We start from the raw sequence: 119924 nt of genomic DNA, 5'->3' as shown, positions 1-119924 counted from the left end.
AGCGGAGTTTAGATGAATATGTAAAAACAACAAAATTGAGAAAACAGCAAGCATTTTTTAAATAAAGCATAAGAAAAGCATCTGATCTTCAGAGCAAAGTGGATATGTTTGGATCTTCAATTTCACCTGAAATATAAATGGGCCTTAAGCGCCAGAAAAGATTGACTTACCGTATACTCAGACGAACATTCGTTTATACATCTTCTCACACTCCAATTTCCACTTATCCTCATCACAGGCACATTTTTTTTTTATTATTCCGGGGAAAAATTACTTCTCTGTCTTCTCACGCAGCACCATTCCTTTGTCTTGCGTCACAGGCAAACTGATGCTTGAAAAGCGAACAGACGCTCACAAAAACTTAAAACGACCCACAAATTTGCTCAAATGTCTTTTAATGATCACATTAAACCCTGAAGAGGTTCACTCACTCACTCATTTCAAGTTTCTAGGTCAAGAAATACATTTTAACTTCTCTCCCAATGTGTTTTATGTCCAATAAAACACATTGGGAGAGAAGTTAAAATGTATTTCTTGACCTAGAAACTTGAAATGAGTGAATCAATCCCATAATGTACACTTCTACACTACTGAATTATGAATGAAATGGGCTAAAAACAGAAAAATGCTATATATTTAGACATTCTACTGTTAGAAATTACAGTTTTACAGTTGCAAATCTGGACTAATAAATACGAATTTGAATAGTCTCTAGTAAAATTCGAATAGGCGCGAGTGGCAACTGTAATACCCACTAGTCGGAGCACTACATATATCTAGACACTAGTTAGTTTCAAAGAATAAAAGTAAAAACAGCTTGCCACATGTCTATACAATCCTCACACATGCAAGTATCACAAAACACAAGACATCTGTAGCCTGATTGTGCATGTGCAACTTTATCAGTAACCAGACACAATAAATGCTAAATGAATAGGCTACACGAAAATGTAAAATGCTCCTGTGAAGTGTAGACAGATTTGTAAAATGTTGGAATATGTCCATAGTTCATTTAATAAACTTCATCTGTGGTTAACCCAGGTAAGAGACAAATGTGTGAACTTGAGGAGAACTGTATTCAGTCAGTGAAACAACTGGAAAAATGTCTAAGAAAAGTGAAGATAGAAAATCTAAACTATGCGTTTAGCAAACATGGGGACAAGTATTAGTAATAGCAGGGATGCAATTGGAATAGTTAACAGTAATCACTCTGTGAATAATAAACATAATGATCCTCCTCAGCCAGATTGCTATGTTAGGTATTATTCTAATGATCCGAGATCAGTACTAAAAGACCTTTTTAGAATGGAGGAGAGCTCTCTAATAATCTGATCAAAGTCTAAAACGGTTCCAACAAATGTCACAGACGGCTGTGCAGGACATAATTCAGTTCAACCCAAAATTGAATATTTCATTGTCATTACAATGTATAATAGAAACTCTACAAGCGACATACTAACTGTAACTTTTCTGTACAGATGTGGTGGAGGCAAAGGTCCAAGATAACATTAAAATAATGCAGAATCACAATATTTGTTGATTATAGGACGAAAAAAAAATAAAAAAATGATGGGGGGCCACAGGGAATTCCTGTATCAATGTAGTGCTAAATTCCAATGTTGCTAGGCAACATGACAATTTCAGGATAAGCAAGGAACAGCACCAATTGTTCTGTATTTTGAACACATTCAATTCATCTGTGATGCCGGGGGAGCACAGTCCTCCTAAACATATTCCTGCTTGACTGTAGCCGGGAATGAAAAAATCTATCCGCCCTTGGCGGATTCACCCAGAATTCATTTCAGAGGACATGTCCATAATCAAACTTAAAAAAAAACAATTTGAGATGTTTTCACCATTTCATTTACCGTAGTTCTCTTTTTATCTGAACTCTACCTAACAAATCTGTTTGAAAATGGTTTTGAAAAATTGCTATTCTTATTTTTATAAAAAAAAAAAGCCAATATAATTTCATGTTCCTGAATTGAGGTGTAAATATGATTGGGTCAAAGCAATTGACGGTTGTTTCACGGAATAAAAACATTATTGGATTGCTATTTTCTACATACATTACTGGCTTTTAAGAAAAGCACAAGCTCTTTCTGACACTGCTGCTGAAAAATGTATTACATAGTTCAAAGCTTTCTGGATGTAAAATGTAATTTATTTGGCATTTTTACAAAATGTTTATGATAAATGCATAAGTAAACATCTCTACAGTGTCTATAACAACAAAAGACTAAAACACAGCATTAAGGGTGCACACTATTATGGTGTACTGTATATGGACCTACCATTGCTGTCAAGGGTTAAAGGGTGTCATTAAGGTGGCTAAACAAGAGCGAACTGAACAGACACAGAGCAGAGTGAGATGCTGGTGGTCTGATTTCCATAATAATTCTCTTTTGCAGATGATCCCAGCTGCTTGAACTCCTCAAGAAGGTACCCATACATTTCCATGAGTGTCTGGGGCTTGAGTGTGTGGAATATTCCAGATCCAAGGCTTATCTGCAAGGAGAAGAAAACACAACTGAAATGCAACAGCATACATTACTGGAAACCTGCTCAATGCAGTTCATGATACTTTGAGTCAGTCAGTGCAGAAATACATATTTGCTCTGGGCCAACAAAGATTCCTGGCATGGAAGAGAAGGTTCTGACCTCTTCCTCAAGGGTGATCTCCCTTGACATATACTTACCTGTGGCATAACTACTATATGAAGGATCATGCACACACTGTGTGGTTTACTTAGTAATGAATTATAGGATATAGACTTCTAGAAAAGACAGTAGAGCAGCAGTATCCATGGAAACCAGCTGACAACTGGATTCAATCACAAAAACAACAGAGCAGTTAAAATACCTCTAAAAAGCTCATGAAACAAAATGATGTGGCAAATGAGCCAAAAAGGCTCATTGTTAAACAGCTTAGATAAAATACCAATGATATGAGAATATTAGACATTTATGACTTACATAAAATGTTACTGTCACTTATCTCAAAGGAGTTCTCACAGACAATTGGGTGAAATGCAGGGGCATACAATAGTCAATCTCCTAAAAGCTAGTATATAAAATATATGAAATGCTTGATGCTACATCACACATTTATTCATCACCGCCACAATGATAGGGTAGTGGTTGCGAAGTTGTTGCCAGATTCACGTTCATCTGTTTCGGATAAAACTGAACAGGGTTTTAGTGCCAATCACAATCGCAAAACATGCACTGCACAATGTAATATCATTTTACAGAAATGTAGCTACAGTTTACATGCAGGTGCGTTTTTCTAAAGAGCATAAAACAGACAAATATCGCTCCTCGATAAGCCACAAGACCTCTTATTCGTGTCTACAGGACAAAATGGTGCAGGATAAGTTCAGCATCAAAGTTTAACACTTGAGGTTAGGGATTTGAACAAACAATTAAACAATTGAACAATTATGAGCAATAGTAATAGTGATGATTGCCTTAGCAAGAACCACTAAATGATTTAATTTCAATAATAAGGACTTTCAATAATGACAGTTTTTTTCTTCTAACCGCAGGAACACAGCAGTAGGGCTACACAAACATTCCCATCAAGGCTTAATTGTTGCCTGGAATGGCACCAATATACATGAAGAGGAAGTGAGGCAAAACTAATCATAACCATCTACGATTTGTCTTAAAAATGCAATGAGCGAAATGATCATCAGTGAAATTAAACAAAGACGACAAGCTTCTGAACTTTTCTGACCAAAAAAGTGTTAATAAAGAACAACCTCATATTTTTGGAAGAAATATAAAAATTTAAATTACCCAGTATAAACTAAACGTACTTTACAGCTCTGGTCACCATTCACAATATGCAAATTTGCAGCTTGCACATTGTGCTCTAAATTTCTCCCAAATTCAGTCTAAAACACGAGGGTAAGTGGATTTTCATTTTTGGGCGAACTATTTCTATAATGAACATGAGAGGATCTGAAGCAGCACTCAACTCTCCTCACTGAATTAAAGAACTAGACTCGAGTAGCGACTGTGCAGCGGTCCATTCTACTTCACAATGGCTTCACATGTACTTTGCTCTTCAGTTGTGAGCTGAGAGTGAGCCTGTTTTAAAAGCAGATGGAGATGAGGAGTTCTGTGATGATTAGCAGGAAAATGAAACCAATTTTTTTCTCATCTCTGTTGCGAAGCAGCAGAAACAGAAATGTATCAAGTTTGTCTTTAAATATAGAGGTACTCTTAGAGGTATAAGTTTAGGTCTGTCAGGGGGTTCAGTCTGTATTAATATCACAGGTGTTGACGGCAGGGGCTGAGATGAAATGTGAGAGTGAGCATGACGGATGCTCTTATTAAAAAAACATATCACCTGCAACCTATAAGTGAAGTCATACTTAAAAAAAAATCTTTTAGATAAGAACTACTTAAAGTATAATTAGCACTTATAATTAAGAAATTAGCCCATCATTTAAAATGACGCATTTCACTCAAAAAACAAAAACAAACCCCTAAAACAAATAGGTCACACTTTGCATAATGAAAATGCCTATTTTTCAGATTTCATGACAATTAAGCATGTTTTCTTTCCAAATCCTCATTACTGTGATGTATAATTAAATAAAGATTAATGTAATACAAAGATTTTTTTTAATTTAAATCAGCTTCTGAATATGTGTATACACAAACATTTTAAATTGCAAATGAGAATCAAATGAGAAAGCTATGAGAAATAGCTCTTTTGAATGTGAAAAAAAATGGATTAGTTTGGATTTTGCATTCAAAACGAGTCATTACAAATGTCTATTAATTCAACCCCATGCTGGTGACCTGGAAAGTGCAGAAGAACAGAAATAGCACTTGAGACAAGATCATTTCTCAGCAAAAACAGAATCAAGTGCAAAAGAAAATCTCTTTACCTCGGTTAAAATTTTTCATGTATTTCCATTTGTCTGAAGAACGTCAGGTATGGAAGAGCTGTTGCCATGGTGCATGCAGGGAAGTTTGCAATTGCACATTTGCTTTGTAAAGCCAAGGGTTATCTGTCTGTTTCCTAAAAGCTGTAATTAAAGGTCTTAAATGGCCTTCTGGGTATTATGTAGTCTGCTGTACAGTGGGGGGTGCACAATCGTAACGCTTTGGGAGACTCGAAGAGGCAGAAACGCTTGTGTGACTCCATTACAGTTAACTGTTACAGGCACAGTTATGTAAACCAAATGACACTGGAACAGATCCAGTGAAAAACTGGATATTACACCAATCAGTATCAACAAGGACAGTGACAAGTAATCATTAGTAGGAAATGAAGTGCCTCTATTAAGAGCAGAGGCGAGTTGCTGCGAATGGCCTTGGTGGAAGTAACTTTCATCTGAGTGCTGTTTGTCCTGGCCGTGACCCTTCGAAAGGGAGACTGGACACCCACGGGTACAGTTCAATCCTCCACCTGCACCCATTTCAGAACACTAAAATGCGCTTAATTTATTTTCTACGAGATGAAAAAGTCCATTCGGACAGGAATACAATTAAAGGAACACTCCGACTTTTTAGGACTTTAGCTTATTCACAGTATCCCCCAGAGTTAGATAAGTCCATACATACCTTTTTCATTTCTGTGCGTTCTGTAAGTGTTATTTGACGCACCCACCGCTAGCCTAGCTTAGCACAAAGACTGGATGTAAATGGATAAGGTAGCATACTAATCCCAATAAGTGACAAAATAATGCAAACATTTTCCTATTTACATGTTGTGATCTGTAGTCACAGTGTGTACAAATAACAAGGCTATATGAGACAGAGACCATTTTTAATCGTATAAATACTGGGAACTATATTCTCACTAGGCGTAGGAGCACAGCTACTTGGGCGGAGTGGCTACTTGGGCGGAGTGATTAGCGCAGCACACGAGACGCCCTGTGGTGAGGAGCAGAGAGTTCGCTCAGAGTTGGAGTAATAGAGTCAGCAATTACTAGATAGTAAATTTATAGTTTACAATCATGGGTGTTCGCTGTATCTTGTCTTACAGCTTCCAAAGTTTGTACCTCCTCGTCTATGTATTCTGGCTCAAAACTATATGGTTCTGGATCTTGGTTTGATACCCAGTAAAATTCCTCTGACAATTCCTCAAAGTCAGCCATGATCACGAGTCACGTTCGCTACTAGCTAGTTAGTCACGTTTGTTTTGTTTACGGAACCATCAACAGGGCGTCTCGTGTGCTGCGCTAATCACTCCGCCCAAGTAGCTGTGCTCCTACGCCTAGTGAGAATATAGTTCCCAGTATTTATACGATTAAAAATGGTCTCTGTCTCATATAGCCTTGTTATTTGTACACGCTGTGACTATACAGATCACAACATGTAAAGAGGAAAATGTTTGCATTATTTTGTCACTTATTGGGATTAGTATGCTACCTTATCCATTTACATCCAGTCTTTGTGCTAAGCTAGGCTAGCGGTGGGTGCGTCAAATAACACTTACAGAACGCACAGAAATGAAAAAGGTATGTATGGACTTATCTAACTCTGGGGGATACTGTGAATAAGCTAAAGTCCCAAAAAGTCGGAGTGTTCCTTTAAAGGTAGGGTAGGTGATTTGTTCCAGAATTTTTTTTTTTTTTTGCAATGCAGGTTTAAAGTCTCTTCACATCCTGATAGCAATCACTAAGTTAAGTAGTCTAAATGTATTTATATATATTTATATCTGTGGAAGGCGTAGGACCATAAAATGTCCAATCATTGAATTCGGTCCAAACACAATGTCCTACCTGCCTGCCAATGTATGTACTATCATACCTTCACACACCCTGTTCAGACATCACGTCATCAGCACGTTTCAGTTAGACAGAGTCACACTGTAAAAAGTGGTCAGTTGACTTAACTTAAAAAAAGTTAGGAAACCCATCGCCTTAAAATAAAGTAAATAAACATCATGTAATTGAAAAAAAATTAAGTTATGTGAAATTACGCATGAAGTTTATTTACTTTATAATTTTAAGGCAACGTATTTCCTCACCTTTTTTAAGTTAGGTCAACTGACCACTTTTTACAGTGTGACTGTCTAACTGAAACGTGCTGATGACCTGTGATGTCTGAACAGGGTGTGCACCGAGCACCGCAACCGAAACAGCAGCCATAGTTCCTCCTGAACCAAAACAACAAGCTTATGCTGCGTTCAAGGCTTCACATCATAACTATTGTAATTTGGAAGAGATGGAAACCAGTGATGTTACACTCTGAGCGGTTCGTGACTCGAATTTATGAGTTAAAATGGAAACACTATCAACGCTGAAATGAATCAGCAGCAGTCAGGTGATAAATGTCAGTGATCTTTAGGTTGATTATGTTTATTATTATTGTAATGTTATGTGCTTTGAGGCATGAGGTAGTTTAAAGCCCAACTCTCGTGATGCTTTTATTTGCTCCCTGCTTTGCGCGCTCATGTGTTTTGAAGGAGGCGTGACTTTGGAGACGCTCTGAAGGGAGGGTGGGATCTTATGCTTTCAAAGCTAGTTCGCTATTGCTTGCTCTCTCCAAAAATTGCTTACCCTACCTTTAACAAAATTTTGACAGATCCCTGCTGAACAAAACAGCTTAAACCAGTAGTTTGCTGCTCTTAGCTGGTCTCCCAGCCTGGTCAGGCTGGTCTGTTAGTTGGTTTCAAAGAGGTCCTGTGCAGATTTCAGTTGGTTAAGCTGGGAGACCAGACCAGCTGCCTGTCAAGCTAAACCAGCAAAACACCTCCTTAGCCAGACAAACCTTCTAAGACCAGGCTGGTGTAAGCAGGGGTTGTTTAGCTACCAAATTTTTTTATACAAATGTTTGGGTGCATGATAAAACACACAGTTTCAATTTCATCTTTTGTTACATTATAAATGTCTTCACTGTCTTTAAAAAAAATAATTTTAATGCTTTTTTATCCTATACATGCAGAAATAAGTATGATAGTTTAATATTCTAAAAATAGCCTAAAAAAGATGAACTGAAAAGTTACATTTAAAAGTGCTAAAACACAATTTACTGCTAACAAAAACCATCACAACCACACTGACACATCATAATCAGTGCAGAAACCCCAGCTCACTCAAAATCCGCCCACTTTATCTTTATCTGCAGGCCACGCCCACTCATTCCACTTTATGGCTGAAGCCTCAGTTATCAAAAGAACTATGCTGCCATGGAAACCGCAGAGGGCTTCTGCCTCAGTTCATAAACTGATGACACCATTGGTTTCAATAGTACCAATCGATTGCTGCCTCCATTTTCTCACCATGATTAAAGGTCGTCAAACTGACGTGTCAGGGGCAGGGCCCATAGTACTCTTATTTTCATTTACTAAAGAATATGGCACTGATTATTATTTTTTCTTATTCTAGTCTGACATAAGAACTAGTGGTTCCTGACGTAATCAGTGGTGTGTCAGTTGACACAAATAAACTAAATAAAATAATCATATAAGCAATCACAAAATAGAGAGAGAAAAAAAATGTGAATGCAAAAAAAGAAAAGAGAATCACATGTTCGGTCTGCTCAACTTTCAACAACAGGTGCCATGACAACATCAGGTGGTTTATTTTTCACTGTAAAACTGCCGTCCCTAATAACATTATTCAGAATCTATAATTTTACGTTTGCCCCGCAAGTCATGGTTAAATATCATGGCACTTCCAACAAAGGAATGGCATTTCTTGCAGCTTTTTCTAAGAGCTCGGGTAAAAAATAAAAATAAAAAACAAAGGAAATAAGTATGAAAGGACAAAACTGTGCTTCCCCCAGAACTGGATTTGGACTGAATATATATTTTTCATTACACAAGTCCTGAAAAATAATTATGCTGAAAATAAAATTATCCTAATATTCCTAAATATTTAGATTGTATTTTAAATTGTTTTACCGTTATCTAACAATTTCAACACCAGATTCACTGTTTTTTCACCCCAATGTTAATAATACACACCAATGTTAATATTACATCTCTTTCTTTTGACAGCAGCACAAAGCTGCATTCGTTAAATTAAGAAACTGTGAAATTTCCCAGCAAGCTTCCTGCCTCTGAATCAGTGTCCTTGCACAGAAGTCTCAGCCACAAAACACTCTTAATAACACAGCAGATTATAATGAGTTCATTTAGTGTCATTAACATGTCCTGCAGGCTATAGTTTGGGTTCGTCTGCAATTATGCTGTCATTCAAAACAATGCACAGTTTTACTGAATTGTCATATAATTGACTCATGACCAAAATGCTTATTCATATTAAATGGCAGGCTGTTCGTTTATACATTTTGGCATACGGGTAGCTGACAATTAACAAAAGTTTCTTCAAAAACAAGATGTTGAAATTTCATATATCCTGTACTGTTCAAAACTTGAAAGAAGTCTCTTATGTTCATCAAGGCTGCATTTATTTGATAAAAATACAGTAAATAATTGTGAAATATTATTCAAAATTTAAATAACTGATTTCTAATATAATATATTTATTTTCAGCATCATTACTCCAGTCTTCAGTGTCACATGATCCTTCAGAAATCATTCTAATATGCTGATTTGGAGCTCAAGAAACATTTATTATTATTATCAATGTTAAAAACAGTAAAATAAATAAAAAAATAAAAAAAATCAAAAGTTGAGAGAAAAAGATTTATTTGAAATATTAATCTTCATAAATTATAATTATTATGTTTCTGTCCCTTTTGAACAATTTATTGCATGTTTGCTGAATAAAATATTTATTTCTTTACATACACTACATACATACATATACACACACACACACACAAACACACACACACACACACACACACACACATATATATATTTATTATGTATAAAAATATACATAAAGTCATTAATCTTCTAATGGGTAGCACATCACACACCTGCACACTGCTGAAAAGTCATGAATGAAGTCAGCTGTCCATGTGTTTATATCCAAATTTGTATTTGGACAATCAATCAATTAATGTTCTATTTTTTTAATAAAAGAGAACATGACAGAACTTGGTGGCCTCTAAATGACGTTTCCTCATCAATCCAATTTGATGGCTCAGAGGACAGCACTGTGCAGCAAATGAAATGTCGATTAATTGAGTCATGCAAACCCCTTGTGCTTCACAGCTGTCAGAAATTAAAATAAGCACTTTGCCATTGTGCGTAGCTGTCTTTAAACACCTCGGTCATCACACACAGTGATGTGCACTCGAGATTCACACTTATTCATTATGCGAAGGACTGCCGTAATTAAGCAGAATGTAAGTGAGCTTGCATTTGAGTGAAAGAGCAAACTAAGACACTTGTATCAAAGTGATTTATTTATTCAGCTTGGATACTGGCCTGCCCAGACAGCAACCTTTCATTTGCTGTTTTGCGTTGTGCAATTAATACCTACAGAGTGTTTCCTGAGCAATCATTTCTACTCTGGATTTCAAAGTAAAGGTTATCCTTTCGTCAAGCGATGATTCAGTGAACTTTGCATTAAGCAAACCTTTAAACTTTGATTTAACTTTAAACTTTGAAACTTTAAGTACATGTGGTTTCTTCAGAGTTCAAAAGAACATCTCTGACATGTTAATGAAGGTTAAAACTACAATGAATCTTATTTTATTTACTTTTGGGGAATTACACAACGTTCGGTCTCACCTTTGTTTGAGTAACGCTGAGGTGGGAGGTCAAAGGGCACAGGGAAGCCCTTGGAGGAGCTGGTGGCTGGAAACACATTCTTCTCAACAGGAAATGTGCTCATGTTCTACAGACAAAAAGAAATGTATTAATGCCCAATAGGGATGTGCTAATCTATGTATGTTCAAAATCAACCAGTCGTGTGTATAGTTTCATATAAATGGAAATTATCAAGAGATTAATAACAGAAATATATATTGCAAGAGAGGCTGTATCTCGGAACTCATCATTTTTAAAAGCACAGCTGAAAAACTGTGTTAGAATTATTATTAATAAAGTATTGTTTTAATAAAAGTACATTTGTAATAAAACAAAAAGTATTTAAATCAGGGGTGTCTAATCCTGCGCCTGCATCCTCCAGGACAGAGTTAGGACACCCCTGCTTTAAATAGTCACTAATTGACCAGTTGGTTGTCAGATGACTAGTCAATCATCCTGCCTTTCCCTAATGCCTAAAGATTTAGTTAAGAATGATCTAGCATGCTACAAAACATTCACCAAAAGAAAAATAATAATAATTCTGCAGTAATATGGCAATAACACAACTTTCCTAGGAAACCAGTGCATTATGCACATTGTCTAAAATACACAGACACACACACACACACAGGGCTGGGGAAAAAACGAAAGAAAAAAAGTGCAAATCCACTGAAAGTCCCATTTATTTTAACCCCATCTGAATAGACCTTAAGATATGCCATGACACCCATAAACTCATATGATGGAGATAACGTATCACAAAAGTGAGAATGTGTGCATTTACTCATTCTGTTTTCTATGGAAAAAGTCAGAGGGGAGCAGCGCTGTTGTGAGGGAAGCTTAACTCTCCTCTGTGTGGTGGGTATGAAGATAGAGGGGCCTGGATAGATTTAAAGGGCAGTGGGGAATATATCACCCAGACTCAGACAGCTAAAGCTTTCGCAAAGCCCAGAGAGATGCAGCAGGTGCAGGCAGCACTGTCCTGCTATTTGTAAACAAAAACAGGAAGCGACCTAGAACCTTACTGTAAAAAGTGGGATATAGGTAATTCTGAATATGGAAGGCATCTGGGGAAGGTTAGCAAGCTTTTTACAACTTTTAGGACTGTTAAACATTGAGACGAATTTGTGTTGGGCGATACTCCCCATAGTCAAATCGTCCAATCGTCAGCATGTGAGATTGCAGATACATTGCAGATACATGATATTATCGTGGGGGTCTTTTTTTACTTTTCATTCATTTTATCATTAATTTACTTGTTTATTTAGTCATTTATTTCATTATTTACTTACTTACTCACAGGAAATGACATGCATGAAATGCGAATAGTTGTCTATCATTTTGCGAGCAATGATGGAGAAAAATGTCAAGCCGCAATATTTAAAATTTGAAACCATGAAGGTGAGCCAGTGGCTAACACACAAGCAATTTGCACGAGAGTTATGCCGGTCAAGAAGTCCTTAAAGGAGAACTCGGCAACTCTAGCGAACTCTAGTCACTTCTTGCTGATTTTCCCTTTTGTTGTCGCATGTTTTCCACACGAGCTCCCCCCTACAGCTGTGGGGGGGCGTATATGTCACAACACGGTCGTAAAAAACTCACTTGCGGCGGCCTCCTCCCCCTCTCTACCGCTGCTCATGTGCGTTTGTTTTGATCGGAGCAAGCCAACTGAATCGTGTGGAGCTTTGTCTACCGAGGTGGGTAATCTGGTAATACATCATACATGCGTGTGTGTTTATGTTGAATTGCCGTAAAGCGATTCGTGTTTCGCGCTCGTTCTCGTTCTCGTTCCCGCTTCTCACGAGACTTCCAATTTCTATTTTGCCGGGACGCTAGTCCCCAAGTTGCAAGGTTGGTTTTCCGCCTGGGAACGCTGGGGGGAGCGGGGAAAGTCACCAGTATCACCAGAACAGGTTGTTTAACCATCCAAATGATTTCTAGACAGTTTTATTAAGTTAAAAAAGTTACAAAGTTCTCCTTTAACACTCGCTGCGTCTAAAATCAAATACTTCCTTACTATATAGTATGCGAAAAACAATCGCCAAAAGAGTAGTACTGTATGTCTGAATACATAGTATTGAAAAACAGAAGTCGAAAAAAGTCCCCGGACGACCTACTACTTCCACCAAGATTCTGAAGTATGCATTCAATGGACACTGTAGGCCACGGGAGAGGATTTATGAATGGCAGTGAAGCGACATAACCGACGCTGGTAGGTTACGTGACAGTAACAACATGGCAGATATAGTACATCCGAATTTCATTCATTTTACCCATATTCATAGTATACTATTGTCACGGCCCCTCCTCTGCCTTGTAGGGGCGGTTCCTCCTGCAGGCAGAGGAGGGTCGTTAGTGATTGGAGCCACCTGCAAGGCAGAGGAGGGGCCGTGACACTATACAGAGCATACTTTTTTTAACGGTCGCAAAGTAAATTCAAATTCAAATGTAGTACCTTCTCAGTACCTGATTTCGGACGCCAGTTGATTATTCACTACAGAAAGTGAAAGCAGTCCATTACAAGTGTCAAAAAATGCCTTTATGAGCGAGTCAATAGCAAAGACTTTTCTATTGAAAGGGACTGAAACAAGGATGCTATTTTTTACTTTAAACAACACCCTATAAGACAACTTATAAATGCATTGACTAAGGCTGTCATAGGAAATCCCCTTAACTGTTAAAAGGACAAAGACAAAGATATCGCTTTCCTCAGCGGACATTCAAACTGATTTTGTGATTATGAATATAAGATTGACCTGATGAATATTAAATGCAGATAATGCACTTAGTCGATTTCTCTCTCATAATTCTGAAGTGAGAGAGAGACTCTGAAGATTCTGTAGACTGTGATTGTCTACAGTCGTGCTGATATAGAGCAATATCGCATGGCTACTCGTGTGATTTACTTTGTACTATTTTATATTATATTACTGTGATGCGCTATGAAATTACGGTGGGGTAAATGAATTGTAATATTAATTTAATAATAACAGTAGCTTAATATTATTATTATTATTAATAATTTAATACATTAATTGGAAATGCCAAATCCGCTTTATATCACCGACAGCTGATACATTTGACAATATCTCTGGCTATCGTCTATACACAATATCATCGTCTATCAGCACAACCACAAGATATTAATAATGGATTTCCTCTAAAGTCCCTCTTTCTAAAAAACACTTTAGCCTGATTAGTATCAAGACCATCAGCATAGATAAACTCAGACAAAACAATTAAACAATGCATTAAAATCGACTGCACTACCCCCCCTCCCCCCTAGTTGAATATCAGCTGTCACAAATAACACTGATAAACTGTGCTTTTTTTTTTTCTACTATGAAAGTCAATGGCTACCGTCAACTTTCTGGTTACCAACATTCTTTAAAATATCTTCTTTGTTTTCAACAGAAGAAAGAAACTCATACAAGATTGGAACAACTTGAGGGTGAGTAAATGATGACAGTGAATTTTTGGGTGAACAATCCCTTTACTGTGGTCTGGAGTAACATGAGGGCATTATTAATTGAGTGATTTATCTGCATTTCTGATCAATCAGCAACAGGCAGACTGGTCTGGAGTAAAATGAGGGCGTTAATAATTAAGAGATTTATCAGCATTTTTACTCAATCAGCAATAGGCAGATATATTGACAGAGTCTAAGCATTATTAATTTTTGTAGCACTAACAAAAACATCACATTTCTCACTACTTGCTTCCAGTGCTTGAAGACGCTACAGATTAAAATATATAAGGGCCGGTAGTGCATACTGGTGCGTACCAGCCTGACTTCAAGCTCTGCTTGCTTCTCGCGTATGCTTTTCACTAGTATCTTCATTAGAATGTCTATTGAATTCAGCGGTTCATTTTAGCCTCAGCTGCTTTTGGTTGCACTTAAAAACAACTACATAATTGTGGTTCAAGAGGATGACAAAGAGTAGCTACATTTCCAATTGGATCATTGCTTAACCAGGGATTTTAGGGGTTGTTTATTTTCACCACAGAATAAAAGTTCAACTCATCCAACAGTTTGTAAAAGTAAACAAAACAAAATTGAATCGAAACACTAAACTGAACATAGCTTCTCTTGGATATATATATATGGAGATACAAGTGAAAAACATAATTTCTGCACTTCTGCCTTCTAGAAGCTTTATAAAATTGTTAAATTTATATCATGCTTCATTTTGAGTTATTTCAATTGTTAGTTCATGTAAGTGCATCTCAATCTTAGTTCATGCTATACTGAGCATTTATTTTCCTCTAAATTTCTGTAATGGCCTTGACTGCTTAATACAGCAATATACAACATGAATACTAAATTAGAAAAATGGACAAAATGATGAAATCCTGTATTTAGGACAGCATGACTAATCAACTGCGTCCCCACTTCAGGAACATACTTTGTTAACTCAATAAGTTTGGTTCACTAATAATCACTGGTTCCGATATGTGTATGTCAAGTCAACACAGCATGACTAAAGAGACAACGTGATGGTGAAATGTACTTGAGGCGTTTTGTCAAGACAAAAACACAATGCAGTTTGCACTTTCGTGATCTTATACAGTCTGATCTCAGACTTTCTTAAACAAGAGAACTTTAATTAAAGCACCACACTGCGACAAACAAAAAAACGTGACTCATTATGACAATTATGGAGCATGACCTCTACAGTTGGAAAAATAACTTCAATAGTCAACATGGAACCTAATTTGCAACTTAAGCAGGAAACCAAATAAGATCATGTGTATTAAATGCAAATATATATAAAAATATTGGACAACCTAGAAAAATAGCTAATTATGGGTCCATTATAATGTAACAAAACTTGCCTAGCGCTTGTGAGTTACTCAAAAAAGACCTCTAGCAAGAACTAACCATGACATAAAGCGGTTCAACTAAAACAACAAGGCTTCAGGCCACATAAAAAAGACACAACACATCCCTTCTGAATAAGAGAGCACAACCTTTCGCTATCCTCTTTCAAACTCATGTCCCCCCCCCCCCCTTTTTTTCCACAGCAAGAGAACTGAACCATACTGTTGCTAAGCAACTTTTGAAGTAATTCTAAGACCTACCCTGACTACAAGGACAAATTACCCTGCGAGTATGTGAGCGCTACACAAAAGCTCAATCTCTACATATGGAGAAATGGGAGATGTACTCCAAGACAATATCTACAGTATTTACACATAGTAATTTAGAAGTAGCCTATGTTCAGAGACTGTACAGATGTCTTTTTGTCTCCGTTGAGCATTAATGGAGTTGGGGGTTTTACTAGAGATCATCATTTCTCAATTAAACAAACACCCTGCTCGAAAAAAGGTTTATGTGATCGACTCGTCCACCAATAGTGAATATTTCGCAACATGACTAGAAGGTAACACTCATTCTGGTTAGAGTTAACATGGTTCCCACAGAGAATTCCGTGATTTTTCCAAGCCAGGAAATCACACTTTTGAAATTCCATATTTCCAGGTTTCCACAACTGTGGCAACCCTGAGTTAAGAGCTGAATGTCGATGAGGGTTACCAGGGGCGTAACTTTGTTTAAAAAAATGGGTGGGACAGGAGTGTATGTTGGGGGGAGTTACTAATACAATGCTTAATCAGATATGTTACATTGACAATTGCAGAAAATTACGATGTCCAGAAATCAATTTCAATAGTATATTGAGTTTAATATATCAATGTTTAATGTAATAGTTTCATTCTTACATCTACTATAATACAATATATATTAGTCCTGAGATTCTTCACGTCAGTGAATAAATACATAGATTCGCAATCAACATTCGTAGTCCCTAGTGTTGTGGTGGTAGAACTTTTGTTAAGCGTGTCAGAGGTTCTGGGTTCTAATCCGCCCTAGTAGTTTATTTTTTCTTTATTAAAATCAAAGATGTTCATCAGTGATTGTATATAAAGAACAGGGCCACAAGAGAACGTTCCTCCACTGATAACAGTGGCACGAGCACTCAGCGTGATTTCAAAAACAAAACATTCCAGCGCCAGATTGCCTCTTATTTAACACAAACGAACATCAAATGGATAGGTTTCATTTGCATTATGTACGTCCGTGCAGCTAGATATTTCAAAAAAGTGGTAGGGACAATATCGACCCTGGCAAATGTGGTGGGAACATGTCCCACCCGCATATTACGCCTATGGTTAACATCTTGTCAGTTGTGGCTTAACCAGATGGTTTAACAAGGTGCTCTGATGGGCCAAATTTGGCCCCACCAGCTGATAGTCCAACTGTCAATCACCTAAACTAACTTGTACCAGCTAATGACTATCTTCGACAAAACAGAGAAAATCCAGCCACATTCAGAAGCTGGTTTTAATTGAATTTATCAGCAGGTCAGAAATGTATGGGTTTTTGAACAGGCTTTGATCAGGTTTGAAACAGAAACAATGCAACAGCATGAAGATCTCAGTTGTCATGTACTGACTTGATTCACAATACTCACAAAGGCTGAAGGTAGGTAGAGGACTCCTAGTTCATAGGAGCGAACCATCATCTGAGTGTTGTTCTTCTCCAGGGCGCCCCAGGCAGCTTTTGATAAATTGGCACTGTGGAGGATACCAGCGGACAAAGTTTCACCCATGCATGCTTCAAAATCAAGCATATCATGTAAATGTCACCTAAACTAGAAATGTTAGCGTTAAACATGTCAAAGCTAAAGGATTTTGTTAAACACCTCTTTTCAGACTGCGGTTACTGAATAATTAATTAATTTTGGACTTCAAGAATGACAGGCTATGCCTGAAGGCTTCGCATCCACTGTAGGCATTAATCTTCATAAAAAGGACTGGAATAGCTCATCGCTGGACCCGACACGACTGACCTGGAGACACTGCTCACAATCCCCCTCAGTCTCCCTGTGCATTTCAACCATGATTAAAGCCAGCACTTTGAGAAATGCCGCAGGAACGGTGGCCATTCATGCTGGCTTGAGATGTAAATCGTGGGCTTCAATGCAACAGCCACAGGAACACCATGTTAAAAGATTTGAATAAAGAATGTTTGTCTGCTGGTTTAACAGAAATGGATCTCCTTCAAATATGGATTTAAAAACCAGAATCTCTCTTTAATTACTGGTCTTCTAGGGCAAAATACAAGCTTTCAAAGACTGAACTTAACATGCTATTCCTGGATCTAATTTGAAAGATAATCAAAGAGAAGAGTGATCTTTTGCCACGGCACTTTGTTTTATAACCCACCTGGCGCTCGTCCACTCCACTTCACCACCAAGAAGAGTCTTTACCACTTCAACTGACCGATTGCACTAAAGGGCTTTGATTATCTGTAAAAGCATTGTCATGTGAGCGGTTCAAGGAAACTTGTTAATGGTTCAGAGTCCATGGTGCTAACTAATGAACACACAGCCTCCCAGACTGAAGAAACAGGAAAGCGGTTATGATTTTGCAGATAAGAAACGGCCAATGAAACAGGATGGCATAATCTAAAATAAACAAACATATCAGGCTTATGTTGAGTAAATATACATTTACGGGGCCTAAGGGACTTCTTTGAGTGGAACACTATCAATGCAGCACAGAAGACACAAATCTGCAAGGGATCAGAGAAAAACAAGCCTCCTTCTGCCAAGAGCGTTATTTTGGCAGCTATGAGCAACTCTCTGAAGAACAAAAGAGCAGAAATGATGCTAATCTCATTCGGCTCAGCATTAACATGACATATTCAAGACAATAAAGACATATTTTGGTGTTTGTTTTAAAAGACTAACACAATCACATACTGTATGCATCATTGAAAAAACCTACGAGTACCCACATAAACTGATTTCAATGTCGATGCAATTATGTCTAAAATTGTGTATTTCATTTTCCTTCTAGACTGCTCTCGGATTTAGTATGGATGGGCAATTTGGTGCTGACTGACAAAATTGCGATTTGTACTGATAAGGCCAATTCACACTGCACCGACAGACCAACGCCGACAGTCACCAGACTACAACACGTCACTTCTCAGACATCCTAAATCCGATTCAGCATGTTTAATTGTCGAAAACAAGCTCCCACAGACGCCAGGGGTAACACACTGATCCAACAAAACCCGACGAAATGTCTGTCGCCGTCTGTCAGCGCGGTGTGAATTGGACTTATATATGATAAACATTTGACATCTCACTGTTAAAGCTGCTTGAAATAACAAAAAGGTGATTTTTTTTTTCAACATTATATTTAACAGAATGTACAAAAACTACAAATTAGCAAGCGATATAGATTATACTGCCTATTTATTTAAAAGTGCATTGTGTTATTTCAGAATTGCAATCGGTATTTGCAAGCATTATTATGGTTTAATAAATCCAACATACTGTTATTGTACAAACGTGATGAGGCCTGTCAAACAGGCAAAAGTTCATTTAATTTACCGTGCAAGACACTTGATAATTCTAACCTTGTGACAAGGAACCAGGCCAGCTGTGTGAAGTCCGGTGAAACTCTCATGTAGGTTTTAATGTGGGGCATCGCATTGCTCCTACCAGCAACATCAGCATGCCAGCCACTGTTTAGGGGAGAGAGATTGAGAAAGGAAGGGAGGGAGAGAAAGAAAACGGAGGAACACCAGCTGATATATCTTTTCTAAGTGCAAGAATACCAAAAGAAGCATTTCATGCCATTTCCAGGTGAAGAGAGATGATGTTTTATGGCATATTGTGCAGACGAAGAGGAGAGCTTTCTGTCTGATTGCTGTCAGCTTTCAGGCATGAATACAGAAGTCTAACATGGACTCATTTAAATATACTGAGTAGAACTGTAGTGTGCACTCCAGAGGGGGACTGAGATTGAATCTAAATAGCAATTGGCCCATCTCTGATCACTTAGCAAAATTGAGGCCACCAGTAAAATAGCTTATTTATGGTGATAATGTGTTAAAATGTTGGGAGAGATGGGATAAGAACCCAACTGAAATTTCTAAGGAGCAATTTAAGGGTCAGATAACTCTTGGGAAAGGCAGCTGTTTGGATCACAAGGTCTAGAGCGTTGATAAGGAGCCTTTTCAGGAGAATATTTATGATTTTAGGCTGAATACTGATGAGTATTTTGAAAATGTGTTTCCCCCCCCACCCCCCCACAGAGGAAGGAGTACTTACTGGAAGTACGAGTGAAGCCAGAGCTGTTTTTGTGCTGTCTGTATGCTGTAGGGTAAAGATCCCCCAGCTGCAGGGATAAAAACAAGAAAAGTCAGTTGTTACACAGTATAATGACTGTGGAGGTGTGAGGGAAAAAAAAATTTCTTCTTGATTTCAGAATAAAAGAACAAATGATACCTGGGTACCCCTCCAAACTGGTTCTCACATTTTCCACAGACGGGTAAACCTAGAAATGACACTGTTTTAAAGACTCGACTTGAATTACATTTTTAAAATTAATCAAATTTGACAGTTTATTCAACTTAAATTATTGATAGATCAATCTATTTATTCTAAACTACTGTTCAGAAATTTAATAGGAGCTTTTTTAGTAAGAGAGAATTCAGTAAGATTTTTTTTTCTTAAAAGAAATTAATACTTTTATTCAGCAAGGACAGATCAAATTGCTCAAAAGTGACAGTAAAGAAATACACTGTTAAAAAAAATCTATTTCAAGTAATTGCTGTTCTTTTGAACTTTTTATTAATCAAGAAAAACTGTAAAACATTATCATAGTTTCCAAAATAAAAATAAAAATTAAGCAGCACAACTGTTTTCAATATTGATAATAATAAAGAAATCAAATCATTGATTTGAGCAGCAAATCATCATATTAGAATGATTTCTGAAGGATCACGTGACACTGAAGACTGGAGTAATGATGCTGAAAATTCAGCTTTGCCATCACAGGAATAAATTACGTTTTAAAACATATTATTATTACTAGTTATTATACATTTTAATAATATTTCCCAATATTACAAATAAAGTGATGAGCATAAGACTTCTATCTATCCATCCATCCATCCCTCTTGACCTATAAAACTCTAAAGAACTGGTCTGTATTAGTCATACAATACAGATGTGATCTCAATAGAAGAGTAGCTTTGTGCGTATGTGTCCATTATATGTCTACATTTAGTAATTCTGAATAATTTCACGCCTCCTTAACAGAAACAGAACTGAACTGAAGAGCCTTAGATCTTTAGAGATGACAGTGCCATTTAAGGCCTAATGGTACTATCTGACGTCTTTCTCTGTGCTGAAGACTCTTTGCGTGGTGCCTTGACTTTTCAACTGACATTTAACAATAGATGGAGAAACAGAAGATTGATTTTTGTCTGATGCATCTTAGCAGATATTGTTATGCAAATAAAAGGATGGATGAGAATTCTTCTTGCAACTATTGTCTCTAACAGCTTGTGGCAAGAGACATGGAAATGTTTCCCTTTTTGTAAAATTGGAATTCAAGTATAGCAAATGAGAACACGCTATGAATATTAATAGCTAATTAAACACATGGGATGTCATCAAATTTCATAGCTCAGAAGAATCATACACTGAAAGCAGTTGCCTGTGTGTTCAGGTACATGCAGAAAAAAACGGATGCACATGTGCGCTCCGGCATCCCTCCTTGATTCTAGCCTAATTAAAATGGAAACACAATTGAGGGATCATTTATCCTAATAGATAAGCAAGCTGGCAGGAGAATATGAAATGGTGTTTATTGTAATATCCATCTGGACACGTTTTTCACGATCCAGAGAGGGTACGGCAGTGATACGAGCAGATCCTTTCACTGTTTCAGCATGCTCTGTGGGGGCTGTTCAAAACACTCACCAGGAGCATCTGTGTTTCTGGACTGACAAATGATTTCCCTGCCTTCCCCAGCGTGGTCAGAGAACGTTGGAACTCAGCTGCCAACCATTTAGTCTTATCAAGACCCATGGAGCCGATACTGGAGAACTGGCCAATCACGTGCCATCGCTCTTCGTTCTGCACAGGCTGAGTATGCTCGCTGAGCAACTGAGAAAAACAATAAGTGCATGTCAAAACTATGTCAATATTTGCATCTGGACAATTTGGCTAGCTTTTATCAAGAGACAGATGAATTGGCACCAAAATTACATGGCCTTGGATGTCAACAACAGAAGACATGGGAAGCGTTTACACCTCCCTTTTAAAAGCTAATAAGCCTAATTATTCTAATTACTCTTTAAAATGCATGATTATATGGTCAGTTGATGTTATTATGTGCATTAGCACTGTCAGCAATCTTTTCAAAACAGCTGTGTGAACTATTTTTGGTTCACGACCCTCCCAGTTGAGATCTATTGATGTAGCATGAGTCTTATGAAGCTGTTCATGCTCTGTGAAGAGTCTGCTCTGTGTGAGTCAGTCATTCATATCAATGCAGCATTTACAAAATGAACAGAGTTCATTGTTACTTCATTTCAGATGAAATACGGAAACTCATTTCTCCCAGCTCAGTTTCTGAATCTTGCCAAGACCAATCCAACAACTTGTTATCTGAATTCCCTCAATAAAATAATTGAGAGTACATCTCAAAGGCTTCCAGTAGGCGTATAATGCCTTTTCATTTACATCAATCATTCTTATGTCTGGGGCAGAGAGGAACTATTGAGGGAAAAACAATTAGACAAACAAATGTGTGATCACACAAAAAATCATTACTTTTCGCAATCGTAGATGGCCCCACTTCTCCATTGCAGGTCCTTGATATCTTCCTGGAGTTGAACCAATGAGATATACTCTATACAAGACAACATGCATAAGATGTTATGTGAATTAAAACTAATATATTTGTTTTAATTATTATAAATTCAGATATTATTTTATCACCACTTAAAAGATGTGGCAGGTGGGATTTGTTTTCCCACAACCAATCAAAATATTAACCATGTCATATTAGTGGAAACATACTTTGACAGATATGCAGAGTTTTTTAGACATTAAAAAGCAAATAAACTAGATAATCATGAGAAGAACTGTGCAGTCGGATTTGATTTCTGTCATGTCTGTGAAAAATCAATTACATTTGGATGGACAGATATTCTGATAAAGACATTTCTTATTTATTTACATATTTTTTGGTGTTTTAACTTGTACACTACCATTAAAAATGTTGGGGTCAGTAGCACTGGCGAGCGGTGACTTTGTTAACCTGGTATGCTGGGTGCTGCGTGCGTCATGTCAAAAATGCACCTGGTGCAGATACGTTGGATGGGTTTATAAAAAGGGAAATGCTCGCATTCGCTCTAGACAGTGTTCGCTACACAGTTGCTTCCTCTGATGACACATAGCAACAGAGCTAAAAGTATTCCTAATATGTTTGACCTTTTATTGAAAGTAGCCTACATTTACCTGTTGAGACATGCCTTTACAAGCACCCGTAAAAGCTGCTAAAAGTTTGAGTTGAGTCAGGCGCTAATGCGGAAGGGGGGTTTGCAAAATATGCTGTATTTTTGTAATTCCGCTCGGTGGCACTAATGTCGTAGAAACTACATACTTCACCTTTAAAGTACACTCTGTCACTTTATTGTCATATGGTAATTTCTATATTTTTGTTTTGTTTATATAGCAGTGAGGTTTATTGTATTTGGTCTGTCTATAGTCCATGGAGTAGCATTCAAGTAAGTTTTTCATTGTACTTGGTAACTTGTACACATGACAACAATAAATGACATGACTTGACTAAACAGTACAGCACATCGGCTGAGGACACATCTAAATCAGAGACGACAAATAAGAAACACCATGGAAGGTGTAAATTTAAATGTATGCCAATTTAAGTGTTAAATTATATTAAAATGAAGTATTATATATTAAATATTATAGCCTATTATAAATAAAATATAAGTAAAATCTAATTAAAATAAATGCAAGTATAATAAAAATATAAGTATTATTTAAAAAATAATCTGAAATAATGCAAACTGATGACCAACAAATGCATAGACTATCGATTAACAGCCTCTGATAGTTACAGTTGGTCTTCTTATAGATCTGTCTTTAATAGTTTATAAGTTTTCATTAAAAATCAATTTCCCTATGGCAGTTATAACTGAAACTTTTTTGAATTTTTTTCACTTGATTTAATCAAGTTAGTTTTGTATAAAATACAATGTGATTTTTGATGACTTACATGTCAGCCAGACGGTCTCTAAATGAATGGTGGCTGCCTGAACAAGCAGCATTGTGGATACCTTTAGCAATCAGTCAGGTCTCCAAGGTCTGGCTATGCAAGTCTGATATCACACAATCTTTCTAATTAAAATATGGCTCTTTTATTTGTAAAGATTCTCACCTGGTTTCTGACAGATCATGCTGTTTGATGCGGTCAATCCACTCGGCAAGCTCTGGTGCCCGGTAAGCTTCCAGGTAATCCAGCAGGTCTCTTTTGAAGTTGGTGGGAGACTCCCCCGCTGTTCCCGGACTTCCCTCCGGTAACCTGGGGTAAAGAGGACTCATCCACATCCTGTCATAGAGAAACACGCAGCATAGTTTTCTAATGAAGCCAATGGAAAGGGCATGAATCATTAAAACGTTAAAAAGTTAATGCACAAGATTGTCAGATCTTGTGGTGGTGACTAAGGTATGTCATTAATTGGTTTGCTTGTGTTACATGATATACAAATATACCCTGTTCAAAGTCAGATGGCTTTAATCCCAATGGATATATTAAAGTTAAAGAAAAACTCAAATTTATGCACAAAACTTGCTTCATGTTGATACAGACATCACTGATAACTTGCATTTCGGTAAGTGAGTCAGATGTCAAGTAATCGCTTTGACATTAAGTTCAGTATGATTTGTCAGACTGATTTAAAACATATTTTCGAACTATTCATTAAAATAATCGGCTCAAGAGAGTCATTTGTTTTGGAATCAGACTATACTGGTTTGTTTCTGTATGCATCCTGCAAGGACAACTCAATAACAAGATATCACCAGATATTATTTTGTATCTTTTGTTATCACATTCAATACAGACTGGAAACTTACATTTAAAATGGTTAAAGGTAACAAAGGAGCATCGCAAAAAGCAATGATGTAAATGCGTAAATAATTCTCTCCATAAAATTTCCAGTGAACAAAAAGACAAAAATCTACCATTACTAAGGACCGTAGTAGTCAATCCATTGATGTAATAGTTCAGTTTCTTAATAATTTATTACTAAGTGACATATTACTAAGTACTAACATTTGATGGAGACCCTTTCGTAGTATTAAGGCATCTGCATTCTAAAAGTAGACACATACCTCAACCTGAAAAAGACCTCAACGTTCTAGACTTCTCTTAGAGAAATCCAATATCTCATGATTGGAGGAGTGTGGAGACTTGTCTTGACAGACTGGTTATAGCATATTCCCCTGAGACACAGACACTAGGAGAACAAATCAATACGGATTCAGATTGGAGCCATTACAATAAACTTCAGAAGAGACTTGAGAGGAAGAGGCCTTCGTCTGTGTGAATAATAATCAGAATATTGCTTGGGCTGCAATATCTAAGGAATACCTGGGGTCAGATAGATGAGGAGACACTTCAGACCTGTAATGATATTCATTGTGCTTTGCTGCAGACTGAAGCTGATGAAGACATGTTGGCAAAGTGAATATGCGTGAGGAATTCTGCATAACATTGAAGAAATACTCTGGTCTTCATGTAACTCTATCTAGCATTTACCCAGCCAATTCAAACAGCTGAGCTATGAAAAGGATTGTTGCTGTTTAGAAGCTTTGCGATTTTCATGAGAAAATCAGATCTCTCAACCATAATCCCAACTAGAGCCCATGCGTGGGACTGTTTTCTTAATTTTCTCAATCCCGCTCCTACCAAATGTCTGACCACTATCGCCCTCTCCCGCAACATGTGTGTTCCACTCCCAACAGCACATGCAATGTCTTTATCCACTCCTGCCTGCACCCGCAAACATTCTGTCACAGCTTGTAGAGATTGTGATACATTTGCAAACGTTATGGCTATACTAAACGTTCAGAATAACATACAACATTGCGTTTAATTAAACTGACCACAAAATAAAGTAACGCTTAAGTAAAGCACCACACATGACAATCACACTGGGCTAATTTATTATTAGCCTTATAAAACTTCTCACTAGCGGAGCCTAAAACATATTTAAACGTATGCATAACACAAACATTTAAAGATAACAGTTAAACTCTGTAACCTGACAAGACACAATCTTTAAATGAATTTAAAGAAATAAATAGAAAATTTAAATTTTTTGTTTATTTAGCTAATTAACATGGCAAAAAGAAAATAAATAACACTAAAACCTTTAAAAGTCAAACATAAAAGTTTGAGAGCGCAGTAATGCACCCTCTGTTGAACTTCCACCATTCAAGCCGCTTTAATCTTCTTCTCAACTTCATTTGTTGACCAAATCCCAGGACCCTCGCTATATTTTTTGACCGCCCACTCCCACCGGCAGCAAAAGTAAAACCGCCTGCTCCCGCAAGATTTGCGATCCCAATGCAGCCCACTAATCATAACCTCATTACTCAGGCACACACACACACACACACACACACACACACACACACACACACACACACACACACACACACACACACACACACAAACAGATCATTCTGACACTAGGTGGCGCTATAAGCAGCAAATTGACATTTTCATTAATAGAGCCATAACATTATGGTCTAGAATTTTTTTTTTTTTTTTTTATCGTTTTGTGCTCAGTGCCAATACATTTTCAACTGTGGCCTATAATGTCTAACTCTAATTGACCTATACTGCCGGCACAATTTTCCAGACTTCACAAAAATAGGTGCACATGGAATTTTTGAGGATATATACTTAACTTTACTGTAATTTTTGATGAAAAAAACAAACAAACAAACAAACAAAAAACCCCAAAATGGTTCAACTGGCCCACTGGCCATTTTCTCCACTTTTCTAATCTGCCAAACATTTCCACATGTGGCTACACTATTTTTAGAGTCTCTGAGGACAAGAAATGATGAATAGAATAGGTGGAAGCGGTATGGAACTTTTTTACATTTCCGGGGTTCTCAGAAGCGGAAGTCGTCATAGTTGTGTAAGCTTCTGTAGTGGTGAACGGGAGATTGTGAACTATATTTGTATTCCCATTTGCTTCAATAGCAAAAGAAAAAATACATGATAGTGTTTACGTGGCTTTCCAAAAGAGGGAAACAATATTGTGAGATTGATTACAGCGGTCAGAAGACAGAATGATGTAAAATTTGCAGTCATTCCCTCAGCTGTTAAATACCCTCGCAGCAAATTTGTTTTTGTAATTCACTGCCAAATTAATATAACACAAATACAGTGTTATAAATCTATTTGACATTTTTTACAGTCTGTTAAGGGTCCATTGGGAAATGTCAAGCTGGACTGACATCATCTAAACACCACAGTACAAAGTGGCACAGCATGTGTACTATCCACTAGGCCATGGCTCCAACACTTTTTAATGCCCTCTGTGTGAACTAATACTGATCTTACAGTACAGGTTGAGTACATGTGCTGATTGCCTGAATATATATATATGCCAGAAGGTTTAAATATTAATTGCTCAATTTAGTGATTTAATTTGCTTCTCACTAATCCACAGCCAAGTGTGGGTGATAACCTAACTGCCAGCATTACCCTATGACTCTCGAGCTTTTGTCTCCTTAATGGTATTCTGTCCCCGATACACCGCTAATAAAATCGAACCCAATAACCAAAAGCAATTGCTAATTCATTGGGCATCGCTCTGACCTGCCTTAGAATGAATAAGACACCATAGAGAACATATGTATTAATGGATAGCTTTCATAAAACGCTGCTTAATTTAAGCAAATATTCCATGTAGCTAATTTAAACAGATAATTTCAGGTCAGAGAGGAGTATAACAACACGATTGGTTTATTCAGATTTGTAGAGCTCAACGCTCCAATTTAGGACACATCAGCTTAATTTCAATTTACTCTAAGTGTCTGCACAGTGTGTTGTCATAGCAACAGACAAACGTGTCATTAGTGAATGCACAACTTCCATTTCAGGAATGAAACAAATGTTGTCACACTCGGAAAATGAGCACAGCATAAACAGCTTGTTTCTAAATTGACCTCACCATCAGCTATAACATTTCCATTCTGAACATTCATTGACATGAGCCTTGTAAGATCTTGTGCGATCGTGCATTTAGCTCGTTTTACCCTTGTGTCTTCTGGTACCAATCGGCTCGGATGAGGTTTGAGGTAAGAATGATGACTCTGAATCCCTCCTCGTACCAAAGCAGCATCATTTTCCTGCAAAAAGCAACTACAGCTTAAATTCAATTGATCTTACATAATGACATTCATTTGATCTAATCTCTTTCTTTTATTTGTGTTCTTCAAAACACTGCCATTGAACCTTATGGCACATTTACCAAAGACTCGGTATTACTTCCCTGCATAATAATATTGATTTGACCTAAAATACATGCCTTTTTGTGTCAAGCGGTATGAAAGAGTACCCTTCAGAACATGGGCACATTTACTAAGCCTTCAGCTTTTGTATTATATTAATTATAACAAGAACCCCACATTTTGGAATATAAAATCAATTCTGTGCTGTTCTTTGGGTGAAAAAGGTATTATTTTATTTAATAAAATAAGAAAAAGCTCTCTATGTTCTTCAGAGAGGGATGTTTAAAACTAATTTGAGGGCAAATTAGCACATGAAGACCTGACAAAGGCGTTTGAGAATGTTTACTCTGCCAGTCTTTATGTTCTTTTGCTGCCTTTTTTTGTTAAATTTATATCAAATAAGACAAGCCTTTTAATTGTTCATCTGGAGTCAAAAATGCTCAATCCTGTTATGTCAGCCTCTGTTGAATAAAACATGAATGATTCTATGGAGGGAAAACAGTACTCTAGGAATACATCACATTAAAATTCAATACTGCGCCTGTTTAACATCTAATTTCAACTCATCACAACAGATGCTCATCTGATAATCTGTGCATCGGCATGGATTGTGAAGAATTGAATACTCTCTTGAGTAGCTCTCTTGAGTGCTACCTCCCATATGCAGAATGCTACTGACTGCTCATAAATACTACAACTGATCATCAAGGTATTTTAATAAAAAGTAAATAAGCTACAACACTACCACTGTTGACTTGCCACTCAAAAACACTGCTTTACAGATTTTTACTAGAAACCAAGCTTAAGTTTAAGTTCTTCTCACAGTCTCACTAAAATTATACAGAGAAATAAAATGTCCAACACTCACGTATGATGTGTGCCAAATGCAATGTCCAGTTTGGCCTGTCAAAAACCATAGAGAGTTCAATTCAACAATAAACATTTAGATTTTTTTTTAAAAATAAATGGTATGTTATAACAACAAAAGGCTTTTTTTTTTTGTCAGTAATGTCACAATTTTCCCACTATACACAGATATTGAGAAACAAATTGTTTAGAGAAGTGGTTCTCAACTGGTTCGGCCACGGGACCCACATTTTCCTATAGTCATTAAGCGGCAACCTAATTCCTAAAAGATATACAAATTATACATAAAATAAATTTACTTTTAAAAACCAAGCAAATTTATTTCACAATAATGGTTGACGTACACACAGTCGCACACACAATTGCCAACCCAACTAATACTGATGAATAAGTATAAGGTAATGCTATTAAACAGCAGTCCCAAACTAGTTTTTAAACCCAAACACTTTAAATAATTGATTGGTTTGAGTAGGGCAAACTTAAATTAAACAAATTAGTTCCATCAAATCAACTTTCTTTTTCTTTTGAGTTCACAAAACTGAGATATTTTAAGTAATCAGAATTGTTTTGAGTTTTATGAACTTGTTTCTTTTAATTTAGACCAACTTAAATTAAAACTGGGCTGGGATTTCTATTTCCCAGCATGCTTTGCCATGGCATGCGAAAGGGAGAGTAAATGCTTAAAATAATAGATTAAAAGATTAAAAAGTGTTATATAATGTTTTTGTGAAAGATTATTGTTAAGTGGGAAATGCAGTAGTGTTTATTGTTTTGCTATGGAGGTCTATGAGAACAGGTATATGTTAAATGTTCTATATTGCTGTACTCATTCAGCAATTGGTATGCTATACTAATGCTATCAGAGCATTGTGTTATCAATTAGCAAGTTAGCATTTACTGAAGTTTCCACTACCAAAAAGATTTGAGTTGATATTACTTGATACTACTTGTTAAATGTATGAATTAGCTTACTTAATTATTTCAAGTTAAGAGCAATTAAAATGTATGATTTCAAAATAAAAATATGCAAGTTCTGCTTGCTTAAACTTTAACTTAATTAAAAAAAAAATTTGTAACTGATTACCTCAAATCTTTTGAACTTTTTCAGGTTTACAAAGTTAGTAAGTTGACACACTTTACAGTGATTTAAAAATATACAAAATATACAAAGTGCAAATAAAGTGGTATTTTGGGGTCACAGAAACACAGTTACCATGGTAAATAAACAATTATAACATGAACTGTCAATGAAACATAAGGAAACTGCTCTTGATGAATATAATGAACATCATACAAACATGCAAATCCTTCCTAGCCAACAAAGGAGGTACCAGTTACAAAATGTATTGGTACTTTTTGGTGATTCCATGATTTACTAATCAGTTATCATACTTATCATACTTTCAGCGTTTGAAAAGCGGAAGCTTCAAATAGTAGTGTAAAAAACTTCAGCTGCAGCCTGTTTCAATGGCTGTGCCCATACTACGGGATTGTTGTGATTTATTTATATAAAATTCTACCCTGGAAATCCAGAGTTCTCGCGAGAGCACAAGTTGAATTTGCTCAGCGAGTTACTCTGGCGTCGAGTAATGATGCTCATTAAATATGCCCCTCGATCTGAGCTGCACCAATCACATCGGGTTATCTGATATAGGCGGGCCGGAGGCGAGCTAAACAGATGACGACAGCGCTGTGATGTCGAGGTCCTTAGTAAACATTGCAAGATGGCTATGGATGAATACCAGTTGTTTGAAACGGCTTTGGCCGCTACAATGAACGAGCTAGACTTGGCTTTTTATTTAAAACAGTAACAGAAGACGCCGCTCGAATCGTTCCTTTGCAAGAAGGACGTTTTTGCTGTTTTGCCGACCGGATACGGTAAGAGTCTAATCTACCATTTAGCTCTGCTGGTAGCTAAGCGTGTGGGGTTTATTGTTGTGATTGGTCGTAGTGTTATCCAATTGTGTGCAGTGAGAGTTTCAAATACATGCTTGGTGCCGCCCCTCGAGCTGGGCGATTTTCATTAGTCGACGCCAGACCATTAATCTTTTTCCAGGCTTAATAAAATTCAGGACAGGCACTTCTTCTAACGCAGAGAAGCCCAAACTAGGGCCCGCGGGCCGTGGCCCTAAACCACAGCAAAAACCATGTCCAAATCCAGAAAAGTTGGATTTGTTAACATTAGAATAATGACAATGATATATAGCCTGACAACATCTTATCTGACCGCAGATAACAACACATTTTTATTCTCAGGCATGCTTTACTTTAACTTTATCAGACAGAAGAGTCAACAGCTTTCACACATCTCTTTCGAAATAAAATGTTTTGTTGTTGTTGATGTTTCTTTGACTGCACACTCAGAACGGTCTTGCGACCCACCAGTTGGCAGAGACTAGTTTAGAGGACCTCAGACTACCATAAAGTTTAATGCTTCCCTCTAGTGGAATAAGTAGCTTAATGCAAATCAAGAGAACCATAAAAATCACAGACCTGGCAGAAACGAATATTTGGATATGGTTTGGCTTGCTCAATTAACCGAGCCTTGGACTCTCTCTTTTCTCCGTGAACGAGTATGACCGGTTTGTCCCTAAAAGACAAACAGCATACTGTAAGTACTTATTGGCATGTAGTGCCATTTCATTCGATGTAGTGAAATTATGTTTTCAATTTATGCAGCTGCAATACCACATCAAATCTTACCTAAATTCTGGTGGATACTGCTCCACCATCCATGGAATGTCAAAACAGTAATTAAACTACAAAAGAAGAAAGATGTGAATCAGGACAAAAACATTACAAACTTTTGTGTGTGGTTTGTAGTAAACACCTTAGCTGCAACTTCATCCATTAACACATTACCTGTACAGACTCTTTTAGCATTCCAAACATCGGAGAAAGTATATCTGATTATTGGAGAGGGAGAGGAAAAGAAAACAGGAAGATTATTAGAAATATACAACATCATATCATAACTTTATTATACATACAATTTTTTTTTTTAAAGTTCAAACTCTTTAAATACCTTTGATATGCAGCGCTCCAGTGTTGAACTTTTTCGGTATCCCAGTGACTTTGTTTAAATAAAATCGATATATGTCATTCATAGATAATAAGTTGGTCTCAAAGAAATCAGTTGGCTCTTCTTTATAATAACTAGTGCCGTGAGGGCTCGGGGGACGTTTGACTTCGGTCTTCTTCCTCTTAGGACTTAGATTTGGCTTTTTGGGTTCATTTTTCATGACAGGTGGAGGAGCTTCATCATCACTGCTGGAGAGGTTCCAGCCCCCCTCCTCTGTTTCTCTCTTTCTCTTTACAGCAGGTGAAGAGTTGCTTTCATACTTTACAGGGACGGTTTGATTCACATGTGCAGCTTTTCTGGCTTCGGATCCCATGAAAGGAGCAGACGGTTCTTTCACAGGATGGGAGTTTTCAGCTTTCTCATTGCGTTTTGGACTCAGTTTGGGCTCTTGCTTGAAGAAGGTGATGACCTTATCTGGTTTTATTTCTAAATCAGGTTTAATGCTTGGTTTGTTTAAAGTCTTTTGAGGTGTTGGAGGGATAATGTTGTCCTCATCTTCACTATCTGAGATGGTCCACTTGCCATGTTGACTGTCCTGGGACATTTTTGTTCAGCTGTGGATCACAAACAGCTTTAGATTATCTTTTTTTTTTTTTTTTTTTTTTAAAGCTTGCTGTAAACTGTAAAATGAGCATACTATATTCTGTAAACAACACTTCCTTATTATTGTCATTTGACAAAATGCATTGAAAAACAACGTTGTGTAATTGAACAAATAGATGGAGTCTAAAACAAAAGATAAATGCTCACAATGCATCACATGAACAAGTGATAGATTGAAGAGCTTAACCACACTGTGTTACATAAGCAGACCAAGTTCAATGTAAATGAGCGTAAACCCTATGGCGTAAACTTACAAAGAGGCGGGAAGATGAAATGTACAGGCTAACTTACAGGTAAACAATTCAAATGCTACGGTTATTAAGAAAGCTAAATATGTGCTGCATATATACAGCTACGAAACTACTAGACCGTTGTCCATTTGAAACTCATTTCATTAACAGCGACACAGCAGTTTGTTGTGTTTTGATTCGGCATACACGATCTGTACATTCCACATGTAGGCTAGTAACAGAAGGGAAAAGCCACAATGTTCTTCAAAATAAAAGTCTCTGTGATACTCGACATTGAACAATTTGAGCATGGAAGCCCATTTCCGCCGCATTAGAAAAAAAAACATAATTATGACATACAAAGTAATAAATACATTAAAATAATATGACATAAAGGCCGACATTGTATGTCATAATTATCACTTTGTATGTCATAATTTCGACGTATGTCATAACTGACGTTTTGTCTCATAACTTAGACTTTTTACGTATGTCATATCATAACCATGACTTAGTAGCTCATAATTTCAAATTTAATCTCATAATTATGACTTGTATGACATAATTTCGACTTTTCTTTTTTATTGCAGAAAGTTCATAACAAGACAGGGAAAAATTTCGACTTGTAGTGTCATAATTATGATTTACCAAAGCATGATTTATTTTCTTATGTGGCGGAAGTGGGCTTCCATTGACTGTATATCGTACATTTTGTTGTGAATGCCACTGCCACTTTCATATACTGTGAGCACACTATATTACTTTTTTTTTTTTTTACAATAATGAGAAAAGGGTGCTTTATTGTCATACAAATACTGTCATAATGCAAAAAAAAAAAAGACTTAATATTAATATTTCATCTTATGACCCAAAAAATAGGCTTTTTCTTTAAGCAGAATTCAATTTCTTAAAGATTTATTTTTTATTTTTGTGGGTTGACTTTTAGTTTGAAAATAACGGACTTCATCAAAGACCATTCGCCAATCAGCGTCTCTGGTAATGCGTGCTTAAACTCAACAAATCAGCACAGCAAACCAATCCCTCACATCCATACGGTTTCTATGGAAACATCTACAACTTTCCAGAAGTCTTCAGATATTTATATCTAGGTTGTCCCAATGCAAATATTCACCGCTGGAAGAAGCTTTAGGAATGAGAGACAATTAAACGATGCCGAAAGGAAAAAAATTGAGTTGGTAAGATTTGAGTTTTGTTGATTTTGAACGATGTCATGTTGTCGCTTGTGAAACAGATTTGCTTGAAACTGGTGCTGGTGCGAATGCTGAGATGACATATATTTACAATAATATGGATAAGGTTGACAGTTTTCAAGTTAAACGACTGAACATGTCACACTTTTGTGTAAGTGAACGGGCATGGAATGTGTATGGGCTTTATTATTTAAAAAGCTTGGTCTTGTGACATTTAGATAAAACGTTAGATATAACTTTGCATAGAAAGTAAATTTGAGGTTTCTTGGCAATGTAAGTTAACTTTAGATGCAAATGGATAAGACATGTTTCTACCCACAGTAACGTTAGGGATAAAAACGTTCCGCCCGAACAGGGACTTGAACCCTGGACCCTCAGATTAAAAGTCTGATGCTCTACCGACTGAGCTATCCGGGCTCTGAAATGTAGTGTTGGGAGGGGTCTCTAAATCGCCAACTGTATGTTGTGACTTACGTCGTTACATTATTACTGAACGGTAACCTCGTAAATAATTACAGTCATTACAAAGAAGTAGCCTACATAACATTGTGTGGGCATAACATTAGTCGTGCCGAGATAGACTTACTATGGAAATCCGTGACTAGAGGTCGCTGTTCATTATAATATACGAGAACATGTCTGGCGCTCGTGCACATTATCGTGAGCGTGCGCGCTGCGCCGTTGAGTTCTTCAGAGATACAGTCGAGTCGAAGTCGATGCTGTAAAAACATTATCACTTATTTCAATAAATTTTATTTAAAGAAATGCTGTAAATTGTTAATTTACTTGATTATTTGTGTTTGTTTGCTTGTTTGTTTTCTGCAAAGCTGCTTTGGTATATGATGCCTTTTGCACTGTGTGTAATGTTCACCAAATTCCCCTTAATTTCTAACTTTTTGTTTCATCTGCCCGTCTTCATTTACATTTCATTTAACTGCAAAACAGCAATCTTTTGGAAACTCGTTTAATTTCAGTATTGTGTACTAAATAAAAAACAACAACATTCTGATCATTTAGCATGATAGCATTGAAAGCATACGATTACATTACATTACACATAACATTACACTAGGGTGACCACCCGTCCCGCGTAGCGCGTGCGCGCACAGCGTTTGAAGCCCAATTCACGCGTCACGCAAATTGAGACCGTGTCACGCATAATCTATGCTTGCTCAAAAAAAAAGTTGGTCGCTCTATACTCGAGCCCCAAGCAGACAAACGAACATTACTTGACATTTCAGCACGCTATTGTTGCCACACAAACCCCTCAGTTGAACTGCTGAGGTTGTTGTCAACTTTTTCGTTGTTGTCATGACAGCGCACGCACGCGCATACCAGACACACTGGGAAGGAAGGAACTTTCAGATGCGCGCTTTCCAATTCGAAAAATTCGACAAAGAGACTGTCTGAGAGCCAACGCCATCATCAATTAAAAAGAGAAGGTGTGAGTACAGGAAACAAGAATGGGGAAATGAATATTTGTGGCTGAAAGGTGTTGAGGGGGATACCGAGAGGGCTTTTTGTGACCTTTGCAAAACGTCCTTCTCAATCGGACATGGAGGGAGGGGAATACGTGGTCAATCGTATTTTTTTTAAATACTTTTTTTTTAACTGTTCCTGTGGTGTTGAGCAACTACAATTCCTGTTAATCCTATAAATTTATATTATAATTTATTAATTTATTTAAAGTAAATAAATTGTAATGAAAAATAAATAAAATTAAATAGTAAATCTTAAGTGGAAGTACATCTGTCAATTCATTGAATGTTCAAAATATTATGAGTCTTTATTTAGAAAAAAAATACACATTGGTTGGCCTATTCATGAGCATACATCAAAAATTGCACGTTTAGGAGAATAGGGCATTATTAATACTATGCAAGGTGGTATGTGCTAGAAATGGGTAAACCACTATCAGTGAGTCTGCCAGTGGGGCACCGCCGCGCCAGACAGTGTCCCACATTGTCCCTCAGAAACATACCCCTTGTCCCCCCTTGGGCTTATTAGCAGGTGGTCACCCTACATTACACTAATAATGAACAAAAAACAACCTAAACATCACTAACCTGTATCACCTTACTATTTTACAGTGTACTTGTATCTTACACTATTCTTTTTTTTTTTCGTGTGATGCAAATATAGTTGAATATAACCTAAATCAACACACCTCTGCTCTTGCTCAAAGACTCAAAGTCAGCGAATGAAGCCTCCAGACGGGAATAAAATCAGATTGTATTGGTTACAAATTCTTTGGATGAATATGCAAATGCACCATATAAATGTAAATAAAAAACAGTGGAAAAAAATTGTGCCGTTAAGTGCATCCCCCCAAGTTCCAGGATCTGAAGAGTTGTGCTCATTTCTCACGCAAACTTTTACTGAACAGCAACCTCTGGTCAGATTTATTTCTTCTGAGTTCAGTGTTAAACATTCTGTGGATATTCAATTTGGTCGCTCTCTACAGTCCATATGCTTAATACTGCCACTATTGGGGTTATACGTACTCCAGAGTAGATCAGCTCTGATTGTAATGTCTATGTTTATGTATTCTTTAGGTTTTCCATCAGTGTGATGCGGGTAAGAAAGGTTATTTGTCCAGAGAAGATCTTAAGATAGCAGTTGTCATGCTTTGTGGATACAAGCCATCAAAGGTAGGCCTACAGAAAATCAGAATCGCTTGAAATTCTCTAAATTATACATTTACTGTCATATTAAAGGGATAGTTCACCCAAAAATGAAATTTCTGTCATCATTTATTCACCCTTAAGTTGTTGTAAACCTGTATGAATTTCTTTCTTCTGCCGGACACAAAAGAAGATACTTTGAAGAATATGGGTAGCCAAACAGTTGATGGACCCCACTGACTTCCATAGTATGGAGAAAAAAAATAAAATACTATGGAAGTCAGTTGGGCCCATCAACTGTTTGGCTACCCATATTCTTCAAAGTATCTTCTTCTATGTTCAGCAGTAGAAATAAATTCATACAGGTTTGGAACAACTTGAGGGTGAGTAAATGATGACATAATTAACATTTTTGGGTGAACTATCCCTTTAACTTAAATAATATGCTTATATGGTGTACTTCTATCTTTATAATATGCACACAGAATATACAGTAAGTATGCACTGCTTCACATATTCATGCTTACATTAATTGTATGACCTGAAACATTTGTTTAAAAAAGACCAACATATAGTCCTAGCTATGACTAACTTTTATATAACGTATGGATGCTATTGAATACTTATGATGTTGTGGGTGGAAGGGTAACGCAGACCCACTGGGATATTCTAAAATTCTATTTTAGGATATTGACTAGCAATATTCGTGAAAAAAGAATCGTTCTTTTGAGTTAGATATTTTCAATTAATTGGTTAAACCGATTCAGACAAATGGCCTGAACAATGTACAAATCAGAATCAAGAGTCAACAACTCATGAAAACTGTATCTTTTTTCTTTGTGTTGTTTAATGCAAAGAACAGGAAAACATACTACTTAAACCTGTCAATCTCATTTTACTTGACAACGTCATGGTTAAATAACCGTTGCAAAACAATTTAACTGAGTAGAAACATGATTAAAATACTTAAATAGCGGCAAATTGGTGTCAAGTATGTAGATTTATTTGACTATGTTCATCATATTGTCATTTTATAACATTAATGGAGTACAAATTTTAACCTGACAGGGCTTGGAGATTTTTTTTGAAAAACAATGAGTTTTGCTTAATGTTTTGTTAGTTTTTTGTATATTTCTAATCATATTTTAACAATCATTTTGTAATTCTCTTGCAGTCAGAGACAAATATCTTGATGGAGAAGGGCACTAATAAGGACTGTCCAGGTAAAGGCAAAATATAGTACCTGTCATATTGAATTAATGCATCACAGTTTTTTGTACAGTTGTAGACATGCCATTGCTGTGTATTTTAGTGTTTTGCAATTCACCTTCAGCAGACACTCAACCCATATTGATGTGCACTCCAAAATGATATGCACAATTTCTCTCCTGATTTATTTTTCTATGTGGAAAACTACATTTTATACCACTCAGGCAAAGTGAAAGGAAAAGGAGCTTGACGTAGATACTGTGTAATCTTTTTACACATTGCCAGTAATGAAATCCTGACAAACAGCGGTAAATAATGTTGCCGTGAAATGCATACAGGATTTCTACTGGCCCTTTTGACAGACAGAAACACTGAGGAAAATGGGGGTTTGGCAGGACAGCATTTTGAAGGAGACATTAAATGGTTGAAGACCTAGATTAGTAAGTAATTTGTTTCTTGTTTTATCCCACAAGCAAATTGCTTTTGTATACTGCCCTGTGGGAAAGCATAAGATAATCTAGTTAAAGTGGCATGCTTTGTGTGATGAAATATTCCACCATTAAATCTTGCTCAGAGCAAATGGTGAATTAAATTGCCCCTCTTTTGAATTTCATGTGATTACTAAATTAGTGATGGTCGGGAGGAGAGGGTTGCTGGTGGTGATGTGGGAGGCTTGACTAGACTCAGCAGTGAAATGCTTTGGCAGGCTCATCGCACAGAAAAGAGGCCACTTAAGGCTTCAGTGCTACACGGCATTCACAATACTACTGACACTTGTTTAGCCTACTCACCCCCTTTTCTCTTTATCTCACTCTCTTTCTTTCTTTTTTTTTTTTTTTGTTAGGGATATGATAAAAGATAGATTCAAACATGCATTATCTGCATGAGAGCCACAGTTTAATGTGCCAGAGCATATGTGGTAACCACTAGGCCATGGACCTTAGTCAGGGTAGACGCCAAATTGAATTTTACACAAAAACAAGGTGGTGAGGGATAGCCTTATATGCCATGCACTGTATAAAGGTCCCAGATCACATGTCATTTTCAAAACTCATAACTTTCAAAACTGTTTATGGAGTTTTTGTCTGCTGAAAGTCTTAGTCCTAGTCTGTCTTTGAATAATAGTTTGTTGATTATTAGTTGTTTGCATTTGATTATGGTCGCCACCTTCAGTGTGGCAAAATAGGGGACACCCATGTCACCGGCTGCATGCTACTTTAAAGGGTTAGTTCACGAAATGAAAATTCTGTCATTAATTACTCATCCTTATGTCGTTCCAAACCTGTAAGACTTTCGGAACACAAATGAAGTTCTTTTTTATGAAATATGAGAGCTTTCTGCACCTTCATAGACGGCTACGCAACTACCACTTTGACGCTTCATAAAGTTCATAAAGAGATCGTAAAACTAATCCATAATTAATTTAGCGGTTTAGTCTAAATTTTCTGAAGAGACATGATCGCTTTAAATGATGAACAGATTGAATTCAGGCTTTTATTCACATATAAACATTGATCAGCGAACATAAACAGAAGCTCAACCGAACCTGTCTGACACGTAAGAACAAACCTCATTGGTTCTTGCGGAAGCTCAAACTTGCTGTTTAACACGAGAATGAACCTCATTGGTTCTTGCAGAAGCTCAAACCTGCTGCGTAACACGAGAATGAGCCTCATTGGTTCTTGCATGCGGAATGCATGGTTCTTGCTCATTGGTTCTTTCATGCGCATGCGGAAGCTCAAACCTGCTGCGTAACACGAGAATGAACCTCATTGGTTTTTGCGGAAGCTCAAACTTGCTGCGTAACACGAGAATGAGCCTCATTGGTTCTTGCTCGTTAAACGAATATGGTTGAGCTTCCGTTTACCACAACTAATGTGTGAGTTGATTGAAGAATGTTTATATGTGAATAAAAGCCTAAATTCAATGTTCATCATCTAAAGTGATCGTCTCTTCAGAAAATTTGGACTAAACCGCTAAATTCATATGGATTAGTTTTACGATTCTTTATGAACTTTTTGAAGCATCAAAGTTTCAGTTGCATAGCTGTCTATGGAGGGACAGAAAGCTCTTAGATTTAATCAAAAATATCTTAATTTGTGTTCCGAAGATGAACGAAGAGACTTACGGGTTTTAAACGTCATGAGGATGAGTAATAAATGATTAATTTAAATTTTTGGGTGAACTATCCTTCTAAGTCAGACAGTCCACAGTGAGGAACTGAAAATGCCTATCGGCAAACTGTGAAGTTGGCCTTACATTCATCATTAGTTACTGGACAGACCCATTGAGAACTTTTTCCAGTTCAGCCCTATATTTGGAGAGCCTCTTGAGACTTGGGCTCGACCTGCTTAATAAAAAAAGCGCATGTTTACGACGCACGACTTTGAGACTCCGTCGCTACGGAAACAAAGATGCTACAATCACATATAGCAGCATACATAACACACATATCACACATAAATGCTTCTCTACTAATTGTGAAATTGATTTCTTTATATATTTGCTATTAGTATCCTCCACACTGCAAAATCCTTATGTGTTTATTCAACTATGTGTGGGCCTAAAATACAGGACAAATCACGTCCTGAATTGATTTGATACGGGACACATCATTTTACCTTTAAATACATGACGGGTGGCAACTATGGGTGGGCGATATGAACAAAATCTTATTTCACAGTATGAGAAATTTTATTTTAGTATAACGCATATATAGAAATTTATTATCAACCATTTATCGGTTAACATGAAAGTAATTATTAGATAATCAGTATTGACCAGACTTTTAATTATCTGTGCATCCCTATATAAAAGGCCAACATTTGCTGAGAATACTACAGGAAAACTCGGAAAATGTCACAGCCATACGGTATATACTGAACTGCAGTCAGGTTGTAAACATGAACTCGTTCCAGGCTTTGTATGGCAAATATTTGATTATGATGGATGGGCTTTGATTCGAAAAGCCCAGACAAATGCTTGACTAACCAGAATGGTGCATTAGATGATCTGAAGCTTTAGATTTAGTCTTTTAATCTCCAAAAAAACTTCCTATGTTGTTTAAGCAAAATTCATTCAGCATCCATGTAATGTTTGTTTTCTGGCTTCCAACCTGGTCTGGAATGGCTCAGGGACAGATGTGATAAGGGAGGGAGCACATCAAATCAGAGATGTCCATGATTTTAAAGAGGTGCTCTGGGCGAGAACACTGTTGCACGTTTTCCTGTGTGTGTGTAAGTCAGGCAGCGGCCTGTTCTGGTGAATGAGTCACGCAAAAGAGGAGAGCAGATGTGAGGATGTGAGAGAGATGGGGAGGGTGGTGCGAAGAAAACCAATTGAAGAAAGAAGAGCGTAGAAAGACCCCAAGGTAGTAAAGATGGTAGAGAAGCCGAAATTAAGAAAGGGGTGGGAAGGACGTACAGGCCACCCAGTTGACACTTCCTTGATTGATGGTCTCTCTATCAAAGGGAATGGCAGTCAGCCCTGATCTGACTTCCAGCACCACCATAGTTTAAAGGCAGGAGGGAAACAGAGAGAGAAAGAGAGATGGGTTTTAAAGAGGTCTGCACAGCTTTGTCTTTCATTTGTTGGCAAAAATATGGAGGAAGCAAACCTGCAGAAATGAAAAATAAAGAAATAAATAGATGAACAAATAAATGTAATAATAGGAAAATAAATAAATGAATAAATGACTTGATAAGACAAATATAAATAATTTCAGGATTAATTAAATTTATCATTCATTTATTATTTTCTGTTTTTATTTTTAGATTATTTTTAATTCTTTTAACTGTTATTTATTCAAATTTTATTTTCAAAATGCATTTATGCATTCTTTTATTTTTATATTTATTTATTTTTACTTTTCCGTGTGCAAATTGAATGAGGGATCCTTACGTAGCTTTAGTGCATCATTGGTTGATTGCTCACGAAGAAACGTCAAATCTAACTAAGCGATAGAGATCTGAGTTTGCTACAGGATCAGGCAGATCAACTGGAAAGTTATTTTTACCTATTTGCATTGTCTAATTATTTTCTAGCTACCATGATTTTTAAGAAATGGAAACATGAATCTATATCCAGCTACTTATGTGAACTTTCCTCTCAGCATCATCATCAAGCCCAAAACCATCAACAATGTTGGCAGATTATAAATTGATGACACCCAGACACCTAGTGGATTGAAGGATTCTAGTCTAATGCCTGTTTTATTTTGTAATAAACGGAACTAACGGAACAATTCAGGGGCGCATTTCCCAAGAGCATCGTGAGCCTCAGTAGTTCATAGAGACCTTTGGTGCAATTTAGGATAAACTTTAGAAAAAGTTTAGGATAAATTAAGCCGCTTTTCCACCGTTGGGAAGAACGGTTCTAAGAACGGTTCCAGTTATGTTTCCAGTTGAGCCTGGTACGGCATGGCACCATTACAAACCGTTCTCGGTCCAGTATTCTCAGTACGATTGGCTAACGACTAACCGTGCTGAACCTACTGGTCTGGTAGAATGCGTGCAGTGACGTTCACCACCCAGGATTGGTCAATTGTCTGTTGCCTGGCTACCAATATCTCTGTAGCTGGCTAAGCACACTATAGGCTAAGCCCCACCCCTTTTCAGCGCTCGTTGTCTTTTGACTTCCGGTCTGTATTTTCACAGCAATCTTGCGTATTTATGAATGAACGTCTTGTTTTAAAATCTTCCCGGTCTACTGACATTCGTTAAGACATCTGCTTTAAACATTGCAATCCTCATGATAACTTTCGTTAACTTTACTTTACATTAAGTAAATCCACTTCAAAGGCGAATTACTCCTGGACAGCAATGCCATAGAAATATACAGAGCGACCGCAAAAACGGAAGTTCAAAGGCAATATTCTAAAGTTGGCGGCGCCCTCGTTTCTCTGGCGCATAAGCTCTATAGCCTCTGTGCACAAGCGTAGTGACGAACTTCCGCTGTCGCCAGAAGTCGGCATATCTGTTTCCGGTTTACTTGCGCGTCGTCCAAAATGTCTATTTTGTGCAACCACTGCGCACGAAGGTTGGTGTCCTTCGAGATGCGGTGGAAGCTCAAATGGCTGTTATATCGACTTGAAGCAGAGCAAAGTGGCACACAGCAGTGCTCCTTAGATCCACCTACAGTTCTTAGAAACTTAGATATGTCACGCACATTATATGTCTTTTTTCGTACAACAGCAGCACTCATCTTGTTTGTTTATAGCGGATGCGGATGAAGACAGTCGTAAACCGGAAACTGAAATGCCGACTTCTGACAATAGCGGAAGTTTGTCACTATGCTTGTGCACTTAGCCTATTTGAGCGACGTAAACACAAATTAATAATAATAATAAAAAAAACTGATCATCGTCCATAACACAGTCGCTACATCTCATATCATCAGTAAAGACTGATGCATTTGTATTACATTGCAAATAGCGGCCGTTATCAGCCCCACAGTGGAAAATGAAACCATATCCGGTTGGCTCTGATCTGCACGGAATGGAACGGTCAAGCAAAAAAAAATGGTTTGGTCCAACGGTGGAAAAGCGGCTTTTAAGTAGTGCAGCAGTAAACTGCGTTTTATGACAATGAGCTGATTTGGACGTTCATTTTGGGCTTTTAGGGAGGAACGAAAGCGCACCACTATGAAAAAAAATCACTAAAATTGCACAGCCCTAGTTTCTTGCTTGTCATTGCTGTAAGGTTGCTCTGCAATGCAATCACTTTGCAAATTTTATTTTTTTTTAAATTAATTTATTTGTTTGTTAATTTTGTTAAACTCTTTAACCTTTATTTAGCTGACAAAAGTACAAAGAAAAAATATCTAATGCATTCACTGGCCAACTTACTTGTATTTTGTAAATATAAACAAATTTTGATTTGATGGTTGCAACACACTAAAAAAGTTGGGACAGAGGCAAAATAAAAGCTTATAGAATATCCAAGTTAAACTGTTTTGAAACAGTCCACAATTAGTAGAAGAACTGGTAATTGGTGAGGGTATTGTTTTGGTATAAAATCCTTCAAAGACTCACGGCTCACCACTTTGTACCAAATATCATGAAAGAATTGTCAAACAATCTCATTTCTCAATCACATTTCTCAATGCAAGATTGCAAAGTATTTAGGTTTTTCATCATCTACCATACATATTATTGTGAAAAGATTCAGGGAATCCAGAGAAATCTCAGTCCGTATAGGGAAAGGCAGGAAGCCTCTGTTGAATGTGTCAAATAAAGCCACATGTGCTTGGGAGTACTTTGGAAAACTGTTGCCACTTAACACATTCTGCCGCTGCATCAAGAAATGCAACTCAAATCTCTGTTACGCAAGGAAAAACATCTGTTCAACAATGCAGAGATGCTGCCGAGTTCTCTGGGCCCGAGCTCTTCTCAGATGGTCTAAAAGACAGTGGAAATGTGCGCTGTGGTCAGATGAGTCCACGTTTCAACTTGTGTTTGGGAAAAACTGACATTGAGTTCTCAGTCCCAATGACCAAAGGGACCATCCCGACTTTCATTGGCGACAGTATGGAAGTAAAATAATGACAAATATTTTTGAAACAAAAAAGCTTGTTGAATTGCATTACTTGAAAAAATATGCATTGCATTAACCCTGCTTGCATTTTAATGCATTATATTTTTAGGGCTTGCATTTTTAAGGGCTAAAATTCAACATGGTTGTATATTTAAGCTGTGAATATTTCAATTTAAAACATTTCACACACATTTTCATTAATAAAAATTCAATAATCCATATTCACCTTTCAGATTTCACTTCCAAAATATTAATGGCTTGGCTTGACTGCCAGCATGAAGAGGATATATAGATATAAATCCAAAATATTGGATTTTTTTCCTTTGTACTTTTGTCAGTTAAATAAAGGTTAAAGAGAATCAACAAAATCACAGATTCTTGATTTTATTAAATTTTACAAAATGTCCCAACTTCTCTGGAATTGGGGTTGTAGAACTGCCAGAACTGCAGAATGTAGTGAAGCAATTTTAGCTGCGCATATAAAAAGATTTTCTCGCGAGTTTTGCGTCATCTGAGCGGCTCTTCTGATTGGCCACAGATCAAACTATATAAAACGATTATCGGCCGATAACGATCGGAGCACCCTTATTTATTCTGTTATTTCTTTTCCTATTATTACATTTATCTATTCATTCATTTATGCAGGCTTGGTCCATGCTGTGTGGCATACATGCTAAAGTTTTATTTTATTTTTAGATCGTGAGAATTAGGATAATATAATTGGAGGGTAAAATGTGTGTCTATAAAAATACTTTATAAGAAAATATGTATTTTCATGGATATCTGATGATAACAGAAGCAAATGTCTCTTATGTGGTGTTTAAAATCTCTGTAGCCCAAAGTCGTCCTAATTCTATCAAAATTTGGCAGCACACAGTAATGTCTGCATGAAATAAAATTTCCCCCAGTCTGTTTTCTGCATGTTATTGATCTTATTGTAAATGATTCATTACCCTATATTTTTTTCTTTAAGATAATCCTTTTTACTTGGATGTGTGTCAAAATACAGAAGAAAATGTATTTTGCTACTTCTGTTACATAGCAACTTTAAGAAAATGTGATTTTCTTAAGTAATTGTGACAAATTTGTGTCATTTTATGAACCATTGGTGTGTATCTTGTCCATCGCTATTTGTGCTATAGATGTATGTCATACCTTAATTTATGCAGCTTGATAAGAGGTGTACTATTACCTTTCTAAGCAATCAGATGTATTATTTTATGACAAAAATGAGGAAGGGAAGCCCTTTCTAGGGACCAGAATATTCTAGAAACTTGATAGTGAGACTTTTTTTTTGCAAATCAAGCAAAAAAATAAAATAAAAACCTACACTTCTGCTTACTAACTTTTAGTTCATTTTTTAGAAAGCAATCCTTTCTGTGTTCACGTAGTACTCTTTTATCACTTGTCCGTTATGTGTGAGATTCTCAAAGGACGTATTACAGCTTATGTTTTGGCATGACTTAAAGTGCAGTGGAGCCGTCACGTTTGTCCTTGGATCTCTTAATTAATTTGAGCTTTTCCCAATAGAGGTTTATCCCCCAGTTTCTCAGCCATCACTGTCAGCGTGGCCCACCCAGATCCCCACGCCAAACTCCATCTGTATATTTGCTGTTTTGTGAATTCTATCTAGAACTCCCCAGCCTACCCTTTTCATCTCAATAACAGCACTCAGAGAAAAAATTACTACCCTGCAGGCAAGAGAGAAAGATATTACTCCTTTAAACACAGTGCTTTCAGATGACTGCCATGTAAAGGAAGAACCTGCACTTCAGACGAGAGCCTTGTAAACCCAGCATTCTTTCTCCTCCTCTCTTTCTCTCTCTCTCTCTCTCTGAAAGGGGTCCCACTGGAGCAGTTTGTGCCTCTCATGGGGAGGAAGATGTCATCAGAAGATCCATATGAGAAGACGAGGCAGATCTTCACTGCATTTGATATACATTGTATGTTCCTCCACTCTTTGCATTATGCATGTTTAACCCTCTGGTGCTCTCCGCGTGGCGGTCAGAAATTACAGATTTTTTTTTTATTTCAATGAAAGGTATGTACTATTTTTTAGTTTGATAATGTTTTTTTTATTTAATAATTTGTATTTTTAGTGGATTTTATGGTACTACATTATATTTGCAGTAGTTATAATCCATTTATTCACGTTTTGAGCATAGACCTGAAAATTAAATTTCCAACTTAAACTGTCGTAAATCTTGAATGCTTTGGAGCAAAGACTTAAGTTTGATCTCTTTTTAAAGACGAGACTTGGCAAATTATGGCTGAAGTGAAAAAAGTTTAAAAAAGAGAACTTAAAGTTACAGAATTTTATGTTTATTGTTATGAAAAATGCACAATAATTCTATTTAAAATTGTTTATATGAAAAAACAAGTTCCAAATTTGAGCTTGATATCTCAAAAAATTAGCTTTCAGTAAGATTTTGTTTGGCCGCAGTACCAAAAGAGTTCACTAGATGAAATTAGTCTCCCATTCATTTCCAATGCGGTCATTTTTGACCGCGAGGAGCACAAGTGTGACTATTTTTTTCAGGACAATTTAACCTTTTCGAATCATGTACATGATTTTTTTTGTGTGTTCACATAGCAAGTGCCAAAACCTTTACCAAGTTCCGTACCATTCCAATGAAGTAAAAAAAATTAAATAAAATAAAAAACGTAAAAATGTTCGGTCTAAAATGACAGAAAAGCACCAGGGGTCATGACATGGATTTTTACATTTATTTTAATATGTTTCCATGAAGCACTTGTAATGTTTTTTAAAGTTTTTTTTTTTTTTTTTTTTTACAAACTAACAAATATATATGTGGAAAAACTATTATTTTCAAACTTCATTCTGATCTTTTATCTGAAGTTTTTAGGGGCGACTCTTTTAAGGCTTGTCAGTTAACGGCCACTGCTATGATTGGCTAAAGTAATTATAATAGGAAACAGTATCAACGCCCACCTGCTATTGCATGCGAGTGAGTGTTTTGAAAACATTAACCATAGAAAACCTTCATTTGCAGACAAAGCATTATGAAATCATTTACTTTACTTTGTGATGCAGCTGCTGTCAGATCCACACAATACAGATCCACACAATACATTTGGCTGGTGCATCTTTCAACCAAGTTTCTTTGTGAAATCTGCATTGCACTGTGCCTTATTTATAAAACAAATTGCTCAGAACAAACATAAAATCTTCTGACACGATCCAGTATGCCATTAGAATAAACAATCCACTTGTTTCCAACACTGGAATCCTGTACAGAGACACAAATGAGCTGTTCAAACTGGACGTGTCAAAGAAAACATTCTTTCACTATTCCATTTGTCCTGGTGTCGACAGACTCAAGCATGTGGAGTATGTCAGAAACTGAATGTGCATCTGTATACCTTATCCAGTGTAGACAGCATCAGTGATTATAATTTTCTTTTTTTTAAGCTCACATCCAGTTTAGTCAAATACCAGCCGATAAGCGACTGAATGATCACAAATCTCTCAATATCCAAATGAGCCATTTTTGGAGTCGGACCTTGATTAAATAAATGCTTTGTTTATAACAAGGAGGATGTTTTAAGCTATGAAACTTGAAGAATGTTTAAATTGTACAAAGACCTCTTATATGCCGAAAGATCAAGGTAAATTTGATTTCTCATACCATGACCCCTTTAACACTTTTGACTTTATACATTTTACTTAATTGATACAAAATTAGACTGGCGATATATCTTCCTGCAGACCTCATGATTTTTATTTTGTGGAGGTGTTAAAGAATAGAGAATCTAGAGAAATGCACAGCCCAGCATAAACAAATCTGTTTTGGGACTGTCTTCTGTGCAAGTACAAGGCAAATGCACATTAAATCTGTGATTTTAGCTGACACTTTCTCAGTGCAATTAACAAAACAGTACACATATCACACAAGCGACAAGTGCTAGGATAGGTGGAATACACGACACAAACTAAGTTTAGGCCTCATTAGCCAGGGAAAACTAAAAGTTTTAAAAATAAACATTATCAGAGGCCTAGATTGTCCACTGGCTGGTGGACATGATGTAAACCTTCTTGATCTGATTGGTTACTACCTTTGTGACGGGTAAAATCAGTAGATAAGATCACAAATGTAATTGGGGAAACTCCATGTGCAGTTCAGTATGACATTTTACGTCTGTGGCAAGCAGGACGTGGCAGAGGGCCATAAGAATGGCGCGAGGCTGGTGGCGTGACTGTTAATGACCTATGACCAATGACCACCTATTCTAGCACCTATTCTAGCACTCGACTTTCTCATGGATGAGCTTCGGAAGCATAAAAGGAGGAGTGACGACAGTGAAGGACGAGAGAGGACCAGGCTTATATTTTACGTTGTGTTTTGTTTATGTGTGTGCAGCAGTCGTGAGTGAGGGGCTGCCACTTTGGTTTTGTGTTTGTTTATTTATTAAAGTTCTTGAACGTTCCCCAGTTCCCGCCTCCCTCCCTTATCAACAAAACATAACATAAATTCCAGGCCTGGCCCTCTCTCGTCTCTCGGAGTGTCACTGTCGTCACTCCTCCTTTTATGCTTCTGAAGCTCTTCTGTGAGAAAATCACGCCACTCGTCCTGCTTGCCACCACGATTATTGGCCAAGTTCGTTGCGCAAGAAAATAGACTTGGTGGATTACGTCCTGTTTAGAATCATCTTTTGATTCCAAGAAAACATACATATTTGCTAGAAGTATACCTTGAGTCACTTTGAATAAGTGTTTGCTAAATGCTTAATTGTAATTGTGTATATAGTGCAATTGTAGTGAGCAGAATACATTTTGAAGGAGGTGTAATGTATGTAGTGCGAGGTGTATTTGGTGTTGGGCAGAAACAATTACATTCGTTTTTTTATATTGTCACCTTGCTAAAATAATTGCTTAAGTCATTTGATCATCAAAATGACTTGGCCAATTATTTTAGGAAGGTGACGATATTCTTTTGTAAACAATGGCCGATTCCTGTGCCATCTGTTAAATGTGGTCCTGAATATATAATGTATATGTGTAAGCCTACACATAATGATGGTAAAACTAATCCTAATAACTGTGTTTATGACAGCATTTTTAACACACCCGTTCTTTTCATATTATCGCAGTAGAGGGCGCCATGTGTCCTTTTCTTTGGTGCACTGTTACTATCATGTAATGCAGTGGAAAGCACAGACCTCCGCTGGGGCAGGGGCTAAAGTGCGTTCCCCAGGGGTTTGGGAGGGTGGGAAAGTCTCGGTTGCTCTATCCTGGTAGAACAAAGCCAGGCATATGTGCATATCCTAACTGAAAACTGTTTTTTAAACAGTTAATGCCAAATGCAAAGATTCCCCAATCTTTAGATCTAGTACTTTTCTGCCCTAAATTAAGTAATTCGTGAAATGAAGCGTCTGAACCAACATTTGAGTCTTCAAGGTTGGGTAGAAAACACAGTAAAATGGGCCTTGCGGTCTCTCTGGATTGTTTCGGCCTCCCTGGAACTGTTTGTAGGATATTCCAAAGGGAGGCAAATGTATAATTAACTAATTAATTTTGTAACAGAAATTATTTCACAAAGTTATGAGTGACCACAGGAGGAGGATATCTGCTGACCTTGATTGAATCTGCTCAGAATGGCTGAGGGATCTTATTTCATTAACCCTGCTGACCTGCCATTAAAGAGGAAAGCCGGTGTGTTTGAGCAGAATATTTATTCATGTGAAAACTCCTCTTCAGCAGACATACGATGGACCTATTTTTGCCTGAAGCTCTCTCTCTCGTTCGCTTTCTCTTTATCTCTCTTGTATCTCATTTGATTTCTCAGCCGTCTTTGAAATATCCCTGACTTCCTGTGAGCCACCCGATCAGGCTACAGAGCATTTTTACATCCTCCCAGACCTAAAATAGTCTGCAGCAATAAGTACTAGGCCTTAAAAAAATTACAGTTAGCTTTTAATTAGAATTGTGAATGTTAATGAACCATCAAATTCATTTTGAGGACCAAATTGCTGTGAGCGAGTTCACTCAACCCTTGTACGAATTCAGAGCAACCTGAAAATTAGCTAATTTTAGAACCAAGATTGGAATTCTGATTCTAACTTATTCTTAACTAACCCAACTTATTGTGATTCTGGTCTTAACTGTGTATATCAGCACTGACAAATGATAGTGCTTTGAAATGCACTTTGTATCAGATTGGAATCTTTTAAAAAAATCCAATTGGCTTCTCTTTGAACAGTTGTGAATGAACACGCGCAGCTGGAGACCTGAAGGACAACTGTCAGGCAGGTGCTCTCCAGCAGAGCTTACATGCTAGCAAAGTGTCTTAATAATTTCAGCAGTTCCCAGATTGATTGTCTTTGTTCCTCTGCCAGCTAAGCTTAAACCCTCTGTCCTGGCTTTCTCTGCCTGATGTTCCTGTCAGCCTGCCAACAGAGGCAAGTCCTCTCCTAACTGCGGCTGAACAGTTTGCTCTGGATGAGATGTTTGACTGTTTCATCTGCGCCGTCACCCCCATCCTCATCTTCAATGGGGATGCGTTGGAAGCTAAAGCGCGCTGAAGTGCGTCGCTCCCATTCAGAGCTGAAGTGGCAGCCTGCCCGGTGATAGAGCATGCTTGGTGCAGTTGGAAACTCTCCCGTTCTCACCCGGTGTGAAAGTGAGCCATGCTCCCTGCCGATTGCTGCTCATGCTTTGTCGTCAAAACATTTGATTTCTTCTGCATTCAGCAAATAAATCATGCCATTATACACCTTTTTAACACTTCAAATCTATTTACAGACGAGATGTGTAACTTTCGAGTTTTGAACAGATCCTGTGACTTCCGCAGGTGTGTGACTCGTCAGTATGTCATGGCTGTGGAGGGCAGTGTTTGGTTACGGTTGGTGAGCTGGTGTTGCTTGGTCTGGCGTGTTGACATGAATGTCACAGTGCTCACCCCCCCAGCCGCTGTGCCTCTCATCAATTCAGCAGACACGCTAAACAGATTCCACTCTCAGCTCTGACTTTGGATGTGCGCGCTCTAAACTTCCTCAGGGGAGCCATTTCCTGCAAATCAAAGTCCTGCGTGCCAGTCGCAGAGAAGAAGGCAAAACAAGCTGTTCCTCTGAGCTTTTTTGAAAGAGGCTCATGTAGACACTCTGAGATCTTAGCTGGTCTTACTCCTTGCTTTCACATTCTCAGTCAAAAAGCTGCAAGTGGACTTAAAGGGTCATGAAACCCTAAAACACATATTTTTTTATGTTAACAGATAGTCAAACCAAAATTTATTCAGACACCTTCAACATTTCTGACATTTATTTATTTATTTATCACAATTTATTCGCTATAGTTGATTTTCTATATAGAAAATGGTTATAAAATATGACAAGAACTCAGGGTTATCAAATCAGTTGATATTTCACTGGTTTTGGCCATCTTTCTGTTAGACTGTCTCACAAATGAATTAGGTTGAATAGCTGTCAGCTTTCAGCTGTTAAATTTAAGTAGAACAATTAGATAATACCAATTTAGGTCAACCAATTACCAAGCAATGCTTAATTTTGTTCAGTATATGATGTAAAAAGGTCGCATTAGCAATTAAAGAAAACAACTTAAGCAAACCATGATCAGGTCAAAGTGTCTGAATAATTTTTGGTCCCAAATTTTTATAAATTTTAGTCCACTGTATGAAGACTTTTTGGGTATAATATGTCACAGTTTACTTTATTTTGCTATCCTCACTTACATAAATGAACTATAGTGTCCTGCACCCACTAGTAAAAAATATAAAAAATGTATCTGGTGTCTTAATAATTTTTGGTTTGACTGTGTACAGGTTGCACGTCAATGAAAACAACAATAGCTCTCATTATGTTTATTATTATTTGAAAAGTGGTTATTTTTTCGCTATTTCATTCTTCTGGTTCTGGTAAAAAGCAAAGCTGAACCAACGTCACGAAAAATTAGTGATTGGCTGCCTTGGCTGTAAAGTACACTTTTATGTCATTAGTTTATCCATATTATTCATGAAAATAGACTCATTTAATCCAATCACTGTGCTGTATTACGCATGAGATCGCATTACAGCTGAGAAGTCAAATGTGACAAGACTGGCTCAGCGCTGTAACATTGCATTTTCCCCCGATGAGGTCAGAACTGGAGTTTGACTATATCAACACATAGAAAATGACTGTAACAATGTTTAATTTGTAACATAAGAGCGGAAGAATGCGCATGAGAGTGGTTTCTGCGCAGAACGCTACAATGAGCTTAACAACACTAAAAAACTCGGAATACAGTTCATTACCGGACCAGAGCAAGTGTGTTTCAAGTTTTTACGGACATATTTAACATACTCTCCTGTTCCAAACATGAATAGCACCGTGTATGTACACATATTTCATCATGTCTTAATACAGACACTGACACAGCGGTACATCTGATCATGAACACGATGACACGATGGACTATTCTGATACACCAAAAAATCTAAGAAGAATGGGCAAAAAAGTAACTTGTAGAAGAATGGGCAAAAAAGCCTTTATTCTTTATTCCCCCAACTCTGTTGTTGTTTTCTTTTTTTTTTTTCTGCTCATATTTCAATAATTACACTCCCACTTTTCCACAGCTTTACACGCCCCTTTTTTGAGTCTTTTTCAAAGCTGAGGTGTAAATAACCAGGCTAAAACAGGAGGGTTTCGTGACACTTTAAACCTCAGGTATACTTTGTTTTCCACGTTCTGCTCCGTATTGCACACAGCAAGTCTTTCAAAGAATGCTCTTTTGACTGAGAGCGTGGACGTGTTCTAATGAACCGTTCTTTTCAAGCACACAAATCACTCGCACAAAAATGCGCTGTTGTCTGCACACAAGCCCGCATGGACACAAAAAACGGGTCTGCACGTGGCCGGTGTGCACAAATATCAGTGGATTTACTGATCATGAAAATTTCATCAGGCAGACAGTCTGTGAGCCAGAGCAGAATGCGGACAAGGGAAGTATACTTTCAGCTTTAGCCACCATCCTTTTATGGGGTGGAATGAGCAGAGAAAGCTGATTTTATTCCTTAAGATAAGAGAAAATAATGAGAGCGTGCTCTCAGGTGTGCTTATCTCATTTTCTTTGCCTGATCTCATGCGAATGTGGCATTCTAATAACACATCCGGCCTGGCAGTAAAGGACTTTTTGATGTTTTAAAGTATTAGTTTTGTTAACTCTTGCTCTGGGTTTGTACTGTCTCCAGGTCGTGGCTTCTTAAAGATGGATGACTTCAAAAGTGCCTTCAAGCGAGTTGCCCCTCGTCTGCCAGAGAGAACCGTGCTGGAGGCTTTCCGGTAAGAGTTTGGGCCCCCTGTCTCTCTGTAAATGCATGATGCAGTGGGTTATCTGATCTTCCTCTCAATCTCTCATCTTTCCATCATCCTTCTCCTTGATTTCCCTTTCCAAAGTAGATTAGAAAGGCAGCTGGATGTAATTACGCTTTGAATGTGTTGAGTCAGAAAGTGATTTTTGTGCCCATCGCTCAGAGCAGGCCTCCCACCTCAACCACGGCAACAAGCTCTGCGTTTGGCCGGCACTTTGTTACTCGAACTCCTCCAGTGTGAGTGAAAGTGTTTGATACAGTCCCATGTGAGAGTAAAACAGGTCTGGAAATTTTGGAGGCTTGCTGTTTTGAGATCTGGCTGCTCATTAGGGTGAGAACAGTGCCATGCTCCCTGTGGAGTTTCTCAGCCCCTTTCCACCTCCATTCAGGCCCCATGGCTGCTCCTCGTGTCTCTGTACATCTCATCCTCTCCGTCTCGCTCAAAAATGCTCTGAACAGGTGGGATTCCTAGCCTTCGTGCGCTGTGCGTTCACACTCATTTCAAACAGTTATCACTAGACCCAGAGCTATCGCCAGATCCCAAAGCCAATATGACATTCGACAATCTCCCACTAAGATCTCCGCATTACTTTCGTACTATGATGTATCTAGAGGTTTCAGCTTGTCCCTGCGTTTGCAGTTATAGTGACACATTATTATCAGCCCTCAGCTGAGTCTCTCTTCTCCGTTTCTTATCCTTTTGAAGAGGTGATGTGGATACCGTATGCAGTTCTGAGACAGGGGGCAATTAATCTCTCTCAAAAAGAGATGCGACACGTGTCTCCTTGTGCGCATATGTGCACATTTGTTTTGTTTTTTTGGACAGATTTAGTTCTTTGTTTGATGTGACTCATCCTCTGCGGTTGGCCACTGCTGCGAGTTGCAGCTACTGTTTTGAGCAGGCCAGTTGTCCTGCGAGGTCGGTTAATATATACGAACACCCTCTCACACTGCAGAAACCCTGATCACTGACAGTGTAGATACTGTGTCCTTCTGACCTTAAGCTCAGCTGACGTACTAGTAGCTGATAACCTCAGAACCTCAGTGAGTCATTGTGTTGCTATGATTGCGATGACATGCCAACACAGCATTGGCAGAGTGACTTATGACTTCAGGAGGTACTGTGGCATTTGTTTTTAATTAAATGTCGCAGTTGTGTCAGAACCGAAGCGCTAAGGGCTTATGCCATAAGAAAGCATGTAGCATGACTTTAGACACTTTAGCATTGGTATCCAGTGACTTCTCAGTCGGCATTAGGGCTGTAGCTAATGATTAGTTTGATAATCAGCTAATATAATGATCTGAAATTAATCGGCTATTCGATTAATCACATCTTCATTTGAACGATCTCTATATTCTTAAAATCCCAAGATCGATCCATTACTCTATATTTTCCATAGACTGTAAAAAATATGGACAAAGCGTCTGTGACGTCACCCATAGACTTTCTCAAGAACGGTTTTGAAGCCGTTTATGGGGGGTATGGGCGGCGCCATCTTGGAAAATCTTGGGAAATCCTAACCCCGCCCACCTTCTGGCCAATCCATATATGGGTAAAGGATGCAGCGCGCGTCACTCAGCTCGCTCTGCTACTCCGGTTATCTCTGTGTATATTTTAGGCAACGAAATATGTTATAAAACACCATACTAACTCTTTTCGTTTTCATTTAAAGAAATCTTAAACATTATAGCCACACAAATGTGGTTCAGGCAACACGTATTGATTATATTCACTGCATATAACGTTTGCCTATTTATAACAAAACAAAATATAAAACACAAACCTGCCTCTTTTCGTTTTAAATATAATATAAAAACATTAAATATTTTAATATGGTCCAGGCAATATGTGCATTTGTACTAAACAACAGATTTTGCAGTAAACAACATTACAGATCATCTTCGTTGTATTAAAATTTAAAATGACAAAACTCAACCCAGTCTCTTTTTGTTAAATTTCAGTTTTATCAATATTAGCCATTATAAAAATATTAGTAAAAGGTACAAGAAGCTATACAAATAAAGCAAACAATTCAGTCAAACATCAGCGCTCTAGTCTAACCATACAACGGTAAAGTTAAATACTTATAAAGTTATGAAACTTCCCTTCAGCCAAAACAATTGGCCAGGGAACAAATTATAGATTCACGAGACCAAAAATCGCCCGTTAGATATACACAAGACGAATTATATCTCATATTTAACCACTACAGAGAGGCCAGAGTCAGCGGCAAACGTCAGAACGACTAGCCAAGGAAAGGCTGTTCCAGGCAGGGTTACAGTTACATGAACGCCGAGCGCCCGGTCATCGCTGGATCTCACAAATCAAATTTTCATAAATCTTTAAATAAACCACAGATTTGAGCTTTAAACAACTACATTCTCGCCTGAAAAACTCTTAAAACTACATTTCATGATACAGAAACAGTAGTATTATATTTCAACTGTGTAAAAAAATGGCGCTTCTTATGTTGTCATTCTCCTTGGCGCAGCCTATGCTCGTTATCAGCTGTCAATCAAGCTGTCAATCAAAGTTAACCACGCCCTTATTTGTCATATATTTTATATCTAAATACGATCTAAACTAACGAGTTAGAAAAAAATTCACAGCCCTCATGGTTGTCAGGCACTCGGAACCTATCAAAAAATACAATAAAAGTCCATGGGACCAACCTGTAAAAACATGAATTTATGCTGTGAAAACGGACATTTTAACATGGGGGCTATGGACATTTGCTCCCTTTTGGGACCTCCCTCTAGTGGATTTTCGATGTATTGCAGTTTTTCGCACTTCCGGGTAGGCTTAATTTTTCAGATTAGAATGTTGCCCCTTGATATTTTCTCAGTACCCTATTCTGACTAACTTAAACACCTTGGATTGGCCATTGCGTTCATGTGCTCAACATTGGCTACAATGATCAACACTTCAAAAACACATTGTAAATAGAAACCTTTGACGCTCTTCACTCATAGTTTACATAGATACACACAGAAGTGTTTGATTTATTTTTGATCATGACGTCACATTCCGTTTTTATAGTATTAAATAAATAACAAAACCAAACTGATTGGAAAAATGAATTAACACTTGAACATGCCCGTGTGATAAGAACTACCTAAAATGACAGAAACGATCTTTGGAAAAAAAATTATTTGAAGTATAATTGGATTTTTTAGTTTGGATCTCGTCCCATTCTATTACATGCAGAGGGCGGGGTTTATCACCTACACTGCAGCAAGCCACCAGGGGCAGATCGAAATGCTTTGAATTTGAGTCTGTTCCCCACAACTGTATACATTCTAAATATTTGGATTACAGCACACAAATAAAATTGATTGCTTTTGTGAATTTATGTTTATGTTTATGCGTTTTTGGGGTTTTTTTGGTTCCATTGTCAGTCACAGCATAGGACTATACTGAAAAAACACCTTTTGTTTACCCACGGCATATAAAATACGTATTACATGATAACGATAACGATGGTTAAACGATTACAGAAATGCAATTAATTTTAAGGTTTTAAAGTGTAAATAATTTACGTTTTAGTGCTGTCAATAGGTTAATATCGTATGTTTCAGTGTCTATTGAAACTCAAGTAAAAGTACATATCGTAGAACCACTTTGCGTAAAAATACATATGAATACTCATGAGATCACATTGTATTATTTTTTTCTTTTCTTTTTAGTTTTCATTTTAATTTTAGTTTAGGGTTTAGTCATTTTGTCATTACTATTAGTGTTCACAATAAAATATTTACATTTTATTTCCATTAACGATGATTATTGTAAATAGTTTTAGTTAAAAATAACAAGGTTGATCAACCGTTTAACTGCAAAAACAGGTAAATTAACAAATTCAGTCAGTTAAAGGAGCCGTATGTAAGATTGTGGCCAAAACTGGTACTGCAATCAGTTTCAAATTACTGTAGAGCGGTGTATCCCCTCCCCCTCCCCCTGCTGTGGTAACTAGAGCAGAGCTGGCAACCCGGATGCCGAAACACTACTGACTTCGTGATTGGTAGATAGGTGGAGGGTGGGGCATCAGGCCAAAACACAACATGACAACATCAACATCAGTTGAGGGCTGCAACTTCACTATTTAAATGACAATATTCTGGCCGTACTACTGTTGTCAGTGATATAAGTATTTGAAATGAACATGATTTCTTAATGTCTAGTGACATATCAGGGCCAATTTATGATTAATTGAAATACATTTCTTACATACGGTTCCTTTAATGCCGACTACTCATTTTAGCTCTGTTTGGCTAAGCCAATTGATGGTGATTCCCTTCCACCCTCTCAGGTGTTGACCTTCACCAGTTGATCCGTGTCTCCCGCCATGTAAAGCCATGTAGATGTTTGACTTGAGCAAGAGTAGAGAAGCACCTGGAACAAACAGGAACACTCAGAGCACTCTGTGTGTGTATTTGTGTTTTTGCGTGTCGGTGTGTGTGCGCTCCGGTCCCCAGCTAGCGCACGTTCAAAGTCATAACCTTCACGCCGCTGTGCCATCTTGTTTTCCTCTCTCCACTTCCTACGGTTCTCCTCCGCCCCGCCATCCTGCCACTGCTGACAGAGTGTGGCAGCAAACGGACCAAATGGAAAAAAATGGAATTCCAAGGAAGAAGTGAAGGAAGAGAGAGAGAGAATGAGAAAGAGAGAGCTCACCTTGAATGCTGTGTTTGGAGTTTATCTGCACACCCAGGGCTGTGTTTAGAAAAGATTATCACAACAAAGTGATAAGCGGGATTGTCCGCCTTTGGTGTCTCTTTCAAAAGAGTGCACAGGGTGCCCCATGTGCCCGCAATGTGTGTGTGCGTGTTGTCAGGTTTGCTCTTCTTTTATACCTTGAGATGAACTGAAGCCTCTGTTTTGAATCTGTTTGTGTTGCGACCCCTTTGTGAAGAAAAGAGCAACACCCTTTTCCTGTCCTTTTTGGCATAATTATAGCAGAACAATGGAGCGCCCTGCAGGCTTCACACTATTAGCAGACGTGCTGTTGCCTCTTTATGTGCTAGAGATTGATGGACACGTGCTGCCTCTCTGAATGAATGTTAACACCGCCATTTCTCCCCTTGTTGCCATGGTGACGTGGTACGCAGAGCTGGTGCCATCACACCTTGAGCGCTGCCTGCAGTTGTTTTTCTTTTTTTTCCTCCCTTCTTCCGCTACTCTCTGCTTTTCTCTTTTGTTGTCGCCGTTTCTAGAGCAACTATCTGCCATCACCTTTCCATAAATACCTGCTGCACACACATTCTTACAGTTCTTGAGTTACAAGAATGCAGCGTTTTTTCCCTCTTATTCACTTTATCCTCCTCCCCCTCCACATCGCTCTCGTTCTCTCACTCGGTGAGGAATCTCAGGTTTCTTATTGTTCTCCTCTCTGACATCCCAGCTTTACAGAATTGTCCTTACTAATAAGTCCAAAGTAAAAGCCCATTTTGCACCATACATCCTTTCATTCTCTTTTAGTGGAGCTTTTATGTGCATTTGTCGACTGAATTATACTACATCCATTAAACTTGATCACTTTGCATATACAGTATCTTCCCCTTTCTTCAACTATACAAGACAAACTGAAGTCAGAGAATTGAGCACTTGGAGCAGTCAGGTGCTAAATGTTATGTTGTTTGCTAAAACAGAAATCTTTTGGTTTATTCGCCTCCAGCAAGCTTCTTGCACACATGTTTGAGGATCTGCCACTGTCTCAGAACCAGCTTGTAATTTATTTAGAGAATTGCTATTGGTTGCTCTGTATGTTTTGGTTTTAACAACAACAAAAAAACGTCTTGTCAATTAATTGTTAATTAATCAGACACAGTCACATGAAAATCACTGTTTTTACACAGCCCTACTGTATCAAAACAATAATGGTGACATTTTATTACAAATGTGTTGTAAAAGTTTTACTTTGAAATTGAGTTAAACAAAGAGAAAAGCCTGTGGAATAATAAAACCACTTGCCCTTATCAATGAAAAATGTAATTGCATCTCTCTCTCTCAGTTGCAGAGATGAGTGGCGGTTTACTCGTACTCTCCAAAAACCTTGTGTTCTCTGCTTCTGTCTTCAGAGCCTCCCTAATCTGAAATGGAGGCTAATGAAAAAGTGAATTAATTAGCATTCTTAAATTAAACTTCTCTAGGAGTTTCGTCTTATTAACCATTGAGTGCTTTTTTTGTGCCTTCAAAAAATATTCATGCAAATTACCCTACAATGTGAATGCCTAAGGCCAAGCAAGAGGTTATGGTGAGTATCTCTCTCTCTCTCTCTCTCTCAAAAAAAGAGGAAAAAACGATTTTACCTCTGTTTTTAAATATGCATGTTGCATGCTAATGCTGTCCTGTTTAGGCGTTTTCTGAGCTGAGGAGATCATGTAGCCTGGTATGAGGTCACGGCTCCTTCATGCAATTTTTTCCCAGAGAGTGGCGAAGAGAGAGAGAAATGGGTGGTGGGGATAGAAATGAGGAAAAACTCCTACAGATCAGTAGCAAATTAGCCCTGCCTGGTCTCAGCGTGAGTGCATTTACTGCATATTGAGAGTTTGCCCTTTCCCTTTGCCACCATATCAAGGTAATTACATTTCCTTTGTAGTGCTCTGAAAGGAGGAATTGCTGGCCTGGAGTTTCACTGCCCGCCCATGGAAGCACAGAGTGCATAAATCCCTTAAAATAGCCCTTTTTTCCCCTCTTCCTGCTGACACAATACGCTTAATGAAGGCACAATAACACAGCTCTGTACTGGACACTCAGAAAGCTGCTAATGTTGAGCTGAAGAGTGGCTTTTGGGAAAAAAAAACACATTATTCCTTCACACTCTCTCTCACGACTGTTTGACAGTGCAATGGACCTAATTTTGTGGGAGGTGGAATTGATTAATCTAATTTTAGCTAATTTCCACCGTCTCTTGTTTTATCCCCCTTCTTTTCGCTGTCTCATAGAAATAATAAATTGCGGAAAAGGGCAAAGCCTGCACCAGGGCTTGCCTTATTTTCCCGAGAACTTCATCACCCATTCACAGATGCAGAATGACGATTAGGAGCGACACAAAAAAATGCTTAGATTAATCTTTTTATTTTAGATTTTCCTTTGTTGACCCTTTATCCGCTCTTTTTTGTTCCCTTTCTCTCTGTTTCTCAGTCTTTAGGCAAGCGAGCTGGTTAAAGGCAGACTCCGAATTCAAGCAGGGTTGCCAGAGGGTAATGCAGTAATCACATTGGTTCCCCTTAGAGTGGGCGAATGGGTGAGGAGAGTGGTGCCCTCTGCTTGTGGCTGTTCCTCCAGCCTCTGCATCTGTCTGGCTGGCTTCACTTGCAGAGGGAGGCTAAACACACACCCTGTGTAAATGCAGAAAATCCATTTCTTTTTGTATTGTTCAGTGTCTGCCTTAAAGACGTGCTCTTTTAGCCCATTTAATTTTTGTATACATACCGTTTCACTATATAATTTCAATTTGACAGCCATATATAAATGATTTTTGTCTGTAACCTGATGGTTTTGTTTTTTTCTCCCAGTTGTGCCATCGGTTGTGAAATTATTTAGAGCTTGTCAGTTCCATCTGAGATTTCCAAACCCGAAATGTCTTCGACTTCTTTTTAAACCAATGGCTTTTATGGAAAGGGGGAAGGGTAAAATCAGAGTAATTCCATTGGGATCTTTGTACATTGTGTAGTTGCCATGACAATTACATTAGTCTCCACTGGCAATCATCCACCTTGTTTGAATTCTAATGAGGAAGTTTTTTCCCCCTCTTTTTTCCCCTCCTACTTTTTTTCTGTTTGGGCGTGTGTGCGGCTATCAAGGATCTCCTGCCATAGTGGAAAACTGCGTTCCTTGAAGCGAAAATATAAGTGCCTTTTAAATAGGGCCACGGAGGGGGCCATGGTCTGCTGTCTGAGAGAGATAGCAATACGCTGCTGGGCTGTGCCCATAACTCTCTCTCCCGGGGTCTAGGCTAATAAAGATGGCTTGATACATCCGTCAGAACGTCTGAGAGAGCAAGAGGCGTTGTTCCAGGAGTGAGGCAACATTGGTGGCGCTCCCCGAAGATGAACGATAAGCATGCATGGCAAAAATCGCTTTAAAAACTTAACTTTAGTCAGAAGCAAACAAGCGTGACTTTTTTTCTCTCTCTTTTTCAATGGCACCTTTCTGTGTTTAATTTGCTTTTGAATGTTATTCATTTAATTTCCACCTGCAGGCATATCTGTTACTGCACATAAGACGCTAAATTTCACGCGTTTAATATGTACCGGTGAGATCATAATCTGCGGAGTGATTTAAGGAGCTTCTGGAGAGCTGAATAAATCAATGAATTAATTAAGGCTATCAAAGAAAATGATCTCTCTTCTATCGAGGGTACGTTCCAACCCAGCTCAAATCACACAATCTATCGAGGTTTATTTCCTGATACAAACACAAGGTCACTGAAGCCCTTTACCCTGATTGATGTTGTCTCTGCTCTTTATTTAGTGACACTTTATCACGTTTTCTTACTTTGAATGGTGTGATTTTTGCTAGAGAATACTTCTGTGGCAATTTTGCTTGTCAATATTCCTATAATATAGGAAGCAGTGGGAGTCCATTTGGTCTCAACAATGTAAGCTGCTCTTTAACGATGCTTATGCTTCTCTTGGGACTAAATCAAGATGTTGAATTGAGTTGAAGCCACAGGACAAGCATCTAGGATGAGAGGATACAGGAAGTGCCCAAGCTCCGAGCCATTCTGAGCCAGGGGCGTTAAAGAAAAATTCTGTCCATTTACTGTGGGTTTGATGCTGATGGAATGGGATTGCAGGGATGGAAGGAAGCTCACTGCAGCACTTGTGTTGGTCCCGCATTCTCCTCCCATAAGGACCTTATATAACCCCTGTTCATGTTCCTTTTATGTTGTGCTCTATGTTATGTTGTTTCTGTCTTATCAGACACAGTCTTTTCTCTTATACACAGACGGCCATTTCAGAACTGCTTTCAGAAGGGCATTGGTCACCTAAAATGCCAATAGAAAGATGGGACAGGGACCCCTTTATATGTGGTATAAAATGTTTGCATTTAAGAGTGAACTACAATATCAACAGTATCATCTTTATAGACTTTATAATGCTTGCATCAGTGCATATATACTATTTAAATACTTTAATGTGTATTTTATATATATACACACATACACATTTACACATACATACTGTATGTGTGAAGAAACACTCTTTTTGAGCCCGGAAAAACCCAATGTTCTTTGTTTTTTAAACTTTTCTCACAAAAAAATTACATCAAACAATAATTGGTGGAGTCCTTGCAGTTCTACCATGGACCCCCTTGTTGAAGACCCCTGCTCTGGTGTAATGAATAGCTTACTCTGTGAAACAACGTGGGTAGAGGCAACAGAGCTGTTCTTTAGAAAATATCAGGGAAAGCAGCAGCCAACTATGTTGGCAATCATATTATTGCACTGGACAACATTTCTCGTTATAGGCATCATTTATGAAGTTCACTGCAGGCTTAAAACTGTTGGTTCCCCAATATGTTGTACGGCAAAGACAACAGGGCTTGTTTTAATATAGAATTATGTAATAGAATTAAGCCGTCATGATGCATTCACATATTGTCAAAGTGATGATACATTGCTGCATCGGATTCTGCGGAATTGTTGTGATTTACAAATGGACTTAAAAAGATAATGAAGATAAACATCTTCAAAAAAACCAACACTATACAAACCAACTATAAATCCTCCACTACATTATTAAAGCATTCCCACATTAGTCTTGGCTGGTTTAAAGTGATCTTAAAAGAGCTTTTTTTTTTAATTAAAATTATGTTTACCATGTTTTTTTTTTTTTGAAGGAGCTATTATTGTAAAAGTAAATGCTATGTTGGAATAATTTTAAGGAACAGCATTTGTATCGGCACTTAGAGTGAAGGGCTGCCTCAAAAGCTCTTAAAGTGAATGCCAAGTATAGGTCTTTTTTCAGTTAGAGAAAACAGGCATATTTCTATAATATAACTATAAGAACTCTTTGTTTAGGGCTTATTCTATCTTACATTTCCTTTCCTCCCACTGTGTTTAGTTCTGTCATTATCAAGTGGAGGAGTTTCCTCGAACTTCTCTCAGATGTCTTAGATCTCATTATGTTTAATAGAGGCATGAGTATAGGCTTCAGTTGATATGGTGCATTATTCTTATTTGAATGAATCGTTTCTTTGAACTATTGGGAGTCTAGAGGCAGTAAGCATATAAGAACTGTCTCTCAAAATCGAGCAGCCTTCTAAAAGAAGAACCTACATTAAGTCCTGGTATAAATAAGAAAGAAGACATTTTTTTTGTTTCTTCAAGCTTAAAAGGATATTTCACCCAAAAACTATTAATTACTGACTGTCATGTCATTCCAAACATGCATGACTTTCTTTATTCTGTGTGACGCAAAAGTAGAAAATAAAAAATAAATACATTTGTCCATACTCTACAATGAAAGTCAATGGGGTCCAGCGTGGTTTGGACCGCAAGGTTCTTCAAAATATTTTCATTTGTTTTCCACAGAAGAAAGTCAGTCTTACAGGACTGTTCCTGCAGGCCTCTCTCGATCTCCACTGTCGTCGCTCCTCCTTTATGCTTCCGCTCCTCCTTGAGAGATACGAGACCGGTGCGTTGTACAGGTGTCGCTCATCATTAATCACGCCACTGGCCTCGCGCCGCTCTCTCACGGCCCTCGGCCTCGTCCTGCTCGCCACACTGACCTATCCCTTTAAAGTCACGGCGGTATTCCTTTCACTGGAGCTAAGGGGCCAAGCCCAACCCCTAAAAAACAACCCCACATCATAATCCCTCCTCCACCAAATTTACACTTGGCACAATGTAGTCAGGCAAGTACTATTCTACTTGCCAGACAGAGAAGCGTGGTTCGTCATTCCAGAGAACACGTCTCCACTGCTCTAGAGTCCAATGGCGGCGTGCGTGCTTTACACCATACAGTTCGATGCTTTGCATTGCACTTGGTGATGTAAGGCTTGGATGGAGCTGCTCGGCCATGGAAACCCATTCCATGAAGCTCTCTACGCACCGTTGAGCCAATCTCAAGACAACACGAAGTTTGGAGGTCTGTAGCTATTGACTCTGCAGAAAGTTGGCGACTTCTGCGCACTGTGCGCCTCAGCATGCGCTGACCCCGCTCTGTGATTTTACGTGGCCTACCACTTCGTGGCTGAGTTGCTGTCGTTCCCAATTGCTTCCAGTTTGTTATAATACCACTAACAGTTGACCATGGAATATTTAGTAGTGAGGAAATTTCACGAATGGATTTATTGCACAAGTACCACGCTTGAATTCACTGAGCTCCTGAGAGCGACCCATTCTTTCACAAATGTTTGTAGATGCAGTGGCCATGGAAGTGATTGGAACACCTGAATTCAATGATTTGGAGGGGTGTTCCAATACTTTTGGCCATAGGCGTAATTTGCGGGTGGGACGGGTGGGGCATGTCCCCACCACTTTTTGCTAAGGTCGATATTGTCCCCACCACTTTTGAAACATCTCACGGCACAAATGTACCAATACAAATAAATAAAACATCTCCAGTTAACTAGCAGAGCATTAATTTAGTTCATTTGTAAGAGGCGATCTAGCGCTGAAATGTGTTGTTTTTGAAATCAAGTGATCAAAGTGCTCGTTGCCGCTGCGATCAGTGGCGCGGATACTGTGTTCTCTTGTGGCTCGCGCACAGTCTTCACTCGGACGCGCGCTTCAATCCGTTGTGGAGACTCTCTATTCGTTCCGGTGAAATTACAAAACAAAATGCATACAAACGTATGATTGCCTGATATACAACCACTGATAAACATAATCGGTTTTAATATAAAAAAAAAAAAAAACCTATACGAGTGTGGATTAGAACCCACAACCTCTGACACGCTTGGCAAAAGTTCTATCACTGGACCATTTCAATACACATATTTATAACGGATTTACCCACACCAACATATATCAAACCTCATTAAACGACAAATTAAAGGGGTGGTAAAACACGATTTCACTTTTCTAACTTTAGTTAGTGTGTAATGTTGCTGTTTGAGCATAAACAACATCTGCAAAACTACAACGTTCAAAGTTTAAAGCAAAGGGAGATATTTGCTTTTAAAGGTCCCGTTCTTCGTGATCCCATGTTTCAAACTTTAGTTAGTGTGTAATGTTGTTGTTAGAGTATAAATAATATGTGTAAAATTATAAAGCTCAAAGTTCAATGCCAAGCGAGATATTTTATTTAACAGAAGTCGCCTACATCGAACGGCCCGTTTGGACTACATCCCTCTACTTCCTTCTTTAATGACGTCAGTAGAACAGTTTTTTGACTAACCTCTGCCCACAGGAATGCTCCCTCAACTCTACCGAAATTCGTTTATGTACTTGCGGACTTCTTATAACTTACTGTGTTTACTCAGCTCTTACGGTGATTTTCTGAAGTAAAACTGACGCTTCATCTTTTGTGTGATGTACAATAAACTTTATTAAACTCATCAGTATATGTTTGATCATCATTCAGACAGCAGACTTGTAGGCTATTAATAAATAATGGATACATACAAGCAGATGACAAATACGTTATAATAACCGTAATTAAACTACTAAACTATACCCGTTTCATCTCTATACAGCACTCTGACTCGGTAGGCATTATTGTCCGACTCGAAATTAACACATTACTGAGAGTTTCTGATATTATCATCATTCCGTGAGATGAAATTGTCCTGAGAGACTGAGCGCGAGCTCATGAAGCTCCGCCCCCTGTGTCGTCCAGCAGCAGCTTATTTGCATTTAAAGGGCACACACTAAAACAGCGTGTTTTTCTGAGCCCCAAAAAATGAAAAATGATCCGTTGGGTATTTTGAGCTGAAACTTCACATACACACTCTGGGGACATCAGAGACTTATTTTACATCTTGTGAAAAGGGGCATAATACAGGACCTTTAAAGAAATCAATTTCTAAGAACTACAGAAACGGCCGATAGGGACTACACGACATTCCTGTGGGCTTGCTGACATCACTAAGCCCAACATTTACATAAACCCCTCCTCTGGGAACACAATACATAGAGGGGGCGAGGCCATTTTATGTTGCTTTGGAGAAGAGTTGTTGTGGTAGTAGAGTGTCGTTGCCGCTATGCCGCTGTTATTTTCACCCAGATTGCAGGTCCACTTTGTTCAGTCTTCCTAAGGACGGTTACAATTTATTTTTAACTCGGTCCGTCATAATTATAATCCAAATGTCGCTCTCTGTGCTGCACATTTTCCGGAGGAAAGCTTCCTCAATCTACACGAGTTACAATGCAGGATTCACACAACAGCTTGTCCTGAAAGATCGAGTAGTTCCAACTTTAAAAACAGAAGCTGTTGTTTACGAGCCACAACATGTAAGTATGATTTTTTCGTTGATGAGTTTTCCTGTAATAGTTTGTATTGTTAATTGTACATTGTAGCGAGGAAGTAAACGAAGGACAACGCTGTTTGTCTCCACAAACCAGTTTGTTAAATGCTAACGTTAATTCATACTTATCCGACAAACACATACAAACTTCTGTTTAATATCACCAGCGTGGTGTATGTTCGTGGTTGTTGTCGTTTATGTGATCACTGTAAATTATTCTTTGATTATAGCTTTTATGTATTGTTTATCTACAGGCATGCTAAACATGGTTTGTGTTTGATTTGGCTACTGTTGTAAAGCCGATGTTTAGTGTTCGTATTGGGTTAATAGTTCTGGCGACAGATATTTAGCTACAATCGTTTTAAATATACAAAAGTAAACAGTGTCATATAGTGATCACAATAGATCTGCAGTCTTAAAAAATAAACATACCTTTCTGAAACGTCCTTTAACAGCCGTTCTTGAACATGTTCTGCTCGATCCTCTCCACTAACATTCTCTGGGTCTGATTCGGGCTCAAACTGGTATGGGAATATTAACGCCGTTGTTTACTGAAGCACAAACTACCGGTGAGGGTAAGGGGCGTTTCCGAAAGAACGTGCACTTGGCGGTTAGCGAATCACAACACACTGGGCCAGCTAACCAATCTGAGCCCATTGCGTATTTTTGAGGGCGGGGCTTCTTAGAACCAGGAAATCATCCGACCGTTTTTACAAGGAGGGACAGAGCAGTGTAGAATAATGGTTAAATATGTGAAAAATAATGCGAATTTTAAAAAACGAAGCATGAACACGTTACAGTGCACCCTACAAACACAATCAAGCCTTCGAAAAAAGGTGTTTTACCACCCCTTTAAACCCATGCACTATTTCAATCGATTGCTGGACATCGTAATGTTATTGTACATACATCGATTTATGATTTAGCATTCATAACCCCCCCCCCCCCCGTTAAAAAAAAAAAACGTCCCACCCACTTTTTAAAACAAAGTTACGCCACTGCTTTTGGCAGTATAGTGTAGCGTAAACTCCGCCCCTTTCTTACTGTCGACTGCAAGCTCTCACTCTGATCTGCTTCCATCCAATTAATGCGATAAATTGAACCCAGCCTACTTTTTTTCCCGATAATCCCTTTCACTCGGTTGTATGTCGCAATATAGATCGGTGCTATTTCTGTTACATAACAACTTGCATCACAATATTTAATTCAGTAATACAAAAGGGTCACACTAAATACCGTTCATCTCTAGAGATAGTGGTCATCTTGATCCTGTTACTTGTGCTTGTCCAACAGAAAGTACTTTAAAATCAATCTTCATAAGACCAAAAGAGTACCTTTGATCTCCACAGGAGGTTTGCATATTGTCTTCTTCTGACTGTTCAATGCAGAACTACATATAATGCACTGAGGATCACATGGACTGCTGACTACTGATCAGAGGACACAGATCAACTTATGCTTGGTTTCTGAGACATCAATTCACTGTCCTGTAGAATGTAGCTGTAGCCTGTTCACTCAAACAGCCTGTTAGTTTAGAGAACTAGAAGCATGTCTATGCCCTAAGCTGTGAGCCTTGTGATTGGCTGTCAGAGATTCTAAACTGAGGCTCATGGGAATAGTGGGATCGTCTCTTGCTCTGTTTCTCCACAGCCTTTCCACTGTCATGTTTTTATTATTAAACAACCACCGCATGGAAGGTCTGTCTTCAAAGGCGCAGGCCATTAAAGTTTTTGCAGCCGGGATTTGAGGCAGCATGTTTGTGTGACACACATTACGTAAGTCTTGTCTGACTTACTGTAGAGATTGAAAAGCAAAGCTGTGGATTCTATTTGTGTCTGTCAGTGGAGTCGATGAAGATTTACTCCAGATAATGCTTGTTTGTTGTTTTGGCAAAAACATCTCTGGGACGTTGGTCAGGGACAGCTGCACTGCAATATAGATATATGACAATCATGGGTCGAATGGGTGTTTTGTGTCCAGAATTGCATCACTTCCAATTTTGGCTGTGGTGTCTCTTGTGAAAAAGAGATGATTGACTCTCTGCCTGATAATAATTGAGTGGGTCTTTCCTACATTACATGAGTAAAAAAGGGTTTCAGCTCTTGTTACAGTCAGCCCACAGACTGATTTAGGACATATTTGGATAGAAAAATGACTTTGATCATATCTCTGTTTGCTGGGTCAACATGACTAACTCCAGAATAGATTGATGTCAGTAAATTAAAGATATGATTTTTTGGTTCTACATGCCACCCAAGTTTTCTACCAGGGAGAGATTGTTTGGTGACATCTGAGTTTAGGTACTTCCTGTTTCTCTCTAAAAGCCTCCAGTCAGATTCAGATTATACTCGGCCCCCTGAGCTGCCACACTGATGTCTCTCTCCTCGTCGGCAAGCGTATGCTTTGGAGATGAAGATGACAGCCCAAAAGTGCTTTTCTCCCACTGATCAAAGAGGATAACTGGAAGGATTGTCCCATGAATAAAGCTATCAGACACCTGCAGGTATAATTACCTTGTTCAGACGTGAGCTGAAGTAGAGAGCAGGGTTGTTCAGACCTGAGAGCACAGAGCACATTAGAGACTCAAAACAGGCAACCTATTGGAGACGGTGCTGTTTACTGTCACACAAAAGATTTTTATATTTGTTCAGTGAACTAGCTGCAAACAAAAATAAGAGCCATCCAATTATTTGTATCAATGTATGTGAATAATTCAGAAAAACAGATAAACACTTATTTTGGGATGGCTCAGGGGTTTTCAAAAAGAAATAGAATTTACCTAATTTTTATTTTGCTACAAAATAAAATAAATTAAAACCAAATTGTACATATAGTTTTTTTCTAGGTCCACTGTTCTTTGTCACTAGTGTAGTGTGTATGAAGCACAGCTCACACAGAAGTTCAATTTCAAGCTTTCTGTTGGTTTACTGGCGAATCTGTGTGATACCAACTTTATCCCATTGCGAAATTCTTGATTGTGTGGATTCCTGTTGAAGAGAATGGATTTTGCTGCACAAAAATTCACAGATCAATATAACCTAGGGCGGCACAATTAATCGAAATTAAACGCACGTTAAACCGCACCTTTGGCGAAAGGCTGTGTTTTTCTCACAGAAGGATGTTTTCAAACATTCATCTGACTTTATGAAGTAAGTTTGGAGTAAAAACACATTATTAAATGTTGTCTTTTGTTGGACATGAGATTCATAGCCTAAATGCTTCTCATGTTTGGAAAGATCTTTTACGTGGGTTGTTTTTTCAAATGCACGTTATAAGCAACTCAAACTCGCAGTGCTTTCAGATGGAGCAGCATTTACTACTGATCACAGAGCCATGCTTTACTGACAAACTGCGCATAAAAAAATAATCGCAGCCTTTGCGATTTCATAATCGCACTAATTCAAATTGTTTTAAGCGCGATTTCGGGTTAATTGTGCTTAATTGCGCAACCCTAATATGTCTGCACCTTTATGTGTTTCCCAACCCTAAGTATTAAACTCAGATGCGTAATTATTCATAGATCATATGTGATATGGACACACTTATGTTTGATTATTCAAATTGTGTTTAGGCAGTTAATTGTTTAGGAGAGACATGGGGGGGCTCCTTTGACACCACCCAGAACACCCTAGTAACCTGATAGCAGCATCCCTAGCAGCGATGCGCGGGTCAATGTATAAACAAACCGCACCCGACCAACGTTTTCAACTAACCCGCCCGCAACTCGGACCGCAAAAAAAGAAAAAGAAAATATTGTACCCGACCCGCTTCCTGACCCGCATTTTTTAAAAGTATTAAATGCTCATCGTAGCGTCTTAATATAACTTAATATATTCTAATTTTGTCAAGAATTTTTAAAATATAAGCTCAAAAATAAGCTCATAATTTGTACTTAAATAGTCTAAATGTTTAGTTTTAAAAACAATGTTAAAAAGCTGGCTATGTCTATTTTGATGTTTCTGCGCAAGTTCAGCAGACAGTGGTTCGGGTTTGTTCCGATCAGAGCTCGTGAGTTCAGAGCTCGATCAGAGCTCGCATCTCTGAATATTCCGCTCTGCTCACTCATTCCGCAGGGTCGCTCGCCCAACGCAGAATGGCCTGCTGGTTCGAAACTATGTGGAATAAGGGCTGCCTCCGACAAAATTTTTTTTCTAGTCGACTAGTAGTTGTTCATTTAAGCCATTCGTGGACAAATCGCCCTTTTATATTAATTGAATTACTTAAATAGGCTATAGCCTACAGGATAATTAGCGGTATGACCGCACGCATAAAGCTTGCCACAAAGAACCGGTTAAAGTAATGATTATGAATGTGTCTAAATAAGCAAGGAGACATTAATTGTTTAGTAATAAACTGGTGTTTTCTGTGTCGCTGCAAAGATGAAGTTGACGATGCGGAGATTGCGGACTCGCCATGAACGCCAGAGAGAAATGCACATTTCATATGGATTACATAATCAGAGAGTATAGCCTATTTATTTTGGTTTGAATATTTTCGTTTAAAAGTAGACATTTAAAGCTTTCTGTAATATATAGCCTATATTTCTCAAATCTGTGAGGCACAAACTGAGTTTCGGCGCCCTCCAGTTCACATGTGCCGGCGCCTTATTACATTGTCTGCTATATATTTGCTTCTTATTTATTAAATACGGGCAATTGATAGATAAAACATTGATCAAAATTAAGATACAATTTATACAAAACGAAAATCTTTTAAAAAGAGTTTTCTATAAAACAAAACTTAATGAAGTAATCAAAATCATGTTTTACCAAAAACAGCGCCGTTGCTAGGAGGGCGCCAGCACCTCTGCCTTTCAGCGCCTCTGCCTCGCGAGTGGATGATGGCCTTGAAGATGCCTAGCAATGATATACCTTTAGTGGTAGTATACCTTTAGTTAAGTTATGCCTTAAGAGTCTTCGTAGCGCGCTAAGAGACAATGTTATCGGAAAATGCAGCCCAGGTATGATGCGTATGATGCGTAATGGAGATTCCAAAGCTCTCTTCTTTGGTCAGAACCATGGAGAGCGATCGCGGATTTACTTTTAACAATGCAACAAAATATTTAAAGAGCATCAAGCTATTAAAATCTATACTATGTATACGCACAGATAATATAACAGTTTGCTATATTAGTCAATATTTTTTTTATTAGGTTAAGCAGTGATTGGATAAGGGTTTTTTTTTTTTTTTTTTTTTTTATACATTTTTAATTTAAGGCCCACACACAATTGGTCTGGCCCATCCAAAACTGGAATCCTGGCGCCGTGCCTGGTTGGTCGTGCCAGTTTTGTGGTTATCAAATGTGTAAATAGCATCGCAAGAAGTACACATGACAAAGCCAGCACTTTGGTCATCATCTTTCATTATTTCGGCAAATGTCTCCCACACTTTGCTCTTTCTATTTGTGTATTTGCGGAGCTTCCACTCCCCAGTCTTCAACTTTTCTCTTGCCGCCTCCATCTCTACCTGCAGACTGAGCTCGTGCGTCATCTTCGCGCCAGTTATTCAGCCAATAAAGTGTAGGCCTATGTATTTCATAGAAAATTGTGTCTAGTACTATATTATATTTCAAATGACCCAACCGACCGCGACCCGAATATCATTAAAAATATTTTTGGATGACTCGTATCCGCGGGTAACCGCGGGTGACCGCAGGCACCCGCTCATTTTGGGATCAACCCGCGCATCACTGATCCCTAGCAATGTGATGCCGTGTTTTGTACAGACATGCACCACTTTCTTTATATATGTGATTTTTTTTCAACATGTGCTTTTTATGTGCTTCCTTTGTTTATTTTTAATATATTATTTATCCATATGTACTTGTTTAAGTGTTTCTGAAGGGTACCCCAGCTCATATAAAGGTGTAGCCCTTACTGTAATGCCTTCAAAGGAAGTCAAAGTAGAAATTATTCATAGTGAGCTCTATTGCATGTGCTCTGTGGGCATTCTTAGCTGTTGTCTTGGAAACAGACCTCCAGCCATTTATTGGTATGACATTCCACTGCTGTGCTTATTTTGGGGAGATTTTTATTTAGCACATCAATGAATGAGATTTAGGAGTAGAAGAGGAGGTGTATGAGAGAATGTTCCTTGGGGCCCAGGTGCCCTTATGCAGTGCACATTTTATGGGTGCGTCCCACTCTGGGCCACAGCACGGCATGTCCCCTCTCACGCCAATTAAAGACGGCACATAGCTGGTTATAACAGGCCCACCTCCTCCACACAAGTCCTGTGCCTCCTGGACAGGGGGAAATAAACACATTAAATGGTGTGATTAATCCATCTTGCAGAGCCATGGAAACAGTAAGCTGCCGGGCTGTGATAATAAAGACAGGGGTCCCAGTGGAAACGGTGTGTGTGTGTGTGTGTGTGTGTGTGTGTGTGTGTGTGTGTGTGTGTGTGTGTGTGTGTGTGTGTGTGTGTGTGAACAGGAGGGGGAGGCAAGTGAGTTGTAAAGGGTTCAGTGAGAGGACTGGTTTACAAGCCACACACCAGGAACTGTGCGCCTCCAGCACCACAACTTCAATGTGAGTCCTCAGCTGTAATGGGTTTAGTGCTCTCCTGGTACACACGGCTCACTCACTACCTTCACCAGAGAGGTTGCACGGAACCGAAGTTTGTTTTCTCGCTTGAGGAAGAAAGGAAGAGAGGAAATAGAACAAGTTCACCAGTTCAAAAACAGTAGCTTGTACGTGGAGTCATTTGGCCTTCGTGTATAAATAGCCCTTCATAGCGCAGCAAAATGTATTTTTATCCTAGAAAAAGAAGCAAGTACACCTTCAGGGGTGAGAGCACTTAGTATTCACAATGTTCACATACTTCATTTTATATTAGAGCTTGAAGTGGATATGTATATATATATATATACACACACACACACACACACACAGATATATTACACTCCTGGACAAAAAAAGAAAAAAAAAGTGCCAATCAAAAAATGGCATAATATTTAGTGGTCTTTTAATGGTCTTACCCATTTTAATCACACATCACTGGTCAGAAAATTAGCAATAATTCCACAAATAATGTAGATAAAGTAACTTAGAAGAAGAGTCAGTGTTGTTCCACTCAATGTTAATTTCTTCAAACAAATCTGGACTCTGATCAGGCCAAAACACGAGCCTGATGGACTTGTTCTTAAGTCACTTTTTGGTTGTCTTTGCAATTTGGACAGAAGAATTTGTCTTGTTGAAAAATAACTGATCATTCCACAGATAACAGCTTTTAATTTAAGCCATTCTGAAATATTCTCCTGTACTCCAAAGCATTAAATGACTTTTCACAGTGAAGTAGCTCACCAATACCAGCAGCTAAAAGGCTCTCCACACAATGAAACCTCTTCCTCCATGCTTCACTGTGGTAGAGATGCATTTATTATTATTATGTTTCTCATCAGATTTTCAAAGAAAGCGCTCTCGGCCATCACCCTGCAACTCGTGTTTCATTGTGGTTCATCATTCCACACACAACTTCCCATTTTCAAAAATAAATAAATAAATAAATAATAATAATAATAATACAAGCCTAAGTAAAAAATTACAACTCTCAAGCTTTGAGAGTTGTAATTATTTTATCTCTGACAAGTAAACAGTCAGAGATAAAATAAGAACAAAGAAACTAATTACAAGCAACAACAAACTACAATAAAACAAAAACCCACGTGAAATGGACCTACCTGAAAATAAATAATAAAATAAAATAAAATAATAAATACTACATAAATTGTATAAAGTAATCAAATATATTAAAAACTGCTCAGTCACTGCATAATTTACACTTCACCGTGTAATTAAATATACATAAATTCTTACAAAAGTGATTCACTCAAGAGCAGTGAGAGATTTTCTGCTGTTTGATTAACAGACAACACAGCAGCAGACAGCAGGTTTATTTGGTTGCTGTCACTTTAAGACCAAATGCACAGATCCAATATACTGTTACACATGCGTTTTCTTTCTCAAACTGTTTATGTTCACTTAAGACATAAATGACTGTGTTTACGAGGATACTTGCAAAAACAGGCGTTTTGACACGCAAGTATTTGTATTTAACCGTTTAAATTACGCTACAAAAATAACTTAGTTCAGTACTTACACGCTTTATGAGCAGTGGCTTTATGTGCATGCGTCTCTCAGCACAATCACAATGTTTCAGTAAAAGAAGATGGAAATGATCTCTTCATGGTAGGGCTGGGTGATATGGACAAAACAAATCATATCTCTGTATTTTTGTGGCTGACATGTGTTATACTGACATTTGGCGCTTATTCAGTAAGTCTGTGAAGTTTAGTGGAGACTCGCTTGCATAAGGCTCGCCACTCCTGACAGCAAAATGGATATATTTGCATGACTTTGTAACATTTACAGATGGAAGATTTACCTTTGATATGAAAGTTATGCACTGAGGAAAACACCACATCTCAAACGCATTAAACAGCACAAGTATCTGTCAGAGCACCTGACGGTGTAAGCCGTGTTAAAATATACACGTTAACTATATCTTATGAGTTATTTTGAGGCCTTTAATATAAAGCATGTCTTATTTTTAGGATAATTTGGGTTATGCACTTTCCCTGCAGAAGCTCAATATTAAACGACTGCATATCAATATGAACGGTATTGCCTCATCCCGTTTATAAACATGATATTGATATATCGTACAAACTCGATATACTGCCCAGCCTTACTTCATTTGATTTAGATTAAGATTTCTTGTGAATGTGAAATGTTGTGAATGTTATGCATATAAGGTGATAAGCAACTCAAGGCTGTACTTTACAGTGATTTTACCATTACAGGTTGTTTTGGTGCTCCTAAAACCTCCTTAATTATGGTAAAAATCACTGGTCTATTGCCAGTAGCCTATTGCTTAGTTTTGTGAAATGGTGCAACAGTAAAATGATAAGAGATAGATACTAATGTTTATTCATGATTATTTAAAAATTACATTAAACAATTTTTCCACTGAATAATATATATCATTAGCCTAATTCAGATATAATTCAATTGATGTGCTGTCACAGGTAACAAAAGCTTGCGATTTTAAGACTTGCGGATTAAAAAACAAGGGATTTCCCAGCAAACACATTTACGTGGCAACGTCTGTGGCACATTGCATTTCTGCTATGGCAACGTCGCTGTCTACGTGCACGCAAAATTGTAACAACGTAGAATTGTAAGACGCGTCAGGGCTGTAGCAACGTTGTTGCAGAAACTGAGAGACGACGTTCTGACATTTCATTTTTATTTATGCTAGATAGGCCTATAGATATCCCCCATCTAGCATTTTATGTTTTGAGGTTAATTTTCAATTAGTCAGATGTTAGACAATTAATTATTTTTAAATATTGTTTATCCTTATTATTATTTAATGGGACTATCAGTAAATTAGCCTAATTATAATCAACACCTGCAAGTGTACACTTTGAAGAGTAAAAATGACAGAAGGATACGTTAATTCAAATTTATTAAAGCTGCATATGGTAATCAAATTCCACTTCCAAAAGTCATACATTTGTGAAAAACGAAAAAAAACTTAATAAACAAATATACAAATTTCTTTAAAGTATAATAAATAAAACATAAAAAGCAAAGATCAGAACATTAATGAACAAAACCGGGTTCTGTAGGCTACATGGCAGACAGGGTGCGTAGTCGAAAGCCCACCGGAATCAGTCCAGGAAACACTAACAAATCCAGAGGAGCAAAAAAACGAATGAGACTAAATAGCAGACAAATCAGTGCGAGCGAGGCTACATTAGTCATATTAGAAAATGAAGTTGTGGGTTGTGTTTGAATAATTACGCATCTTATTTAGCTGAGGTAAATTAAACGCAATACTCACGTATCCTTGCTTGATGAAGAATGAGACAACACAATGAGCCCAACCGGTGGTTGAAATTTAAAAGGCTGATTCACGCTTTAGGGCAGTGACAAGTAGCCTACATATGTCGCCCAGTGGTTGTCCAGATACCCTAGGCACAAGCTTAAGCAATGGCCCTGAACGGTGGTTTAATGTCAACATTGTGTAAACGCTGTAACAACCTTCACCACACAACGTAGTTATAGCAACCTTTTGGCCATGTTGTTTGCTGGGTTTAGACCGTTCAAGCACAATAAACAGTGAAAGAGAACTCGTTTCAGTATATGTGTGCGCTATCTGAAACACGTGCACTTAAAGCCCCTGCTCATACAGCCCGTATGTACTGAACTGAGTTCTCTTTGATGCCTTATTGGGCTTTAATGGTCAAATACACACACTTATGTGTCAAAATGGCCATCTTTGCGAGTACCTCATAAACACAGTCCTTTATGTTTTAAATAGGGTCGGGAACCGAGAATCGGTTCTTATCCAGAACCTTTAGTGTTTTTGAAAAATACCGGAACCGTGTGAAATTCCTACGTTTCGGTTCCGAAAACGGTTCTGGTGCAATGTTCTTCCGCAAGAAGCATGCAGTTCTGTTTATTAACTGCTAGAGCGCCGATTCATCCAGTAATGAAACAAGTGAAGTCATTATGAATCAATCATTCAAACCGATTTAAAAAATATTCTGTTTTACCTGTCTGGATCTTACATGTGTGTTCAAGCATATTCTACCCTTTTTGAGAGGGTATTCTCCACTTCTGGAGATACAATAAGCTATGAGAGGTCCCAAATTCTCCTAGAGAATGCAGAAATGTTTATTTTCCATCAGAAAAATTATTTATTATTACTAAATAAAATGTTGAATTTGTTGACATTACCAGTCTGTTAAACTCATTTGACAAGTATAAGAAATAAAAACAAAAAGGATTGTGCATTTTTTCCCGTACTACTATTTTTTATTAGTTGTTTTAATATTTTTTATTGAATGGGAACCGGAACCGAAACCGGAATCGTTTGGTGGCAGAGCCGATCCTGACCTCCCTGGGGCCCTAAGCAAAAAAGGGGCCCTCTGTTAAGGGGCCCTCCTATCTGACCCATGAGTCATGTAAACCATTTGCCATTGCCACACAGTCACACCTGACACCCCAGTGCTCCCACTACAATCTTCCTTCCTTAAACTAGTACTAATGAAAATGTAATTCCTGATATCAGAAATAGACATTGTTACTAGAAAAAGTACATTCTTAATATCAAGAATTCACATTTTAAATACCGTAAAACTTAAAACTAGCTGTAAACTAAGACTAGCCCAGGCTTTTATTTTCCCAGATCGCCGAACTGCACCGGCTTGTATTTGAGACAGGCGTCTATGTGAGACAAGCCTTTAATTTAGTGTTCATTGAGTGTAGGCCTAGAGATAACGATCCAAATAGCATAGGCTGATAGATGGAAAGCATGACAGTAGGTTACCAAATCTGTGTTTGTGTTTAACAAATCAGTTAATGTAAGAATTAGCCTACTATATTTCCGTATGTCTAAAGGGGGTCGCACACCAGACGAGAAGCGCAGCGCCACGTCTTTAAAATTCGAACACATTATTCTCTATGAATGTACATTGCCTCAAATCGTCGTTAATGTATATACTGACTTCACCCTGTGCTGCGATATACATTCAGTTTTACATTCATTTACAGAAATCAGCTGCTTGAATGAAAATTGCTGATGTTATCAGATTTTTTTTTTTTTTTTTCCTTTATTTAACCAGGAAAGTCCCATTGAGGTTAAAAACAGGTGATTTTCAGGTGATATTCTCAATTCATTCAGTTGACAGACGCTCTGAGGTAAAGTGAATTCTGACTGCAGACTAAGCAACGATTGTATTTAATTGTACAGTAATCATAACATAGTACAGACATGATCTTAATTCCATAATATCCTTAAACATAACAATATTGCTGGCCATAAACTGACAAAGTGCGCGTCCGGTGTGCGATACCTCGAGTTGTCATAGACGCGGCGCTACGCTTCTCGTACGGTGTGCGACCCCCTTTAGAATATTGGCAGCATAAAAAAAAAAAAAAAACGATGTGACAGCCATGGGCTGAACAATAAGTTACCGGTAATATCCATCGAGCCTATGAACTAGTTGCCCAAAACACATCAACAAGATAGAATGAAGGCTACACTGTAAAACAACTGCAATCATGATACAAAAGGACCCTATTCATCACTATCATCATCACCGCGATCCTCAACTACAAGTTCATTGGCGAATTCCTCCTCCTCGTCACTCTCCGAGTTCTCCACTTCCCTCTCCGGTCTCCGCTAACTCTGCCTGCCTTGCTTGCGCTAACAGCTCCCGCCCAGATGCGCAGGGCTCTCTTGCGTGCACAATCTGCTCCATAGAACTGGCTTAAACAGACGATCTGGCGGGTTTTAGAAGATTAAATACAACCCGAAACTAAAAAACAGACCAGGCCTCTATTTGAGACCGGCCTTTATTTATCCAAACCTGTAACCACACCAGACGTGTAAAAGAGACAGGTGTCTATTTGGGACTCGGCTATTATTTGAAGTTTTACGGTAGTACAAATGTTATTATTGATATCAAATATGCATCCTGTGAATGAATAAAAGCTAAAATGGCTTGCCATAGCATGTCACTGTGTTTTAAATGATAAAAGCAATTCTTGATACTTGATGGATAGGGATGTGCATCCATATTGATCAGTATGTCCAGCCAATCAACATTTTAAATGCATATAAATTAATCAGCACCTTTAATAAAATCCTGTAAATTAATAGTCAATGTCAATACATTGCTTTCTTGCAGAGTTGTAACTAAACTGACTTGGAGACTAGATAAGCATTGTCTTGTTTTAAAAGTACGTTCGCCTGTAATGAGGAGTGTAATCACGCCCATATATTGTACTGGTCCCCACAGATGTTTTGCTGGAAAGTGCGCTTTTCATTTTGTGCACGCGCATATGAACGCATGTTAACGCACAACACGATTATCTTTTCCGAGCTGCAGTTTATAAACAAACACCGTTGCCCTTTGTCGTTTATCAAACGTAATAAATAGTTGTATTTCACTCTCACTTTTTTTGTCAGGCACAAAGTCACAGAACAGCCCTGGAAGTGGCTTGCATTAGCAAACAAGACACAGACAGACCAAAACACAGACAGACTAGAGAAAGATGCACATCAACTTAACTTTACAATTCTTTGCTGACATCAAACTTGGAGAGGAAAGAACACAAGTTTTTTTCTGTCTTTTTGTGACCAGAAGAATAGTTCCACTCAATTTTCTCATTGATGTTGTAAACTTTGATTGACACACTTTGACACGAGGGGGGAGACGGGGACGGGGAGTAATTTGCGGGTGTGTGTATAGGGCTGATCGGCTATGTTTGGAAAAATTTCTTACGATTCCCAACCCTAGTTTTAAGTGAACGTAAACAGTTGAGAAAGAAACTGCATATGTATCTGTATATTAGGTCAGTGCATTCGGTCTTAAATTGACAGCTGCTGCCGTCTGTATCATTAATGTTAATCAAACAACAAAAGGCGAAGAGAAAATCACTCACTGCTCTTGTCTGAATTACTTTTGTAACTTTAATAAGAATAAATTTATATTTAATTTACACAGTGAAGAATATGCAGTGCGACACAATTTATCTATTAGGCCCTTTTTTCTTATTTCTAGTGCTTGAATTTTTTGTGTCTGCAATTGTGTCTTTGTTCTATTGTAGTTGTTCTATTGTAGTTTTTTTGTCCTATTGTTTGTAATTATTTTCTTTGTTCTTTTTTTTATTACTTAGGCTAGTATTAGTTTTTTTGTGACAAATTATGAAATTATGTAACCATAATTAATTATATAACTTCTATGAATACAGGTGAAATGTCAGATGTTTGATACATCGCCTACAACTATGACTAGTTTTACCTTCAAGGAAAGAAAAGGGTGAATCATTTATTCCTGTCAAGTTTTTTTTTGCAGTGGATTTCATCCACCTGAGCACAGTACTATTTACAGTGGCCTTTAAGATAAGGGATCCTTTGCCTGTCTGAGGTAAACATCTCTGTTACTTAGAGGCTGTAAAAGAGACATTTTGTAACCTTCAGGATGCGAGACACTCTTAAGAGCAAACCGTTCCCCCTCAGACAGCCACAGAGCGTGTCAGTGTCTGTGGAAAGCCCTGACACACCCGGAGCAAAACCATGGCCGTCCCTCGGATCTTTTCCTCATCCATATTGGACTTTTATGTCGTAACACCCTTCGACTAATCCACTTTTCATCATATAGGCTGTTGAGATCAAAATTGAAGCAGGAGCCATCACGGAATGCCGTTTTTTTTTCTTTCTTCCTATGCCCTCCACAGGTTCCTCACATGTTGAGATGGAGTGGTCACGCAGGCCTTCCTATCAAACAGGCAGACTTCAGTCAGGAGATCAGAGACAGATTATACAGCGAGGGAGCCTTGAACAGGGCCACTGGTTATCACAGAGGAGGGATGAGCTCGTTTTCCATTTTCATGGCGTCTGCCTGACTGGCATATTTTGTGCATTGCCTGCGACACAGAAAGAGAGCATCACCATATGCAACATGTTTAAAACCAGCAGGATGTAACCTAAACAATAGCAGTTTTTCCCCCCTTAAATTATCTCCATTCCATCTCAGGTAAACCAGTAACAAATGCTCCTTGTTGGGGTTGACATTTGAGTTAGCTCCCTCCCTTGCTTTTTGCGGTGGGGAGTGGGATGGAAAGACCTGGTGTGCTCTGTCTCTCTCTTACTGTCTTTCTGTCTTTCGTCTTTGAGCGGAAACCGAGCCTGCTTCTCTTCAGACATCTCTTTGAACATGAGGGTGGAGACAGGATTCCTCTCGTGCTGTGCTGTGTGGGCTGACTGCCAAAGCGATGTTGGTGTAAGCTGATGTGTGGTGGTAGGCGCATTAAGGAGAGTGACAGGATGATGGGCCTGTCTAAAAACATCAGTACCCTTTGAGTCCCGTGAATACCCTATCGTGGTGGCACATGGCCAATGGGGGCTCAATTGGCTCCTGCCCCCAGACACGAGACCCTGCACTCACTTCTCAACCTTTTGCCTGGATGCTGGGGGCAACTAGGCTCTAATTTCAGGGTGGTCAAAGTCACAGTGAGCATACGTAAGCGCTGCTTTCTAGGGTAGGGTTGCACCAGCCATTTGTATGGTCTTAAATTTGGAGGTAGAGTTAGAGTTATGCTAAGGCCTTAACTACTAGTTAGTTTATAACTTAATTTGTAAATTCAGCACCATTTGTTCTTAAGGCAAGACTTGGATAGTAGGTTATAACCTGTCCATGAAGTGATACCTAGTCACAGAATATGATGTTTGCATTTGATTCAATAAGCAGTTTTCAAATTTGTAAACACAAGTAATTGTGAAAAGCTGCGGATTTCACTTCATGTGGTTACAGCTGATGTTTTGAACTTGTTAACTTTACACAAGTTAAGTTACATTTAATGTAACTTAAAATCTTTACAGGAACAATATCTGAATGTACAATCTTTAAATACTAAAACACCCTTACATTGTTGCATGCTGAATATCCTATAATACCTTTATTCACAACATTCTCTCTTAAAATATAAGTGAATGAATGTAAATGTCCATAACATCACTTGTGTCAAAAGGATTAAAATTTGTCAGGTAAAACATGAGCTCACTGTCACGATAAATACGGATGAACCCAAATGCAAACAGGATATATAACAAATAGTTTATTTACTAACAAACAGGGAAAACAAAACCCACGAGGGGGCAAAACGTAGACAAAACACAAAGAGACTAAACTAGACTATAACTAACAATAACTAGACAATACTCTGGAACAGGAAACTCACAAGATATCACAAGATATCACAAGGTCTCAAAAACTCACAATGATCACACAGAGGTAAAGATCACAATGAACCGACACAAGACAGCAAACACAAGGAGACTAAATAGGAGAACCAATAAGGGGAACAGGTGATGCTAACTAGACAATCATGACAAACGAGGATAACAAGGGGGCGGGATAAGGTAACGAGACACACAAGCACATGGCCCAAACCAAGGACTATGTGTTGTACACAAACATGGGTCTGCCATGATCCTGTCTCAGAACTAGAGAACTCAAGGACAGAATCATGACAGAACCCCCCCCTTAAAAAGCGGCTACCAGACGCTTCTCAAGAGGACACAAAACTCGAGACATAGACATGAACCAACACAACATAACCAATAATAACAAAGGCATACATGAAAACACAATGACAGGATTAGGGTGAAAAATTAGGAACAGTAAACAAGGAAGGGGAGGTGGAGGCACAACAAAGTTCACGGGAGACTGTCCAGGGTGGGTGAGTGGGACGGTGGTCTTGGGTCTACGGGATGTAGACCTCTGACGAGGGACCCGGGCGGGTTTGGGTGGGGAAATGGTAGACACAGTCCGGGGTTGAGCCTTAACAGGGAAGACCGGGGAAACATACAGAGACTGGGTGACAGTGGGGACTGCTGCAACTGGCAACGGAACGAAGACATGAGGTGTAGCCGGTGGTAAGTAATCGGGAACAAGAGGCGCTGCGGCGGACGGTGACGCTGGGACAGGACCCACAGTCTCCTCCACAGATTCGAAATCCTCCGAAACAGATTCGGAATCCACACACTCCATCATTGGCTCAGAAACAGACTTCTCTGTAGTAACTATGGAGACCGCTCCTTCTGCAGCTGACTTGAAACCCGCACTCTCCTCTGCTGTGGACGCAGGACTTGAGGGTAAAACAGGTCTGACAGGAAGTTCCATAATCTTTACAAGACTAGACAAGTAGTTAGACAAAGTCTTGGCCGTAACTGCAATCGGCATGTCCTGAGGAGCTGATACTGCCCGGAGGAGTGCTTCTGCAGCTGTGTCAGCCTCCGCCCTCTCTGAAACTGACTCTGAGATATCGTTAGTGGCAACAGACTCAAACCATCTTTACTGCTGCAGGATCCGGAACAATCCTCTCTGCAGCAGCCTCAGGAACAACTCTCACCAGTGCTGACTGGGGACCTGCACTCTCTGCAGCAGGTTCGAGAGTCCTCGTGGACTCAGGCAAAGACAGAGAACAGAAAGTTCCCCTCTTCCTCCTCTTTCTTCTCGGCCGCGGAGCAGAGGCCAAAACCGGACTTGAGACCGGTTGGAAAGACTCAGAGGGAACCACAGCAGGAACTGTCGTCTCTGTGGAGGATGACTCTGAAGCCGACTCCCAAGACAGCCGTCTCTCTCGTTTTCCACAAAGACTTGTAGCTGTGGAGGATGCTTCAGAAGTCACGCTGGGACAAATCTGGCTCACCAACGTGGCCACGGTGAGAACGCGACCCTCCGGAATCACGGGCAGCATACCAGGTGATGACGGTCTGATGGAAGTCCGTGATTCCTTCTGTGCCAAACAGGTAATCATCTCCTGGAACGGATAACGAACCAGTTTCTCTCGTTCAGCCAGAGGAGGCGGCTCATTTAGGCCCGCGATGAGATAACATTTTAGTAGTGCGTCAGGCAAGAAACCCCTCCTCTCGTCCACAACCTGGGCGTACTCTCTCAGGGACCACTCACCCTGGGGAGGGAAGGGAAGTTTGCCCCTCCTACTATCGGCAATCGTCTCCTGCCACCATTGTACCAGAGGGTCCAAATGCTGATCAAGACGTGGTGGCATACTGTTTGCTGGGTTCTGGTAGGGTCGGTTCATTCTGTCATGATAAATACGGATGAACCCAAATGCAAACAGGATATATAACAAATAGTTTATTTACTAACAAACAGGGAAAACAAAACCCACGAGGGGGCAAAACGTAGACAAAACACAAAGAGACTAAACTAGACTATAACTAACAATAACTAGACAATACTCTGGAACAGGAAACTCACAAGATATCACAAGGTCTCAAAAACTCACAATGATCACACAGAGGTAAAGATCACAATGAACCGACACAAGACAGCAAACACAAGGAGACTAAATAGGAGAACCAATAAGGAGAACAGGTGATGCTAACTAGACAATCATGACAAACGAGGATAACAAGGGGGCGGGATAAGGTAACGAGACACACAAGCACATGGCCCAAACCAAGGACTATGTGTTGTACACAAACATGGGTCTGCCATGATCCTGTCTCAGAACTAGAGAACTCAAGGACAGAATCATGACACTCACTGATATAATCCAATTTGCATTAAAGCCATGCGATTTAATCAATATTTGGTTTCGGTTTAGATTTTTTATTTTATAATTTAGATTTTATTTTAGTCAAGATAAAACGATTATTGTGCGCGTTCTGTTTCTTTCCTTCACAGTGGTGCACTTTCGCCCCTCTTTAAAAGCCTAAACTTAATGCCCAAATCAGTCAAATCATGTAACCGCAGAATGTGGTTGGCGCAGAATGTGGTCCACTGCAGGACATTCTTGATATAAAAAATAATTATTAAAAGCACATTAAGCTGTGAAAGAGAAGGCAACTTTCTGTGTGTGTTCTCCAAAATGGATCAGAACATGGACAACACAAGTATAATTTGGGGTTCGAGTGTGCGCTTAAGCAGTCAAATACACACTAAAATGTGTCAAAATGGTGGGCTTGCAGGGTATTACCATAAACAAAGTTGATTGTCTAAAGTGAACGTAAACAGTTGGTAAAGAAATCTGGTATTGAAATTATAGCAATCTTATTTCAAGCAAAATATATTTGATATATTAAAAAAATAGTAATTAATAAGATTTTGGTCATATTGCCACCAGGACCTGACTCCTTATGTGTTCACTACTTTTCTGATGCTAAAAGAGAAAGGGAGTGTTTGTGTGTTTTTCACAGATCTTCGCTCCCCTATTGTGTCATTGTACACAAGGGCAGATGGCTCTCAGTGCAAAGGGCTTCGTTTCCACCCTGTCATTGGGAGTTGATGGCACAGTGAGTCATAGAGAGATGCAGTGCTCTAACTTCCACTTGCAATCTGTTTCTGCATGACTTGATGACAGGACTCTCCACAATGCCAATTCAGAATCAAACCAATTATATATATATATTTTTTATATATACATCAAATATACACAGAAGTTCCTCTTATGTTCCTTAGAAATGTTTGTTTTAGGAGCAGATATGATAAAGAAGACTTCTTGTTTTTTGAGGTTTTCAGGTCTAAATTGTTTTCTCCCCTCCTGGTAATGAATTCTATAATAGGAAACACTGGAGAGCTGTAGAAATCAGGCAGCTCTGTGTTCTGAGAGGATTAAATGATTACAATCTCTCAGTGCTCCTGATCTTATAATCATGTCCAGGATGCCACTAGATACCTCTACTGAAGTGATTAGAGCTTTGTTACAGATGTGGCGGCTTAATGGAGCCGGTAAACCCCTTGGGCGCAGAGTACAGGGGAAATTGTCATCTGCTGCTGGAAGCTGGCTGTTCAGCAGGGTCAAGGTCAGTGATGCTCAAGGGCTCTCAAGCCTAGCCGAATTGTGCGTTAGCAATATTAACAATGTTAGTGATGCCGCTGATGTCAGCTCGATCAAATTTCAGGACACTTCACTGCACACACATTTTCTTTGGCTCCTTACTGAGCTACAAGGTATTACACATTTCCATTGTCCGTTGTCAGTAAGCCAGGGATAGACCTATAGCATAATTTTCCCTTAATTTGTTTCCCAGTACAAAAACTTCCTGGCCAGTAAGATGAAGCAGAGAGAAAGTCAGAAAAGCTATTTTCTCTGACGTTGCAGTCTGTTTTGTGATTGATTTACAGTAATATGATCTAAAAATGTAGTGACTTATATTTAAATGTCATGCTATTAAGTGTTTTGGGTAATTTTTTGGGGTAATATTGTTCAAATTACTCAAATGAAGGCATTTTGTTTTAAGCAGATAATTGAGTATTTAGGTCTTAAAGGTCCCATATTGTCAAAAATGAAATTTCCTGGCTTTTTTCATGATAGCAGAGGTCTAGGGGCTATGTAACTACCATATAAGTTTCAAAACAGTCAATCCACAGACAAATGCACACAGCCTGCATAAAGTAGCTGTGCCTTTTCACAAGCCGTTGTGACTTCCGTAAAAATGTGATGTCAGAACTGCTCAGTCACCGCCTTCAGTCCCACCCTGAGCACTGCCCACCATCCCTCACTTGTGTCGAGAAAACACTGTTCAGTCGATGGATGTAGAGACCTGCACTCCCGCGGGACCCAATGCAACAGAGCGCGTCGCAGGACTAGATCTGATGGCCGAGTGCAGGCACAGGCGGTAAGGTACTCGTGTGTGCGGGTTACGGGAGAATAAAACGATTCGCAGGACTCCCGCAATATAGAAATATCTCAAAATAAAACATCAAAAAAAAAAATTGTTATTCATATGTTGCACAAAAGCAACAATAACTAAAACTAAAGAAAAACGATTTACAGGTTTCTATGAAGGAGTTTCTATTTATAACATGTTTGCAGTGTTGAGCAATGTAGCCAATCACAGACATATGTGTTGATTTCTTGAACGCAATGGCCAATGAGATGCATTTAAGATAGAATCCACTCACCGCTCAAAACTGAGTTTTTGTTCAGTGCTGAATTCTGCAGGCTGGCCAATCCTCTGATTAGAACAAACAAAGTGTTGACAATATGAAAGATTTATTTTGATTTACTTTCCTTTCCATTTCAGCAGAAGTGTTTCTAGTGTTAGAGAGAAGTGGTCTCATCAGTTACCTGCTAATCAAAGCCTTTTAAATGGAAAGTTTTACAACTTGAATGCATTACGCATTTCGCCTGCGGACTGCATTGCCTGTGTCATAATTAATTTGAAGTAAACACCTGAACCATTTACTCTCTGTATATAGTACAAGTTTTCTGCAGAGGTCAGAGGACACCATAAACTGGTATTTTGCACTCACTGTGGAGTTATTTATCTGTTATTATTCAGGATACCAATATGCTTTTAAGAGCACAACGGTGGGAAAACAGTTATTACCTATACTCTTAAAAAATACAGGTTCCAACTACAACCAAAAAGGGATTTAAAGCCTGATAACCCTTTTGAGGTTTACAATGATATATTTTCCCCCCCTTTTTCTTTAGTAGAAGTTTGGAAAACTTAGGGCTAGGGCTTCTAGGTTCTAGGGCTTCTAGGTTCTAGGGCTTTACTCCGCTTTTCCTCCGTCAACGGATGATGTCCAGTCAGAGACATTTAACATCCATGGAACAGTTCCATTGCACAAAAGGTTCTTTATAGTGGAAAAAGGGTTCTTTAGATTATTAAGATGTTCTTTTCCCATAAGAGATAGCATAAGGGGCCACCACATTCTGGTCCAAATGGACCACACGTCGGTGGTCTCCTATTTAAATCACCTGGGGTGTCTGAGGTCGCGCCTTCTTTGCAGACTGGCGCACCAGATCCTCCTGTGGTTCCAGGGGAAATTGTTGTCTCTTAGAGCAAAGTATGTCCCCGGTACCAAAGTATGGGAGCAGACATCCTGTTGAGGCAGGGGCTGAGGCCCGGGGAATGGAAACTCCACCCCGAGCTGGTGGAGTTGATATGGGAGAGATTCGACCCGGCGGAAGTGGATCGATTTGCATCTCGAGAGACGGCTCATCGCCCGCTGTGGTTCTCTCTCATGCTTTCAGCCCCGATGGGGTTGGATGCGATGGCACAGGCATGGCTGAGGCAGCGCCTGTACGCCTTTCCCCTGATTGCTCTGCTCCCTGGAGTTCTAGAGAGGTCAGACAGGATGGGGCCAGTTTGCTTCTGGTAGCCCTATTCTGGCCAGCCCTAGTATGGTTCTCGGGCATCGTATAAATGCTGGCGGACCCTGTGAGAGACTCCCTTCAGGAGGGACCTGCTCTCCCAGGCCGGGGGCACACATCATCAGAGTTATGTAAACTCTCAGCTGGGGTGGTCAAGATCATACTCAATTCTAGAGCTCCATCCACGAGGAGACTGTAAGGCCTAGAATGGAATGTTCACATCCTGGTGTTGAAAGCAACGACTGAGACCCAGTTAACTGCCCTGTGGCTTCAGTGCTGGATTTCCTCCTGGATCGTTTCGCTGCTGGCCTTTCCAAGTCCACATTTAAGGTGTACATGGCTGCAATTTCTGCTTTCCACGCCCCGTTGAGTAATGGAGTGCTGGGGAGGAACCAGCTGGTTGTACGGTTCCTCCGCTGAGAAGTGGAGGATGAGGCCTGCGGCTCATACCAGAGTCCCAGCCTGGGATCTGGCAGTGGTTCTCAAAGGGTTATCCCTGTCCACCTGTCCCCCTTCGAGCCCATAAAGTGAGCATCCGAGAAGAATCTCAGTCTTAAGATGGCTTTCCTGTTGGCTATTACACCCCTCAAAGGAGTTGGGGACCCTCAAGCTCTTTATATTTCTCCTCCCTGTTTCGAGTTCGCACCAGGGAGGGTGAAAGCTGTCTTACATCCTAGACCTGGCTACATGCCTAAAGTGGCTTCCAATGTGGCATGGCTATAATAATTCATTACATTTATATAGCGCTTTTCTCGGCACTCAAATCTCTTTACATAGAAGGGGTTTCTTCAAGAATCTTGGAGACGTTCCCGAAGTTCTTCTGGATTTAGTTTGTCTCAGTTTTTTTCTGTTTCTTCATGTAATCACAGACGGACTTGATGATGGTGAGACCAGATAATCCTGGCTGTTGTCAGATTCCTTGTGCATACAGATTTTTACAATTAATGGCAAAAAGAATGTTTGGAGGAGGGGGGGGGGGTGTTATTTAACGTCTCATCCGAAAGGATGGGGCTCTTTGACGGTATAGTGTCCCTGTCACTATACTGGGGCATTAGGACCCACACAGACCACAGGGTGAGCACCTCCTGCTGGCCTCTCCAGCAGCAACCTGGTTTTCCCAGGAGGTCTCCCATCCAGGTACTAACCAGGCTCAACCCTGCTTAGCCTCAGTGGGCAACCAGTCTTGGGCTACAAGGTGATATGGTTGCTGGCACAATGATTCTTCAGGCCTTCGATCCTTCACCACATGTGTCGGCGGAGCAGGAGAGACTTCATTTACCCTGCCTGTTGTGGGCCTTGGAGCTTTATGTTCAGAGGTCCTCTCGATGGAGGAGGTCAGACCAGTTGTATTTCGTTGCCCAATGTGTCGTCATACGACGCAGTGCGAGTTCCCTTGAAAGGGAACATCTCAGGTTACGACTGTAACCCTTGTACCCTGAGAAGGGAACAAGACGCGGTGTCCCTTTGCCACACCTCTGCATGCCTAAGAGCGACTTGTTTTGACCTATTAGAAGCTAACTCTGTTGTGTGCCAGCATCCCTTTGTAACTTCCGTATCGCCGTCACTTGTTACATCATGGTGCAGCACCAATCACGATTGGACTAGTTTCACACGTGCTTCAGACGCATTCAAAATGAGGGTGTTCCCCAAAGTGTTGTCATACGACGCAGAATCTCGTTCCCTTCTCAAGGAACAAGTGTTACAGTCGTAACCCGAGAGGTTTTTGGACTGCTTCAATTTTTGTAATAAAAATGTGCCAGAAATAGCTGCTCAACAGTTAATTTCATATAGTTTTAATATATATATATATACTGTATATATATATATATATATATATATATATATATATATATATATATATATATATATATATATATATATATATATATATATATATATAATCTCTGAAGTTAATTTATATTTCCCTCACAAAGAAACAGTTGAGTAATAACAAAGAATAAAGCCCCAAAATTAAAGTAGCATTTAAATGCTTTCATAATCTTAGCTTGTCAGCAGAAATTTGATGGTGTTCAGCGAAGCACCAGCCACACTCACACCGAGTACTAATCATATTCTGTCAAGTTTTTCAGAGCCAATTTGTTAGCAAATATTACCACATCATACCACAATAAACTCAGATAATTGTGGATGGGAGTGGTAGTGTAGCAGATCACGTAAGAGATATGTAGGAGGCAGCACGTCACCAAATGATGCAGTTAATGGATTTGTGCATTCTGTCTCTGACAAGGCAGTGGAATTTTGTGGGTATTTTCATTTGTGAATGGATACAATTAGCATGCTAATGAATGAATTGCAATGCAGGATTCCTCAGCTTTGCTCTGTGAAGCAACAGACTTGTGAGCAATCTGTACCTACTGACTGGTCTTCCTGTTATAGTTGATGTATAAAACCTGTAATCAAATCAGACAAGGGCTCAATCATACGTGTTTTTCTCTAGCAGGGGCTGTTTACCCCTCAGCGCAATATCTGGATTTCCATTTGTGCACAAAATGTAAATACTTTTGAGAAAAAGGCTGTGGTTGAGTAAACACGGGGTGAGCGGCTCACTTGGCATGTTCGACAGATCTATGATCAGCCCGAGCATCTGTTGGTCTAATTCCTGTCTGTGAAACAAGAAGTCAAAGTTTTTATCTCTGTCTTTAAATGTTTATTGGTTTTGAAATGAGATTTGATGTGACATCTACTGTCTACAGCAGTGGTTTTCAGGGACTATGTATGTCTCCTTTATTTAACACATCTGATTCAGATCAAGTGAGAGAATGGACTGAAGTTACTGTGTCAGATAAAGGCTGGGCCCCAGTAAAAGTTTTTTAAAACATGACATATAATACCACAAACATGACGATAAAAAAAAAAAATCATATATGATTTAACATTTTTGTTCCTATAGTGTGAGGAGTGCTGAGATGTGACTAATACAGCACACCACACACTACAGATTCCATTCACTAACAACCAGACTGTGAACACGAGAAATCTCTCACAGTCTTTGGAGTAAACAAACATGGCGTAAGACGGGAAAGAAGAAATGACGAAAATAGTGTTTGGACTGCTTTTTACAGAAAATTTGCAGAAAAAAAAATAATGTCATGTTATAATAATAATTCATTACATTTATATAGCGCTTTTCTTGGCACTCGAAGCGCTTTACATGCCTTACGCTTTACCACCACCAATGTGCAGCATCCACCTGCGTCAGAATGCCCACCACACACTGGCATATCGGTGGAGAGGAGACCAATCAGTGATGAAGCCAATCAGTATACATAGGGATGATTAGGAGGCCATGATGATGGACAGAGGCCAATTGACAAATTTTTAACGACCACAGAGAGTCAGGACCTCGGTTTAGCGGTTTATGCTTTAGTCTTCCATCATCTCGCTTTCCGATTTGATATCGTTTCGTTCCACATGACAATCTACAGAGTGTGTGCACATTTGTCCTTGGGGTTTTCCCCACACAACAGTATTTCTGATTGTAAATATTAAATGTTGGATATTTACAATTTGAGATTGGTGCGACCCCGGCATTCTTCCGAGCAGATTCAATCCCTCTTAACACACATCACACCACAGGAAAATCTGTTAAAATAATCTGTAGATTCATCAAGATATTCTGGACTCCACCTAGGATTATCAGAAAGGGAGAATTGGGCCTGATTATCTTGTAGTGTGTACGGAGCGGTGGGTCTACAGGACCAGGGTTGAAAACCAGTATGTATGTATGTGTGTGTATATGTCTGTAATTAAAGTTAAATTGGGACACTTTTACCATTGAGATGACTGCAATACCTATTAGATTAGGGTAAGGTGTATCTGAAACCAGCCTAATTATGCAGGACCTGTTTACCCAGATTACCCTCTGAAAATGTGTAGTTTTGCACATCACTGAATGATTCACAGATGCATTTTGAGGACTTCATTTGATGAAGTGATGACTCACATTCTGGCATCTGTTTGACACAGCATAGCTTAGCTATCTTTGCTTTGCATCTCAATGTTCATGCAATCAGACAGAATGTGGAATCTATCCTATCATTCAATGCCATATGCAACTCCCAGTCTTCTATCTCTACCAGACCACTGTCAGGACCAACCGAATGTTCCTCTTTACAAAAAAACACAACAGCTCTTTTTTCCGCCCAAGTATGCAGTTGATTTTATATCCTACAAGTCTCACAGTGAAGCTAGCTGCTGGGAAGTCAGCATAAAATGGTAGAAACCTCTAACAGCCTCTAACTCTAGTCGTCCATCATAGTCAGTCAGTTCCCCGAGTCATAGCATTTTTGAGAGCTCATTCATTATGAATGCTTGTCATTGCTCTTATCTGTGTTTGATGTATGATAAGGCAACTTCAGGTAGAAGTGATTACATTGTCCCTCAGAAAAATTCAATCTAGCGGGATGCAACAGGCCAGCTGTGAACAGGTAACATTCAGGTAGAGATCATGTGAACGAATGAAGTGTTAACCTCTGAGTAACTAATGCATAGACAATTTTTTTTTCCTCAGTCACTTTTTCTCTCCATCCATTCTTTCCATCATTGTCTTACTCAGTTAAACTAGTGAAACTTAACTTTACCTTCTCAAGAAGATCTCTGATGGGAACAAATCATAGCTCATTAATGATGTACAGTATGATGTATTCTCAATGTTAATGTCGTTGGCAATCTCTATACTGATACATCTACCATAATGTTACGATTTTGAACAGATGTTCATTTCATAGATATTGATTTTCTTTACTGACCTCTGTTTAAAGATTGTGTTTATACAGACTTTAATTCCTCTGGAGCTTCGCCCAGCTGAGCAGTGTTGTTTCCTTCTGGAGAGTCATTTAAATACATTTCAAAATATCCTCTTGCCAATACATCTGATTTGTAAAATCCAGCACTTTTTGGACTATTGGGGATACTATTCTCAGTAGTATTCCTCTGTCACATTCTGTATGTTCTCTCTAGATCCAGGTAAACAACTTTATTGCAATAATATCTAGAATTTTGTATCTGCTTGCCTGTACAATCATTTTGAGCAGGACAAAAAGGTTGGGTGTCATTTTGTTTTTAATATAAATCCTTTTATGTCAATTTATATGTTATAAAACTGTTTTATATGAACAATAACTTAAATAATTTTATAGTAAATCGGTGTGTTCCTTGTTTATTATAATATTTTTAGATGTTGGTTATTTAAACTGTTCATCTAAAATTTCCTTTTTGGCTGATTATTATATGTTCACAGATATCTGCATATAATGTGTAGTAAATATTATATAGTCTTTGGTTTGCAGATTGTTTGAAGAACAGCATTGAACAATATTTATATAATCCACAAAATAATCACCAGAATCATCAATTGTCTAATTCATTTAGGTGCATTTAGGTGTCTGAATCATTTTTTTATGTGTATTTTTTTTTTAGTTCTAGTATTTTTTTATTTTATTTTTTTGTATCAAAAGCCTCCAGAGTTCACTCAAGAGGCTTAAAGACTGTAAACAAATTAGAGGAAGAGAAAAAAGAACAGCATTGCTCTGATATACTGTGGCTCTGCTTGCAACCTAATTTCAACTAATTACCATCAGTCACCTGGCACAATGAGTTCTCAAAGCTGAGTATTTGCAAAAAAATATGCGGTTTCCTACAGTTTTTCATTTTGAAGCAGCAAGTGTTTTATTTATTTATTTATTTTTATTTTATTTTTTTAAGTTTTATCTCTGTCTTGTTTTTACTTCACTCTTGGTTGCCATAAACATTTTTTTTTTGTCTTTTGGCCTCATTTAAAATACATAGAAATGGCTTTTGTTTGATTAAATATGTATTCTTCATTAGGATAAGTCATTAATGCTTTGATATTATTGATTGGTTTATCATATTTTGATCTAATTCTTTGTATCCTCTTATAGTGGCTTTACAGCTGTCTGTGCTTTACAGTACACTCCTCAGGTCCATGTCGAAAAGCCCTAGGGTGTATCAGCGTCTATATATCTGAGCCACTGATCACTGGCTTTCCTCCCTGACAAACCCCCTCACATTGCTGATCTCAAAGGCTTACATTGTTCCTGACATTTGCTGCAGTGCTCCACATTTGAATTTCCTCCTAAGCATGTCTTGACTTTTTGAGAGGGGGTGAGTAAGAGATATCGGAGAATCATCAAACAAATGAGTGTGTACAGACAATAGCATGAATTATGAGTGCAACTGTCCTGAGGGGCAAAACATCCCGCAAATGATGTTTAGCATGATTTGCCATTGTGCACATCCCACCGGGGGCTTCTTATGGCTATGACGCCACTCTCTGTGGCCTCAGTGGGTTGTCCATAATAAGAGTTGCAGAGGACCTTCCGCAACTTGGGCTTAATTTTTGTTGTTCAGACTGTGTTAACCTAAGACACAAGTTTTTCATTTTTAATCAGTTTGATTTGTCAAAAACTCTTCACTGTGATCCTGATTTTTATTTCTGTGCCATGCATGTATGTGTCAACCCTGGCATGATAAAGCATGGCATGTATCTCTGTAGAGGGTGAAGAAATGCTACGACTGTACCGCCTTAGCAGCAGCGTCTAGACAGCAAAGAGAAATTGAATTAAAAACACAAATTCCCAACAGCATGCAGCATTTCCACTGATTTTGACAAAGTCGTGTGTGACGTGTCTCGGTGGGCCCCCCACCTCTCCCAAAAAGATGAAGGTGTTTTATTCAGCTGCATCTGACAAAAGAAATCGCGACTTGGTACAGAAGCAGCTGATGCATATTTTAAGACACAAAGAAAGCGCTCTCTTTTTCGGTCACAAAGCACAGAGGAACATCCAACCAGAACATAAGAGCACAAGAAGATTGGAGGATCAGTGCACTTTCTTCAGCTGGAGAGTACTGTGAAGCATTTGATCTGAATATGTAACCGGAGCACTGTTGGAGAGTGTGTATCTGGAGTTCCAACAGAATGTGTGTGTGGGGGATAAACTGTACATGGGCGAGTGAAGGAGTTTGACGGTGCATGTTTTGTCTGCTCAGAGATTGTCTCTCGTCTCTGCTCTTTATATTTTGATTTCATATTTCAGCTCCCCTCAGGTGAGCGAGATGAAGTGTTAATGGAGAAGATGAAGAACCCTGGTGATCTCCCATCAGTCCGCAGGCCCCGCTCAGGCAGGAGAGCATCAGTCCTACTAATCAGCAGAGAGAGGAATGCGCATGGAAAGCTGCCATCCTTACCTCCTCAATACTAGGGTCATTTCATCCCCAGCAGGGTTTCCTCATATGGAACCTCATTTCTCCTCTGGATTTCTCATCTGTACCTGACTGTGCCTAGATACTCCATGCCCACTCTCGCGCTGAGCTTTAAAGTCCTGCTGTATAACCCAAAAATGTTACACATGATTTGTAATCGTGTCTCCTTCTGTAGACATGAGAAAAAATTACTTTTGATATTATGGTAATCCAGTAGCATGAGTTCTGCTTTTTGTCTTATAGTGTGCAATCTCACTGCTTTTCCCATGTAAGGGCATGCCGGTATTGATGTCGAAGCCAACTGAACTGGACCCTTCTATGTGTATGCAGTTTGGCAAAATGGATTAAAAACTAGATTGCTCCCAAAGTAATCAACAATCAGTAGTCTCTTTTTTCTGATAATGAATTTGAATTGAATTGACCACACCTCACAGGAAGCTGAATTCAAATGATAGGAATAGGAATTTGCTGAACTAAATTTAAAGAAATTCAATGCAGGTAATACATTGAAATAAATATAAACAAATTTCTAGGTGACATTTCAAACATCCATCCATCCATCCATCCATCCATCCATCCATCCATCCATCCATCCATCCATCCATCCATCCATCCACCTAACTACCTACCTACTGTACCTACCTAGCTATCTTCCTACCTTTCTACCTTCCTTAATACCCACCCACAGTATATTGAAAATTTCTTCATTATTGAAGATTTCATTTTAAATGAAAATTAATTTTAATTTTAATTCTTACATTCGAATTTCAATTCGGCATCCTTTTTTGCTACTTCAGTTAAAATTCAGGAATTCAAATAATTTATTTAGTTCTCAATTTAATTCTGATTGGCGCAAAGCTACTGTATTTAGACTGCAAACACCCGATGCGGCAAACAATGCGTGTTAAACTAACCAACATTCAGATTTTATGTACTGAATGTAAGTGTTGCACAGTGTTTCCATCCCATTTGTTTTCCCCTTATTCACATAAAGGCACTGACTTACTTTGGATGTTAATATATGTTTCAAACACATTTGTGTGCAGGTTTTGAAGTAACATAAGTCGCTTTTTCACCATTGGGCCGAACGGTTCTAAGAACAGTAATGAACGGTTCCAGTTATTTTCCATTTGAGCTTGGTTCGCAATGGCAAGGCACTGTTACAAACCGTTCTCGGTCCGGTAGAATGTGTGTAGTTATTTCACCACTCAGGATTGGTCACTTGTCTGTTGCCTGAACGCCAGTTTCTCTGTAGCTGGCCAAGCGTGCCATTTGAGCAAAGTTAACGCAAGCTAATAATAAAATTAAAAGAAAATCTGATCATCCTCCATAAAGCGTTTGCTATTTACATTTTACATCTTCTGTAAACTCTTGGATTACCAAGGAAAGGACTGGCACATTTGCATTATGTTCCAAAGAGTTCCATTATCAGCCATACAGTGAAAAATTAAACCATATCCGCACCGACTGGGCTGGATTGGCACGGAATGGAACGGTTAAGCAATGAGAACTGTTTAAACTGAAAAGCAGCTATAGTCAGTTATATCATTATTCAACCTTTCAAGACAGTGGGAACTCAGGAGAGACGTCCTCCAGCACAAGAACCAGCACCATGTCTGAGTCTGTCTGAAACCCTGGTTGGCCTAAACAGGAGGTGTTACAGGGGATGTCTGCTCAAGTCTCTCCAGGGACACAGAGATGGATTGATTACCCAATAAGTCTGTATTTTGCTTGCTTTCTGTCCTGTGTGGTTTGTGCTCCATGCTTGACAATGCGAACAATACTGGCAGCTATTCAATGGATTTATTTGTAGCAGAGCAGGTTGCACGTTCGGCGGCCTTGTTCATTTTGTTTTCCTGAATGTGTCTTCACTTGTCTGAAAATGCTGGTCTCTCTGAGTCACATTCCATTAAGAGGCTTTTCTGGAAAAGCTTATGAAGTGCTGAGAGAACTAAAGCAGCAAAAGTGTTTGAATAGAGCAGAAGAGTCAATAGATGTCTGAATAGACTGAGACCCTCTCTCATTACACTGCCTGATTGAACAACTAGGAAATTTTCACGATGAATCAGGCTTATGGTAAAGACCCTCCAGTGCCTTCTCTCTTTTCCTTTCTCACTCTCTGAGCAGTCTTTTAAAGTGGGATAAATTGTGGAGTAATATAAACAGAGGATTGGTCTCTCCTGGTGCAGACGATGATTGAATATGAGGGCCCCTGCGTCGGGAAGTTGGTTAAGTCAAGGAGTTATTAAGAAGATGGCTGTAAATGACAGCGATGCCAAATGGAGCTAGTGGCTTGGGACGGGTTTGAAGCTAGGATGAGTTTTCAGGATAAGAGCTGGATTTAAATAAATTGACTTTCCCTTCCCGTGACTAAAACGGATTGTTGTTGAGAGTATTGGGGCCAAAGCGAGCGGTAAACATTTATTAGAAATCCATAGCCTTGGAACAAACAACACGGCTCCTCTCGTTTTCCTCGGCATGCTCCACAAAGCCCCGTCTTCTTGACTTTCAATCCCAGTTACGTAATCCATTTACCACCTGTAAAGCTCGCCCAGGAAATTGCCTCCTCAACCAATTGGTCAACAAGCTTTTTAAGGATGTCACATGGATATCTCTTTTAATTCTGTTTAAGAAGCCGCTACGCCCAGGATGAGTGCAGATGTGGAAAGTCACAGCAATGCCCTATTAACTAAGTGAGCGAGTCACAAGATGCACACTACGTAGTCATCAATCTCTCCTCCCGGTAAGCACATTCTAATTTACAGCCTCAAGCTGTGGCTTTACAGCCTAGTTTCGCCTTCATGGCTTTGTGCTGAAAACGTGTCAGGATTCTAAGCATGGCATGAATCAAACTGTGGCATTCTCCTTTAGATATTTTGGTGTTTTATGTCCTAATGTCGGGTGCACCGAGAGGTGATTGGTTTTGGGTGCGTGTGTGTGTGTATGTGTAATTGTGACATGTTGTGTCCACTAAATGTATGCTTGTGTGTGTGTAAAAGAGAAATAAACTGCTCATCTGACCATAAGCGTTGTTTGGCATATACTCTCACGTATGGGACTGCTGGAACAACAGCTTAGTTTTCAGTGCACTCCTGTCGGATGGTTAAGAATAGACTGTCCCTGCTAGCACTGCTCTCTTTCTTCCCTGGTGTCTACAGACCACCTGTGCTGTAGAAGATGGACAAACAGAGAAATTCAGATGGAAATATAGCTGTTACATGCTGTGTATTGAGTGTAATCTGTGCAACCATTTTTAACAGAAAGAATTTGGCTGCTTTTTGGGTCAACATAAACCAATTGTTTATGTTTGCAAGACATTAAAAAACATATATCTAATTATAATAAAAAAAGTAGAGTTGGCTTTAAAGAGCAAGCCACACTTCCATCAACTGGTTTGAAACATTCTCATACTGGCCCTGGGTCAGCAGGCCATCTTTTTAGTTGAGTCCTGGTACATACACAGATAAAATTGGTTTTCTTCTACCTATCTTTACAGGTCGTGACTTGTAATTTTACACACTCAATAACTCAAGCACCTCATTGGAGATGCTCTGGTCAACCAGCCATAAATCAGTTTTAGTTTAATTTTTGGCAATCTCTATTCTGGACTTGCACACAAACTGCATTGCAATCCTTTCCTTTTGTGTGGAAGCATTATGAAGTCTATAAACAGGACGGTAACAAAGTCCACTTTGCCAAAAGAGCAAAAAAGACAAAACAATCACTGTTCGTGATGCTCGAAATATAGTAAGAAAAATATAAATATTAAATTGGGGGTTTATATGAATGTATCGCTGAAGAGAACTGACGGTCTTCAGAAAAGTTTCAATGACATTTTCTTTTCCTCTTACCTCCACGTAAAGTAGTTTATAAGCGCAGCACTTCTTTGTGTACAGTGGTACCCAATGGTACCCTGCTGTTCCATAAGCGCCACCTACTGTCAGAAAGGGAATTTGCATTTCATTCAGTATGCCTGCTGTTTTTGATTTGTGAAGACGTCTTATGTAGCATTATTTCACAAATCTAAAGTCAGACCATTCTGTTTTTGCTTTCAATCTTGAAATTATACAGTCTAATTCACGAGTTCACACTTACAAATAAGTCAGATAGAATAAATGCGTATTTGGCGTGCTGTCCGAGGAGAGGGCTCCGGGCTCGGTATTTGGCCCGAACCCAGAGTACTCCCCCCGTATTCCTGGCTGTGAAAGAACAAGCCAAGAGTGAGGAGTCGGGGTGGTGGAGGGATGCTGAAAACTGTCAAGGAAGTTAGGTGAGTTGACAGAGTGAATATATATATGCTTCCTCTCATGCTGATAGGGTAGACATGGTAATTGTTTGATGAGTTGATTGATTGATTGCTTGCTTGATTATTTGAACGTGCTCCTCCCGAACTTTGTTAATAAAACATCATTTCAAAACAACTGCTCATGCTACATGTGTGTAGCATCTTTGATTATGATCAAAATGCAGTGGTTGCCACTAATTTTAAATGGCTGTGGATATTTTTTGTTTAAAGCCAGTTTGCCTGTTATAGAGCAAATAAACAAAAAACAAATTTGCTTGAAGAAAAAATCAGCCTATTTGCTATTCGGCCATGAAAAATCACGATGCATCACTACACGTCAGCTTTTCTAATCATATGTATTGTCTGAAAAATCATTGCTTAGGTACATCCATCGGCTTTCCTCATGCTTAAGCAGCTTGAGGGATTATGTGTGTATGCATGGGGACGAGATGTGTAGATTCTTGTTGTACGCTGCCAGAATTAACCCGCATCTTGTTTGTAGGCTCGACAGGTAGCTGTGGAGCTGGAAGCCAGCCGTCCCTGACAGCGGCATCAATATCACGTCTGGGGGCCACAGGCGGGGAAGAAATTTCTGCTGCACATTTCACAACTCCCATTGATACTTTCAGTGGTTGCCATGACAGCAAGTTGCTGGTTTTAATGGAAGTGGTTTTGTTAATATAAAATTTAGCCGTGGCCATAACATCTCTCCCATGGTGCAGCAGGTCTCCATTGATCAGAGGTGAGAATGCAGTGCACCAGGATCCCGGTTCCACCCCTTTTTTGTGCATTCTTATCAGGGCAAAAGAAGAGCAAATGAAATGAAGCAGTTATAAGATTCATGATGTGTCTCAATTAAGACACAATCAGAGCACATCTCAGTAGTGCTGTGGCTCTTTCCCTACCCACTAGCATGAAAGAGCAGAAGGTTTTCTGTTTTACGATGGCATGCATCTTTGATTGCTTGTTAGGCTCCTGTGCCATATGCATATCCAGAGATTTGTCACGTTGTTTATTTGAAGTAGAACCTGATTATGTCGAAGTTTTTTCCTCTTTAGATGTTGAAACAATGTGGTAGTGAAGATGACAGTTCATCTAACCGTCTCATAGTGCAGGGGGTTTCAAACTGAGGGTCCAGGGGACTGCAAGGCCAATAATTAATATTATTATTATTATTACAAAATATATATTTTAGGGATGTCAAATTTATGTTGACTTAACATATCCATAAATATATGTAACACTATACAATTTAACCAAAATTTTGTAATTTCGAATTTTATGGTTTCATTAATTGCGAGACTAATTATGATTATTGCTTTGTTTATTGACCTAGTTTTGAACCATAAGAAATAACCAAATCTACACTAAAAGCTGCATATAAATGCTATACAAATGAACTTGAATTAATCATTGAAATGACTGATATTGGGGAAGTTTTGACATGAAAAGTTTGAAAACCCCTTTCATAGCACTTTTAAGTATATGTTGTTCTGTGTCTTAGAATGAAAACTGTGCTGGTGTAGAGAAAAGTTAGCCAATAGAGCATCTTTTTCTTCAAGTTTATGCAGTTTCAGTACATGAGCAAAGTGTGCATTTTCTTGACAGTGACAGAGTAGCGCTTGCAGTCTGCAATGCTTCTCCTCCCCATCTCCCCTCACTCCAAAATTTAATAAATAAAGATGGGGAAAAAAAGAACATCTGAACACCAATCAGAAGAATACACCTGTTCCTTGTGGGCCACGCTGATGATGTCATCACCCACCTATTTCCATCTCTTGGGAAGGGTGCAGTGTCCTCCACAGGGAATCCTGGCATGGAGGTGTGAGACAATGAATCGTCCAGGCAATATTTATCTCACTTATGGCTGTCCAACACATTGCTGCCTAGCAAATCTTGCCCACTCTCTCACAATTCCATGCTGATTTCTGTCCCAACTCAAATCCTGTGTGACTAAGAAGACTGGCTCGTCTTGCTCACTATGGTCAGGTTCCATCTTTCCTCTCTGTGGTACGTTATCAGAAGCTGCACAGATCACACACAGTGAGTGTTTCGTAGGAGTCGTGGCTTGGGCGGATGACTTGGCAGATTCTCAGTTGATTAGCTGAGTGTTCACAGATACAGCTGCCACACTGCGTGGTAATAAGAACAACATTCCCGTGCCATGCGGCATTATTCTGATTACGACGGTATTCTAGCTATGACAATGTGGTAATTAGAGGATCTGCATGCTTCGATGAGTCTTCATCGCCACTCAGCCCCCAAGATATTCCTCATCTCTGGCTGAAGGCTAATAAGCATCCAAGCAGTTAAGAGCCTGAGGATGAAGACACTTGTGCACATGGAACGGCAGGCCCATTTAGGGACCAACAACTCAGCCCTTTTTTCTTCAGGGAAATTGGCTAAAAAAAAAAAAAAAACAACAAGATCAGCTTTGTAATCTTAAAGGGATAGTTTCGTCAAAAATCATAATTGTTACAATGTACTTGTCATGGAACAGAAGAATGCTGACAAAGGTCAAATCTGAATAGAGTTTATTGCATAACACACAGGAAGTTAGCAGCTGAGTCTCTGGATTGCAGAACGTGATGGTGATGCTGGCATGTGAATGATAAGTCATATCTGTAGCAGGTAGAGATGAGAAGTGGCTGGTGGACTGAAGACTGGCAGACGATGATATAGAAGACGAAGGACGGGACAGTTTGATGCACATGTTAGTAATCCACAGGTAAGTAGTCAGGTACGTGTTCAGGGTAGAATGACGAGACCAGACCAATTTGTGTGTGTTTGGTGCTGGCTTTTATGGAGGAACTGATGAGACTGATGGCAGACAGGTCAGGTGTGTTGATTGTTGAGTGTGCACAGGTGATAGCCAGAAAGGATGATGGGAAACTTAGTGTGCTGAGGTGACTGATCTGGGGCCTCATTTATAACCATTGCATACGCACAAAACAGGCCCTGAAAAAGGCGTACGCCACTTCATAAGTTGTGATTTATAAAAACAAACTTGATGCACATGCACGCATACTCTGACCCAAGTGTACGAACATTTTGGAGACGGAGCAGTTTGGCGACACCGATGGTGAGCTGGAGTTTTTGTCTTTTTGGTCACTTTTAGACAGAACATCTTAAGAAAAATTATACATATACAGAAAGATAATACAAATATAATTTCACCCACCAAGCCTATCACATGAAGCAAACATCCATCTATTCTTAAATGTCCGCGCCACCGAGCGCGTTGGGCCGTTTAGTGAAACTGCCGCATATTTATCTAACGGCAGATGAAGGAAAACCGTAAATCTTCATTTTGAGTCCTAATCATAAATACAATGCATGTTCACAATAACAGTTTAAAAAATATATATATCAATAAATATAAATATTTGTTGTGGATGCAATGATTTGAACACTTTTCCTGTGGTATGTTGTGTTTTAATGTTTTAACTACAGAGAGAATTGCTTATCATGATAACAGCAGATTGTCTGAGAAAATATGTTCGTGCAAATAATGCACAAGGCCTATCTGTTTCCATTAAAAATATAAATCAATTAAAAATACTATTTGGCCCGTGGAAAAGATTTAGAAAAACTTGATCTGTAATGTATTTTACACTGTAAAATACATTGTATTTTACAGTGTAAAAGGGGCTTTCGAGAGGAGCATAAGTTCGGGGAACCAGGTCCGGTGGGGCCAATAAGGGGCAACTAGCAATACCTGCTCCTCTTCCTCCCTGACTTTGCACAGTTTCTGTGCAAGAAGGCTCACTGGGGGAAACGCATACTTGCGGAGGCCCCGGGGCCAGCTGTGTGCCAGCACATCCGTGCAGAGGGTCTCCTTGGTCAGGGAGTAAAACAACTGGCAATGGGACGATTCCGGAGAGGCAAACAGATCTATCTGTGCGGCCCCGAAGTGGTCCCAGATCAGCTGGACCGCCTGGGGATGGAGTCTTCACTCTCCCTGGGCCACAGGCTGTCGTGAGAGCTCGTCGGCGGCACGATTGAGCAGGCTGGGAATATAAGTGGTACGAAGCGACCTCAGATGCTTCTGACTCCATAGGAGGAGGTGGCGGGCGAGTTGCGACATGCGACGGGAGCGTAGACCACCTTGATGGTTGATGTATGCAACGGTCGCAGTGGCGTTTTGAGCAGTCTCAAAGCAAGGTGTATTGCAAACAACTCGAGGCAATTGATGTGCCAATGCAGTTGGGGGCCCGTCCAGATCCTCACTACTGCATGCCCGTTGTACGTGGTCCCCCAGCCGGTGCTGGAGGCATATGTGGTGACCACAGCATGCCTGGACACTTGTTCTAAGGGCACTCCGGCCCAGAGAAACAAAGGGTCTGACCAAGGGCTGAGGGTTTGGCGGCAGGCCGGGGTTATTGTCACATGGAGCGTGCCGCTTTGCCACGTCCACCTCGGGACTCGGTCGTGAAGCCAGTGCTGAAGCGGTCTCATATGGAGCAAGCCGAGCGGCGTTACTGCGCCTGCGGCTGCCATATGCCCCAGGAGCCTCTGAAAAAGTTTCAGTGGGACCACTGTTCTGCTCTTGACAGTATTCAGGCAGTTCAGCACCGACCGGACATGTTCCTCTGTGTGGCGTGCCGTCTGTTGGACCGAGTTGGACCTGTTGAAGTGAAAGACAAGTGGTGCGTGCATCCGCTTCCGTGTTTATACCCACGCTGCGGGGCGGAGCGCAGATGCAAATCTCGCACACCAATGTGCATTGGCTCGTTTTATCAATACTCGATGATTAAGGAGACAGGCTCCCTAAGTGTGATCCCGATCAGTCGACACGTCGACTACGTCGAATGTGAGTGACTGAAAGGGAACAGTTTTCACATGGTAACAAAATGTACATATAATTCAAATATATTCTGAATCAAATTGAAATGAGAATTGAGTCAGAAAAGCAGCCCTAACTGTACCTTCATTAAACAATGGACTGTTTATGGTGACTGCACTGACAGGGCTTTGCAACACAGACCTGCTTTGACTGACAGTGCTATGTTAACTAGCAGAGTATGAAAGAAGGGACAGCTGAAGTATCACTCATGCGTCTCTTCTCGCTGAGATAAAGACCACGAAGACTATACAGTCCCTCCATGTCCACCACTGTGCTCTCATATGACAACCTGTCAGTCTTTTTGATACAAAGCCTTAGTTCTAATATCACATCACTCAATCAAACATGGCAATGCAGGAATCGGTCTGCTTTGCTACGTAAATTAGATTGTCAGTCCACGCAATCCTCTTCACACATGATTATGCTCAACCTTGTCAGACTTTAATTGCAACCTCTTGATTGCAGGCTAGTAAGAGAGATGTGCTACCTTATTCGTTTAATCAGTGGAAGTAGCACAGGTGTTCAAAAGCTGTCCGTGAAGTTTCAGGCTGTCTTCCTTGCTCGTTGCCGTCTTTATTTTTATTTTTTTAAAAGAGGTGCAAAGGCTCAGGAGAGGGGCATGCTTGATATCTCAACGTTCCTCCTCCATGGGGAGGACTTCATTAGAATCTAATTAGATGTGTGCTACACTTCCATTTGAATGGGAGTCACCGGCATGGAAAAGGGAAGTGTGATTTTCCAGTTGCTGGATGCTTAATGTTGTTTTAATTCTCCTCCCTGTTGCTACCAAATTTCCCTCACATCTGCTCTGTTTGCACTCGATCAGTCTGTCGTTGAGAGTAATAGAGAAATCACCCCAGTGAGAGAGAGGCAGGAAAATTCCAGCTCTCCCTCTGTATCTCTTCCCTTATGTTAGCTCTTCCTCATTTGCAATTGGAGGAGCAGTTTTCCTGTGGCGGTTTTGATCCGCATTAATCTCGGTCTTGGTAAAAACATCCACTTAATGAGTTTTACATGATTGCAATCTGATTCTCTGCTTGCAGACTTGCGTGATACACTGTAGACAATAAACAGCTGAACCAGGGATGGCCAAAAAAGCAGGAAATAAAGATCTCTCTCCAGCAGAATGGATATTTTAATTTCATCTCTGAAACAGGAAGTGAGCACTGAGAAAGAAATGGTCAGCCCATTGCTCTGTAATGTCCTCCTCTGCTCCTCAGACACGATTCAATTTGCTCACACCGTCTTTATCTGCTCGTTATGTCACGAATGACTCATTCGCCAATATGAAATGTGCTTGCTTTGAGAGAACAGAGAAGAGCTTTGCTCTCAGCAGCTAGAAGTGTGTGATAGATCTGGATAAGTCACTTGGTCGCAGCATCAAACCAAGACAGACTTATGACACAGTCACTGGACATTGACACTTAAAGACAATGTCTGTGAGCCAATAACCATGCCTGATATTTTTTATTCTGCTATATTGTCTTCATTGTCTGCTTTTAAGACATTTTTGGTAACCTTTCCAGCTTGAAAAGCTCATTCCATTTCTAAACTGGAACTTCCTGAAATATGAAATTTGGCTTTGGCATAAAAACTTTAGTTAGAGTCAAGGCTTCTCTTCCTGCCACATGACTTTCCCCTGAAGTCCGATAAAAGACACAGTCAGTTGAAAATGAGCATCTCTCCACACATTCACATCCACCACCCATCCAGGGAATGAACACCACCAGGAAGTAAAATAAGTCAGGTGTTTGACTTGCTCAAGTCAATCAGACAGCACTTACTTGCAAGGTTAGAGTGAACATCAGCCACTTTCACATCTGAGAGCAGAGATATATCTACCACTTCTTTTCAACTGTGTCAGCCCACAAAGCAAGAAGACACTTGACTACACCTGCTAAACCAGAAAATGTCCATGCAACTCATTTTTCATCACATTTGTGGATTATCAGATTGCATCAACAGCATTAGTGCATTTCAAAAGAAATGTTATTGCAGGCCATGTTAGTGATAAAGCGCCTAGGATATAGATCAAAGAAACGATGTCATGTCCAATTTGAGTGAGAGAGCTGAAGCATTGCATATTACTTGCTCTCCTGCTATTCAGTTTAAGTTTATATCAGATACGGACAGATACTCAATAGTGTGTTCTGAGTTCTGGCTTAATATTACAGACCACTTTGCGCCACGTCTTTTCTTTTTTGATAAAGTATGAAAGTTAAACTGGTTTAAAATGTACAAACTAATCATATTTTCTGTATTTACAGGATGCCATTTGAATGTCTTGCAATAATTGGATTGAAAAAGGTGTAGGGTAAGATGGGGTAAGATACCCTCTGGAGTAAGATGTCCACACCACCTTTAATTTACCACTTGACCATAGATGTCACTAAATACATTATGCTATAAGCTAGAAATCTTATAACGGGCCCCCCATTGTTTTAATTCAATGAAAGGTTAGATTTTTGCAATTTTTTTAAATATAATATCAAAAGGATTAACAATGCAGATTTTGCTAAATTATTTTGGGCCAATAATTCTGACCAGCACTGTATTACTAATCACATTTATTGAATGTTAATAAGAATCTTTACTTTTCATCTGAACATTTTAACCATTTTTGAGGTTATGTGATCTCATTTGTTATTAGATATATGAATAGTGATCTATGAATTTATTTAATGTTGAATAAAAAAAATCAAATATATATATATATATATATATATATATATATATATATATATATATATATATAATTTTAATGATGGATTTATGGACAAATAACACTTTTTTTCTTTTCTTTTTTTTTTTTTACAAATTATTAACATAAAATGATTAAAGTGAAAAGTTTAAGTTAGACCCTTGAGGTCCCCAACTGGCACGTTGTTGCTGGTGTTTTTATGATTTAATTCAACAGTTATTGGTAACACTTAACAATAAGGTTTAATATGTTAACATTAGTTAACTACATTATAGTTAACATTAACAATGAACAATACTTCCACAGCATATTTTCTTACTGTCTTATTTTCAGTTTTACTAAACAGAGTTTTAGGTTTTACTAAATAAGGAAATTAGCTAAATTTAGCAGTAAATGCACATTATTCTTAAAGAGGGCATCTTCCTCCATTTTACCCAACTTATTATATTTGATTTTATTGGTTTATACATGAACATTAACAAATTTTTTGTTAATTTGTTAAATTTTACAGGCATGGAGATCAAGATTCTGATGGCCATATCAGCTTCAAGGACTTTGAAAATGTCATCAGCTATGGTTTGGCAAACACTACAGCTCTTCAGGAGCCACAAAATAATAGTTTCTGATTTTTTTCTGTTGAGAATACATACAACTAGATCTACCCTAAAACAACATGTATTCTCAACCTAGTGAGTTTTTTTATCCCCTACATTTTGTTTTTAATTTAAAGCTTTGGCAGTCACACGGACACTTCAATAGATAACTGTTGGCAATTTAGAGAACACCGTTTGGCCTTGCTTGTTGAAAGGAAGAGTAACTTAAGATGCTTGACACTTGGGTTTGATGATGAGTTTTGATGTTGTATCGATCCAGTTGGACCGAGGCTGCAACGTGTGATATAGAAGCACACATTTCTATTGCACAGTTGCCTTACAAACCGCATTAAATTTAACCCAACCTCTCAGGGTCTACTTCACTAGATCTTGGAACAATATTCCCTTCCCACAGGCTTCTGATATTCTGCACTCTGTGCCTCTTAAAATCACTACTGTGAGTTCTGTAAACCCATTTTATGGCACGTAGAGGGTTGGATCTTTAAAATTCTCCTCCATTGTTCAATTTTCATCTGCGAAATAGACAGGTTGCCTTAAAATTGAATATTAACTATCACATTCAGATTCTGTTTTTGCAAAACTCACTGCTATAGCGACATATATTAAAAAGACCAAGCGCACTCGTTCAGGGAGGATTTTATGCGACTCGTCTTGTTACATGCGATTATGTAACTGTAAATACTTATTTGTGTTTCGAGAGATTTGCTGCACTCCCATCTGAATAAAGATTAATTTGTTTTTGTAATCAGTCCTGAGTCTTCATCTGTATGACATGACGCTCACTCTATCCACAATCCATCAGGGGGCTCAGGAGGCATCATGTAAGGAAATGGCCTTGGAGAAAAATAATCAAATACAGTTTTAATCAAATATGTTCTTAATCCACTCATAGGTTCATTTTCGGAAAAGGCCCGCTGTTCAAATATAAACAGAGAGGCGCTAGTTTAATCTTCACCTTCCTATTTGAAACTCGATTAAATGAATCCCCCAGTTTAGTTCTCATATTGTGCCATGGAAGAGAGCGTGTGACATCGTGAGCCAAACCCGTGTGAGGAATGGTAGCGCTGTTTTGCGATGTGGCTTCGATCTAAGCCTTGCCAACAATGCAAAGAGCCGTAGATTAACACATTGTGTGCCTGTTGTTTATGCCAGCCATTTGAGGGAATAGACCATGTTCTTTTGTTTTCTCTGTAGCTTTTCTGTCTGCAGATGAGCACAGCTTTCCATTTTTCTCATTCGTTTTCATGGCATGGAGCTGCTATGAGATGATAATGAGAAAAATAATTCAACAATTGACAGTTGTGGACAAGACCAAACAAATTTGAAATGCACCATCCCACTTGCCCAGGGAGGAAATGCATGATAAAATGATTTAACAAATCTTTAAATCAAACTGTGTGGAGAAAACACCAAGAAACTGAAAGAGGTGTTTTTTCCTGTAATTCAGTGCTGGTTATTAAGTTTAGATATGCAGCAATGATCAAACAATCTTTCAATCGATCAATCGATCAATGAATACAGATTAAGTAAAATCTCTAATATTGGCCAATAACAACTATAGCTTCAAAACGTTAAAAATGGCCGTTTTCCACAAAATGCAGTGTGATCACTGATCAGGATTTGAACACGGCCCCCTTGCACTACACTGTAAAAATAAAAGGTGCCTGGAGGAACCTTTTGGGGTTCTTCACTTTGCAACACCGGCGGAACCGTCTGTAGATCGTCTAGGCACCCTTTAAAAAGGGGTGGTTCTCTGAGGAACCACACAGGTTTCCTGAGGAACTCTTATATAAGGCACTGTGTGGAACCACTTTGGGTGCCTCCAGGAACCAAATTTCATTTTTTTTAAATATTTAATTTCATGTTGTTACTATGGTAACTTTTGACTTCTATTATAATAAACAAATTGAACCAAATACAAAATAAGAATTGTTTATTACATATTTGATATTCATTTTTATACATACACTTCCATGCACATGGAAAAAAAAGCTAACTATAGATTAATATCAATGAATACACAAAAAAATAGTATAATACATAAGCAACATGAATAATCAACCATGTATATACAATAGAATAGATAAACAAGAAAAGACATCTCAACAAAATGCATGGAAACACATATGTTCCACGAAATAAATCAATGTAAAAAAAATTACATTTTGACTAATTAAAAATGTCCATCTTTACTTAACTTTAAAACATTTGTGTTTCAGTCCGATGGTAAGTCTGACATCACTGTTTCCAAGTCCAAAAGCTCTATCAGATGCCAAAAACAAACAAACAGTGCTAATATGCACTCATTGTGCTGTAATATTCCTGAAAATTATGATCCTAACCTTTATCTCTATACCGAAATCTCAGATGGTTAGATATTCAGCTATTTTGAATCATAAAATGTTGAAGTCTGGGATGCCGTTAGACTGGAGACTGTAATGTACACTGTGGCTTTTGAAAAGCTTAAATGTGTGACTTGAATCAACAGTGTTCATAAATGGTTGTTGAGTATTCTCATGAAACAAGTTAGAGGAAGTAGAAGTAGAGGCTTCGACCTGGAAACAGTATTAAGGTGCAGTAAAATTATCTGTTGTTCTGTGAATGTTCACTGGTGAATTCCAGTCATTTTAATAAGAATCCACACGATCAGCAATTTCGTTTGTGGTCAAAAATGTCACTATGGGACCAAGTTGGTGTGAGGTACTTAAAGAGTTAGAAAAGTGAAAAGGTACAGCATCGTTTTCCGTTTGTTTTTCCTCTTTTCTGGTGGATGGTCGGTCCAGGCACTTCAGTGATTTTCAGGTCTACAGGAGGATTTTTATTCTTGTTCAAACTTGTATTTCAGCTTACCGAGATCCCTGCAAAGTACAACATTTACTGTTAGTAATGTTATTAAAGTGATAGTTGTGAAATTTAAATAATTTCCTCAGCCTTGTGATGTTCCAAACCTGTTTGACTTTCTGTCTGTGGAACCCAAAAGCAGATCTCAGGCATAAAGCAGAAAAAAATTGTGTAAATCATTCATGAAACCATTCTTATATTCTTGTCTAGTTCAATTCAATGCAACAATTTATGTAAAAATGGTCAAGCTCCAAAAATGTCCCAGAAAAGATCCTAAAAACAATCAATGAGTTCACAACTCATGTGTTATGGGTTGTGTTGTAAGTCTTCTGAAGCCTAATAGCTTTTTCCTTTTTTCTGTCGAAAAAGACTAAACTTGAAGAAATGTCTTATATTCAAATGCAAATGATAAAGATATAAGAAAAAATGCATAGCATTATTTGTGAACCAAACCTGTGATATTATTTTTCTGATTAACATGAATGAGATTTGAGAGCATGAGGGAAGATTTTCAGAGAATAACTGATTAAAAAACACAAGTACACAGTCAAACAATACAATTTCACACAGAGAAAGTTCATAGTAATAAAGTACTGCATGTGGTGCAAGTAACTTACTGTAATTCAATGTTGCCACTGAAATGTTCAGATTATTTTAGAAATGTACTGGTTGTTCTGGGGAAACAAAAGAACAAAGCTGATTATTCACAACATAATATTTATTGACCAGTAAATGGCTTTAAAATGGTATTTGAGAGAATGAGGGCACCTGTAGTAAGTAAAGTTACGTTAGGCTAAACAAAAACAGACCAAACTATATTAACCTGCTTTTGTTATTCATAACAAACGCCAATGACGACAGCAGGAATCAGCTAAATTAGTTGGGCTATATCAGCAATTTGAAGACACAGTTGTTCAGAATATGTTGAATTGAATGACTAAATCAATCTTTAGTGGACTTAGATAGTGTTTTGTGACTTTAAAGAGTGTGATGGATCGTAGGGTGATAGAAGATTGGTTAAATACACAGGAGCTGACCCATTTTGGGCCTTATAGGTCAGTAGCAATACTTTGTAATCGATATACAGAACTTCATATTAGGTAACCATTTTTTTTTTATATATCATGGTTATCATCAATAGTACCAGTATATTGCTATACCCCTAGTCTGCAGTACATAGACTTCGTTTTTGTCAAAATGCCCCAAATTACCTGTTTTTTTTATTGATTAGTGGTTCTAATTGACATGACATGAAAAGTCACTGCACTGACTTTTCATGTCATCAAGTTTACCTAATAGGAGCATGACTGAGATGTGCAATCACTTTACCTTTATTAGTTCTCTTAGCCTCGTCCAATCTGATGTGCACATGTGAGTGAGTCACACCCTGTGTTTAGGTAAGTCTCAATAAGACCTGCTTTTTCCAGCACAGTGTATCTGTATTGAAATGAGCCTGAGAGAGAAACAAGGAGAGCAAGTTGGGGGGAGAAAAAAAGGAAAAACAAGAAAACATGGTAAGGATGAAATATCATTAATCAAGACTGGCAGATACAAATGAGGGACCTTGCTCCCTGCTCAGCCTGCTAGCAGAAAGAGAGTGTTGCCACAGTCTGTTCTATCCCTGGAAGACAAGAACCTCTGTTTCAGTCCATCAGTGCCATCTTTGCGGGGCTCTTGTGTACTTCGGTCTGAGTGGACCTGTCAAAGCATCTTGTTCATGCTGTTGTCACCGCTGTAACCGAAAGTCAAGTCATTGTTAGTATGATGGTTTGAATGAAAGACTGCACAGATGGTCTTAAAATTCAATGTAACTGGTATTTTTCCAATTTAGTGCACACATATTTACATTATAATGAAAACATTGGAACCTTGGCCTAACAGTTGACTTAGCAGTTGCTTTGAACTGAAATGTTCATGTGAACAACACAAGTTTGTATCCATCTTGTCACTTTTTTACTCAGCCTATTTCCCACCTTCTTCAGTGGGGTTTGTTTTTCTCTCCAATTTTGTAACAATAATAGTCAAAAAGGAACAAGAAAAAACGTCTCAGGTTACGCATGTCACCATGGTTCCCTGAGAAGGGGAACGAGACACTGCATCCCCTAGAGGGTGCTATGGGGAATGCCTCCGGCATGACAAAAGCATGAGTCTAAACATGACAATGAGCTTGACATTGGCAGGCGGTCACTACTGGTGCAACCATGAGTATAAAAGGGCACCTGTGAAATACGTCATCCACTTCTTGTTTAAAGGAGATGTGCACAGGAATACCTGAAGCATGGCAAAGTGACGCAGCATCTCGTTCCCCTTCTCAGGGATCCGTGGTTACATGTGTAATTGAGACGTTCCTTTTCGAAAGGGAACTCGTGCTGCGTCCATTAGAGTCCTCTATGGGGCATGAAATATCCACACCGCCATGCTGAAGGGATGAGTGCCTTAATGGCTGACAAAGTCAAAGAAGTCCACCATTCCTAAGGTGCACACCAGAATTGCGATTATTTCCCTGCTGCCAGAGCTTGAGCTATAAGACCCCTTACAGGCAAGCCCAAGAACTTGGTATTCTTAAGAACACCTTTGGGGGAATATCAGCATAGACTGGAGCTTCTCAAGAACAGAGGCCTCAACAGGAGGCCTAAATACGTTCTCTATTCAGGCCAGCCTAACACTTGGATCTTCTGTTCAGACAGCTCTGAGGAACAGAGGCCTCAATAAGAGGCCTAGCAACACTAACCAAAAGTCAGTCTAACAGGCCTGTGTAGCTCAGCAGATCAGAGGCCTCAGTACAACAACTCTCATAATGAGAGGAGGCTTAGCAACACTCCAAACTAAGGACAGTAGCCAAGGAGGCTCACAGAGAGCCTAACAACCCTATATACTGCCTAGCCGAGCTATAGGAGCGGAGGCCTCAGAATGACGACTCTCTAATCGAGAGGAGACCTAACTATGTTCCATGCTCAGGACAGCTTTCAAGGAGGCTTACAGAGAGTCTACAACTCTCAATTGCTATCCTGGCGGAGTTCTGAGGACTGGAGGCCTCAGCAAGATAACTCTCTCAAGTCAGTGGAGGCCTAGCAACACTCACTGTAGCCAAGGAGGCTCACTGAGAGCCTAACCACTTAGCCTATGGCTGAGCTCATGGGACTGAGGCCTCGGCAGTACATCCTATGCCTGTCAATGAGGCTACATTATAGAGCCAGCACCACAATATCGGGCAGAGCTCAGGGGAGCAGAGACCTCTAATAGAATGACTCTCTAAAATGAGAGGAGACCAAGCACAGCTCTGGTTCAAGCGCAGTAGCCAAGGAGGCTCAAAGAGAGCCTAGTAACTTAGCCCCTGGCTGGGCTCATGGAATGGAGGCCTCAGCACAATGCCCTTCGCCTGTCAAGGAGGCTACATAATAAAGCCAGCAGCTTGACACAATATCAGGCAGAGCTCAGGAGAGCGGAGGCCTCTAACAGAACGACTCTCTGTATTGAGAGGAGGCCTAGCAACTCTCCGATTTAAGTGCAGTAGTTAAGGAGGCTCACAGAGAGCCTAGCAACTTAGCCCCCAGCTTAGCTCAAAGGACGCTCAAAGCCCTGGCATAACAACTCTCTCTCAAGAGAGGAGGCCTAGCTTCAACCAACGCCTGTGTTCTTTGAAGGTTAATAGAGGGCTTAGCAACTTGACACTAGTAAGCAGGCGGAGCTCAGGGGAGCAGAGGCCTAAACAGGATGGCTCTCTATAGTGAGTGGAGGCCTGACGATGCTCCCATCCCAGGAGTACCAAGGAGGTTCACAGAGAACCTGCCACTCAGTACCACTGCCTAGCTGAGCTCTAAGACTGGAAGCCTCAGCTTGATGACTCTCTAAAGTGAGAGGAGGCCTAACTACATTCCACACTCAGGACAGATTCCAAGGAGGCATAACAACTGGCATAACAACTCTCTCTCAAGAGAGGAGGCCTAGCTTCAACCAACGCCTGTGTTCTTTGAAGGTTAATAGAGGGCTTAGCAACTTGACACTAGTAAGCAGGCGGAGCTCAGGGGAGCAGAGGCCTAAACAGGATGGCTCTCTATAGTGAGTGGAGGCCTGACGATGCTCCCATCCCAGGAGTACCAAGGAGGTTCACAGAGAACCTGCCACTCAGTACCACTGCCTAGCTGAGCTCTAAGACTGGAAGCCTCAGCTTGATGACTCTCTAAAGTGAGAGGAGGCCTAACTACATTCCACACTCAGGACAGATTCCAAGGAGGCTCACAGAGAGCCTACAACTCAGAATTGCTATTCAGGCGGAGCTCTGAGGAGTGGAGGCCTCGAAGGACAACTCTATAGTGAGAGGAGGCCAAGTAGAGCCTAACAATTTGCACTTATTGCCTATTTGAGGTCTAAGGACAGAGGCCTCAGCATGACTACTCTCTAACACGAGAGGAGCCCTACTATGACCAACACTTAGAATAGCTATCAAGGAGGCACACAGCACACCAAACAACTTGAAACTGTGGCCAGATGGAGTTCTGAGGAGTGGTGTTCTCTACAATAAGAGGAAGCCTCACTCCTCTGTAAAAGCAGTAGCCAAGGAGGCTCATATACCCCTTTTCCACCAACAAGAACCAGGTGCTGGTTCGGAGCTAGAGCTAGTGCCGGTTCGGAGTTGGTTCGACTGACGAACCTCCAAAGAACCGGTTTGCTTTTCCACAGGCTAAAAGAGCCAGCGCAGAGCCAGGTCTTAAGTCACAGCTACGTCTCATCTTTCCCAGCAACGTAAACACAAACACATCAGCAACAATGGCGGACGTTGCTTTGCTATTGATGTTCATGGCTTTGCGGACCTACATCGGCATCCAAACACGGCGGATCCAACGTGTTCGCGCGGCTCGCCATTATTTGTACAGACGGAGATTACAAGCGAGAGTAACGGTATGTACATAACATTTATTTTTAAATCTTCGTCCGCGAAGCCCCGTCTAACTTACTCTGGACTTTTGAAGAGGACCAAAGTGCAAGAAAGCAGCTTGTTTCGTCATCTGACCAGTGCTGTTTTTGTTTAATCGTGTCCATCGTGTTTAGCTGCTGTTAGCTCGATTAGCTGCTATTTGAAAATGGCGGTCACAAGTTTCTCTTCAGTCTTGTTGGCCACGGTAACCCCGCCCCCAGCCTCTGACGCAAGCGGTTCTTTCTTGGCTCCATTCTAGACCCTGCAATGATTTGGTGCTACTTAAGAACCAGTTTTACTGGTTCGGAGCTGGTGCTTTGGCGGTGGAAAAACAAAGAACCGATTTGAAACTAGGCTCTGGCTCCGAACCAGCACCAGCTCTGCCTTGGTGGAAAAGGGGTAATAGAGAGCCTAACAACTTGACACTACTGCCTGGCCAAGCTCTAAGGACGGAGGCCTCTGCATAATGACTCTCCAAGATGAGAGGAGACCTACTACTCCCCTACACTCGAGACAGCTTCCCAAGGAGGCTTACAGAGAGCCTAATAACTCAGAACTCCTATCCAGCGGAGCTTTTATAATAAAGACAGCTATCAAGGAGTCTCTCAGAGAGCCTAACTACTTGATGATGTGATCCGAACAGTGCTCTAGAGCAGTGGTTCCCAAACGTGTCCTGCCGGCACCCCAACACTGCACGTTTTCTTTGTCTCCCTAATCAAACACACCTGATTCAACTCATCAGCTCATTATCACATGGGTTAATGAGCTGATGAGTTGAATCAGGTGTGTTTGATTAGGGAGACAAAGAAAATGTGCAGTGTTGGGGTGCCGGCAGGACAGGTTTGGGAACCACTGCTCTAGAGAGCAGAGGCCTCAGCAGAACGACTCTCAATAGCAAGAGGAGGCCATCAACACTTCATTCCAAAGACAGCAGTCAAGGAGGCTCACAGAGAGCCTAACTACTTGACTTTGCTATCTTAGCAGAGCTCAGGGGAGTGGAGACCTCAGCAGAACGACTTTTTATAACGAGAGGAGGCCATCAATGCTACATCATAAAGCCGGTAATCAAGGAGGCTCCCAGAGAGTCTAACTACTTAATAACGCTATCTGAGTGAAGCTTCGGAAAGCAGAGACCTCAACATAATGACTCTCTAAAGCGAGAGGAGATCCGTCAGTTCTTCTTAGTAAAGAAAGCTCTCAAGGAGGCTCGTCCAGAGCCTAACTACTTGAAGACGCTGTCCGAGCGGAAGCCTCAGCAGAGAGACTCTCTATAACGAGAGTAGACCTAACTCCATTAAAAGAGTAGCAATTAAGTAAGCTCATAGAGAGCCTTACCATTTTGCAAACTGGCCGGTGTCTGACATCGCATTCACAACCAAAGCCGCGGAACATGCCTACGCCTCCTGAAACTTTCTGTCCACTGCCTCGACGTGTGTGCCAAAAAGTTTGGAAGGCGAAACTGGCGCATCAAGGAGAAAGTTTTTCTCCTCCCTGATGTTGGCTAGGTTTAAGCAGAGATGTCTCTCCGTAAGCTGCTATAGATCAACCGATCGCGTCAGCAGTCTGTTTTGTGGCACGGAGGGTCAAATCTGTGGTACGGCGTAGCTTCTACACCGCCTCAGGGAGGGAGCCCCTGGTCCAGGTCCTTCAGCAGGCCAGCCTGGTAGGCTTGCAGCTCTGCCATTGTGTGCAAAGCCACCCCAGCCTGTCCCGCTACCGCATATGCAATGCCATTAAGATGTGATGTGACACGCAGCAGCTTAGTTGGCAGAGAAGGCGTCTTCAATGCGGATGCCTCACCTACCGAGAGATAGCCGGCCAGCGTCTCTTCAATCGGAGGCATCAACGCATAACCACATTCCTGCATCCCCTCCACATCAGCATAGTTTCCCTGTGAACTAAAGATGCATGTAGAAAAGCGCACTCACTGCCGGTTCAGATGACGTGAGAGATAACACGTCATCATCCAGCAGCTTGCTCACGCCAGCCGCTGGCGAATGAGAGATACTCATACCTTTCTCAAACTCGTTGGCGAGCCCCATGAATTCTGTCTCCTACTTGCCTCAGCTGCAGCAGGTCCTAAACCACGAGGCACAAATGGCTGTCCCGATTCCCTTGAGAAAAGGGACAGAGAGAGATGTGTCTTTCTTAGGGAAGCACTCGCATTGCACGCATACAGCCCCCTCAAGGACTGAGCGTACATGCTCCTCACCCAGGCACATAACGCACATACTGTATGTGTCACCTGGTGTCAGGAACCACTGACATGGATGAACACACTTTGGAAAGTTCATAGCGCTAGTGCTGTGTCAGACACCAGTCATACTGGAGGCATTCTCCACAGTGCCCTCTGGGGGACGCAACGCTAGTTCCCTTTCAAAAGGGAACACAAAGGGCCTGATTTACTAACAGCTTGCGCCAGCGCAAACCCTCTTTTGGTATTAGAAAACTACTGTCAGGATTTACTAAAGACACACAGTGAAAAGTTAGCACTGAACAGGCATAAACAATGTTATTTTTGCGGCTGACCTTATTGCATATGCATTTGTAAGAGTTTCCCTTTCAGAAGCAACATTTATGGGAGGAGAGTATTTAAATGAATCATGCAAGGTGATTTACTAAGGTTTGCACTGGTCAATTTACTGGTATTTGCGCCATTATTTACCCAAAAATGAAAATGATGTCATAATTTACTCAGGTTTGGACTAACTTGAGGGTAAGTAAAGGAATTTCCATTTTTGGGTGAACTATCCCTTTAAGATTAAAAGAGAAAGCAGATAACCAAATGATTAATTCTCAATAAATTCCCTTTGGTTGGTTACCATCTGTAGTGAGGTTATATGTACAAAAATATCTGCTCTGAGCTAGTTTTTGTAAAGGCTGACAGTCACTGATGAATGCTGACGGTGAAGGCACATTCCAAGGCGCTATGAGCATATTGATTTCCTTATGGGGGGCCTATTTAACATGATTTATTGATACTTTCCTCCTTTTCTTTCCCTTAAGCTGTGTTTAGCCACACAAGAGCCCAAATGTAATGGAGAGAATGGATGAAAAATGACGGGTGATTTACTCAAGTCTGATGAACTGATGAAACAGTCGCAACGTCTCCTCACGGTACCCTTGAACACTCATCACGTTCAAAAATTAAAGACGTGTTCTTCGTTTATTTGTGTATTAGCTTAATGAGGTATGAAACTGCTATGTGGATGGAATGAGACCAATTTACATCTTCGGTTTGAAGGGTTGTTTCAATAGATTTTTTCCCCTTATTTTATGTGCCACTCCAAGAGACTTTTTATAGGTTCAGGGAATCCAACTGATAAAAAAAAAATAAAAAGTCCAGATAAATACTTTACTTGCTTCGCCACTGTTGTTACCAAATGCAATTGCAACAAAATTACAAATATGTATTTCGAACAGGTTTCCTGAACATTCATTCCTACCATTGGACAGACAGATAGTCCCACCCTAAATTTGCACCATTGGTTGAGCTAATGTTGCTGTTGACGGTAATGCGGCAACAGGATAGTGAGGTTTCCAAGATAAAATACACAATCCATCAGGTGCGTGGTGTAGAAGTGAATGAATCTGACTTATGTACGTAGAGAAATGGCACATGCATCATCAGTAAATTAGAAATTTACCGCTGATTAGTCTTTGAAGTCACATTAATGATGCAATTACTCTCTGAAGTCCTTTTAATGAAGGCACTTA

At 39.2% G+C, this 119924-nt stretch overlaps 2 protein-coding genes across 2 annotated transcripts; one reads left to right on the top strand and one right to left on the bottom strand.

The window, feature by feature from the left end:
- Nucleotides 1-874: 874 nt before the first annotated feature.
- tdp1 (tyrosyl-DNA phosphodiesterase 1) lies at nucleotides 875-33056 on the bottom strand. Its single transcript, XM_081393743.1, has 16 exons — nucleotides 32815-33056; nucleotides 31901-32511; nucleotides 31738-31781; nucleotides 31579-31634; nucleotides 31369-31465; nucleotides 28877-28911; nucleotides 27814-27906; nucleotides 23912-24082; nucleotides 22279-22357; nucleotides 21424-21609; nucleotides 19942-19990; nucleotides 19765-19831; nucleotides 19068-19175; nucleotides 17110-17212; nucleotides 10619-10724; nucleotides 875-2508 (listed from the first exon to the last, which is right to left on the bottom strand). Exons 2-16 carry the CDS (start codon nucleotides 32499-32501, stop codon nucleotides 2435-2437), a joined length of 1869 nt encoding a protein of 622 aa, XP_081249869.1. The 5' UTR covers nucleotides 32502-32511; nucleotides 32815-33056; the 3' UTR covers nucleotides 875-2434.
- Nucleotides 33057-33834: 778 nt separating this feature from the next.
- efcab11 (EF-hand calcium binding domain 11) lies at nucleotides 33835-109194 on the top strand. Its single transcript, XM_081394534.1, has 6 exons — nucleotides 33835-33986; nucleotides 36557-36652; nucleotides 37800-37848; nucleotides 46209-46310; nucleotides 53574-53664; nucleotides 108349-109194. The coding sequence occupies exons 1-6, from the start codon at nucleotides 33909-33911 to the stop codon at nucleotides 108461-108463; spliced, it is 531 nt and encodes a 176-aa protein (XP_081250660.1). The 5' UTR covers nucleotides 33835-33908; the 3' UTR covers nucleotides 108464-109194.
- Nucleotides 109195-119924: the final 10730 nt, after the last annotated feature.

The sequence above is a fragment of the Scardinius erythrophthalmus genome (genome assembly GCF_964197995.2).
Source record: "Scardinius erythrophthalmus genome assembly, chromosome: 19".
NCBI lineage: Eukaryota > Metazoa > Chordata > Actinopteri > Cypriniformes > Leuciscidae > Scardinius > Scardinius erythrophthalmus.
This window is presented reverse-complemented; position numbering and strand designations above follow the sequence as displayed.

Coding starts and splice junctions, on each gene's coding strand:
- tdp1 (XM_081393743.1), bottom strand. CDS start 32,501: ATGTCCCAGGACAGTCAACATGGCAAGTGGACCATCTCAGATAGTGAA. Junction 27,907..28,876: donor GCATTTGGCACACATCATAC/GTGAGTGTTGGA, acceptor TGCTTTTTGCAG/GAAAATGATGCTGCTTTGGT. Junction 2,509..10,618: donor TCAGCGTTACTCAAACAAAG/GTGAGACCGAAC, acceptor TTCTCCTTGCAG/ATAAGCCTTGGATCTGGAAT.
- efcab11 (XM_081394534.1), top strand. CDS start 33,909: ATGCAAATATTCACCGCTGGAAGAAGCTTTAGGAATGAGAGACAATTA. Junction 37,849..46,208: donor CACTAATAAGGACTGTCCAG/GTAAAGGCAAAA, acceptor TCTCTCTGAAAG/GGGTCCCACTGGAGCAGTTT. Junction 53,665..108,348: donor ACCGTGCTGGAGGCTTTCCG/GTAAGAGTTTGG, acceptor TAAATTTTACAG/GCATGGAGATCAAGATTCTG.